The 123,231-nt window shown below is 37.9% G+C and overlaps 3 protein-coding genes across 8 annotated transcripts; 2 read left to right on the plus strand and 1 right to left on the minus strand.

Annotated features, from left to right (window-relative positions):
- Positions 1-15,112: 15,112 nt before the first annotated feature.
- Positions 15,113-28,782, plus strand: LOC117419602 (protein mono-ADP-ribosyltransferase PARP11-like). Of its 4 annotated transcripts, XR_009307234.1 has the most exons (9): positions 15,114-15,308; positions 17,500-17,618; positions 17,723-17,840; positions 18,567-18,642; positions 22,437-22,509; positions 24,515-24,642; positions 25,161-25,312; positions 26,648-27,309; positions 28,197-28,782. XR_009307234.1 is itself a non-coding variant. In XM_034032500.3 (8 exons), exons 2-8 carry the CDS (start codon positions 17,511-17,513, stop codon positions 26,962-26,964), a joined length of 972 nt encoding a protein of 323 aa, XP_033888391.1. In that variant the 5' UTR covers positions 15,114-15,308; positions 17,500-17,510; the 3' UTR covers positions 26,965-28,782. The 4 variants fall into 4 exon arrangements, 3 of the variants coding, with proteins under 3 accessions (XP_033888392.1, XP_033888391.1, XP_058841664.1); XM_034032500.3 differs by having other exon boundaries at positions 26,648-28,782; XM_034032501.3 differs by lacking the exons at positions 17,723-17,840; positions 18,567-18,642 and having other exon boundaries at positions 15,113-15,308; positions 26,648-28,782.
- A 3,987-nt stretch (positions 28,783-32,769) lies between these two features.
- LOC117419493 (EF-hand calcium-binding domain-containing protein 4B-like) lies at positions 32,770-84,460 on the plus strand. Its single transcript, XM_034032274.3, has 18 exons — positions 32,770-33,030; positions 47,632-47,992; positions 55,454-55,565; positions 58,452-58,614; positions 60,056-60,202; positions 64,506-64,596; positions 65,625-65,720; positions 67,625-67,812; positions 68,166-68,237; positions 70,263-70,308; positions 71,022-71,113; positions 71,989-72,370; positions 73,205-73,337; positions 77,473-77,554; positions 78,249-78,363; positions 78,653-78,754; positions 82,166-82,242; positions 83,022-84,460. The coding sequence occupies exons 2-18, from the start codon at positions 47,780-47,782 to the stop codon at positions 83,113-83,115; spliced, it is 2,205 nt and encodes a 734-aa protein (XP_033888165.3). The 5' UTR covers positions 32,770-33,030; positions 47,632-47,779; the 3' UTR covers positions 83,116-84,460.
- A 6,475-nt stretch (positions 84,461-90,935) lies between these two features.
- On the minus strand, positions 90,936-121,086 carry prmt8b (protein arginine methyltransferase 8b). Of its 3 annotated transcripts, none has more exons than XM_058985683.1 (10): positions 120,062-121,086; positions 109,805-109,999; positions 107,142-107,297; positions 103,523-103,586; positions 101,394-101,536; positions 100,939-101,026; positions 99,830-99,945; positions 97,244-97,394; positions 92,989-93,110; positions 90,936-91,390 (listed from the first exon to the last, which is right to left on the minus strand). In XM_058985683.1, the coding sequence occupies exons 1-10, from the start codon at positions 120,128-120,130 to the stop codon at positions 91,307-91,309; spliced, it is 1,188 nt and encodes a 395-aa protein (XP_058841666.1). In that variant the 5' UTR covers positions 120,131-121,086; the 3' UTR covers positions 90,936-91,306. The 3 variants fall into 3 exon arrangements, with proteins under 3 accessions (XP_058841666.1, XP_058841665.1, XP_058841667.1); XM_058985682.1 differs by having other exon boundaries at positions 109,805-110,002; positions 120,062-121,085; XM_058985684.1 differs by having other exon boundaries at positions 109,805-110,002; positions 120,058-120,134.
- Between the last annotated feature and the right edge of the window lie 2,145 nt (positions 121,087-123,231).

Genomic DNA, 123,231 nt, shown 5'->3' on the forward strand with positions numbered 1-123,231 from the left:
AGTTTGGGGTTCCATGACTGTAAAAGGATACATTTTAAGCAAACTTAAGCAACCCTTGTCTGTATTGACACGGGCATAAAGCTAATTTTATACATAAATCAAAGATATATTTTTCTCTTTTTTTGATATGCGATTAGGATACAGTGCTTCTTTACTTCATAAAAATTCAGTACGCAATACTAAATAAAACAATATAAATGTATAAATTCAGACAAACATTTCAATGTGTTATTCAAATGTACATACACTTCTGAGCGAAAACTATAAAGCTTTACCTCCAGATGAATATGTAGTCTTTTTTCTATGTTCACTTCTCTAGTTTGTTGCTTGTTATACAGTTATTTAATAAATACAGAAGAGAACAAGATTTTTTTATGGTTACATTTCCTCATATGCATTTTACTACGTCAAGTTGTAAAGGTACTGAGATTTTTATAAAAAGAGGTTTTCAGTAATTATTAAGCCTTATTATTGGCATGCACTGGACACAGTTTGTTCAAAAAGCTAAGCACTGTTTCGAAAACACAATTCTATAAATCAAGAGGCACACATCACTAAAATCACCTGTTACATTTCCCTAATGCAAATATTTCTATTTTTAACTCCATTATGTGTTCTGCAAAATTCACCGTTGTTTCTGCTTACCTTATTATTTGCCATGCTTATTAAGAGGTTTTCTAGGGTGTTCTAAATTGAGGAGGAAACATATCAGAGTTGTGTGGATAACTGAGGCCTATTGTTGAAGCTGTAGGCACAGTGAAGCCTGTGCAACACTGATTTGCTTCCTCAGCTCATATCAGTGCGGGAATAGGCAATAAGCATGGCAAATAATGATCTTAAGTTTAGTGTAACAGGACAGAGGCTGGGGGAAAGTGTGCGTCAACCACTATGCAAAAGAGCCGGGCTCCTCTCAGGGGCGTCATCTGGGGGGGGGGGGGGGGGGCACCCCTGCCAAGCTCGCCAGGGGGGGCCCCCAAATAGCAGTTTCTGTGAGAACTTAAAAGGCTTGAAGGAAAGTGTTCATGCTTTGGGACATCGAAAGTTCAGCGACTAGCCTGACAATGTAACGTTGTTGAATGAAACATTCTTGCCAAAAGCTGCAATTCTACACTATGTTTTAAAATGGTTCTGCGTAAAAAAAAGTCATAAAAACAGCCTCTCCCAAGTTATCGTGATAATTTGCATTTTATGAAAATCAAAATTAACGATAACAGCTGTTGTGTTACAAAAAGCAAAAGAGAAAGGTACATTTTACTAATAATTCTGTTCACGTGTTTAAGATGTGTTCTGGGAACTTGTCAGTAAAAGTGCTTAGCTTACAACATCTATCACGTCACAGCAACTAAGCAAATAGCAAAATAAAAACCAAGGCTGGCGTCAGCACCAGGGCAATCCGGGCAAATGCCTGGCGCCCCGACACCAGAGGAAACCATTTAGAACACTGTCAGCACCACTTTATGAAAATCTTTTGATTTGCTTTATAATAATTTGTGAATCTAACACTGAGAATGTAACGCCTGTCTTTTTATAGCAATTCAATTTACTTGATGTGTTGGGAATCGGAGACCTTCTCTGTGGAAGTCCAGAGTTGCACCTGCGGTTGATTCACGCATCTGTCTTTTGAATTTTTACTGAAGTGTACTTGTTGTAATTTCCTAGTTGGTGACTGAAACGGAAAAACAAAACGTGTAAAAAATGCTTATAAACCTTAGGTAATCATCACTCTTCCAGTAACCACTGCAACAATGTTGTGTCTGTTTTCTGTTTTAAGTTTGTTTAAAACCTATTTACGAACCTCCATGACCAATTCTCATCTGAGTGATCTGCTTGTAATGGCAACTGAAAAACCACTGGTAATAAAAAAAAAATATATATGATTTTGATGTCCTGGTTGATATTATTATTATTATTTATTTCTTAGCAGACGCCCTTATCCAGGGGCGACTTACAATTGTTACAAGATATTACATTATTTTTACATACTATTACCCATTTATACAGTTGGGTTTTTACTGGAGCAATCTAGGTAAAGTACCTTGCTCAAGGGTACAACAGCAGTGTCCCCACCGGGGATTGAACCCACAACCCACCGGTCAAGAGTCCAGAGCCCTAACCACTACTCCACACTGCTTTGCCTACATGTTTTATGTTTTTCCTATTGAAGCGCTTTCATACCTGTTTCTTTGTTTTCAGGGCCCATATCAAATCTTGCCTCTAACAAAGATGGTGATTTTTGCAAAGATATAGAGAGTTTTATTATTATGGAGAGGGGGCCCCAAAGTGCATTCTTTGCTTTCATGACGATAGTCATAAACAACCCACCCAATCCCTTCTGAGGGCTTGTAGGTTATTCAGCTCTCCTCATTCATGGAATAACTGCAGTACTCTATAAATATTAATGGTGTATCCTCTATATGTCTCTTTCATATAACTCATTTACATCTAATTTTAATACAATTTAGTACAGAAACAATTAATCTCCATATGGTGAGACACCCATTTTAAAATGCTGCACTCTACTGATTTGATACAGAAGTAAACCTAGCACAGGACTGACTAACATTTTAAAATGCTGCACTCTACTGATTTGATACAGAAGTAAACCTAGCACAGGACTGACTAACATTTTAAAATGCTGCACTCTACTGATTTGATACAGAAGTAAACCTAGCACAGGACTGACTAACATTTTAAAATGCTGCACTCTACTGATTTGATACAGAAGTAAACCTAGCACAGGACTGACTAACATTTTAAAATGCTGCACTCTACTGATTTGATACAGAAGTAACCCTAGCACAGGACTGACTAACATTTTAAAATGCTGCACTCTACTGATTTGATACAGAAGTAACCCTAGCACAGGACTGACTAACATTTTAAAATGCTGCACTCTACTGATTTGATACAGAAGTAACCCTAGCACAGGACTGACTAACATTTTAAAATGCTGCACTCTACTGATTTGATACAGAAGTAACCCTAGCACAGGACTGACTAACATTTTAAAATGCTGCACTCTACTGATTTGATACAGAAGTAACCCTAGCACAGGACTGACTAACATTTTAAAATGCTGCACTCTACTGATTTGATACAGAAGTAACCCTAGCACAGGACTGACTAACATTTTAAAATGCTGCACTCTACTGATTTGATACAGAAGTAACCCTAGCACAGGACTGACTAACATTTTAAAATGCTGCACTCTACTGATTTGATACAGAAGTAACCCTAGCACAGGACTGACTAACATTTTAAAATGCTGCACTCTACTGATTTGATACAGAAGTAACCCTAGCACAGGACTGACTAACATTTTAAAATGCTGCACTCTACTGATTTGATACAGAAGTAACCCTAGCACAGGACTGACTAACATTTTTAAATGCTGCACTCTACTGATTTGATACAGAAGTAACCCTAGCACAGGACTGACTAACTTCTTTTGATAATGCAGACTGGGGTTTAATGCAAAGTTTTCTTTTTTATTTCTAGGGTTCTTTCTCATAAACCCCAACAGACAACATTTTGTGTTTTTGTTTTTGAAATGTCATGCTATCATCTTTCTGAATTTTAGGCCTTGGTACTCTCCCGCGTAGACTACTGTAACTCCCTCCTGGCTGGCCTCCCTGACTCCGCCACCCGTCCGCTCCAGCTCATCCAGAACTCCGCTGCCCGCCTGGTGTTCTCTCTGCCTCGCTTCTCCCACACAACTCCTACTCCGCTCACTCCACTGGCTACCGATCACCGCTCGCATCCAGTCCAAGACTCTTGTACTAGCCTACAGATGCCTTGACCAGACTGCACCCAGCTACCTCCAGACCCTCATCTCTCCCTACACCCCCACTCGACCTCTCTGCTCCGCCTGCACTAGAAGACTGGCTCTACCTCCTCTACGCTCCTCTGCCTCCAGAGCCTGCTCCTTCTCCACTCTCACTCCGCAGTGGTGGAATGACCTTCCTACAGATGTCAGGACCACCCAGTCCCTGACCACATTCCGGCGCCTCCTTAAGACTCACCTCTTCAGACAGCACCTGTAGAACTCCTCTGTTTTTCCCCTGGGACACTATCACCCTTCCTTAAATGCGCTTTATTTGCTCTTATCTGCCCCCTATTTTACTGCATTAATCCTGTACTTCAGAGTACTGTAATCTGCCAAGTGTTTAATTTGTAGTATGTTGTATTTAATCATATCTTGATGTAACTATCACTGTCACTGTTATCTGCTGTATTATTGAATTGTATTTTGTCACACTTGTACTTACTTGAACCAAAGTCATTGTATTTATCTTGCTCTTATTGTATTACTTGTACTGTAACACTTGAAATGTATTTGCTTACGATTGTAAGTCGCACTGGATAAGGGTGTCTGCTAAGAAAAAAATAATAATAATGATGCGGAATAACTCTAAAGGATGAGTTAGTTAATCAAGTTATTATTAGTATACGACAGGTAGGGTTTTTATTGTATGGGCGATTCTCTGCTATAGGAGTGCAAAAACTCACTTGCAATTAGATGTTTATTAAGAAACCGACTTTTAAACACCTTTTGGATTAAAATGTACCAAATAAATAAGAAAACAAATGTGTGCATTTTCTGAATTCTGAAAACTCCCCCCCCCCCCCCCCCAAGAAATTATTATGAAAATGTAAGACCAAATGCTGCACTAAATAGTGTTACAGGCAACTTTTTGTAAATTATTTAATTTACTTATAATTGCGAACAGTGTCATAATACAATAAGGCTGTGATTTTTTTTTTTTTTTTTTTTTTACAAAAAGATCATTAATGGCCAATTTGACCAAAAATTGAATTGTTGAGTGTAGCAGGGCAGAAGAGCCCTGTGTGTAAAAATGGGGCAGGGCAAAGCCCTGCTAAAATGTATTGTTTGGGATTTAGAACGGGGAATTTATGATTTAAATGTATTGTTGGTGTTTATTTAAGAACGAGTTGTTGTTATGATTTGTTGTATTGTATTAAATTGTTTAGTTTAAATGTGGTCTGGCAGGGGTGATGTTAGCAGCTCATCTCCGCCAGACATCTCGTTAGAATGCGCGGTCGGCAGCGAATGAATTATTAACAGACTGGCTGTCGACCACACAGATATAAAAGTCTTGTGCAGAATCTCCAGATTGATGAAGTGTTTGCTAATCTGGAGACGACCACATGTATAAAAACCTGCAGCGTTTGCAGAATGGGGGTGGGTGTACAGAGAGGATGTACGTGAGAGAGGAGGTACAGGAGAGAGAGGAGGAACATGAGAGAGAAGTAAAGAGAAAGATAAATTGCTGTGCGTGCTGGAAGGACCTGCATGGTACTTGTTTGGTGGAGGTATTTTTGTGATCGGATTTGTTTTTGTTTGCTCTTTTATTTGGCAGTGTATTGTACGTGTTTTGTTTATTTTTGGAATAGAATAAATACGCACACCAGCACATCAACACGCAGTACCTGTATGTATCAACTTCCTGGTCTGGGGACGTCACCACGGAGCCGTCCTGCCACAGTGAGGTTGACAAGAACATCATTTGCAGACGTTCATAACCAGTAGGTGTCCAAAGAAGTAAGACCATCACTTCTGCTATTGCAGAGTCAAAGATTTCAAAGCAGTGTTTGGCAGTGTAAAAGCAAGCTATGAAAGTCAAAGGGATAGACCGAAGCTATAATTTGGATTTGTTTTTTTAATGTAGTTTGTGTTTGTTTGTTTGTTTGTGTTTTACTTTTTGGAGACCCCCCCCCCCCCCAAGAGTGTTGCAGCAGTACAGTAACAAACTGTAATGCAAGTGATGTAATGCAAATGCAAATGCAACTACAAAACACTGTACTTCATTAAGAAGAAAAAAAGCAGAAAGCACGTAGCGTGCTCTGGGCTCAGTGCTGGTAGAAACCCCGATACAGCAGTCTCGAACAGCGATGCTATTTGCTCTATTACTTTTGGAATTACCCACCTACCAAATGTTCATTAGCAGAGTGGGAAACATGCATTTGTCAGGCTGATAATAATCACTGTTTTTAAAACTACAGTTTCATGGAAACTTCTATAATAATCTGCAAGAGGCCTGCACTGTAACGTTATCTCCATCAACATCAGAATAGAAAATGTTTACGATTTTGTTTTTTTTACTTTCTGAAACTACATGCTTCTCTGTTAGACAAAGCAAAGTGGACTTTATTTTTATAGCTTGCCTACAATGCACAAATGTAAAACCTGTGGACTGTCTCCTTCTGCCATATTTTGATGAATCTGATCTTGACCTACATTTACATTCAAGGTTTGATATCCTTAAAAGTTTAACACAGTAAATTTGCACTGTAATTTTGAAATGTTTTTTCCATGATCACTTCTTGCCTTTTTTTTTTATATACGTTTTACCTCTCTGGACTTTACTATGCTTACCTATGTTTTAACATGCTTTATTGTACTTTGCTATACTTTTAGTAAAGTCAAATTTTTAGGGGTGCCAAATGAGAACACAATAAAAATAAGAACAACAACTCTATTGAGAAAATGTGTATTAGTTCACAATTACATCATTTTGTATTTATTACAACTGGTTGCAGCAGAATGCATATTGGGCTCACAATGGCAACGTGGCAAACAGTTTCATGGGGGAATAAGCTTGTGACCCTAAACTAAAACTACGATCGGGGAACGGAAACAAACTAGACTTTCAACAAGGTCTGTCTCCTGCTAAAATCGGAGGCGTGAACAAAGGATCAAAGTATTGCAGAATCCTGTAAACCTTAATCAACACATAACATGCTTGTGGAACACTGCAGCTTGGAATTAAAAAAAATAATATTTGCACCATATGGCCACCGGATGGAGCTATTTGCTTATTTATTCAAGTGATCCGAATTGCAGCCACACCAGTCAATTACTGCAAAAATCTACTGTACAAGGTGCCAACTTTTGAAGCTGAAATGCATTAAAACATAAAATGTGCCATATCATTATCATTCCAGAGGATAATGAAAACTGAGGTTTGTCTTTCAGAGACTTTAATAATGTAGATTTTAAAGCACATACACCTAGAAGGGTGGATTACTTTCTCTCAGTGTCTGTTTTCATTTAATTTAATTCCTACTTCTCTTACTTTCTGTATTTCCAATGTTCTTTACTATCACACGATAGATACAATAGGTGGCTGCTGAGGAGTTAGTACAGCTTAAGAGAGTGACACTTTAGGGGCAGGTGCAGAGAACATTGAGTTTCAATTCTTGCTTCAATGTCTTACCACAGCAGAAAATGTTTTTTGAGGGTTTGCAAGAGAATGACACCACACGCCTCAACAACGGAGAAAAACAAAACAAAGCAGAACATATTATAACTGGTCAGATTATTAGTCACCAGATCTACATTCAACTCTCCACTGCTGGTTGCAGTAAACAAGAAAAATGAATGGAAACACTGAGAAATATTCAACTGCTATGACAGCAGTTCAGAGAAGCATAGGCTACAGTGCAAATGAAGTTGTTTTTAGTGTAAACTAGATGTCATTTTTCGAGAAACAATCAAGTATAATGACTCCTATCTCCATATCACAGAATATACACAAAACCAAACACAGTAAAACATATTATTAATGAATCAATCGGTCACCGGTTTTTATCAAACAGTAAGTTGAAGTTGTTTTTTTAATTGACTGACAGAGGCACCTTAACTCGTTCTTCACTTCTGACCTGTATCTACATAGGAGAGATAACACCACTTAAAACAGCACACCAGTAAAGTAACTTATTAAATAGTTAAATAGGCAGGCACGTGTCTTTGGCAGACACCAATATTCAGTCACTTTGCTGTACCTGTTAGTTCAGGTTTCACGGTAGTTCTGTTTCTCAGTATCAGAGCACTGTTTACAAAGGTTCCACTAGACTGCACCCTGCTGCAGAAAGTCTATGAAACAGGAAGTCTTGACGTCAAACAAATGTTTGTAATTTCCAGATGGTTACAATACAACACTGAATTCAGTTGCTCTTTAAATTCAGTTTCACATGAACCAGCAAAACAGTGTCCAAAACACTATCAATACTACATGTGTTCAACTGTTAATTCTCATTGGTTGTCCATATGGTTCTGGAAATCACCCAGATTAAGTGTATAGCAACAAGTAACATCTCATACTGTTTAGGCTGCCTTGCACCATGTTTTTAATAACATTAAACTCAAGTCATACAGTCCATAATATCAAAATTGAGATAAGGATTTATATTGTTTTTTTTAATAATAATTCTATGCTGTATCTGATTTATACTTCAGCATTTCCAGCTGTAATGTACTGACAAACTGAGTGCCTTCTTTTGTTGGTTAATAAAATTTGCCTTAATCCAAATGAACAACTCATTGATTTTAAAGCACAAAGTGTTTACAAGATAGTGCTGTAAAAAAATGTATTTGCTAAATTAGGTGACACTCCTCACAATAAAACAATATATTTTAGAGATGTTAAAAATGGAAAAAGCCACAACTTTACAAAAAAAAAGTTTCATTTTGTAGAAGAAATAACTGAGAACTATACTGTTATCTATCATGTACATATTATTTTTAAAACTGTTTCAATATTCAATAAAAAAAGAGAAAAAAGAAAATGGAATCTAGTATTAATATTATTTCAATATTCTATAAAAAAAAATTGAGACATACATTTCTGGACAACAATAAATATCTCAACAAACGCCCTACCTTGTAGGATTTTCCAAAATGTAAATTTGTAATGCCTAGCATGAAGAGAGCTGAATCCATTTCTCCAGTACTACTAAAATTCCTCGTAATAAGTATTCCTTACTTAATATATTAACTTCTTTAATCTTCCTTTTGGAAATATAGCATTACTGCTTATCTAAACTGTAGGTCATTCCTAAAGAGGTGTTAAAGAGACCTAATTCAAGCCCTGGACTTCTGAAACCTGCCATTTGTCAAATAAATAGATTAATTGATACATTTGGGGCACTCATTCAGTACAGCGAGCCAATACACCTGTTGATAAATATTTACTTCAGTAACTAATCTGGAAATCACATGTGTATAATCTGCTGATTCTTGTAAATAGGCAGTGAGATTTCCCCAGCTGTTCTCACAACTTCCTCTAAACTTCAATTACGTATGTTACTGCTTCTGGTAATTCAGCATCCGTTACTGAAATAGTTTCTTTGAAACCAGAAAGCACAGAATTACATCCTAAATTATCAGCAAATGACTTTTGCAATTAATAATTTGCATGACAAAATAAAAACAAGAGTACTCCCGCATACTGAACACGCCTATGAGAGAGCATCTAAAAAGTGATTCTGTTCTGTAAATTTGAAAATGACTTCTGTTTCAGTATGGCACATTAGTGCACTATATATATAGCTTCAGAGCTCTGTCTAACGTTTAATATTTGAAGGCGAGGCTGCATACAGAAGAAGATTTAAATGAGCTTTAAATCAGTCTAGGGCTAGACGTGGGACCAGTTAGTTCACCTTGCACAGCAGTTCACTTTACACTTCAGCATTCTATTAAAATCCTTGTATTTTACAACCAAATGACATGAACACAGTCATACATATCTTAAAGGAAACACTTTGACAGTGACCAAATATGTATGTAGATTTCCATCAAGAAGTAGCTTCTGAAGTATTATTAATTTAAGTCTCTTTGTCTCTGCGTGTACTGTAGGCGATGTATAGGTGCTCCAGTGGTTCGAGAAAGGGGCTTGTTTGTTACCAGGAGGTTCCAGGTTCAATCCCAGCTCAGCCACTGACTCACTGTGTGCAATTCTGAGCAAGTCACTTAACCGGATGAGATGCAAAACCGTAATTGTAAGTGACTCTGCAGCAGCAGCTGTGATGCATAGTTCACCCCCAAGTCTCTGTAAGTTGCTTTGGATAAATGCGTCTGCTAAATTACTAAATAATAATAATAATAATAATAATAATAATAATAATAATAATAATAATAATAATAATAATAGTCTCTGCAAGTCACTTATATAAAACACATTAAAGGCTACACTTTCAACACTTGTATAATGTACAATACATTTCTACAGCACCTTTCACCAAAAGCATGAGAAACATATAATTACCAAGGCTTTTGTTTTACACTTCTCATTAGCAAAACAACATTCTCACATTTATTTTTAACAAAGTATTTTTGTTACAGTACCTGTCCCTATTCTCTTCTTCTGTTATTTCCTGTGTTCTACACATAGCACAGAATGTGATTGTAAGGCACTGGTGAGGTCACATTACTTGTAACAAATCAGCTATAGAGCAAGTATAAACAAAACACCTCAAACTAAATAATAAATAACCTCTGATTTTTGTTTTAATTTAAAAGGTAAGACAATATTCTTGCTACAGTATACCTTTAAGGCACTGTCTTGAGTTTAATCATGGACTCCTATTGTCTGCATACAGTAATAGGGTAAACCGTGCTGGTTCATGTACAGTAAGAGAAGTAGATTTTCTTTTGGAGATACCTTTCGATAGGATCAGCTGTTGTAGCAGCAATTATACAATACAGGTACACTAGCTTACAAACCCACATGAGGTCTCATCTTTGGATGAGAAGTGGAAACTAAAGAAATGTCTCCTTACAGGTCAGTTCTGCCTCAGAAAAACTCACAGCATAGCTATCTGGATTCTTATCTGGATAATTCACTTTTTGATTGCCTTTAGGTACATGAAACTGTGGCTTATTTGATCACTGATTCACCACACTGTTGTTTATCCCACTTAAAAGAAGGAGGGGGGGTTACTTTGTTTCATGCATGAAAGTACTGAAGGTTTGCCTTCTGTATGGCAGCCCCTTGCCATCCCTCCAGGACAAAAGATACTGGGTAGAACAACACTTATTCATGACTGTATAGTAGGTGCTCAAGACTAGGGTATTCCCTGCCAAAAGAAAAGTCTGACTCACTGTGGATCTGCAGTGAAAAAACTGTATTTAAAAAGATCTATACTGAATGATTTGTTACGTTAGAAACAGCTAGCATGTACTGTTATAACTATAAAAGGTCCTACAAAATGTACCCAGTACAACATACAATACTCCCTCCCACAAGGTGGAAAGTGCATCAGTTGAGCAGTATACAACTGAATGGAAAGGCAAAATGGGACAATACCTTACATGGAGAAAGTACCACTTTTAGTGAATGAGTCACATCTACATAACAATCAACTGTTACCGTACAATTAATCTTACTACAGTTTTGGTCTACGTTGTTGGAAATGAACACCATACTTCATTCACTAGGTATGACTGTTTTTAAGAGCAAAAACAAAGCATTCCCCCTAGTACAACGGCATGTGAAAGTGATTTAAGAACAGTGTGTGTGAAAACTGCACACAAGAGCAACATTGTTTGTATTAGTATTAAACAAAACAAAAATGATAAAATGTCAAGGAAAGAGGGAGCAGGGCCATTCCGTGTCAAATCAACCAAAATCCAGGAAAATCCCCGCCTCAAGATTTAGGTGAAGTCAATTATTCCACCACAAGTCCTTCAAACGCTCATCTATAACTCATGAATGCTTGTTTCAGAACTTTGCAAGAATCAATTTTTAAAGATGGCAACAAAGAAAAAACAGTACCTCTGTAGCGCTATGACAAACTACTTGCATGTAAAGATCATACGCATTTTATGGTTTTGGTTTTATGGATTTATTGATTTATACACATTTTACGGTTTCTCTTGGTTTAAAATCAAACTATTTGCTAATATAGTACAATATAACCCAAAACAACATAAATGCGTGTTGTTCATGTTTGTACATTGATTAAACTGTGAAGGAGGTTTGAGGTAGGAAGCCATTTAATAAGCAAAACAACACCCTCCAGGGTGTTCAACTGTGGACCAAAATCTGCACCCCCAGGCTAAGTGCACTTATGCAGCTGTGGGGTTTGAGGGAGCACTCTGATTGGCTAGTGACATTCTAGAAGGGGAGGTGGACCATTACACAAACTTATTTTGTAAGAGCAATAACAAGACATTGGGATGTTCAAAAACAATCTAATATCTGCATGTCCAGGCTTTTAGCCATCTCATATCTACATGTATCTCCCTGAATCATACTCACTAAGTTGATCTATTAGCTTACAGTAACCTCCATTTGGCTGTATGTTTATGTGTGTTCTAGCCACATCCTGTGCTGTGTGGTAAAATGCACATCTGTGTTTGTTGTTCTCATGTTCAAGTGCCACATGACATACACTAAATGGATACATGCCTGCAACAGCATATGTGGGTGTATATAAAGATTAGAAAGATATCAAGAAAGGTTAGCATCTCTTCTGCAGAACAGAGGTAGCAGCAATATTTGATACAGTGTCAATTATGTAGAACTGTATATAGTTCTTTGAATTGAATGACAGCTTACATACAAAAAGAGTATTTCTATTCCAAAGCAATATGACATAATGTACAGGATTTTATACAGCAGTGTATTTTGCTTACTTCATGTAAGTTTGATAATTGAATACGACATTTTACAGACATTAGTTAGTTGCAGGTTAGTTGCTTGTGGCTGAACAATTTACAAATCCTGAATATTCAATCAATAAGGTTTGAAAATTAAGTGTTTTTTTATATATTTGTTTCATGCTATGCCAATTGCTAGGTATTCTGTTTTTATTTTCTCCTTCAGTTTTTTGGGGGGCATATAATAACCATTGAATAAGTTGAAGGAATTTAGTGTGCTTTTGCACAAGTGTAGGGGGTCATCAATAATATAGGCTATATAGGCTAGAGAACAGGAAGTTCAATAGAAGGGGGAGACATGTTTTTTGTTTTCTAATGTTTTCTTCTTACATGTCATTTCCTTTTTTTGTAACACCTCAAATCAGGATCAGAACATCAAACAGAAAGCAGTTTGGTTGCGATAAGTTTAAATATCATCAAAAAATCACTTTACTCAAGAAAAAAAAATTGTACTCTGTGTGGTTCAAGCAATCCATGGTGATTCCCCAATGCTGTAGAATGCTCTACTAGAACACAGCCATGACTTATTCCAGCAGGGTATAGTTCTATCAAATTGACCCTTAAGCACACATACTCAAGAGGACAGCTCCTAACCAGCAATCTGAACATGCAACCACAAACACATTTCTTCCTCCTTCTCTAATTGAAAACACATTTCATTTTGAGCTTGTCATAATAGTTGCTTCGTGTGTTAAGAAAATTCCAGCTGCCACAACATTTTTGGAAGCACCCAACTTCCAAGTTGTATTTCTATGAAACAGCAAATAAACAAATGAAAGCAACATCACAAAACATGCACAGTAACAATCTTGCAGATTAATCACACTTCCCCTATGCTTTTTATACATTTACCTGATTTGATCACACTTTATCATGTTTTCCTTTTTATGATGTACTACACTTTATCTATGGTAAACTTAAAATAGAAGACAGCTAAACAACCAGTATTCCTGTTTATTTAGACACGCCTGTGCCTGTGCCTCATATGATTTGCCTAAAGCCCCGGTGTGACAAATTTAGGCTAAATTGGCTCCAACATGTATTTATTACTGTATTTCCATTCCATCTTGCAATTGTTAACGAAAACTGCTCAGAGAGTGCATTGCTTGTCTGCATATTATACCGGTAGAAAATGTTGCTCGTATAATAAGAATGGTATTTCACTAACCACATTTCCAGTGGTGATCACAACTGCTAAGTAGTCAGCATTGAACAGATTTAAAGAAGGAGGGAGCATACTTTATATAATCTCCCCCTCCCCCTTCCCTTCCCGCAACCAAATCTTACAAGCCCATTACAATACGTGGGGTTGTTATTGAAAGCCCGATTTTACCACTCCCACTACACATTTTGAAATACAAAATCAAACAAGTTCTCTCAAAACACTATCTTTAGTTATTTTCCATTTGTATTAAGTTGTAACCACTACATGGAACTCAGCACTACCGTATCTGAGGGTTAAACGCAACATTACGCTCAACAGAAACACATGACTGGCTACGTTGTTTTTGCTATCCATTCATGTTTTTCAGAAGAAAAAAAAAGCGCAACAGTCTGTATGGTATGTACGCTATTGTACCTTAACTCTCTGGTTTCACACTTGTTGGTCCAAGGCAAAAAAAAAAACATTAAAAACATTAAAACAGCGTATGTGGTTTTCTAGGTAACAATTACACTCGAAAGAAAATGTAAGCCGTGCATAACAAACCCGTTTTTGCAAAAACACGGGTGCTCGGATGTGCTTGCCAACACCACGCAATATACCGTAAATCTGAAGCTCTGGACAATGGAATTTGCAGTTAGTTCATCTATCGATGTATATTTTTTGTTTGTTTGTTTGTTTTGTTTCAAGCCATTACGGCGCAGCAAAAACAGTGCAAAATGGATGTGAAGCAAAAGAGTTGCTCTTACCTTTGTGTTGTCATAAATTTAAAGGGCTTGTTGTTTTACGGTACCAACTACCAGCTGACGTTTACAAGGAACAACGTGTAGTAGTCACAGTCGTGTTGTTTACAGAGTTACTGCCAGCTGTGTGATTGGCCCGCCCCTGTAAGGTAGTGGCAACACCCCGAACTTGAGACTTTCTTGAACTTTCAACACACTGCTCTAACGTAACGAGCATGTACGCTAGGTGGAGACTCAAAACCACTATGAGAAAATGTTCAGCAATTTTTCACGGTCGAGGAGAAATATATATATGGTGTCGGTGGGCTATATACAATATATGTAATTCTACGTTGTAAATAAACTTTAATCTCTTTTGATTTTTTTTTTTGCGCAGGTAATTGTGGACTTGAGTGCTCGTTACAAATGTAGCTCCATAAAAGAAGAAAGTAATTGATAGCTACGTTTCAGCTTTCGCCCTCTTCAGATAGCATGGTAGAAATAGCAAGGTAGACTGATGTTACTTATGTTTGAAAGTTTGGAAGTTGCACAGTGACTAACAGATGGATGTTCTAAGAACTATGTTACATAGACAGAGGTGAAATATAAAGAAGTCAAATTATGTCAATGGTACGATACTAAAAATATAGTTCACATTATTGCAGTTAGGTAATTCACATTACTCTCTGAGCAGGACAGCAACACCCTTTCTTTAGGTTTCAGTAGGAGGGGACGAATTATTTTTTAGTGTTTGAAACGTCACCATGCTGTTATTGGCCTATTTCTTGTGACGTATTAATGCGGAAACAGAAACCAACAGTAGAAGTGGAGAAATAGAAACTTATTATGGGATCAAAATTCCTCCAAATTTAGTTCAACCTTACCAATTAATTGCAGTACAGTACCAGGAACTCGTTATGGAAGCGTAGAGACACACAGAACACTGTTATATGAACATAAGGTAAATCATGGTTTCACGCTCTTTTTATTGTTATTGTTAATAGCAGCTGTTTATGTCAGTGTACTCGTCACATGCAATACCGTGTCGTTTTAGTTTTTATTTTAGATAAAGGTTGTCAGATAGTTTACTTTTTAAATGCAAACCCTGCTGTATTTATACTAGTACAGTAATTACACTATGTAACACAATTTTTGTTCCTGGGTAGTAAGTGTTATTTCCTAATTGCTTATGCCTCAAAAGTATAGAAAATGGCTATTATTCCCCACAAACTTTGCTTTTGTGACCAGGACAGTGATATTTTGAAATTGACCTATTTCCAATGAGAAAACGGGCGAATTTGTGTCTTTTCGTTTACATAAAGTCAGAAAGAAACAACATATGAATCCAAATTAACATGTATTTATACTAAAGTAATACAAAAATGACTACAAAAGATTTAGAAGTGAGTAGTTTTTCGAGATTTACGATTATACTGTAAATCACTTTCATGAATCAGCCCCCAAATGTAGTCTTCCATCATGTTCTTGTTATACTGTCCTTGGTAGCAGCGTTCAAAGTCCAGTATATCCTGGTGGAAGCGCTCGCCTTGCTCCTCCGAGTACGCTCCCATGTTCTCCTTGAATTTATCAAGATGAGCATCAAGGATATGGACTTTGAGGGACATCCTACAGCCCATTGTGCCGTAGTTCTTCACCAGAGTCTCAACCAGCTCCACATAGTTTTCGGCCTTGTGATTGCCCAGGAAGCCCCGAACCACTGCGACAAAGCTGTTCTGAGCCGCTTTCTCCTTACTAGTGAGCTTCTTGGGGAATTCATTGCACTCCAGGATCTTCTTTATCTGTGGTCCGACGAAGACACCGGCTTTGACCTTTGCCTCAGACAGCTTAGGGAAGAAGTCTTGAAGGTACTTGAAGGCTGCCGACTCCTTATCTAGAGCTCTGACAAATTGTTTCATAAGGCTCAATTTGATGTGCAGTGGTGGCATCAGCACCTTCCGGGGGTCCACCAGTGGCTCCCATTTGATGTTGTTCCTCCCCACAGAGAACTCGGTCCGCTGTGGCCAGTCCCGCCTGTGGTAGTGCGCCTTGGTGTCCCTGCTGTCCCAAAGGCAAAGATAGCAGGGAAACTTGGTAAAACCGCCTTGGAGACCCATCAGGAATGCCACCATTTTGAAGTCTCCTATGACCTTGATGCCATCTCAGAAAAATGCAGATATGTATCCACTTAGGCAGCTGGAACTAAACTGAACTGGTGGGCTTAAGGCCCCTGTATTTATACTACTATTTATATTACTGGAAAGTTCTAGAAAGTTCTAGAAGCTACTCCAAGTTTACTCAGCACTGAATCTATCTGGAATGTTCTGGAAAATAGGTAAATTTCAAAATATCACTGTCCTGGTCACAAAAGCAAAGTTTGTGGGGAATAATAGCCATTTTCTATACTTTTGAGGCATAAGCAATTTGGAAATAACACTTACTACCCAGGAACCAAAAAAAAAAAAAAAATAATTGTTACACAGTGTTATGAATATGTTAGTAATACCGTCAGTCAGATTTCATGCAAAATAGCCTACACCACACAGTTTCATAATAGTTTTTAAAATTATTATTATTATTATTATTATTATTATTATTATTATTATTATTATTATTATTATTATTTTTAAAATCTAAAGTTTCAAGATAAACTTTCTGGTGTAGGTTACAAAGTATCACATACCAATCTAACATGCGACAGTTGCATTAAAGAAATCACAGCAGTCTTGATCCAGCTGTACTGTACAGTATTACTGTCAGTAAACCGGATAATCTCACATCATTTGAGATACGAAAGGGGTAAATATCATTGCTCCTGTCCAACCATGTTTGTACATCAGATTTTTATTTAAAATCTCAGCAGCAGCAGCTTTCTCATGATTTGGCACTCAAATGGTTTATTATAAAAATGGCTAATAGGCACATAGAATTGTTGTGAACCATAAGTTAAAATGTAAATGGCTAACATTACTTTCATGAACTGTTCCAAAATGTTTGACCAACGCTAGAGAACACAATTATTAACCCAGTCAGTCAGCTTTGATCACATCCTCTCAAATCTAATCATAACTCCTCTATACCAAGGGCCATCAATCAATTACAATCTGAATCTGCTATAAATCTAAACTAGACAATTAATTTCTGTTTTATATCAGACCATGTCAGAATGGCAGGGTTTGAAGAGGTTGAACATATGGAGGTTGCTATGGACACCTCAGATACACCATGGTGTTGGTTTTATTTGGCTGAGTGTGGAGTGTGGCATATGTTTGAGGTAAGTGTACTATAAATAAAGTTTGACTTTGCATCTCATTATGAAATATATATTAAAATACAACTTTGAGATGATCATTTTAACATCTTTTTTAATCTTTAAAGCTGGGTTCAAACTGCCAGTGTTCGGTGAGCAGTGAAGAAATTGAAAGGAGTTACAGAATGAATGAGCGAGGCTTGTCATTCACTACTGCTAAATATAACTACATGTTAGACTTTTCAGGTATTGCTGCTTTGTTTTGTTATTTTTATTTATTTATTTAAGGATAAACAAGGAAAATAACTTACCTTTTTTTTCAATTTTATTTTAGGTTAGGCAGGGTGGTAAAACACATACAAACTCCAAAACCTTTTTAGAAAAATCTTGAGATATTTAATGAATAACAAACTGTACTGTATAATGCATCTAATTAGTCTTTATATAAAGTGTGAGTTAAAGTTGTGTTGCATGGATCCAAAGTTTCTTATACAGTAACAGTGATATTTTATATTTGTCTTAAATTTCAATGCAGAAGTTCATTGCTATTGGTACTCAGTAGTGTAGATGAGGGCTAAAGAGGGAAAGGCTGCTTTTCTGGTTGTGAAATTAGCACATTATATAACAGACTCCATTTAATACCTGCCTACAAAATCATTTTAAAATAATCACTTTGATTTACTAGTATCTGCACACCCTTCATAGGCAATATCATATATCCAGTGGGAGGTTCTCTGTTAAGTCAGACAGCCACACCCTGTTGACTACCTGCACCACACATCAACATTATCTGAATTTGTGCCTCTTTGTGTACATGCATTTCATGCCTTAAAATAATAGAGAAACAACAAATATTTACTATAATGCCTATGATGCCTGACTTACTGTATGGGAGCGCCTGTATATTATAGTTATGTATGTCTGGACCCTCTTTTAAAAAAAATGTTTTGTCTTTTTTTTTTTTCATCCAAGAGATGAAACAAATCAACATGTCAACTGGAAAACAGCGTCCAATCAAACGTGCCCCTTATTGCATAACAGCTTTCAGGTGGGTACAGTAGCTTCAAGGGACCTGATTCCACAGCCACATTGTTGTCTCCTGACTATGTGCTGTTGTATATAACAATTGCTGTCAGTTAGCAAAGGAAAATGAAGTTGATCATGCCAGTACTACTTGCACTGGGTTAAGTATGACAAAACATGGATAGAATGAGATCACATGATCTTACCGCGGGGATGGCTGCTTGCTGATAGAGCTCCTGTTGCCACTTCGCTATTTCATTTATAATTGAACAACTTACGCTCTTTATGTTATTTTGTGATTATTTTTTATATAAAAAATGGTTTACTTACCATGTTTGGATGGCTACTTCACGATGGAATCCGTTGCTTCCCCTCTATCCACACTGGAGGGAAAGCGTATGAAGAGGTCACAGGGCCCTGGTGATTGGGACGTCCGGTGGCACAGGATGCACGCACTTTCCGTGGATCAGTTCAGGAAGCAATTGATGCGGCTTTGTGGCCTGTGAATCGAAACGTAACTGAAACAGCCACTATCCTCAACGCTGTTAAACAGGAGTTTTTTGATATTGCTTCCTCCATGAAACAAATAACTGCCAGGCAGGATATCACCAGAGCTGATCTTCGACAACAGAAAGACAAAATCAATCAGTGCAACGCTCGTACTGATGCTATGCAGGATAAGATGTAGTAGGATAAGGGGCGGCAGTGTAGAGTAGTGGTTAGGGCTCTGAACTCTTGACCGGAGGGTCGTGGGTTCAGTCCCAGGTGGGGGACGCTGCTGCTGTACCCTTGAGCAAGGTACTTGAGTGATCCACTTTCTTCAGCAGAAAATTCTGCATTGGTATCCGACCCTCAAGTCCTCTGATGATCACCCTTTTCTAGAGTTAAATAAAGCGCATCATGTATACGCAGGTGGCCCGCGGGATTCCAATAAACCATGCACCATGATATTTCAATGCCTTTGTTACAGTGGTCCACAACAACTCCTCCAGGCTGCTCTAAAATCCGCTCCTGTCATCGTACAGGGGCAAAAGCTCTCTTTTTATGTGGATTACTCTGCTGTAACCGCCGTGAAGAGGAGAGCCTTTGGTGAAGTGAGAGCGAAGCTTTGCTCCCAGGGAGTGGACAGTTTCTTGGTGTATCTAGCTGTTATGAAGATTAATCATGCAGGGGAGCATCTGTCTTTCACTACTCCTGAAGAGGTCAATTTTTTTTCTTTGCTCAGTGTCTTCAGGATACAACAGGGGTTATTGATCCCTCTGCACACAGGGCCCAGCGCTTCACATCCCTTAGCCCAGATGTATCGATGGACTAACTTTGCTCCGGATTACTATTTTTTTGTACCTTCACGGTATGGAAGTGAAAACTTTTGGAAAGATCTATGACTCAGCTACACTTAGCCACCGCTAATACTATGGCAGCATGGGATACCGATAAAGAGGCACAGTTTTTGAGTCAGATCAAGTGCATATTATGGCATTTCCTCCTAGGATAATTCAGTTAATGTAGGTATATTCTTTATTTGATATTTTTTATTTTCTAAAATTATTATAAATAATTCACAAAAAAACCAAAAAAAAACATGGATAGAATCAGGTCAGTCAACATTCCTGTGGCAGAGTGGGTCCCAGGTCCCTTGTCCCGTGCTCCTATACACCCTGCTGTGGTGTCTGGACCTCAGGTTGCTGGGCCCAGCTCCCAATGTGATGCTTCACCGGGTACAGTTGATCACCTGGTCTCCTGCTGTGCTCCCCCTGAAACCTCAGACGTCATTACGCTGTCGGTAGATGTCACTGGTGTTCCCCCTGCCACCTGCTTGGTTCCCCCTGGTGGATCAGACATCGCTTCGCCGGCTCTAGGGCTCTCACCTCTGCCTGCATGTGCAACCGCCCGGTCACCGGCCTGTGCTTCAGTCACCCCTGCCACCCCGTTTGTGTCCCCTGTCGTCGGTTCTCGGTCACTTCCCGGGGGCATTTCAAATGGGTAAAAAAAAAAAATGGGGGTATAATAATTGATCAAAACTGATCAAATAAATAAAATATTATAGACTCCAAAAAAACTGGCTTTATGTACTTCTGGTACATAACATGAATCTTACAGACTATAGTGCCTCCTGACAGTCCATGCATTTTGCAGCTTAGGTAAGCAATCCTTTTTGCATCTGAAATCATCTGTAAAGTTGGCATAAATTCCTATGGAATGAAGCTACCTGCAAGCTCTTTCACTGGCACTGAACCAACAGTACAGAGTTAAGATGTTCTGTGTTAACTAGGGCAGGAGCCTTCCTCTTCTTGAGGACTGCACAATCTTACATGACAGTTCTTCTGGTCAAAGTTGTGTTTCATTGAGTGTATCAGAAAGGTTATTTGGAAACTGCCTATCTGTGACATGTATGTAAAGAACCACATATTCAGTTATGATGAAAGGTATTACAAATTTATAACTCTCTATCTATATAGCTATCTTTATATATTAGAGGTTGGCACTGGTAGAAAATCTGGAACCGGGTACTCACCGTGAAAAATACCCTTTTTCAGGTAATGATAAAAAAAAGAGAAAGAAATCACATATATTAATGTTTTAAGTGCATGATACATATTTAAATACTATATAGTACACATACCTTTAGTCCCTTCAGATCTGTAGACTTGTGTAACCTTTTTAAGTACTGGAAACATCTAAATAATAATAATAATAATAATAATAATAATAATAAATAAAGCATCTCAGTTTAAATACAGTTATTAATGTTAAATGCATATCGTGCTGCAGGATTCTTTGCAACCATATATTGGCCATATTCCGTTGTTGTTGTTGTTGTTGTTTTTAACATGGCTGTTATGTTCAGTTTTAAACTAATGCAGTAGCACAGCACCGCTATTACGTTGTGGACTGTCGCAGTAGCTTCTGTAAATTGAGCCAGTTGGTTTTTGACGGTAGTAGCAAAAGACAACTACGTCTGCTTGGCTGTAACAATAAATTGCTGTTCCTGATCACTAAAGTCTGTCCTGTGAATACATAACAATGGCACTGAAGCAAAGCATTGGGTGGAATTTCTTTACCAAGCAGGAGAAAACAGAATTTGCAAACTCTGCCAAGGAAATATTTCATTCATAGGAGCACACTTACTTAATGTGCTCCACATTATTTTATTTATGTGCTTATTTATTTTTAAATCAATGCTACTTATTTGATCTTTTTGGTAAGAAACTATGTCTGTGCAGTAACTGTAGATAAAGCATTCCGTGTGTTGTTTTCTGTAAAACATTGGTATCCTGTCAGTTAAGAAAAGGCTTAATGCAAAAGCTTGTACAACTGTATTGTCATATTTCCTACATTTTCTTAAAATTCTCAAATTAATAAATCGAAACCCGGGTAGTAAAAAGAGACCCGGGTAACGCTGCGTAATTTAAAACCCGACGGGTACCCTGGTTTTCGGGTACCTGTGCCGACCTCTAATATATATCTCAAGTTGTTTAAAAGAAGTGAAAACAAAGTATTGACCATCTTTAATATGTGTTTACTTTCACCTTCGGAGGTCTTCACCTATTTTTACCATTGGTGTCATCAGGTGTGGATGGATGTCCCAGTTCCGGTGTGGGAAATCTGCACTATTTCTGTACACAGTTGCATTGTCTCTTAATGCTGTTAGCCATTCCATTGTGGTGTACTCTGGAAGTACTATTTTTTCACAAATTCCTACTAGACCTTCATTTCAGAAAGTAAATTAGTTTTTTACAGCTAGATACCTAGTTCCCTGTGTATGCTTTAAGTTACATACATTTGCATACATTTTCTTCCCTTTCTTTTAACATATAGGTTGATCAGCGAGGATCAAGCCATTCCAGTTCCTCCGTATTGGGAGAAGGTTAATACAGAGGAACCTTATCAGGTAAGGTAATAGGGCCAGTGTTATTGTATCGAACTCGTGGTATAGTAACGAGAGCTTTCATAGCAAGTGATTTTCAACCAAATGTGTTCATTAAATCAATCCGTTATGCTTTGAAATTGAGTCGATGAGGTCGTTAATGAGCACGTTTCTCGTTAAAAAGCTTGTCACAGGTCATGTACATCACTTCCTGTCTCAACGACTAGATAAGCAAAATGCATGTTAACGGGATGACGAAAAATGAATGGAAGCATAATTCGCCGTTATGGAAACTACTAGCGTACAGTGAGACGGCTCTCCCACCAGCGAGCAGCAGCCAAATGGAAATGGGAATATCTATTTTGTGTATAATTTGTAAACTTCATTTAAAATTGTGCATTTTGTCATGCAGAATGTACATTTATTTAGATAACTTCACATATAAAATGCTGATTTACGATTATCTGGCGTGTGGGTAAAAATCGGACGGCGCAGATTAAAAAAAAACAATTTTTTTTTTAACTATATATTGGATGGGGGGGGGGGGTAAGCCATGTATGTATATTGGTTGGAATTTATCTATGTATATTGATAGATAATAGTGACCCCTCTCTTCTAAATATAGCACTACACCCCTGGTTATAATACATGCATACAAATGTGTGAAGGTGAAAATGTACACTGTACATAAAGTGTGGGGGGAGTCTGACAACATTACGAATACGTTGAGGCAGCGTCACATCCGCAGTCTGTTAAATTTCTGTTTCAGGGTGAGATATATATATAGTCTTTTAAAACCCTCCTTTTCCAAGTGTAAATTAACTCCTAGTGATAGTGGATAAGTGCAAATGGTGTATTACAGTTCTCTGTGAAATGCAGGGGTGAAAGTGATGTCCGGGTTTATGCTGGCTTTCACTACAGCTCCGGATCGTGCTACTGGTAGTTGACAGTTAACAGACACTAACAGACACAAGACAAAACTCACGGTTCATGATACTGCAACACAGACTCCTTGTAGGTTTAAAACACTAACCATTTACCAAGGAACAGATCACTTACACTACGCCCCCCATTTATACCCTCGCTCATGACCCCTAGGTTAACGAGCGCATCCGCTCCTCCAATCCCTGGATGCCACGCCGTTTCCCGTCCCAGTCATTGAGTTTGGGTACCGTAGCTCCGCCCCCTTCCTAAATGACCGACTTCCACCAACCCTAAGGAATAATTTGTCGTGCCATTTAGTTAAGGGTACTCTGTTCCTTTTATACAATGCCCACACAGGTCGGGAGGGAGATCTAACACCAAGAATCATTCGGTCTCTGTCACATGTAGTCTCTCTCTCTTGGTTCCTTTATGGTATGGTTTCTGTAGATTGCTACGTTTTGGTGATCATAATGTACAGTATGTATTTAAGTATGTTCAGTATGTCACACATTTTGACAAATTGGTTTGGTCACACTAATGGGAGTTAGACTTTTGTTTGAAATTATTTGAATAACCTTTTAAAAATTAACATAGTAAGCAGACCCCCAGGACTTTGGATTAGTGTGAGAATGAACTTACAGTAATTGTGGTATTTTCTCATAAAGGTCCTTACAGAAAAAGTTATTAGAATAATGTATAGCACATGTTGTGAAAGTAAAGCACTGCTAGAATCTCAATAGTTATTTTGGGATGCACCTGCTAAACCGAAATTAGCCATAGTTTCACCAGCAAATCTAAATCTCTGTTTAGTCTAATGTAGCTGTACAGTTGCCTGTTGGGACTGTTATTGTAATGTACTTTATCCTAAATGAGTAGACAATCAGTCAATTAATCTTTATTTTATGTAGTGCCTTTCATAGTGGACCACCATCACAAAGCGCTTTATAAGATACATTGCTTCTATAAAATAAATCTTTGTATACTGCAGGCTGCATCTTTGTGTGTTTAGGCACGATGTTAAGCTGAGCAAATCATTGATTTATTAACCTTAATAGGTAAATTGGAATTGTTTGCATTTAATGCTCATAAAGGTAATCTCTTTCAGTTAATCCATTTGCAGGAAGATACCAATGAATACAAGGAAGTGGCTAGACTTTTTAAAAACACAATGCACGTCTGCATTACAGCAGTCAAGAGAATTCAAAACTTAGATCTATGGGAATTCTTCTGCAGGTAAGCTTTAATTAGCAGGTAACTACAGAGTGCATCAAAGGTACGAGGATGTAACAGTCATGGTCTTTTTAATTTCTTTTACAAACATTACAAAACAAATGGTTGTCTCCAAGTACTATCTCTGCATCCTTTTTGTTATAGCTGATATGTGACCAGTACATTTTTATTTATTTTTAATAAAAAATGGAATTGTGCCAGTTAAATTCTCATCAAGCATGAATACTTATTACACACCAAACAAACTACCATAAAGTTGTAAAATGCAGCACATTTGTCCAGTGGAAAATCTGCTGCTGTTCAAAATGCATGATCCAGTGTCTAGACCATAAGTGGAAACTGAACCCACTGCATTGATTGCTTTGAGGTGATACATTTCAAGTTACATTGGCCATAACTGGTACTTCAAGATATTATCACAGGGCCATTTGTTCAGTATTTATATTACTGGAACTACTGTTTGTTTATTTGAAAAAAAAAAAAATGCATGAAAATAAGTGTCCTCTTGGATCTTTTTAAAGGAAAAAGGCCCAGCTGAAAAGACGAAACCAAGGTGCAGAAATTGAAGAAAAAATGATGTTTCATGGCACCAGTCATGAGAACATAGAAGCAATATGCACAAATAACTTTGACTGTAGATTAAACGGCAGCCACGGAACTGTGTTTGGAAAAGGTGGGTTGTTAATCATCTTCTAATCATACTGTAGCTTAAAATACTTTGCAGCCAATAAAGTGGGACCTCATGGCTCACCTCAACAGGAAATCAATAGGATTTAGGAGCATGACGTCTAACAGCCATTCAGAATGACTAGGGTTAGTAGACGATCCTCTTATTTAACTGCTTTATATATAAAGTAAATTGTTATACTGGAATTTGCACTAAATGTCACTGGCACCTAACAAACACTAATCACCTTCGCTACTGTATGTGTTAAACAATTTGGACTGTAAAGCCTCTATGGGGTACAATTGGGTGCATTTGAGACTACACCATTTATTGCCAGTGGTACATACTTGTGTGGAAATAAATCTTAAGACCCTGTTGCTTGCTGGATGCTGCTCACTCGCTTCCCTTCTGAAGCATATCATTTCAGGGACCTTATAAAACTTAATGCAAACAATGTAACGGTACTACAGTATGCCTGGAACACCTGAACTTGTGTAGGCACAAGTACCGGCAGCAGCTCACAAACAGCATCAGCGGTGAAAAGTGTTTGTAACTTTTATAGCACTTTGTGTGCTAAAGGTAGCTCAGATAACTACACTGTATTGAACACAAAACTACAGTTATAAAACACAGGCCCATAAAGTTGCTGAGACCATGGCATAGAAAACTGTGAGCAATAAAAAATACAAAAATACACTGAAACATTAAATCTCCATCTTGAAGGTCATTCACAGTGGACAAGATAAGTTGGCTGGTACAAGACTGCACAAATGTGTTTGTGTTCAATTTGAACACCTTGTAATTAGAATAAGGACAAAGGGGTGTGGTGTCTCATGGAGGACCTCAACATAACAGTTTGAAATAATTAATCTTGTGATCTTGACATAACATAACATGACTGTAAAGCCCCTTTCACATTGGCACTCCTACCTGGGTCCCAGTCCAGGTTCTGTTGATTGAGACACACCATGAGCCAGATTGCAGCAGGAATGAAGAAACATTTGCTCTAATCAACATTTGGGCCGATGGGAAGCTTGGATGGAAGCGTCCGTAACATGCTGTTTCTGGGGCATTGATATGTGCATTGTGCATTTGCTTTTGTCACCCAGGTCAACCATGCCTCTTTAAAAGCAATGTGAAGTTGTTTACCTGACCCGCATGACACCGGGTCCCAGCCCAGGTAGCGCATGCCAGTGTCAAAGGGGCTTAAAAATGGTATGACTATCTGTTCTTGGTGTTGCACTGTTAGATGTTAGATGATATCCATAATACAAATGATCTAAACTATGCCATTCTACTTATAAATTGAATAGACCCACTGTACTTGTTCATTTTTTTTAGGAGCCTACTTTGCAAGAGATGCAGTGTACGCTGCAAAGTTCTGCAAAACAAGTGAAAACCATGGAACAATCCTGAAAAAACATGATGTTGCACCTAATGTGTTTCAAGCTCAACCTCACTTTAAGTCATTGTTCCTCGTTCGGGTACTTGTGGGCAGTTACACGCTTGGAAAGAGCCATTACTGCAGACCGCCCTCGAAAGACATGAGTTACATCAACTTCTACGACAGCTGTGTGGATGATGTTAACAATCCAAAGATTTTTGTGATCTTTGATAACAACCAGATATATCCAGAATACTTGATAGAGTTTACCTAATTGTACTGTATGTTGTTTTTCATGGACTTGAATTTACTGGGACTTTTAAAATTTAGAAACAGTTTTCCCAACACTGGAAAACATTTTTTTGAAGGAAACAGAATCTCCAATAGACACAATTTGAATTTAGCTGAAGTTTAATTTTCTAAAGGCATATATGGAATTATTTCCTTAAATTAAATGTTTAATATTATGGTTTTATTAAGTGCCTTGGGAATATTTAATTGAAGCAACAAATTAATTATCGATTAGTTATTCATATTATTTATTTGTACTTTGTAATTTTTTTCACTAATTTAGTGTGTGTTCAAGCAAGGAATTCATTGGAACAATATTCAGACTCTGGTAAGTGCGTCATCTTCCACCCTAAGTTTGACTTTAAAATGAATACCAGTAAAGTACCAGTAAATCACAGAATATAAGGATGTGGAATCCAAATGAAATTTGATGGTAAAGAGATTTCACTTGTCATATAATCCTAACCGAGTTATACCACTACTTCTATAGGGATGCCAATTACAGAATGGTTATATACTGCGATAAACCCTATGTCATACACTTGTCTTGTTTTTATACATATATTTCAAACCACCAAAAATTGTGAAAATGTGTTGAAAAAAAAAAAATATATATATATATATATATGCGTCTAGAAAGTGTACTGTTGACAGGCACTGGCGCAAGTCACATCCTGTGACAACAAAATTGACTTTTTAAAGGTATGTTAAAAACACTGCCTATTTGCTGTAAAATGACTGGTGTGTGTAACTCCCCTAACAACCAGTCATTTTACAACCCCCAGCAAAGTTTTGGGTGCTTATCCATACGGATGTCGGATTATTTCCTTGGATACATAACCGGGTCTAGAGATCTAAGCTGTACTGTACTGTACTTTTAAATAACAGCTTAGAAAATGCAATTTAGATCTGTTATGTGAAATACATATCACAACCCCAAAGCCACACTTGCTGTATACATTTAAATGTGATACTTAGTGTTTTTGTAATTGTAGAATCTGTATGCCTGCTTACATTAGTGTTTCTACTCTATGCAATGGCAGAAAAGAATGCACACAATAGTCACTGCAGCTACCATGGTTATTAATTAATTAGTCATATAGCAAATGCTTTTATCCAGAGTGACTTACAGAGACTAGAGGGTGAACTATGCATCAACAACTGCTGCTGCAGAGTCACTTACAATAGGACCTTGGTTTTACATCTCACCCAAAGGACAGAGCACAAGGAGGTTAAGTGATTTGCTCAGGGTCACACACAGTGAGTCGGTGGCTGAGCTGCTGGGATTTGAATCGGGAACCTGCTGGTAGCAAGCCTCTTTTTCTTCAATCAATGGATCACCAATCCTACCTGGTTGCTATTGTGAATATTGAGAAACCCTTTTTACCATTACAGTTGATTATTATTTACCATTCTTATTTGAACCATTAATTATAGGAGATGAAATGGAGTTGGAAATGTGCATGTGATGTATATAGGTCATGGTGAACTGTTTTTTCAAGTTACTGATGACTCTAGCTTTGTAATTACAAATGTCACTGACACGCTTGTTTATGCATTGAAAAGGTTTTATGAAAAATCTAGTGTTGCATATCCAGCTGTCACCGGGTCAACAAAAGCTCAGAAGAACCAAAATCAAACCAAAGCCATGCTGCAATGAGAACACTTCCACCTGACTCATGAGTCTGAGGCAATCTAACAAGCACTGTACTCTGCAGACACAAGGTGGCGATGTTACACAAAATGAGCATAAAGACCTTTATTAGCTCGCTAAAGAACCGTCATTGCTAAGCATAGCAAAGTGCATTGAACAGTACACACTATTGTTATTGTGTGTACTATATGTATTTTTATAATATATACTACTCCACCCCACTTCCTTATCCTCACTACTGTACATTATGTAAAAAAAACATTTAAATCTTGTAATCCTAATTTCTGTGTGAATTGCTAAATATTACTGGATAGAGACTTTTGTTGCTTCGGGGTTCACATTGTGAAGTTGGCTGTACTTCATTTTCTTAGCTGTAGCTTAATCCTTTAACAACTAATAACAAGTGTGTACTAAAAAAGGTACCTGGGACCTGCAGTTCAGGTGTCAAATTACTTTGCAAATAGTTTTTTGGTTATATTTTGGGTTTACAGTCAAATACATTTGAAAGACATGCTTCTAATGATTTTTAAAGCCTGATCTTTAAGGGATTTGGGATTACAAATATGTATTGTATACTGTAATATATACACAGGCACTTTTTTACACAGAGAACTGCTTGATGAGATTCTGGGATCAATAAGCTACTAACGACCAAACAAGCAAGATGGGCCGAATGGCCTCCTCTCGTTGGTAAACTTTCTTATGTTCTTATATGCACATAAAATACTATATATCATGACCATATAGATAAATAGATAGAGAGATAGATAATTATACAATTAGTTTTCTTCATTATCTGCTTTTTTGGAAATCAAAATTCTTGTTAACTGCACACACAAACCAAAGAGAAAACACCATCACTGAATTTAAATATAGAACAATGTGTGTACATTCAATGTATTAGTGAAACATTGTGTATCTGAATATGTCAAAATTAAAAAATTACCAAGGAACAATCAGGCCAATCACTGATATACAGTACTTCATCTAAAAATAATTGTGTCTTGTTTAGCTAAGCCTTTTTTTTATTTATGCAAGCGCTGTATCCAATATGTTTTGTAATAATACCTTGGTGTAATAATACCTTGGTGTCTCCTTTTCAGGCTGGTTTCTGCAGTGGTGACTGCCAAACATGTTACCACACACCAACGTTCAAAAAAAGGAAACGGTCTCATTCAATCCCAATAATAAATGCATGCATTTAATGTAAATGTGCCTTCATTTGTTTAGCTTCTTTAACTAGAAGAACAAGAAAAAGGTACATGAAAATGTGATGTTGGAGTGCGAAGGTCTTGCAGCAACAGAAGCAGAATGGAATTCCAATAATTGGAATCGTCATGGCAATATCCTCAGTTTTCTGCAAAGTCTGTACTTCTGTGTTTCTCCACTGTCCTTGTGACACATTTTAACTGCTTGGTTTCAGTCACCACAAAACCTGTTTCATCAGAATCTTTTTAAAACAAGTGTGATCGAAATCTGCTTTTATGTACCGTTGTCTTGTCTTATGAGGCAAGTAGGGAATTCTGATGGGTGTTTTATAAAGCCAGAAATTCCTTTTCTTAGTTTTCTAGTTTCTTCCTTTTCTAGTTTCAAACTTAATTAACATGTATTTCTGAGAAACAGAAAAGTAAAAATAATTCCTTATTAATTAGTCTGTTGCTCCTGCAAATTATTGGCTAGTAACTTTTGGTAGAATTTGATATACTATGTGCAATTTGACAAGGAGGCTGTGTGTGCCCAGTATACGTTATTCTGTATGTCAGAACACTGGATCAATCTGCTGGTTACACAGAACTGATTAGCACTACTCTTGGTCTACATTATCTGCGATAGGCTGGGTTGTCTAAAATCAGTTCTACGCTGTGAAACTTGATGAATATAGGCCCCAATATATATTATATTTGGTTTATATTTTAATTAGAGGCTGTTTTATTGGCACATTTCAGGGTGTGGTTTTTATACTACAGTGTACACATTCAATGGTGTTATATTGGTTATTTATACAGGTTAAAATGACTAAAACACACTATCAGAAGACATAAAGAAATAAAAAAGCATACTTGCTTATGGAACATAGTCACCACATGGGTATTGAATTTAATAGCTTGAATAATCAAAATAGAATCAATTAATTGCAAATATGGATACAAGAAGAGTGTTTGTTGTTGACCACTCTAATGATAATATCAGTCACCTCTTTATCCAGTTCCAAATTTGCAGAAAGCATCAGAGAGGCGAGGGAAGGAAAAGAAACACAAATAGAACATCAGCATTACAATAACACTTGCAGCACAGCAACACAGCTTTGAAGTACATAGCTTTTTCATGCATTTTGTTGGTTTCCATGAAACCCATCAGCCTGTATAATGAGGCATATGAGCAGTGAATAGGCCTCAGCTGCAAATATAAAAAACAAAGGCCAGGGTTCTACTGATTTTAATTGCATGTTGTAATTAAAAGGGCACCCGCACTGTAACCTCTGTATGCCCAAGAGCCTGAAATGATTTCACAAATACTGTTTATTTTTGCTCCATCCATATTGGTTATATTGTTCATAGCAAGCTGTCTCACCTCTCTAGTGGTCTTTCACAAGAAAGCATTTTATTAAAAGAGCTTATTAACATGTTGGCTACAAGATCTATGGGCCCTGTTCACTAAACTCATAGTCATGATTTGCTCCATATTTAAAACATTGAAATCCTTATGAGGCCACTCCATCACTGAACCTAGACAAACATAGTAAAAAAAGATGAATGCAACTTAGACAGCACTTTAACTTGTAATGATATGCAAATATGTCAAAAAGGGATATGCAAATTTATATTCTGACAAAATATTATTTTGTTAGGCACCAGGTAAACGTTTGTGAATAGAGGCGGTAGTTTTATGGGTCACAGTGACACAACATGAACTTTTCAGGCAAAGGGTGGTCACACCAAATATTGATTTGATGTAGATTTTTCTTCTGTTCACTCACTTTGCATTTTGTTAATTGATAAATGTAAACTATTAACATGTCTATTTTTAAAAGCATTCTTACTTTACAGCATTTTTTCACAACTGCCTAAAACTTTTGCACAGTACTATATATATATATATATATATATATATATATATATATATATATATATATATATATATATATATATAATTTTGCTTTTTTTCTCTGGATTTCTTCATAACAAAATAGATGGTAACTTTACAAGTAAAGTTGTGGGGCTTGCTTTATTGGGAAAGTGGTCAAAGTAGCTGATTTGTGTCAAAAGTCACATTGTTTACTAATTGTCTCATGCTTAGAATGTGCTATAATTTGAAATTTCTCAAAGTTCTATGACAGTTAATTCAACAGTGGGAAGTAGCCTACTGGAAGTTGATGCGGTTACTAAAACAACTGTACCTCTTGATTGGTAAAAGCTATTTCTGTTTTGATTTTCAGATTTGAATATCAAAGAAGTAGAGGAAGATTCCATATGCTCTAACTTTTTGTCTTGTTGGGAAAGTGGTCAAAGTAGCTGATTTGTGTCAAAAGTTACATCATTTACAGTAAATAAAATGTTGGAAGTCTGGGAGTTTTTAAACAATGGGGAGCTTTAGAATGTTGAAAAAAGTCCCAGTAAAGTGAATGAAGATGGACAAAAAAGGACAAAAAGTTTAAAAAGTATAAAATATATCAAAAAGTTGTATACCAGCACACTATTCCAGACCGGTCTACACGTTTTAAAGTTTGAACGGCGTTTGTATCTTAAACGGTGTAAGAGGAGTAGCGTGCCAAAGAATAAGAAGAAGTATTGCGAAGATTTAAAGTGGGGACTCTTGCTTCGCAAGCCCACTGATTACATGTGGTTTTTATTTCAAATATTCTGAAATCCCTAAAATCATACACCTATTTTACAACAATTTGAGTGTTCAATGCGCTAGTCATCATCAGTATATTCTTATAATAAAATAATTCTATGAAATAATGATATAATTACATGTTCAAACAAAGGCATCTAATACTTTTGAAACATGGATTCTTCAGTAAGAGGGCTGCAACCAGTCATCCTTCTGTGTCGTGTCAATAAAAATAGTACGAGAAGTGGCTGTCCGTGTTGCTATAGCTACACTGAACAGTGCCTCTGTAAAGTCCCAACCGCAACACTGTCCTGCACATTTCTATAGACAGCCGGTCGTTGCACTATTTACTTTCCACCTGTTTACTCCTAAGGGCAAAACTTTGAGAAGGGGATTAACCCAGTTTATATTTTCACATGAGATCAGCCAGTAGCCAGTCTCTGCGTCCAGCACTGGAATTCTCGGGAGAATAAAACTTTTTGCCAAACTTTAAAGAGGACGTTTTTCTTTGGTGAAAGAATACGTGGAGATTCTTCTGAGTTTTATACACATGAAATAAAGGTAAGACACGTTGTTCGGTTTGCTGTGTGTGTATCGTATCATTTTTGTAATTAGGTCACTATTGCATTCATGGATGTTACATTGTGAATTCGTGACGTAGTGGATTAGTTGTATTGCTCAAAGTAGACAGGATGTTTAATGTGGTTTCAAATATACACGTGTTCAAATGTAAACGTTGCATGTGTTCAGAATTAATTACAAATTATAATAATAATATAAAACGATTGGGAAGCAATGGATATGAAACAGCTAAATTAGGATAAATATGTTCTCTTTGTATAAATAAATAGGTAATCAATGTTTATTCATAATAGTACATGACTAAGGAACATTGTTCAGGACTTACTGTCCTCCTAGACTAGTCCTTAGAAAAGTTTGAATGAGTTCCTCTTTTGACAATATATGATTTATGTTAGCTTGAAAAGCTTCATAAAATAATATGAAAGCAAGAACATGTTTTTAGCGTACAGTTCAGACATAGAATTGTAATATTAAGCTCCAACAAATAAAAAAATAATAATAAAAAAGTAGGTTAAAAATAGCTGTAGAAATATTAATACTACCTGGAGGATGGCCACAAGTGTGTCTAGTGAATGTGTTAATTTCCCTGCTAATACTGTCAATGAATATAAAGGCATATTGATATGATGTGGTAAGTGAAAGTAAAACCTTTTTTTAGAAGGTGTTAGTTTCAGAGACAAACTTTTGGGTGATTCAGTAAATGGAACACTACTTTATTGTTCCAGGAGCTGTTAGGTGTTAAATACATACTCACCTATGTATTGTCACACTTACAGGTAGAGAAGTTGGGCATCATTATTATTATTATTATTATTATTATTATTATTATTATTATTATTATTTATTTCTTAGCAGACAATTGTTACAAGATATCACATTATTTTTACATACAATTACATTATTTTTTACACATTATTTTTTATATACAATTACCCATTTATACAGTTGGGTTTTTACTGGAGCAATCTAGGTAAAGTACCTTGCTCAAGGGTACAGCAGCAGTGTACCCCACCTGGGATTGAACCCACAACCCTCCGGTCAAGAGTCCAGAGCCCTAACCACTACTCCACACTGCTGCCCTATTGCTATCATATTGTGATTCCATTTCTTGAGAGTATTAAAAAAGATCAATGGGATTTCCCACATGTGACACTTATAAAGGATATATCTAGGAAATTGTATCCTCCAGCAAGTATTGTGACCAGTGAGCAAATGCTGATCAACAAGGAGCTGAACATCTCTTGCCACTTAGCATCCCTGAATAGACACGTCTTCTTCACTTGCTTGCAAAAGCTTTAATAAGTGAACCATCCCTCAAGTGTAATGGTGGTACCCTAAGAATTACCCATTACCAAATCAGAACTACTGGGTTGGACATGTGTTCTTCATTTTACCTCCCAAAAAACTGACAAGAGCGATGTCACTATTCCAGCAACCTTCCAAAGACCATTCATTTTAATTTTAAAAGAATGTGTGTGTACCAAAAAATTATTTTTTTATGATTATTTTTTTGAATTAATAGGAACGTTTGCATGTGCAACTTCAAAAGATAATTTGCAATCACAATCACATTGGGGTTTTCACTGTTTTTTTTTTTTTTAATCTTACCCTGTGTTGTCCTCTAGTTGCACATTAGTTACATAACCTTTTACATGACTGTTACTTTAGAAAATATGGATCACAGTGCCTATGCAATTTGAGAAAGCTATAACCCTGTCCACAAAACTGAAATGTATTGCCCTGCACACAGTACACTATTCTGTATACTTCAACCCAAACACCAAAACTACCCACGCTAATTAGTCATCATGAGTCTTACTCAGTCTGAGAATACCAGATGAACCATAATGTGCATCAAGGTTCGTGGAAAACTGTCTGCTGAAGGCTACACAGACCACTTAACCAATTTCACAGAAAATGTCTGCTGATCTGCAGAAGTGGGCTATGGTTGAATGAATCAGCCTTGGTTAGCATACATCTACCTGAACTGTTCACACTGTGTACATACATTAGGGCAAGATTTTCAAAGCTTAAAGTTTAGGTTGTGGAATTTTAATTTATTAGTTTATTTAGCAGACGCCTTTATCCAAGGCGATTTACCGGGACAAGAGTGGGTGAACTATGCATCAGCTGCAGAGTCACTTACAATTACGTCTCACTCGAAAGACGGAGCACAAGGAGGTTAAGTGACTTGCTCAGGGTCGCACAATGGGTCAGTGGCTGAGAATTTATTTGTGTGTGTGTGTTTTGTATTTTTTATTACTAAAGTGATTTGGAGAAATAGCTTTGAGAATGTAGGCTAGTGTCATTATATATATATATATATATATATATATATATATATATATATATATATATATATATATATATATAAAGGGAAATCAGCATAAAACATGCATAGCTCTGCATTGAAAGAGTGGTGCAGTAGAGTGTGTATTTATGTCTAGATGCAACCACCAGAAAAACAGAAACAATTCATATTAAGATGAACCATTAACATTCAGAAGATACTTGGTTCTACAGAGCATTCTGTTCTGCAGTGCTGTACCAATAGTGTTTTATGTGAAGTTTGAATCTAGCGAGAGTAGTACGTATGTCTTTTTTACAGCATGTGTAATTAAGGGATGAAACGTGTTATGGACATTGTTCCTCAGAATCTGAGGATCTATGGAGGCACACATACACTGGTATCCCCACTCAGGACTTGCAAGCAGCCCCAGTTGTAAAGTAAGACTTCTTAAAATCTTAAGGCTTATGGCTCTTATGTGTGGATGCACTTCTTTTGTTTTACAAAGGTGTCCCAGTTTTGGGAAGGCTGTTTACTGACAGGAAGGGGTCCCGGAGGAAGAAAGCTGCAGTTTTAGCACTGATGCACACTTTTATTGACAACCACAGCGCTTGCCCCACTTTAGCCTTCTAGAAGAAGGGTACAGTATGCTGACAGGAATACCTGCATAAACTTTGGGAATCGTTCTTGGTGGCTACATTTCACAGTATACCTGCACAGTCAATGTAAATATAAATGTTTGCTTTGAAGGCTGGGTCAGTTTGGTAGGTGTACTGTACTCTGTACACATTGCATGTAAAAGGAAGTCATTTTTGTTTATTTAGGAAAGGTTTGGTACATTTAGGTGCTGTACTTGGTACACATTTCAAGAGAATTGCAAAGGGCTAAGAATATTTGCTTTGGAAAAAACTGGAAACTTCCTGGTAATTATACTGTAGTACTCAGACAATCACCCTGTGTGAAAGAAGTTTAATAAGACAAGAATAAAAACACTAAATGACCCTTCTGGACTTAGGCAGTCATTTAGATGTTATTAATTCCTAGCTAGAAGCAAAATATCTGTAATTCAATGAACCCATTGTTGTAGTAACCATAGAAACGTTGGTGAAAGTATTGCATTTCAGTTATTATGTGCAATCTTTTCACATATTTTGTAAAAGAAACATTTAATAAAAGAGCCTATAGTGCTTGCAGTGTATGCATGATGGGGAGGCAAGTTGCACCCCTTTTATCTAGAGTGTGGATGATGCTGCTAATATCGAGCTGTGCTTAGGGTGAGATGATTATTTGGTTGAAAATAATTGACATAATAAATGAGTAAATGTGGTTGCACTGCTAATCATACCTGGTAGGAAGATCAAGCTCTGGGAGACGGTGTTTTGAGTATGGCATCATTCATGACTACTGGTTCTCCACCTGTATTTACTGAACACTTTAAATACCAGGGCTGTGGCTCGATTCCAGTTTTAATTTTAGTGAACATATCAACACAGTTGTTACAAGAACCAATTCTGAAATTAAGTCAATTTTTGGCTTGAACAAATCTACTAGGCTTCATATTCCCAAACAGCGATTACTGCCGTTGGTTGGGTTGGTTTATCCCGGCAGGGTATGGTACAGGGGGATCATATCAACCCTGTACAGTAGTTATGTAGACCAGTGTTTCAGCTAGTGCCTTGATCAGTGTCTATGTAACACCACTTAGTAACTTCAGATACCAGTAAACAGAAAGAAAGCCCCTTAATACCAAAGAGTTGATTTGATCAACCACTACGCCACTGAATTTTTAAAGAGTGTTTTTCAATACCAGGGAATCCATTAAGATCACTGTACATTAATGTGGCAATGTGCCCCGTCCCTGTGTGCATTTGTGTGTTGGTGCGTGTGTAAATGTTGGTGTATAGTCATTGGTACACGGGATATAAACGGGTCTGTGTTTCACATGTATTTAAAAATGTAGATTTGTATTTAGGCACGAGGAGGGCACAAATCACTTCACGTGCTGGTTAAATGTAATATGTGAGCAAGGGGTTGCACAGAATTAATTCACGTGCTGGGATTCAAGTGAATAATTAATTAGTAATTGAATCCCAGCACAACAGTATATATAGATGCACATTTTCATTCAGTCGGGGTTGGGTGTTCGTGAGTGGAGAACGGGAGAGAGAGAGGAGAAAGAAAGAAAGAAAGAAAGAAAGAAAAAAACGAAAGAAAGAAACGTTTGTTTTGCTCACTCACCGTTTGTTTGTCCATTCACCGTTTGTTAAGTGTCTGTTCGTTTTTGTTTACCTGTTTATTTTGGCCGCAAGTGCCGTGTCCTGTTTTGTGTTGTTTGTTTCAAACCTTTTATTTTCTGTTCTGTTTATTAAATGCTGAGCACGATCACGCGCTCAGCTTAACCAAAACTCCAAGTCTCTGTGTGTTACTTCCTGGCTCTGGTCTGACACCACCCACTCCGGCTGTCTTTGTGACAATTAACCACTTTTTTTGTTGTAATCCCGTTACCACGGATAGGTGGATGATGCAAACAATAAAGTTTGATCAAATAAACCCCTTTGTTTCTTACATTTTACATTAGAGTTTATGATTGAGTGAAACTATGGTTGAAATGGTTAAGACTATTTTGTATTGATTTTTAATTGCAGTGCTTCACAAAGCAATTTGTTTATTGAAATACAATTTCTACGTCTCATGATTCCTGGCCACCTTGTATCTATTTGGCAGATTTTGTCAACACCACGAAAACACCGGTACGGTTTATTATAGACATTTCTTGTAACTAAATACCAAACTTTTGCTTTTATAAATCTTCTTTCAGGAACCGCAAGCAGATTTTTGGCACGTAGCTGCAAAATATTTTTTCATTACAGTTCTCCTTGGAAACAAAGGCGGAGTACCAATAAATACTTTTCTGGGCCCAGCACTGGCCTGATAAAAGGCATTTCAGGATTTTTTTTCATGTCTGTTGAGAGTTCACAAAATGTCCTTTGTAGAAAATAATTCATGCTGGTCTATAGTTATTTTTCTGTATCATTGCCTTTAACATTGCCTGACCACATTTCAACTGCAATGCTCCAAAAAAAGAGCAGAGATAAGCATGTGGAAACCAAAAGCATTTATCTCTCTGTTTGTGGGGAACCATTTTACATGTGTTTTGTTGGTTACAACCTTCCTAACTGACAAGGAAATGTGCTCAACCACAAATGATCAATCTAAGTGTTCTTCAGTTAAGAACATAGGTTAGTAATTAGCAATAAGATGAAAAAGAAGAACTGAGGTTGATACTCATGTTTATGCCATTCTAATTTGCTGGATTATAGAAGCAGTAAATGCTATTCCTGTTACTGTTAAAGAAGAAAAGATACAAGTCAGAGCACTGTACTGTATTTTATTTAGTAGAACATTAACCTATAAGCATAAGAACAGGGGTGCAAAGGCAGGCCTCAACAGTTTATTTAGGTCAGATGTGTTTTTCAATTGATATCTGATCAAAACACCACATTCACAAAAAACAGCTAAGAAAGAATAAATGGATCTGCCATATAAAGATATGACATCTACAAAAAGGACCACGTTAGAAACAGGGCTATCTCAATAAACTGTATTATTTAAAATATGATTTGAATGGCAATGGCTCAAAATACTACTGCTTTTGAAGTCTGTATTAACCCTGCTGTTTCCTCTCTGTGCTGATTTACTGCCACCCATAATATGAAAATACTAGTAATGAGAATAGTTGGATGAAATCAGCACTTATAATCCATGACTCATTCACATATTTTTGCATACTGTAATTCGTCAGTGTGAATGTTGCATTATTACCCTTATAAAAGTTTAGAACAGTAAAATCATTCAAATGTGTAATACAACATAGTGAAAGAACGGTAAAGCCCAGGTAAGCATGTTAAAAAGCATGTCAGATCAGGGTGAACTCTGGTAAATGCATGGTATAACCATGGGAAAAGCATGGGAAAACTGCAAAATGACCATGCAAATTTAATGTGGTAAACCATACGGGTAAATATGTTCCCTTTGGTGATCGTCATATAGTTCTCCAAACAAACATGCTTGGAATCTCCATTGTAAGTTTAACTATTCTTATATCAGTCAGTTAGAAATGTATCAATGTCTAGTCCTTCATTGATAAACTCTGAACCAGGAACAGTGATAAATCAATTATTCCAGTCAACACTACCAAATACAATAAGGATATAGTGGAAAGAGGTCATCGAAAGAGCAGTATTAAGATCTGCTGCTTTTTAGAGCTTCTAAATCCATCTGATCATTTTATTCTTAGTTGGCTTTATTTTTGCGCATGTGAAATGTTTTGGTTAGTCATGTTTTTAGAGCTGATGTTTTCATCACAATCTTGTAATGCAAAGTAACACATTTCTTAGTTGCATAACACCTTTTTTTTAAAAAAAAAGTATGGGGCAACACTTTTTAGATATCTAACTAGGGTAGTTGAACAAGAATAATTTCATCATGCCAGTTATTTCCTGTTCTGAAATTGTTTCAGAATTGCTAATCTGAGCACCTAAATTATGTAAGAGATAGTTTGATATAGATTATTTCACCTTAGCAACAACTCCTACTGCACAGAAGTTACTTCTTCTATTTAAACAACTTGACTGGCAGAGGTGAAACTAAAACTAGTAACTGTAATCAGCTGTTATTAATAACCCACAGTCTGTCTGACATATACTATACAAGTGATGTTATTGCTACATTGGTGTATAATCTGTAGGTGTGTACCAGGTATGGAAACCCTAAAATGATTTCCATTACACGAGAGTAGATGTTAAAACTTCATGCTGATTTGAACTCGGCTCTCGCCAAGATAAGCACCAACTAAGACGTAGCTTTACAGTAAACTAATGTGATCCATATGTGTCTCCATCCATTTACGTTTCCTTCCATATGATGATGTAGATATCCTTCTGTCTGGTGTTAATGGCTGAAGTGTAATGCTGGCTCCAGGGATCAGCTTATTTTGCCTCCCTGGCGCATCAGCACACACAACGGCTGCGATGCTGGCTCCGGGGATCAACCACAGTGCAGTCTCCCCAGCGCATCAGAATGACAACCGTCTGGATTGAGCTAAGTAGGATACATCTCTGGGGTTTTCAAGTGGGCACCTTCCATCCTCAGTGTTTCGTCGACTAGCCCACGACACCTCAAGAGGGCTCGACGGTGATTCTGGCGTCCCAGCATCACCCCCCTCTGTCCCCCACTCAACTCAGCCCAGCTTACTTACCTGTACATCAGCGTTTCTTTCTTTCTATTGTGCTTGAGATCCCCAGCCAGAATCTTTCCGTCTCAACCACAGCCAGTTGCTGCTCCTCTCTGCTGCTTCAGATAAGTTCTTCACTGTGCGACGCAACTCTTGGCCACTGAATCAAAAATAAGCCGTTGACCAACATCTGCCAGCATTTTCCAGTCTCTAGCAGCTTCCAGTTGTCCTGGGCGAGGATTGGTTTTAACACAAAAACGTTGAGTACTACTGCACTAAGCACAGGGATAAAAATGCAATGCAATGTTAAAGCAATTTGCAATTTGCAGAACACACTCCCTCACGTGACAAATGGAATCCCTGACATGTATTCTTTAACCTGCGAAAGCTGCAGCTCCCTGCTGCAAGTATGGTTCAGTCATGATGGGCAAGACAGTAGGTATGACAGACTTTAATAATGGCCTGAAATTATGGCACTTAGCATCCAATAATGCTTATATTCGCAACTAACAGTATCCATTGGGCAGTATTATCAAATCTATTAAGATTGAAAGAAGTGTGTACTTGAGATATTAACCTGAGTTGTTTAAATACTGTACTGTACTAAACATACAATTTTCAGTATACACTCAAAAAAAAAACTCAAAGTTCCACCTGTAAAAAAAAAAAAAAAATTAATAATGAACTCCTTTAAAAATGTTCGAGGACAAGAAAAGAAAAAAAAAAGAATTATGTTGGCATACAACTAAATGTAGATAAAACCCCGAGGTAAAGTGAGGTCTACTTTCATCAGCAAGGAAGGAGTTGCTGTAGTAATTCCCTGTAGCACAAAGTAAGAGAACTCTTTACCACATGACAGACACCCACAACTTTTAAAAAGCCCAATCTCTGTGCAGGCGGTGGCTACCAGAGTGCCGTGTGCTCTGAGTGACTATTGAATAGACAGGACACGGCTGGACGACAGACCAAACCCAGCCTTCCATGCTGTTGCACCAATTAGCCCAGAGGAAAGGTCGATTTGTGGGATCCAAGTCAATATTTACAGCATCAACAGACGTCAACATGCACGACAGACTTCTCAAGCTTGGCCTCGGGCTGTCACCAGTAATTAATCCCGGATTGTAGGATTCAGTGACATACCTAAAATGATCTTTATGTGAACTTTACAATGACAAAAGAGGGATCCAAAAGTTTGATAACAAAGTTCACTTCTTTTTGGCACAGATTTTCTTTTTGTCAGCTTGATTCTCGGTAAATAATTACCTGAAACCAGAGCTTCTCTTCTTCTGTATTTTCAAATCCTTTTGTGCTATTTACTATTAAATGCAAGTCATACAATACAAGGCATACAGTAAGCCCTTGACTCCATGATGAGGTGAGGGAAGAACACATTGTTGGAAGTACAACACAGGAATCAGGTTTTAGCTTGGAAAATGAAACGGTTTGTTTTACAAAACTAGTAACACATTGTGGCAAAGTGGTTAGCAGTGTGCAGGTGCATGTGATCAGTAAACAGACAGACAATTATAATATAGGTGCAATGATGGCAAAACAACAGTAAATAATAACAATGGTAATGAAGCAATACAGCGGCGTGTTTTGCTTATTTGTAATCCGCGGGTTGGCCCCAAAATAATAACAGTCCCATTTTTAGTTCACCCACACGTAGGCTAACAGATACACAAACACCAGTCCACAGTGTGTTCCTTAGCAGTGTTCTCTAGTGCTTGTGGTGAACACAGTTCTTTAGTGTTGAACAAAAGTGCAATGTTGTTGATCTGGGTTTTGCACATTTCTTGGAAACCAGAACAAGAGCAAAGTACCTTATATAGGGACCTTGCTTTTACTGCTGGAGGTTATTATTATTATTGCCATGTGATCATTCTTGAGCTCGTCAGTTGCACGTGTTCGGTGTTACAGACACCTACCGATTATTTGATACCCACAGAGGAAAGGTCAGGGCATGGTTAAGCAAATCATTTTAAATATTTAAGGTGCAGTGGAATTCACCCTGGCACTGCAGCAAGCAGTGACCCAGCACTCCCCAACACCATTACTGAACAGAGATCTGTTTGCGTTGCTGGGACAATAGGGATATCAGCGCTACACAAAACAGTGAGCTCACTAGAAGCAGAGAAGTTTATTTTTGTTCACAAAAATCTGTTCATGTATTTTGATTGAATGCTGTCTCTTCACTGTACCATATAGTACATGAGATTGAGAGGATTCATTGCACCCTATATTTAAAATATACTCATGACATTGAATTACTGGCATGTGCTTTTAAAAAAAATAAAAAAAAATAAGTATATGTACTTTCTCACCAACCAAGTTCTAATCCCCACCTAAGGCTAATCACCAGAGGAATATTTACAGAGCTGTTAAGTAAATAAATCTATTTTGCAACATAATAAGCTATAGGATTTACGAATTAGGATGTTGTTTGTTTAATTAATTTACTTCAAATTGCATATACTTCACATCCTGTAGTAAAAAACATGTATTGCTTCTGTAAAATCCTTCAAAATACGCATGATTTGTGAGAAGGTAAACACTTAAGAAAAAAAAAAAACTAAATCAAGTAGACAAACATTTTGGCGTGTGTCATCATCAGTACTAGCGGAAACGTTTGTCTGCTTATGTTTTAAGTTCTTGTAAGTTTTAACCTTCTCTCAAGTCCTGCATTATCCTTAGACTGATAGAGAAGTTCTGAGTTTGGGGGTCAAGCTGTAGACTCTAGTGTGCACATTTCATCTGCTCATACATGATGTAGACGTGATTCTGTGGATGACAGAAACATTTGACCTAAGCATGTAGGAGCAAGAGCTTAGGTTGCTTTAAAAGTCAATAGCAGCAAAGTCTACTTGAATGGATACCCCATGGGATAACACCCACGAGCAAAAGTCCAGAGAAAAACAGTATCCGCATTCTTCACTGTCTGTAGCCTAGGTAATGTAGCCATCAGCAGAGTATTTCCACGGATACTAACCTCACTGTTGGCTGTAAAGATACACATTTTATAACTGGGGGAACGTAAGTATAAAGCAGCAGTTGTTTTGGATCATATTCAACAACAGAGATGTGAAAAACATCTCAACAAAATCGTGTTTCAACAGCAAAAAAAAAAAAAAAAAAACATTTGTCAAACAAACTACACAACATCAAACAGGATTTACAATCATATGTTAATCTCTCAAATGTGCATGGTTTGGACTATCAGTAGGGCATGGGGCCACCATTGGTAGCCAGGGTAGCCCGATTTACAGCAAAGTGTCTGCAAGGTATTTGTTCTAAAGGGGCATGTGACAATTCCTCAAGGATTTACCATCAATACAAACTCCTTCAGGGTAGCTGGAATGCAAATCTGCTCCAAAGTCTGCTTTCCAATCAAAGCGGCACCAAGTATAGCTTATCAAGTCCTTACTTTTGAATTTTTTTTTTTTTTTTAAATATCAATAATTTGTGCTACTCTAGATATGAGAGAGTTCCTGCCAACTGAACTCCCACACTACAGTACTATGACCCTTCTGTCAAAGGGATCTGTATACATGTGAGATCTGCACTGTACAAACAACATGTAAAACCAGAAAATAAGAAGTGAGTTGATATAACATGTGCTGCCATGGACATAAAGGAGGCAGCTTTGTGGTGTTTTACAAAGATGGCCATTATGGCTTCTTTTGAACAGTGCTCTAAAAAACTGCACTCAAAATCCGGTCCTTTTGTATCATAATTGATAATCACAATGATCCCTAGCAGAGTTTCTTAATTATAAAAAATGAAGGTATATGTTGCAGATTTCTTAAAAGGCTGGCAGGGATTTCATGAATCATTTCTGGTTATCTAGTTGCTGATATTATCCCCCGCTGGGAATGTAGCAGTGATGTCATGGAGGCACCTGCACACAGTACATACTATAAGCTATGGATGGCAACATACTATCTGTACAGTATTTGCATGTATATACAGTGGGCTCCATTAACTGCAGGCACAGTGGTTTCTCCAATGTGTCTGCTGCAGTGAAAAACAAAGATTTTTTTTGTTTGTATAAAATAGTTTCACATAAAACACTGTACCATGGGTACATTTGTATCTAGAGAAGCACTTTTTTACATTCTTTATCTTATTTTCTTCAGTTTAAACCCTGCAGATATAATGAGATGCCTCTCAGATGTTGATCCTCTATGCCACAGTTACATTGTTACATATATGTAGATAGTCACTGTGGCAGGATGACAGAGGTTTGAGGCTCAGAGACAGTGGAAGGGGCAAAATAATGATCTTTATTAAACAAAAAAATAATCAAATAAATAGGCACAAGGGCCAACAAAAAGGTTCAAACAAAAATGTAGGCTGGGCATTCGCCTCCACTACAGTTTCTTTGCACTGCACTGCACAGCACAGCACAGCACAGCACAGCACAGCACAGCACAGCACAGCAACAAACAAACTCACCCCAAAACTCTTCTCCCACAAAGGGTTTCACCTGCCCTTTTATAGTCTGTGGCTGGAGCCCAATTAACTAATAATTAACAATTAAACACTTAAGGCTCCAGCCACATTCTCACATTTATTTTATAGGGAGGAATTTAACCCCCTCCCTGCCAATCCAAAACAAACCAAGAATCACAAAAACATAATGAAAACAGTAAAAATAACAACAATAACAAAACACAAATTTATAGGGGCGAGCTAGCACCCCATCACAGTCACTTATCAAATCCTTACCAGACTCAGTGATAACATTCATTACTTGAAGTTATTAATAACTCGTATTTATTAATAAACAGTCTAGGAACATAATAGGACACCTGCCAGTGTAATACGTCACACTTACATTTTTAATGTATATACAACATATGTAGTTCATCGTGATCTCATTGTTATCGTGCTGATAACGCTTTGTATTAATACCTGCGGTAGCTACTCATAAAGTTACTCATAAACTTGTTTCACTAAACCATCTGTCAGCCTCCCTAAGCAAACTGGAGCAGACCATTGGAGCAAATACTGAACAGGGTTATAGATATTTGACTGTACTGCTATGGATTGCTAGTATGTATTGGGTCTAGGTGGCACCGCACTAATCCACATAATCAAGCTTTATATTTGTGGAGGTTGTCGTGCTCAGGCTACAAGTGCAATTTTAGTACTGTATTGTTATTATGTACTGGATTGACTTACTATTTCAGAATGAATTCCATGGTGCTAATGGCAGTAGTTTCAAAGTTTTTTTTTTTTATTCTACCTGTTCATTTGAATCATTTTGATCATGAGAATAATTGACTCATTAAAGTTAATATTTCAAGATAAGCCTGTTATTACATATAATGATAATAATTTAGCATTTAGGGAGTTTTAATATGGATCAAGTTCATAAAAGCTAAATTCTCCCACCACCTTAATGTACGTCAATGAATAGCCCTATTCCAGTGCTTTCAGCTGCATTAAAACCATTTAGCTGTCATATACTAGCTGTGCTCCAGTGCAAGCACAATGAGTGCTTTTAGAGAACTTTCAGAACCTCCTCCTTCGTTTAGTTTGCTGTTTAAATGCTACTGCTGAAAATAGGGTGATTGCAATTACCACCATTGAAATCACATCCATTAGGAAATGCCAGATGAAGGCAGTAAAAACTGTATCTTGTTGTACTGTTTCGAAATTTAACTCCTTCCTATAAGTAATGTGTTCTGACAACCTACAAAGTGACTGATGACTGAAAAGACAGTGGCTGCTAAAGATTTTGATATCTGGATGGTGCCAATTAATAGAGTACGCACAATAACATCTGCCACAGAATAGAGGGAGCAAGCAAGCTGTATTGACTGGATTCAGAGGGTGAAGCCACTTTACTGAAAATGAGTGCTTGAGTATTCAAACAAACACAGCTTTGAAATAGAATCATAACCATGTTTGTATTCCTAGCATAATAGGATTTATAAATGACTATCAAAACGATACCACGTAAAGTAAACTAACGCATAAATGATGTCTGAAATAAAAAGCATGCATTTTATTGTACAGAAGGGTGTTTCTCTCTTTTCTTCAATAGGTAATTTGATGGGTTTCTCACTTCTATAATATGATAAGAATTTGTATCAAGATGATAAGGATAATCCAAGTTCTTGCTATGACAATGACAAGAAAAATATATTTCGAAGGATAATATTCGTAACAATGTATCCGTAAGAAGCCTGTGTATTCGATTTCTGTCAGTATTTTTAATTGTATCTATATCGTTTTTAGATGTGTTTTTTAAAATGTCAAAATATTTTGTTAAATTGAGTTATGTGAGCAATAAATATATGCTATATTTGTTTGTTCAGTTTGTTTAGGGGGCCTGGTTAAAATACAGAGCAATGCACTGTGTGACCCTGAACCAAAAGGGCAGTGAAAATTGTACCTTGATGTTTAATATTGTGTCCGATATAAAAAAGGAGGATAGCCATTATTGGGTCTTATTAAAATCAGATACATGTAATGAATATCAAACTTTATTTCATGCATTGAAAACAATTCGTGAGTTAAAGCTTTGTGAATAGGGCCCAGAAAATCAAAACTGATGATGTCCGTTATTAAGAGCATAATGAAAAGATTAAGTTGCAGGCTATTATAAATCAGCTTTGCACTTTTCGTCATCTCTGAAACTCTGTTATTCTCTTAGGGTAGAATCCAAGCAACCTTGTGTCATCCTGTATAATCTTATATTCTTTCATCGTCGTTTTTCATGATACATTACATTATTGTCTGAACATTTAGGTGATTTTACAGCAGAACATTGTCTAATGTCTGAATGTGCACGTAGCAACACGTAACAAAGAAGCAACTGTAGGTGTGTACTCTTTTGAAATGTATATTTTAATGAGTCTCTTATGATTGAATTGTGTCTTCAATATCTTCTCCAGATCAGGAGTGCAGTGTTCTCCTTTTTGTTTTGTTTTTTGCAGGGGGCGGGGGTTGAGGGACGAGGGTGTGGGGGGGGGACGGGGCTGTGTTGTCCAGTCTATTAAATAAATACACTATAGAAAGGATTTTTAAAAAGCTTTTTTTCCTCTCCTAGGTTCTGCTGGCTAATTAAAGAGGCGGTTGCTAAGAGATGACGAGCAGCCTTGCAGAGAGCCTTTGATGTGCTTTTGCTTTAACCTTCAATGCTCAGGTTTTCTGAACTGAATTCAAACCCTCAAAAAAGAAAAATCCAATAAAGTGGCATGGCAGCTTTAACAAACACCTGTGCAGCCAAAGCAGCACGGAACTCACGCCCGAAAGAGGAACGATTCTCTCCCCTCAGCACTGGAGGCATGGACTGCAATGGGACAGAACACCTGGAAACTGGACAGTTAACCATGTTAGAAAAAACACATGAGTTCTTCCAGATATGTGATGTGGAAGATAAAGGTTTTATCACACGCAGGGACATGCAGGTAGGACTCAAAGTTATATATATGGTATGCATATCCCCCAAATGTGTCTTTGGAAAATTCACTGTTGACTGCTGATTGCAGGTATTTTAAGGTTGTTATTGGAAGATTGCATGACTTTCACAACTTTTTTTTGTTGTTGCTTTAAACGGGTAAAACAAATGTGTATGAATTAACTATTTTAAATGTAACATATCTCATAACTCTTTAAAGATCGCGATAAATCCTTACATGTGATTAAACTTTAATCGCTTTCCTTTGTTTTGATACCAAGAACGTCCTTCAGTAATCCTTCTTCAGTCCTTCTTCAAAGTGCACATGGTACATTTTTGGGGTGCTTTTGACCCCTTTGCGCCTTCCGAGGGTTACAATTTTTTTATTGTTATATTTTTTTACATGTTAAGTTTGCAAGTATGATATAATATTTGTTTTTGTAATTTATATTTGTGTTTGTAGTGTTTTTAAAGACATTTTCTTTTGACTATATTTAAAAAAATACTTCAAAACAATGCTTATTCAATACAGAACTCTTTAAATAACTATATAAACCAGTTGTTTGCTGTTATTTTTTGGGTGTATTTGTACCCCTTTCCTCCTTCTTGCTGCTCTGGAATATCTAATATATATCCTTTATATGTGGTTAGGCCTAATAGGCATTTCATTAACCAATTCTCAAAATGTATTTTTTTTTTTCCAAAAAGTTCCCTTTCAATCAGGTCACACTAACCAGTCCAGACACATTTTTTCATAGCTGGCTTGTGTGGTGGGGATCCAGACCCAATGCTCTGCTAAAGACAATCAATTCTACAGCTGTATATTACACATTTACAAGACTTTATTGTAGATTTCACCATGCTTTACCATACCTCTCTGTACTTTACTGTGCTTGATACTCCACCATACTTGTAATTAAATAAATAATAAAATCCAAAAAAAAGAACCCCAATTTACTGTATATGTAAAACCTGTATCCATCCACAAACTGTATAGTTAATTGGGTATATTATTGACAAAACCTTCCATATTAGAACATCTGGCAGCTGATCTATTCAGTTAAAAACAGAGTAGTGCTCATTTGTACAGTGTACAGTCATATTTGGCTGTGCACAGATATGCTCATTTGTACAGTGTGTAGTCATATTTGGCTGTGCATAGATGCAGAGAAAACACTTTACTACAGCCGAGACTCTGTCTCACACACACACACACACACACACACGCACACACACACACTTGATTAGCCTCCAGAATGCTCTGAAGTACACTAAATGCACCTTTGATAGCCAACTCTTTTTCATATTGAAGAGGTTTCTCTGTAGTGTTACCTTTGATCCTTTGTTCATGACAACGGATTTGTAATTCTGGATTTTTTCAGCACTGTTCGACTATTGCATATAGTTTTTGCTTTCTACTTTTAATTTGCTAATAAAGAGGCAGAGGTTTTTATCATAAAAAATGAGTACATTTCTATAACCTTCTGTCTGCTTTGTGAATGACACTCCAGGATGCTAAACCACTGCCAGTGTGAATTTATTAAGTGCCAGCTCCACCCCCACTCCCACAGTATCACCACTGCTTTCTTTGCCTTCAGTTTACTAAAGATTCAGCTTTACGATGCTCTAATCTGCAATTTTAAGAAACCTTGATTGCTTAGATTTTAGCATTCTCACTTGCCAGTTGTCTTGCATGTAGAAACTCCAGATACAGTAAATGTCTCTATAACCTTTGAGCTGTGGGTCTCTGTAGACTGGGAGAGGCAGTGTGGAAGGGCAGTGTAAGGAGTGAAGTAATTTAGACAGATACAACCATAACTTCATCACAGCAACAATAACATCAACTTAGGGTGGCTCTTCAGGCCAAATGCATCAGAGCTTTACAAATGAGTATGATTCTGCTTTCAGAGCATGTGTATTACGTATTTAAAATGTGTTCAAGGTTTGCCGTCATCAGCGTGTATACTTATAGGCAGCGGTACCCATAGATATGGTGCGAAATGGATGAAAGAGTGGCTTCCTGGAGAAACTCATTTCGATGCTTGTACAAGAAGTAGGCTATTCACATTAGCATGCCACTAAAAACCATCACATGACATTAATACAGTATGTTCATACTATTTTGTCAAGAGAAGGTTTAAATATTTTACCAAAAATAAGAAAGACAGTGCCAAATTAGCCAACAAAAATCATTTAAGGTTGGCATCATGGATTTAGGAGGGTGTTGTTTCACTGTTTACAGAACTCTGACAGTATTTAACTTGATGTTAGTAATACGGTACACAAATAAGCACTTTCCTTGCAGTTTGTCCCTACATTCATGCCTATGTCCCATTTTATAGTTTTACATATATCTAATGCTTATAAAATTTGAATGAAACATCTCTACAAAAGCAGAACTTGCATATGACTGCATATGAGCGAAACAAAATGCATGATGGGCAGCAGTGTGGAGTAGTGGTTAGGGCTCTGGACTCTTGACCAGAGGGTTGTGGGTTCAATCCCAGGTGGGGGACACTGCTGCTGTACCCTTGAGCATGGTACTTTACCTAGATTGCTCCAGTAAAATCCCAACTGTATAAATGGGTAATTGTATGTAAAAATAATGTGTGAAAAATAATGTCATTGTATGTAAAAATAATGTGATATCTTGTAACAAGTGTAAGTCACCCTGGATAAGGGTGTCTGCTAAGAAATGAAAAATAATAATAATGATGGGCATTCGTAAGCGGTCGAAGTAACAAACAGCCACACCTGCGTGAAGGTTTCACTTCTGCAAGGAACTTGCAAGCCATTTCACTTTATTCTGTTTAGCCATATTTCTGTTGATTAGCCAAAGACCTGCATGGGCTACAGTCATTAAAACAAAGGCTTGATTTAATTATTAAAATGCAAAAACATGACATTTTTGTCACAAGGATCAAAGCTCAGGGTTTTCAAAACCTGGGTGTCACATAAAAAAGATACTTCACTAAGTTGTAGAGTGTGCCGAGTAATGTGTGAGGTGACGGGACTGTGGTTTCTGTCATGGGGTGCTATTGTTCTTCAGAACCGTATTCGTCTCATTTCTGTAACACTCTGATCCGAGAGAGGCAAAACCACAACAAACAGTCAGCTGGTAATAATATTAAAGAGCAGAGTGTACTCGACTCATGAAAGCAGCTTCAGAAAGGATACTGTGCTTTTCATTTGATGGTTCTATTATTTGACTTTCTCTACTCTTAATATTGGATCAAGTATTATTTTAAAATGAAAAAACATGAAACGTCATTCTTTCATAAAAATGTTTTATGAGTGGACAGCCTGACATCCCCAATGCAATACTAATTGCCATAGTTTCTTAGGCCTGATATATATATATATATATATATATATATATATATATATATATATATATATATATATATAATATGGTTCTTGGTCTGAATAATAGAGATCCAAGGGATACATTATGACCTTCCCGTTAACAATAAGTCACATGTCAGCAGTGAGAACAGTCTTTCATGTTTGTCTTCTGCAAATAAGAGCAACCAAAATTATCCCGGGTTTAAAAGGCATGTCGTATGCAGACAGGCTAAAATAACTGAATCTATTCAGTCTTGAACAAAGAAGACTATGCGGTGATCTGATTCAAGCATTCAAAATCCTAAAAGGTATAGACAATGTTGACCCAGGGGACTTTTTTGACCTGAAAAAGAAACAAGGACCAGGTATCACAAATGGAGATTAAATAAAGGGGCATTCAGAACAGAAAATAGGAGGCACTTTTTTACACAGAGAATTGTGAGGGTCTGGAACCAACTCCCCAGTAATGTTGTTGAAGCTGACACCCTGGGATCCTTCAAGAAGCTGCTTGATGAGATTCTGGGATCAATAAGCTACTAACAACCAAACGAGCAAGATGGGCTGAATGGCCTCCTCTCGTTTGTAAACTTTCTTATGTTCTTATGCCTGTCTCAAAGTGAGACAAACAGGCTTCAAGAGGAGCAACATACTACCTAAGAAGAATGTAAACAAACTCTACTGTAAACAATGTCTGCTATCTGATTAAATACTGTGCAAAGAAGGACCCACCTCTATTGGTTGAGTTTCCAACAGGATCACAACACATACTGTAGAGTCACGTCAGTGTATGAGCAGACAGAGCCAAGACAAGCAGACTCTCATTTGGCATAGTTGTTCTATTCATTCTCGTAGTCGTGTCAGTTGTATGAGGATGACATACCTTGAAAGGTTGAGCACAATGTCTTTCCGTTGATCAAAATTGTAAGTTTTGATTACATCTGACAATTTTTTTTTCTAAAGCACTGCTCTGTTTAGAACTGGAAATAATGCCATCAATTCCACTTACTTACATGCTGTAGATATATAAATCTTCAGAGACTGAGCATCTTCAGTCATCTAAAAGGACATAAGATATCCTGAGACAAGAATGTTATTGTTACTATGCCAACAGTATGCCGAGTCCTATTCGTGTATTCATGACACCGCGTTGCTCAGACAGGTAGAAGAAATCTATTAACACAGTGCATTTGGAAAATGATGTTGCTTAAAAAAGAAAAGATTAAAGGATTGCACTTCATCTTTTTTTTGCTTTTACCTCTGTTGCATGTACTTCCTCTGGATTGTAAGTAACTGGTTCCTGCTTCAGTCCTGTCCTGGAAAACTTACAGCATATACAGTTTGTCAATCAAACTGATTTAAACAGCGGGGTATCTAAATACCAGCATCTAAACATCAGTTAAATCACTAAAAAATAAACCTTTCTGAGGTTTTTTTTTCATATTTTTTAAGCCAGAATAAACTAAAGGGACAGACATGTGCTATTTCTATAGGGCCCTTTATTGTGACTATTTAGGTCCTCCTTTGTTGAAATCATGAGGGGACCTTTTTTAAAGGTGTACCCAGCACTCCAGATACTGACTGTTTTATGCATTGAAAAAATATGAATTACGTATGATATTTTATATTTGATGCTTTAAGAATATGCATAGCAATTTTGCTGCACAGCTTGAGTTTGCATGTTATTAAGATTATCAGTGGTCAATTGTAAATATACTGCATGCGGTAGCTAGAGAATGGATGATAGAAATGCCGGGACAGCTAATTGTAGCCGGCCTGGGAAATTGCCAGAAACACGTGACCAATAAGTCTGGGCTTTCAATAAATATTATAGTTGAATCCACTCACTTTAATGCGTGTATGTGACGGGTGAATAAGCAACTGGATTCTTGATCCTTAGGATTTCTCATTTTACTCACCCAAAATACATTCTACTCACACAGGGCCTCATTTATGAAAGCAATTAGTGTGCACGTTCATGATTTCCTTAGTTACTATTGCAATTTTATTAATTATCATGCAAAATAGTGGGCATATTATGGCGCACACTGATTTTATTGTGCCACGCTATGGTAATCAGAATGACTATGTCACTTGTATGGTATCGGTAATGATTATGTATTTAAATTAGGCACCCTGCTCTGAATAATGAGATGAGCTTTATTCACACTGTATTTACTAAAGGGTGATAATTGTAGTGTGCACCTTAAAGTGTGCGATAATTAGTTTGGAAACCAGGCTTTAACTACTGATAGGTGCTCTATTTAAACCTGTTTTTCTGGGCTGAAATCTATCTGGCATCATGAAGGCATTACTTGCATTAAAGTTTTCATATTGAACAGTCAAAATTACCTGTAAATAACATGTTTAAATTAAGAATGAATAAGCATGAATTAATGTTATCATTTCTTAAATTGTATTTTATAGTTCATTACATTGGTTCAAATAATAGAGCAGTTAAATAAAACACTGGACCAAACAAGGTATTATAATTTAAAACCTACTCCTCCATTAGAATTTCTAACTCCTCTGCGTGCAGTTTTAGTTTGTGTTGCCTCTGCCTGTCCCCTGCATTTGTCAATCGCTCATTTTTGGTCAAAGTTAGCCACTTCCACCTTTCACAATAAGCCACTGACCAAAAGACTGGACTGGACTGGACTTAGACATTATCGTGCACATTAAATTATCACTCACAATACATGTAGTGTGCACGCTATGGTATATAAATTAGCCTAATACTGTGCAGGTAAATGAATGCTTTCTCTGTTGGTAAATGGGACAGTACATTTAGATATATGGTGCACATTAGGCTCTCTACTTAATTACAGCTACATTTATGGCCCATAGTGTCTTAATCGCAGAGTAAATTACTCAATGACCCAAAACCTTACATACCAGATAAAATGTAATAATTATTAACCTTTTGGCACTAAACGTATACAGTACATTTCCCACGTAGTGCATGGGAGGCAGTACAGTACAGGATTTTCTGTAATCCTGTTAAAGAGCTATGAATAATAAAATGAAACCTCTCTTTTATAAATGAACACTTAGCTTTCTAATTTAATCAAATGCCATAGCGGATGACAGTCAGATAGGTGTTAACACTGATGTGAAGAATAATAAATCATTTTTATATTGGAGAGGTTAATTGCTATACTAAATACGCTAAATAAAAAAAAATGTTCTACAGTTTAGCAAACCAGGTCAATTTTATTGTTTGATTGTAGTTCCTGGATGTGTAACAGAAACATTAACAAAAATCTACAGTATAATATAAATGTGTAATGAAATTCATTCATTATACTATTTTTTTAAATTTAATTGTTGTTATTTGCTCAAAATTACAATTTATAGCAGCTCCAAAAAACCTGCATACAGGTATATAGCCCCTGTTCCCAGCAACACTGTTGTGTCAACCAGTATTTGTCTTTAATTGATGTAAAAGGCAGTGTATGCATAGTCACACAGGTTTTATTTAAAAAAATTAAAACCAGTTTTATTTGAAATGCAGCCACTACAGCATAAGCATAATAAGTGAGAATATTAGAAAACAGGGTGTGCTCTCTGATAGTTTGGAAACCAGGCTTTGGTCCTCAATTACAAAACTATCAAGACATCTTTTAAGGAATATTTTGTACAGGAATAGTTTTTAAAGCCAATTTGGATTATTGAATCAAGTTGCAGTTCATCAAATGTTTAATAGGGTTTGAACTCTACTCTAATTTTTAAAGCACTGTTTAATCTAAGAGAATGTTTATAAACGCTATTCATAAAACAATCCTTAAAAAGACATTCCACAAAACAGTCCTTGCAATTTTGTGAATTTTTCACTTTGTTGCATCCTGTTTTGAAGATTACATATTGTCTAGAAGATCTAAAAAATGAAAACAATCAGATTCCAATTTAAACGGCAGAGAATGCATACAATCAAAAGCAAGAGTCCAGATCTTAAACTCAGTCCTGTGGGAAGCCTGGAAGCCAGTGCAGTTTGCTATTTAGTGTCTGTAAGAACACGGGCTGCATATTTCTGGATAAGATTGATCTTTGCCTGATGGACTGCTGAGCTGTTTTATACATGATACTGTTTAACTTGTGAAACTTTTTTTTTTCTTGAATTGTTTTTCAGAGGCTTCATGGTGAATTACCTCTCAGTGCAGACGAGCTGGAGAATGTCTTTGACACGCTGGATGCTGATGGAAATGGTTACCTTACCTTGGAGGAGTTCACCACAGGATTCAGTGGGTTTAACAGCAATCATTTTACAGTCCCCCCCCCCCCCCTTTAACTAACAGTATTTAACAGCACTAGCTTGATACTAACTCACTCTATATATTGAACAGTAGCATTTCACAAAATGTCAGTATATCCCTGATGGCCAAGTTACAAGTACTACATGTACAACTATGTAAACCCAGACTCGTTCATGAGTGAAAGGTATTTCTTTCCCCTTGAAAAAGAGAAGCCAACTGGATAACGGGGGGGGGGGGGGGGTGGTCTTTCAGGCACCTCACTCAAACATTGTGTGGGGTAGTGGGTGGCTAAACTCCTCTCCCCGTCCATCCAACCACAGGTACTTGGAGGAACATTGTTCCAGGCCTCTCTTGCACCACCGGATCCGAGATGGAGATACTATTGTCTGTCACTCCCCTCCATCCATGCAGGCTGATAGGACCAACCTTGTGTCTGTCACTCACTTCCGTCCATGCAGGCTGATAGGACCAACCTTGTGTCTGTCACTCCCCTCCGTCCGTGCAGGCTGATAGGACCAACCTTGTGTCTGTCACTCCCCTCCGTCCGTGCAGGCTGATAGGACCAACCCTGTGTCTGTCACTCCCCTCCGTCCGTGAAGGCTGATAGGACCAACCTTGTGTCTGTCACTCCCCTCCGTCCGTGCAGGCTGATAGGACCAACCTTGTGTCTGTCACTCCCCTCCGTCCGTGAAGGCTGATAGGACCAACCTTGTGTCTGTCACTCCCCTCCGTCCGTGAAGGCTGATAGGACCAACCCTGTGTCTGTCATTCACCTCCGTCTGTGCAGGCTGATAGGACCAACCCTGTGTCTGTCACTCCCCTCCGTAGGTGCAGGCTGATAGGACCAACCTTGTGTCTGTCACTCCCCTCCGTAGGTGCAGGCTGATAGGACCAACCCTGTGTCTGTCACTCCCCTCCGTCCGTGCAGGCTGATAGGACCAACCCTGTGTCTGTCACTCCCCTCCGTCCGTGAAGGCTGATAGGACCAACCTTGTGTCTGTCACTCCCCTCCGTAGGTGCAGGCTGATAGGACCAACCTTGTGTCTGTCATTCACCTCCGTCCGTGCAGGCTGATAGGACCAACCCTGTGTCTGTCACTCCCCTCCGTCCGTGCAGGCTGATAGGACCAACCTTGTGTCTGTCACTCCCCTCTGTCCGTGCAGGCTGATAGGACCAACCTTGTGTCTGTCACTCCCCTCCGTCCGTGCAGGCTGATAGGACCAACCTTGTGTCTGTCACTCCCCTCCGTCCGTGCAGGCTGATAGGACCAACCTTGTGTCTGTCACTCCCCTCCGTCCGTGCAGGCTGATAGGACCAACCTTGTGTCTGTCACTCCCCTCCGTCCGTGCAGGCTGATAGGACCAACCTTGTGTCTGTCACTCCCCTCCGTCCGTGCAGGCTGATAGGACCAACCCTGTGTCTGTCACTCCCCTCCGTCCGTGCAGGCTGATAGGACCAACCCTGTGTCTGTCACTCCCCTCCGTCCGTGAAGGCTGATAGGACCAACCTTGTGTCTGTCACTCCCCTCCGTAGGTGCAGGCTGATAGGACCAACCCTGTGTCTGTCACTCCCCTCCGTCCGTGCAGGCTGATAGGACCAACCTTGTGTCTGTCACTCCCCTCCGTCCGTGCAGGCTGATAGGACCAACCTTGTGTCTGTCACTCCCCTCCGTCCGTGAAGGCTGATAGGACCAACCTTGTGTCTGTCACTCCCCTCCGTCCGTGAAGGCTGATAGGACCAACCTTGTGTCTGTCACTCACCTCCGTCCGTGTAGGCTGATAGGACCAACCTTGTGTCTGTCACTCCCCTCCGTCCGTGCAGGCTGATAGGACCAACCCTGTGTCTGTCACTCCCCTCCGTCCGTGCAGGCTGATAGGACCAACCTTGTGTCTGTCACTCCCCTCCGTCCGTGCAGGCTGATAGGACCAACCTTGTGTCTGTCACTCCCCTCCGTCCGTGAAGGCTGATAGGACCAACCTTGTGTCTGTCACTCCCCTCCGTCCGTGCAGGCTGATAGGACCAACCTTGTGTCTGTCACTCCCCTCCGTCCGTGCAGGCTGATAGGACCAACCTTGTGTCTGTCACTCCCCTCCGTCCGTGCAGGCTGATAGGACCAACCTTGTGTCTGTCACTCCCCTCCGTCCGTGCAGGCTGATAGGACCAACCCTGTGTCTGTCACTCCCCTCCGTCCGTGCAGGCTGATAGGACCAACCTTGTGTCTGTCACTCCCCTCCGTCCGTGCAGGCTGATAGGACCAACCTTGTGTCTGTCACTCCCCTCCGTCCGTGCAGGCTGATAGGACCAACCCTGTGTCTGTCACTCCCCTCCGTCCGTGCAGGCTGATAGGACCAACCTTGTGTCTGTCACTCCCCTCCGTCCGTGCAGGCTGATAGGACCAACCTTGTGTCTGTCACTCCCCTCCGTCCGTGAAGGCTGATAGGACCAACCTTGTGTCTGTCACTCCCCTCCGTCCGTGCAGGCTGATAGGACCAACCCTGTGTCTGTCACTCCCCTCCTGGCTTCCTCCTGCACTTCTGGCTGCTTTTCTCTCCCATCCTGTTTATTTTACGGGTTCTTTTAGAGAATGCCCATACAGACTTCACTGGCAATATTATGGCCTTTACCGACCAGTGGGCTTTAAATGGAGTGGGCTTTACCGTTTCTTTTGGGGTTCATTTTACAATTGAATACTTCTTTTCAATACATTTACAGGCCCTGTTACATTACACATTCTTTTTGAGGGTACTAAAACTATTTTTTCTTAAGTCCCATATGGATATTTAAAATGGTACTACGACCAATGATAATGGTAATGATAATAACCTGTAAATGATAATAGTCTATGTAATATTAACCTGATTGTTGGCTCCCCAGGTGAGTTCCTGTTTGGTCGAAAGATTTCCATCAGTGAGGTGCCACAGACAGAGGCTGTGTATCAGAATCAGTGGGAGGAGAGGCTGGCCGGGGGCGAGGATGATGAGGAGCGCCATTTCTGCATGCTAATGGAGAGCCTTGGGGCCAGCAACCTCTTTGAAGAGTAAGTCAGAATTGATGCGAAATGTACTGGTTTTCATTCTTCAGGTAAACAGTCAGTTGTAAAGAAACACACCCTTTTTGAAGAGTGCGGTGGAGAATATAATCAGAGAATTGTCTACTTGTTTTTATTATTATTATTATTATTTATTTATTAGCAGATGCCCTTATCCAGGGCGACTTACAATTGTTACAAGATATCACATTATACATTATTTCACATTATACAGATATCACATTATTTTTACATACAATTACCCATTTAAACAGTTGGGTTTTTACTGGAGCAATCTAGGTAAAGTACCTTGCTCAAGGGTACAACAGCAGTGTCCCTCACTGGGGATTGAACCCACGACCCTCTGGTTAGGAGTCCAGAGCCCTAACCACTACTCCACACTGCTGCCCCTGTAATGTTTTGAACATTACCTAGAGAAATACCAGTAAACAAACATAGATGCTAAAGGAGCTGGGGCATAGGTTTGTTCAATTATGGCCAAGAATCATTCAGTAACCCAAACCCTGCTAAACAAGATTGGTTTAAGCATCCATACAGGTTTTGCTAACAAAAGAAAAATCTCTATGCTGGCTTTCATACGTAGCCTTCCTGGTTTCAGTCAGAATATGCAAATAACTGTAACAAGTACAGAAAAACACAGATTTCACATATTTTGTTGACTGCAGCCAGATTTGGTGTATAATTGATCTTATAAGGCTCAAATGAGAATTCTTCTTTTAAAGCAAAGGTTTATTGAGGCCTAGGTTTGTATACATGTTGAGTCCTAAGCTATGCAGGTACTGTTATAATGTATACTGGTTGCATACGTGATATGTATTTGTGAACATAGGGCCCATGTGTTGTTTACTGTTCATGAGTACTTGAGAGTAGAGTAGTAGTTGATGTTATCTCAAGATACCTTTAATTTTGTCCTAAATAAAATACGATGACACATTGAATGATGCATTGTGTTCCTTATAAACCTTTTTTTTTTAAAAACCATTCTTGTATTCTTGTTCAGATTCTTCTGAATGCAGAATTCTATGTCTTTTATTTAATTTGTGTTATTTATTTTGTTTGCCTTGCTTTGGACATTTCAAACCTCAAAATCAAATTTTCAAATGCTGACTCCTTTCAAATGAATGACAAGTTTTGCAATGAATAACATTTGTTGCAGTTTATTTTAAGGGGTGCTCTTTTTATTAACAGTTTTATTAATCATGCCTCTCTGCCAGCCCCACATACTCCCTTTATGTTTAAATGTAGAGTAGGGGTGTCTCACAGAATTGAAAGATTGTAAAGGTCACATTCCAATGGAAGAGGGGTGCCTGTTCCATTGAGACACTTAGGATTCTCTGGAGAAGCTCAAAGCAAGGTAAAAAGGCACATGTAGAGAAAATGATCACTAAATATTGGAGTAACCATAACTCAGAATCACATTTTTTCACAGTCAAAGTGAAGTGAGGAGCCTGTGGGCTCAGCTGAGGAGGGATGAACCCCACCTGCTGTCAAACTTCGAGGAGTTTCTCGCCAGAGTGTCATACCAGCTGCAAGAGGCCAACAAGGAGAAGAAGGAGATGGAGAGTGCACTCAAGAGGTCTGATCTTTACACATTGAGTCTGAGCTGCCATTGCACTGAGATGTGAATTACATCTAAACTGCTAACTGGTAATGTTGTGGGCAATGCTATTCTACCCTGTTGTTGTATACAATGCACTTCCAGTACAGTAAGTTATACATATTAAAAGTTAAATGGACGTTCATAAAAAGAGATTACTGTAAGATGCTGGTTAGAGTTCACATTAAAATCAAACATTCCGAGCCTGCCATGACTACTGTAGCACCTCAGAGGGTTATGAGCAGAGCAGAGCAGTTGGTTCACAGCCAGAAAACCCTCCTGTTCTTCTTCATTGAAGTGAATGGAAGCAGGAATCCACTCTTCAAGATTATTGTTTCAACCCTATTTTAGACACAGTTTAAATACACATGCAATGGGTCTGTCAGGAGTACACTGGGTCGTTCATGGGTGAATGAGGATTGGGTTTAAATCATGTTTTTGAAACAGCAGGTCTTTTGTTTTAGAAAAATCAAATCACAAGGCATCACAGGAGCTCCAGATTTTCCCAGGAAAAAAAATCCCCCAAAAAACAAAACAATGGTATAAATGAATTTAGTAATAAACTGGATTAAGGGCTTAACATTAACCATTAATAGACTGTGAATGTCATTTGTTGAGTTGTTAGAATTGTGTGATAAATGTGTCTGATTGGTCATAAACAGCTGGAAAGTACCAATGGAACTTTTTGTCTCTGATAATTGGTTATCCATGAGAAACATTCACTTCTTTACAGCTGACTTTAATTAGATAATTTGCTATACTGGGAAAGCCTAGAAATTTGCTCAACTCAATAAGTTAGCTCAGACAGCTTGTTTTAACACCATTCATTCTTACAAAATCATTTAATAGTTATTGATTACATGTACTGTGAGCAAGGAAATGATTATAAATCACATGTTTAAATATACGCATTTTGAATGTCCATTGACAATTGTGTACAAGAAGCATTTACAGTGCATAAAAGCTGACAATATTTGTTCTCATGAGGGGAAGTTTCAGTTTACAATCAATGTTCCTTATAATATCATATTAATACTCTTTCCCTTGGCTTGGGACACCTAGCTTTCTCTTAGGTCAACTATTTAGCAGGTGATGACCACTGTGTAGGACATTACAGTTTAAGTAGAAACTTTCATCATTCAAGAAGCTCCATTCCAGGGCACTGCCACACAGTAGATGACCACAAAACATTGATTTGGTCAAGTGTGATAAATACACTGAGTTAAGTTTCCTAGACATCTTTATACAGGTCAGCAGTGTTAAAATAGTTTAGAAGAAAGCAACTCTTAAAAACGGAATTCACCTGAGTAAAACTAGACCACTGTGTAGGTGCATTATATATACTCGTAACAGGGGTAAGTGTTGCTTGTGTGGGTCGTCACTGAATAATAATGAGGCAGACACAGAGCATTGAGTGTTGACACGCCACACAGGCACGCAGGTTTATTTAACACACACGTGCTGCCACTAGGGTACCAGCAATTATAGCTCTAGTGTCAGATTTAATAAAGAAATCAAAACAAAACAAAGATAAAAATAAAAGTTTGCCGCACAAGGCAGTCAGTTGCCTTGAGCTGTGGCACAGATGCCTTTTGAGCTGCACACAGCCTCCCTGCCCCCCAGCCAATCCAGACCTCCCAATCAGCTCAGTGCCGGGCGAGTCTAACTGCTCAATTGGTTGCCAAGCAACACGTCTTCTGTTCCGCGTCCCAGCTGCACACATTTGCACAAGAATCAGCCTCCCTGTCACAATGCTGTGTATGTCTTTGGAGTCCGTGATACATTTTCTAAAGTAGCTCAAGAATGCCATTGTTCTAAAGCAGCTTAAACCATGGACATTAAAGCTACCTTTGTTTTTATAGAATTATTATTTTATTATTATTATTTATTTCTTAGCAGACGCCCTTATCCAGGGCGACTTACAATCGCAAGCAAATACAAATACATTCAAGAATTATAGTCTGCTCTCAAAGTTTATGATCTCAGATTGTATTAAGTCTTCAGAACAGCCTCACCTTTTCAACTGATTTTTATTCATACAGCTAGCATGGTTTTATACACAAGACCCAATATCCTTGAGCATTGCTTTCTGTGAGTACTTGTCACTTGAGAAATGTGGATCGCAGTGTTCTTCGACATCATGTGGTCTGGCTCTGAGCTTTTCACATGGCCTTTTAATCCTGGGAAGATGTACAGACTTGTAGCTAGATGCTTTACAAGGGGTTTGTTCAGTTTATATGATCTATTTGTAAATTAAATATTTAATTATTTTACTACCCCTGCAACTGTTCTGCACCATTTATGGTTTTATTAACAACTAATTCTAAAATAAAACCACTGGGTGGGCCTCATCGTTTTATTAGAATTCGTAATGTTTACATCATCGTACACTACACTTACAAACAAACAAACAAATCTCCCTCCAAGGAAAAATCAGCCCTCGATTGCTGTCTCTAGTATCAGGAATAAGTTATTTCCTCATACACTCAGTCAGCCATGAATTTATCACATATGCGTACCGCTGTAAACAGCTGATCTAATGGGATTTTTTTGTATACATTTCCATAAGCAACCAATATGACCATAGTGTTTTTTTGTCATTTAAAAGTAGAACAGCCTACTTGAACAGCCTGTTGAAGTCTTGTGCTGTGAAAATGTGATTAATGCTACAACGTAGACGTATACTGGGAACTATGCCTGGTTCTATATAAGCTGGTAATGTACAGGTGGACACTTCTCATGTGTGTGTGTTTTCTGTTTGATCCTGTAGTTCACTAGATTACTGCCTGACCTGGACTATTACACCCTTTTTTGACTCGGAGTGATTGATTTCACATCTGCATCCTCCATCTCTTTCTAAAGGCAGGCATTGTAGAGCCTCTTTAATAAGGGTAGCTATTTTAAGCACGCTATTGTTTTTTTCTACTTTGTACAAAATTGAAATGTAAAAAAAAAAAGAAAATTTGAAAACAATCCTCTTCTAAACACAATGTCAGTGCCTAAGAATCCTGCAGTTCCATTGACAGGGGACTTCATATGAAATTGAATTAAACGATATGTCGATGTGACCTTGTGCAGTGACCTAGGAGGTTGTGTTATATAAATTCTGTTCAAGTGCATACCTTTTGTAAGGAGATGCGTAAGAGCTGTTTGTTGTTAAGATGCGCTGTACTATACTACTCCTTACCTCACTTCAACCATAATAACAATGTATGGAACAACAGCCCAATCCTGTTCTGTCATTATGTTAAGCGAACAATTAATCAGCATGCAAGGCATACAGAGGGGCATATTTTAAATATGAATTAAATAAAGTGTAACAGTTCGGTGTCGTTTAATCTGTCTTCAAAATTCATCACCTGAAGGTTTGCAAACAAACAAACAAACAAAAACAAAACAATATGAAGAAATATTTCAATTCAAATGTGTTCTTCTAGTTCTTCTGAGAAAGTTAGAAATAAAATATAGCCAATCGTGATATTATTCATTGTAATCTTACTTTCAGGTACAAGGAATGCAGCCATATTCATTAAAAGGAATCTGTGTGTGTGTGTGTGTCTTCTGTATTCAAGATGATGTCCTGGACTGCAGAAGAGCTTATTAACACAATGGTGTTGCATTCTTACAGCTTCACAGAGCTTTTAAAGAATCAGAAAGTCTTGACAAAAACAGTAAAGGAATGGGTAAATTAGCTCTGCTAGACAGAAAAGTAAAATCTTTTTTTTTTTTTTTGGTATACTGTATCCAGCTACAGTGATTGTTCCTAGGTAGAAGTTTAATGTAAAATACAATGCCTTAGGGGTGACTTTGCCAGCTGTCAAGGTGATGTCTTTTAGCAGTCTTCTGAATGAGCCCACAGTTACAAATTCAATGCAGTAGCTTTATTCAGCAGTTTGCAAACGTGGCACCCAGGAGTCAATCTTGTAATTAGCTGTTAATCATCAGTAGAAGCCACTTGTTATCTTTTGAAATTGTCCCTGAATAGCAAAAGTTGACTCCTGACATTGTTGTTCATTCATCTTTTGCATGTTTTACATTTCTGTGTCTATCTAAGAAAATCAATCCTTTGATTTTGATGCAGTTCTGTTGTACTACTGTACATGTACATCAATCCTAGAATTTCCTGCTTCTTTATTTATTATTTAATGTGCATATTTCAAATTAAATGCAAACAAAAATAACCAAAAATGATCATAACATGTTCTACTTTGTATTCTTTTCTCTTTGAAAATCCTTAAAATGCAGCAAAGATGCAATCTGTTTTTATTTCCCATTCATACAGGAAGGCAGTAACTCATGATGATGAGATACAGCGGCTCTATGAAGAAATGGAACAGCAGATAAACAATGAAAAGGAGAGAATACTTCTGCAAGTGAGCAAAACTTTCTTAATCTTTTTTTTTTTTAATTTAGTCATCACCAATAGTTTTTACCCCAGTTTTCTCCCCAATTTATTCATATCCTGGTTCACCGCTGCAACCCCCTGGCGACTCGGGAAACGGAGGCTGGAACACGCGTCCTCCAAAACGTGCTTCTGCCAATCCGTCATTTTTCGCACTGCAGATACACAGCGAGGCCACCAGACCTATAGTGCCAGAGGACAACACAGATCTGACCGCGCACCGGCGACCCCTGTAGTCTGGCCAGGCACCTGCAGGATTGCCTGTAAGCTGCCTAGAGCTGCGTTGTCCTCCAATGCTGTAGCTCTGAGGTGGCTGCATGGTGAGTCTGCAGTGTGAAAAAGAAGCAGTCGGCTGACCGCACACGCTTCAGAGGACAGCGTGTGTTCATCTTCGCCGCTGTCGAGTCAGGGGTGGTAGCGGTGAGCTGAGCCTAAATAATAATTGTATATTCTAAATTGAAAATAATAAAAAATAATTGTCGACTACTAAATTTAAAAAAAAGAAGACTTGAGATTAAAGGAGATCTCTTACTATCGCTGTCAACCTTATCGCTGGTCTCATTTTTTCTTGTATTGAAAATCTTTTGAGGTTCGGTTTTCAGATATTTCAAATACAACGCTGTACAGTTTAAACACGCCTTCCTGGTACCTAATCACCTCCTGTGCTCTGTGTCAGTATCACACTAGTGGTCTGGCTGCAATCATATCACATGACCCACAGCGCAGGAAGTAATTTGGTACCTGGAAAGAACTGTATTATTTTGATGTATATCGAAATGTTTTAATAATCAATATATTCTGAATTACAGTAAATGAAAAACAACAATAAAAAAGCATGCGCCAAAATATGCAGCACAATCAAAAGAGGGGAGGGCAGCTAGGTTGCTCATACTATTAAGAAGTAAGACAGTGGATTTTAAAGCCTTGGTTATGGTAACTTGAACAGTGTTTTTCTTGGTTCGATTACACTGTAACGCTTTCCTCTTTGTGTTTAACCAGGATTCAGAGAAGTTCCTGTCCCGTAGCCAGGATCTGGAGCTTCAGCTTTCAAGAAAAGAGCAAGAGCTGGATCAACTAGTTCAGAAGCAGAGGAGGGTGATTATGAGCACTGACTGCGTGCAATTATTTAATGCATACAATGTCCAAAAGCATATTTGGTACTTTGCAACACCGTAATTCATAGTGTTGTCTTTGGGAATGTCACAAATCTAGGGTTGATTTTGAAGAGGAACAGGACAGAGAAAAGGGTAAATGTTTTTAACCTTTTGTTGATAAGGTTTACTGATTTAGTGAAGCTTTTAAACATGCATAATGCAGCGATTTGAATACTTAAATACATTAAAGATGCCCGCAAGCATGTTAACTATATTACAGTTGTGTCTGTTTACTGCACTACACTGCATCATAAAAAAATAAAGCAGAACTCTGTGAGCCGCATAGACATGTCCTAATACAACTACAGTACTTGAAATGAATGCAAACTTATAAGTGCACTTAGGTCTTCTGTGTCTGTGATAATATAAAAGCAGCAAAATAATAAGTAGGTAAGGTAATTGGAACATCAAGAGAGATGAAAGGAGATACAAATTGCAATTTTTTCCCTTGTATGTACAATAATCTGTGGTTTTATTTTCATGCCTTTTGTTGCGATGCAGCTAGTCAGTAAAATGCAAAAAGGCTCAATTATTTATATTGTGACCTGCTTACTCGTAAAAAAAACATTCCCAACAGGAACGATGTTATCAGGGAAGACATGCATCATTGTTTTATCACAATTAAGTTGTAATTGCTCTACTCCACTGGTTGTAGTGTCATATTAATTAAGACTTGTTTACTCCACTACTTGGCAGTGCTTGTGACAAACAATAAACCTGGTTATAAAAACAGTTGTTGCTAAAGAGCCCAAGTGCATCACACGGATAACGTAAATTAAGATATTTTAATGATCTCTGTCTCCGGAACTGCTTTCCAAATTCCCAGCAGGGCTTTTAAGACTAATCATACTAAATGGGATATTATATTAGCCAATTTGTCTTAATCCCCTTTTCATAAAGCACAACCTGTCTTTATTATGTGCGCAAGTCATTAGTCACTTCTTTTGTACAGATTTTAAAAATCCCAGGCTATCGCCAACGCGCTTCGCAACGTTTCTCACTGACAACATGGTTTCTGTATATAAAGAATCTCGGCTGGATATGGGGAAAGGATAACCGAGCTGGAAGTAGCATTAGCTGTCTTTAAGTTGTTTCCTTAATTTTATGCTCCTCAGTGTGGAGGTTATTACATCATTTTCCCATATGTAACAGTCTTTTCAGTGATCTCAGCTTGAAGAGGTGGAATTCAGCAGCAGTGGGTCCCCTCTGCCTCACCAGCATCCTTTGTCTAACTGTGTAAAATGGTGTAAATCAGTGTTGCTGTACCTTTTGGGAATTCCACAGTCTGGAACAATTTCATAATACCAACGTTTACAAGAAAGGGTTGCAAGAAAAGGTTTACAAGAAATGCATCATTGTACCTTTGCTGTAGGTTGTGTTTTTCATATCATGGCAATATATATTTTTTATATTGTTTTCATATTTTGTATTAAAAACATCATGGGTCATAAATCAGCTGGTGAATAAATTCTCAGTTTTTGCTCATGAGCATCATAATGTATCCAGAGCATGGTCCCACCTAAAACAACACCACTGGTTTTCTGTTCCCCCTCACTGATTTTAATCAGATTATCTAGGCTGTAGGGAGTATAATCTGGATACACCAGGGAAGCTCATTTCTCTCTTGACATACTCTCCCAAGTGGCAATTGAGAAATTGCTGAAAAATATATTGTCGCGATACCTACATCATGGAACACACAACCGATATTAAAAATGAATTTGCCATTTTTCTGAATCCTTTATCAGTACCGTGAGCATTATTCCAGCTCTTTAATGGTTCTTGGCAGACTTCGCCTAGAGGGCTGCTGAGGTTGAAACAGTTTTGTTTGTTATCGTTGCCCAGCTGGAGCACCAGTGTATGGATCTGCACAGCGAGCAGCACGAGACCAAGGTGCAGAACGTGAAGCTGAAGCAGACCAACGAGGAGCTGGGGAAGGACCTGGAGAGGACCTGCCAGGAGCTGGCCCTGGCCCAGCAGCAGCTCCAACATCTCCATGAGGAAGCATCTCGGCTGCACGAGGAGAGAGAGATGTGAGCACCAAGAGACGCCTTGGGGTGGATTCGTTCAAAGCCTTGTAGTTTCGCTATGATATGGTTCTGTTCAATCAGGTGTCCAGTTACAGAGGGCTACCTGTAGCTCATGTGTTAGCATTCAATAATGTTGGAAACATAACAAGTATCTGGAAAATGTGATTACATGTTTCCATGGAACAGGGAAATAGGGGTCACATAGCAGAAGAGTATTGTTGGTGCTACTGTATTTCTTATGATGAAATGTATGTACAGGATGTACTAGACTCAGGGATGCGGGGATCTGAATCTAGAAAACCAAGGAAATAGAATTAGGGTTTTATTTTTGACATTTTTTTTCTCTTTGTGCACAGAGAGGTATACAGGGTTACAGAAGGACTACAAAGAGAGAGAGCAAGTCTGCTGAAACAACTTGACCTGCTGAGGTAACATATGAGCAATACTGTACTTTCGAGCATTCCTGCTGACAGCACAACAAACAAGAGCTACTGCATTTACAAACCGAGGCCAGTCATTGAGTGAGCAAGAGACTGAATGAATGCTGGCTTTCTTTTATTGATTGGAAATATTAAAACATGCCACTCTGGGAGGAGGTTGCAATCTACTATAAGGTAGACATCCATTGTACTGTATTAGAAATACAGAGGTCACATCTGCTCTGTAGATGTTTGTGATCACATGTCTTTAATTGAAGGAGAGCATTTAAATAAACTGGGGGACTCACATTAGAGCTTAAGAATAACTTAATTTAGATCATGCCGCTGTTTATTTCATCAAAGTGGTTGAAGGCAACAAAATAATTTCAGAAATAACAACAGGATACAAATGATGGGAAGCACATTGCTGCCAAAGAGGGGAAAATCAGGTTTTTACAACTTTTTACTTGTAAAAACATGAAAAGAATCACTTAATTGCATTATTATATTTGAGTTGAAGAGACAGAAGGAACTGAAACATATAAGGCTTTAATATGGTCTTGTCTTGTATGGGGATGCACCAAATCCAAGTTTTTGGGATTCTGCCGAATACCAAATCCTACAGAAATTGTCAAGAAAACTGAAGGAAACTGTTGAATGAAAAACGGACTGGCAGCTACTCACAATCTATAGTTTAGAGCCTTTTAGTTAATAGTATTTTTATTACTGAATGGAAATATATCCCTGAATAAGATTTTAGTTTAAAACACAATTTACCGCTAGTCCCTTCCCACCCACAATAGAAATGTCAAAATACAGGACCATTTACTTTACCTTTACAAGAAAGGAGAGCTGCATCTTTCCCGTAACCCACTATTTTCTTTTATGACGTTTCAACACGTGTCAACTGATCTGAGAGCTATGAGGAAAAAATTACCGTGAGTGACCTGAATCTCCCTGCGAAATAAAACCCATGTTGATTTAAATGCACCATGTGTAACACCAATCAAATAGGCTACAAAATTGTTTTAAAATTATTTTAATAAAACACAGCAGTTCCCAAATGGTTCAACTTGTATTGGCACATTGCAATAACGTAAAATGTCATTTACTAAAGCATATTGTTCAACGTCTTGCACATCTGACAGTTGTAAAGTTACAAAAGTGTATATATATATATAATGTAGCGATCCTGGTTCCCGCAGGCAGGCGCATCACACAGGGCGAGGTAATCCACACACAGGCGGAGGGTGGGGGCGAACCCGGGACCTCTCGCACTAAAGCATAGCGCTGATACCGCTGTACAAAAGAGCCGGCTCCCTTGCAAGGAGCGTATATCAGGCTTATGTCTTCGTGTGTGATTACGTCACCTACCAGCCCTGCTGCTGCCTTACCCCGTGCTCGCTACACTATATATATAGTGCATCCCTAGTCTTGTATCAGTTATACTAACTACAAAACGTTTGTGGTGGCAGCAGCATGTACAGTGGGCTACGATGTAGATACCAAAGCAGATTTTGCAAAAGATAAACATAAACCTCTTGCTACAGTTTTGTTTTGCAACACAGCACTGGACAGCACAGGAAATAAGCTAGTACACACTCCAAGCAGCATGCTCACCGAGGATCATTCAGGCTCCACAAAGGGGAGAGCCAGACATGGTGCAAGGATCCTACATGTTATGTGTCAGTGCCCAATCCGGCACTCATCCTGAGACCTCTCTCCACCCATTTCAGTGACCTGGGTCCAAGGCAGTATTTACTTCTTAACTGTTTTTCACAGATTAACATAATGCCTTGCTAGCTGTTTTACATGAGGTCAGATAGTCTTAACCAGTCCACAACTATTATCAGTCTTGTGTCTGTCATTGAGATGCACTCAGACAGCTACCACTTACGTAATTAGGTGATTTTTTTCATGGATTTACAAGTACAAATAAAAGATCATTAGTTAATGTGTTTTGTGTTTGTACAAGTTAGCAACTCATAAAATAAGCTGTTTGTGTGCAATCTATATATATATTTTTTTCTTTAGGGAAATGAACAAGCACCTTCGAGATGACCGGGATGTGTGTTTTGAAGTAAGTAAATCGTTCACCATCGCAAGTGTCTTCTATTTGACTTCTTTATTTATTTCAGGTAGGGGTGTCAGGCAGTGCAATCGATTCATCAAACTGCTCTTATCTATCTTTTTATACTCCTGCTGTGCGCTGTCTAAAACTATAGGTTATTAAATACAGGTTAGAATTACATTTTTGGCAGACCCCAGAAATCCGCGATTGACTTCATTAAGGAAACGGAGGACTGATCTTCAGTCGATGTGTGGGTGGCAGTGGTTGGGTGACATTCAAACTGGCCATTTCAATGGAAAGAAAACAGGTCAAATACGTGATTAGCCACTAATTGTCCCGTTTGATTGGCTATTGTATCTATTTGTTCCCTTTTTAAAGTTTACTGTAGTAAATGTACACAGTAATTTTGTGGTTTATCATTCTACTGTGCACTGACCATCTTTTAACATGGGTAACCTATGGGTTTTTAAGTTTTACAAGTAAAATAAATTAGACCGGTGACCTAAAAATAAATAAGACTAGATATATTTTGCTAATTGCATGGGCAGTAAACACTTGATAGACATCTTAGACACCTACCCAATCCATGGTTAGTGCTGATTGTGGTCTGAAATCAGCCAGTAATAACCCATATTTTCTCCAAGCCGATTCTCAGAAGAAACACATGATGCTAATGTGAACAGTATGTCAAGAAACTAACAGAATGTATTTAATTCCTGCAGAAGCCTAAGAGTTCAGTCTCAAATTCCTCCTGGAATCAGAGATCCGGATCGATTGTTGGTAAATACACAGAGCGAAAACCGTCCCTGAAAAGGTAACTCGGTTGCTGTGATATGCTTTTAATGTCAATTACGCTGGCTATTCCTATTTCCCTGGCTGAAGTATAAAGTAAAGCCATTGCAGGATTTTTATTTATTTATTTTTTTAAACCAAAGCAGTTTTTAATAAGAGAAAATGGGCCTTTCGCTGAACAGTAATGCACAACATTATCAAAACATATTGAACTGAAGTAATGAGAGTTTTGCAAAGGCTCATATAAAACAGTACAGGCAAGGAAGCCATTACTGCAGTGCCAGAATTGTGTGGGAGTTTAAACCCAGTGTGTTCAGCAGTTGCATTAAAAGGAGAGGGTGCGGCATGTATTTCCCCTGCTTAATGACTGTTTGTGGATGTTGGTTCTTTGAAAGCTATTATCTAACTGTGATTGTTTGTTTGTTTGCTTTTCAATCCACATATTTGTTCCCTGTAGAAACCTAAACAAAAAAAGCAAAAACATCAAAGTGTAGTGCCTCAATAAGCAGCCAGGACAGCACTGATTTAACTAAATTAATATTCCTACTCAAAAGAGTGTTCTATATTTGGCAGGTGTTTCTATTTTTTGTGCCAATGTATCTACAGTACTGCCAAGGTATCACCCACGGCACTTAACAGAAGTAAAACAAAAGGTTCAGTTATACAGCTTGCTTAGCAGGGAAAGCAAATCTACAGTATGCAATAGAAATACACACCGAAGATGTATTTCAAATACACAAAATAATTTTTAAAAAATCCAAAGTCCCTTTATTTCTAAATATGTCTAAAAATGGCATAAAAATAAAAAGACATGGCACCTGAAATATTAGAAATTGGTCAGCAACAACAAATTGAATCAAATAAAGAATCCTGTGTAATAATTATTAACCCCTGCAGTGACGATGAAGATGTCTTATCAAAGAGGAGAAACTCGGATGGTATGAATGGACACTGCCAGGCGAACAAAGAGAACGACTGCGAGAGTAAAATGATGAAGAAGCGGCATCTCAAAAGGATCATCTCCATTGAGGAAGACCACCTCCCACAGTTCCTGGATGTGGAGTATGGGATCGAGCTGAATGAGTGGACTGAGGAGGCTGAGGAGCAGGAGGAAGAAGAGGTGGGACAGAGACGGCAGGCAGAAACTCTGGATTCTGCTCATGTTGTTGCAGCTTTAGGGACATTGCAGAGCCCTGCTGAGCAGAGGGACCAGGTCTCCAGCAGTGGGGCACCATCCTCTCCAAGAGGGCAGCCAGTAGGCAAGGAGACAGTGGCACACGTGAGTACCATTGTAACAGAACAGCGTGCCACTTTACAGCACACGAGATTGGCGCACCTTTGTTTCAGCACGGAACTGGATGTATCCTGAAGTGACACTTTGTAAGGCGTCTGACCCCGCACTGTCATTTTATTATGTAATTAAGCTGACATTTTGTAAACTGGTTTTGTATGTTTTATAATACGTTTTGTGCTAGGGGTCAACCCCTAGAGTTGCCTTACTGCTTTAAGGACATGTATATGTTTTTTCATTATTGCTTTTAGGGCTTCTGTTTTTTTTTGGTTTAATGTATTTATTTATTTATTTATTTTTAGAATTATTCAGGCTTTTTGGTCTAACATCTGTGTTTTTTATACCGTCTGAAAAAGGAGTAGAGCATCTCTTTCTGGTATATGGAGTAAAGTGTTGAGGCATCTTGAGAACTGATTAAATCAAGTAACAGCACAGATGGGAAAGTAGTTGCATAACTCACTGGAAAGCCGACAAATAAATAAATTCACCATGCGTGCTGTACCTGTATTAACACAAAATAAGCAAGTCTTCTGGTGTGCTTTTGGTGTTAAAAAGATACCTTTACATTCACCAGTTTCTTTTGTTTGTTTGTTTTGGGGTGTTTTATCAATGTTTATTGGTTAAAACCTAAAATCAGAAATACTAGTTTTAAGTTACATTAGAGATGAAAATATGCCCCAATATTACTTATTATTATTATTATTATTATTATTATTATTATTATTATTCTGTGATGTTTGTGATATTTCAGTACTTAGTAATTGAACTAATCAAGTTTCGTTAACTACAGTTAAAGAAGTACCTTGGGATTTTTCCTTGTAGGAAGAAGGACACATTACCACCCCGGATCGCTTATTCAAAGTAGTTCTTGTGGGAAACTCCAGTGTGGGTAAGACATCTCTTCTGAGACGCTTCTGTGATGACTGTTTCTACCCCGGCACATCAGCCACAGTAGGTACGTAGCTCACCAGGCATCATCTAAAAAACCTTTTTCCAAGAGTTCAATCTGCGCTGACAGTGCAGCCCTGGTGATATTAAACAGCATTAATGTGTGTGTGTGTGTATGTAAATGTGTTCGTGTGTGTGTGTGTATATATATATATATATATATATATATATATATATATATATATATATATATATACAGTATTATAAATATGGACTGTAGTTGAGTCTTACAGTAGAAAACTACTGCACCAAGGGACAAACAGTGACAGTAATATTGGTGGACTTCATTGCTCACTGGATGCCACTTTTTCAACCCAAGAGACACAGTTTTCCACTAGAAGGTAAAAACTGCAGTCAGTATCTGTTTTATTGAACCTGTGATGTCAGAGGACAGTAGTGTTTTGACAGTTAACTGCTGAGTGATGTCAGAGGGCAAAAGTTATTGTCTGGTGTGTGGTTATTTTGGTCATGTGACAGTGATACTGCATTAGCAAAAAGGGTTGCATGTTTTAGTCTAAGTGTTCCACCATCATTCTTGCCCTCTGTCTCTTGCTTGTTCAGCCCTCGGAGCAATAGTTCTCCACTATGAGACTCCAGTAAATATTTACATAATATTTAGCAAAGGTGCACAATTTAGCAATATTAGTCGATTAGTCGAGTCAGAAAACAGTGATGTTTTAATCGCCATTTTAGTATTTGGAGTCTCTTTCTTTTGTAGTATGTTTTGTAATTAATGAATCGGTGTTCAGCCATTTCCTCTTGTGAAGAGTGTAGGGGAGAAAGGCGTTCCTTTGAATAGGGGCAGGACTGACAATGATGTGAACCAATCACATGGCAGACCGAGACTATTGACCGGTGGTGTAAGGAGGTTAGGGAAAAAGTGATATTTTTTATTTTCCCGTGAGGAAATTTCATATATGTGGCTGCTATACTGTCTCGCGGTGCAACAGCATACACTACTGGTTTAGGGCGTGTTGTTTGAGTGAGTTGTTTGCATTGCATCTATGCGGCTATCCAATCATGTTAACCTGCAGTCATACGATGCGGTATGCGTCATGTGTTTTTCTTGATGCGTGCGCCTGTGCGTCCGGTTTTACTGGCGAAGTGTCATGATGGCTGGTGTTGTTGACGAGCCTGTTACTAAAAAACAAAAAAGACAGTGCATGCAACAAAAAAAAGGGAAGCATGCAACATCTCCCAACAGCTGCTGCTGACATTCTCTGTCTAGTGAGGACTTGCCCATACATTGAGACTGCACGTCAGCATCCACTGAATTGGTTTCAAGTGTAAGGCAAAGCTTTGCCAAGTTATACAGATGTGGAAATCGATTAGAAACAGTCCCAAAACTCGGTTACCCAAAGGTATCTGGCATTCTTAAATAAAGTCCATATATGCAGCACGTTCGTTGTCATGTTCTTTGTCCCATCCAGGAATTTATTTTATCAGTACCGAGTCAAAACAAAGAAAACATGTCTATTCGGGTCTAAAATTCTAACTGCGTTTAAAAAGTAAACAGCAGGTTGTTTGAACCAAGGTAGCTGTGCTTGATTGTACCTGTAGTGCTGATTTAACTTGGGTACAACCAACACAGGAATACTTTTGTAGTTTCTTTGGGAAATATCTTGACACGATCATCAGCCGAAATATACTTTGCTTGTTTTGCTTTGTCGTCCATTTTTGTATTTTACGTCTAATGCTGAAAACTAGATTTTAGCAACCTAAATCAAAACAATGCAGCACTGACTTTGTCCCACCTGCTACGTACAGTACAGCAGGTCACAGAAAAGCCAGTACAGACTCACTGATAAGTTGATTAAAACATTGTTGTCATATATATATATATATATATATATATATATATATATATATATATATATATATTTCTCTAAGTTTTTTGTTTTTGCCTAAGTGCAATGCACACAGGAAGGCGAAGGAATAAAAAAAGCCTATCTACAGAAGAAAGGTACGTAGTTCGCGTCACTTGCGTTGTGCAGTAGTTCACAAGGTTTCTTTCCTCCCCTCACCAACTGAAAGTGTCCCGATTTTTCACTCTTGCTATCTGGTCACCCTATATAGATTATAAGCATTATAGCCCCCTGTCGGTAACAAAAGTCGTCCCTTGGGTCGATACCATGAGGTCCCTTAGTGGCTTTAGTAGCGCTTTTCAGAAATTTGAAATGTGACGAGTTATGTCAGCATTTCCTCTTCATTATAGTAGCAGCAGAGGGGAGTCTAATTTTATAAATGTATATGTGCATTATGCTGTGTGATACAGTAGGGTCATTAGCTGTATTTTGTCAATTAATCATTTCCTTATGTTTTGTCTGAAAGGAAAAATCACTACTACTTATCACTACTACTACTCACTTAAATGTCAAAGTTGTTTATTTCGAGTTTGCTAACATTATTGAGTGCAGTTCCCTTTTTTTCATTCTAATGACGATTTTGGAGTGAATAGCTCTGAGAATCTAGCCTTTATGTTATTGTCCAGGTGTGTCTTCCTGTTGGGAATTTGTGAGATGTGATAAGTGTCAAAATTGTTTATCTATGGTTTGGAAACCTTATAGGATTGTGTTTTTCCTTTCTGAGAATGAATAGCAGTGATAGCGATTTGGACAGAGAAGGTTTGAAAATGTGTCCTTTTGTGTGTTAAACATTGCTTAGCCTTTATACTGATGAGTAATGCAAGAATGTAAAATCCATGTTGGTGCTAGTCAGTGTGGGCAAGCTAAGTGCCATGCACAATGCCAGAGCTGTAATTGATGCCTTACATCTCCAGCAAAGAAGAAATCCAGTCTTTTGTGTCTTCTTACAGTCGATAACCATTACCTTAGACACACAATGGGGTCGGACAGCAATACTCAAGTAAAGGTGCTAATGTACGGCTTTGATTCCCAAAAATATGAAAACATTTATTGTGGTTCACCGTGAGAACAGAATTCCATAGAACTGTATTTAAGACTATTCGTTATTCAATTGTTTGTGCAGGAACAGTCCCAGACCTTTTAGAATACCACAATATAATGAAGCTGATATTAATTGGTGTGTTGGTTTTATTTATTTGAAATTAGTATGCATCGTAATTTATGTTTCTTACTTATTAACTTTAGTTCCTGGTTCCCATGCCCTGACAAGTCACTCTTTGGCTTCGCACTCTAGTCATGTGCATCCTGTGTTATAATGCAGTACGGCAATGTTATTGTATGGTGGGGCAGGATGCATGATCCTGTTGACAGAATTCCAGAGCCGCTTGTCACATGTGTCTTCCAGACCAGATATTGAATACGTTTAAAGATGCAGTAGCTGTGGTTTTCAATGATTTTCGCTATCCTTTTTTTAGATTAAGAGGTAAATCTTAAGTCAAGTAGACAAGCGTTTTGACTGATACGGTACTTCAGTATAACTTTTCAGTAGGAATTATTAAGTATGTTTTAGTAGATGTAGTACCATTTACACTGCTGCCTAATCTTTGTTTTTCTTTTTTTATGTTTTCTTAACTTTGAAAACAGAACCTTCATTCCATGTTGCTCTGCTTGCATTGGAATCCAAATGTTCTGCTTTTAGCCAAAAATACATTGTTAAAGACCTCTTTCTCTAAGCATGTGTCTATTTTATACAGTATTGTATGCAGTATCTTGTTGTTTTAAAGTTCTGGATGGACAGAGTGGAATGGGCATTAGAAGTGTTTGTAGCTCCCTCATGTGGGCACCAATATATTGCATTGCCCTTGTTCACTGTAAGTGCTATGTGTATTAGTTATACAGCGTACTTGCACAAGCAAAACCTTAGGACTTTTTAAAACGTATTAATTAAACGCAGTCATGTGGCCTCTATAGAGCTCACGCCTTCTCTCTATGTACAGCTGGTACACCAGAGTGTAACCATTAACTTATCCCCCTGACACACTCGGTGGATGTAACAAATACACACATTTGCTACAGGCGATAACTATCAAACTGTGATATTATATAATACCAAGTTGTAACTGTGGGTTTCTGGGAGTAGTTTCTCAAAGCTAACAAAAAGAGGCTTTAAAGCATCACTGTGTGCTTGGTAAAGACTGGAGTTGTTAAATGAGTGAAGTGCGATTGATGGATCAGATCTGTGGTTCACTGGCTTCAGCTGCTGTATCATTTCCACAGGGATTGACTACAGTGTGAAAACAGTGACAGTGGACAACAGCCAGGTGGCGCTCCAGATGTGGGATACAGCAGGGCAAGAGAGGTACGTGCTCAACGGAATTGTCCTCAGATTTGAATACCTTTTTAAATGTAAGATATTCTTGAAGCTTCAGGTTTCATTTTGATTTTTTTCAACTGTCCCCTAACTTCTTCTGATGTTTGAAATCGTAATAAGTGGTTCTTATTTCAAAGATGTCTTTTACAGGAGTCCAGGAGTTTCTGTTCAATTCACTCTGCCTGCCATAGATACATGTGACTGGATCAGCCATAGTGTCGGCCAATCTGCCACTTTGACTAATTTTTCCTTTTGTTTTTCTAGCACTACACTACACTGCTCCTCGATGACGACGGGGTTATTAATAAAAAGGCATATTTAGCCTGCGTTTCATATGTCTAGGGCAGACAGCTAGAACTAAAGAGCTTCTCCTGAACTCTTAATCATAGTCATTAATACTATACATATCAAATAACAGAACATCACAATTCTGGGTAATTGCAATAAGAACCCATTGGGACGAAAATGTAATCTGAAGCTACTTACTCTTAATTACTATAAAGAAACTTATAGAAATAAAATGAAACCTACATTTCAAGTAGACATTAACAAAGACCTCTCTTCAAATCATTTGGCTAGTTTGATTTCAGTAGGTTTCATTTTAGAATATTGTTCAATAATACTTTAATGGCATGTGCTGCTGTCATTGTAGCCCATGCTAACCTGAATTCCTTGTTTGCAGGTATCGCAGCATAACAAAACAGTTTTTCCGGAAGGCAGATGGGGTCATTGTAATGTACGACATCACATCCGAGCTCACCTTCACATCAGTACGACAGTGGCTCACGAGCGTCCAGGTAAGATTCAATACCAATTTTTTTAAAAAAAGGGACCCTTATATTATACTTTGCCTTTACAAAATGTAACCATAAAAAAGGATAATAACAAAAAAATGAATAATAACAAACTCTAGTAATAGCAAAAGTAGAGCAGTCACTGTCCGTATATCTTACATTTGTAAAGCAGATTGTTCAAAGTACCGTGCTTTAATTATGTCTCTATTGTCTTGCTTGTCAATGCTGTACAGCACTGTAAGAGCAACACTAATGGGCTGCATTACTGTTTAACCCCTTGTTATTTTTACAGGAGGGAGCAGGAGATGATATTCCCATCATGCTGGTAGGAAACAAAACAGACAAGGAGAGTGAGCGAGAAGTTCAGTTTAAATCAGGGCAGCGGTTAGCTAAGGTGTGTGTTTATGGTTTTATTATTGGTATTAATATGGTATTATTTGGTTTTATTATTGCATTCTTGGAAATACCTTGAACGAAGGTTTCTGACGCTCTGTCATTGTAAGAGAATCCCCCGAGATTCTGTTCTTATGTGTAATCTCTGGAAAATGCTCTAAAATATCCAGCTGAGGGTTATCCAAGTGGGATACAGGGTGATCAACACAACTCCTCAGTAACATAAATACTGTTTAAGGAGGTGGGTTAACTTGACACATAAAACTCCAGCTCTCTGCCTTCCGTTTAGGGTAGAAAAGGAAACGAAACAGACTCTTTGGTTAGTGCCTACATGACAGATGCAGAATCTATGTTTCAGTGTTTATGGTTATGGATGTACTACCATTTAAGCCACATCCTTGACCTTTAATATCTCAAGATGATATGCATTCACACTCATTTCATGATTAATAGATGTAGTACATATTTGTTCATGTTTATTTGCAGTATTTAATATTTTACCCACAAAACAGTTCAGTTCAGATAGTTGAGGAAACAACCAATAATGAGATAGCAAGTAATGATCAAAAACAGTATGTTTATTTTGCCTCCCAAATATATTTCTGATAATTTAATAATGTAGTTCATTAGTATTGTGGGTGAAAGTACCACTCACTGCTAGGCTACTGGTTATAGGTTTGATAATCACGCTTAATGGTTTTTATTCCTTCTCACCATAAAAAAAGAAAAGCATCCGTTCCTAATGTTCAGACCCTCTTGAATCGTTGAAAAGGTCATGAGTTGTTTTGTTTTTCAACTTGTCCATCTATTCCCATGGTTACCAGTTTGAGATCACTTAAAAGGAAACTCACCACCTACGACTAATCTGTGTCTGCTTCCTTCTCGAATCTTCAAAAATGCAGATATCCATAAATATAAAAAAAGAAACTGTAAATGGCACTAATAGGAGGGTGTGTGTCTGGTTCTTGGAAGCTATTTAGGAAACCAAGCTTCTGCAAGAAAGACAGTCATGACAGGCAATTAGCTTCAATGAATATACAAATACTTCTTGAATATAAACAAGTCGTGTCTCTTCATTCTATTTTTTGTATTAAGATGAGGCTTTAGTAAAGTATGCTAATTCACAATCAGACTCAATGAGTTTTATTCAGTTGCTCTAAATGACGGTAGAAACCACAGTTGAAATCATTCAAAGAAGGGGACTTTGTGAAAACCTCCATCTATAACAGGGTGTCTCTTTTGTGTATACTTGTCTTTTGAAGGTATAATCTGAAGTTTGGTTCTATTTTACTATTTAAACAGGGGCGGTATTTGAATCTGTTGCTGTTTGGAATAGTTGAATAGACCCATTGTGTTTAGTAGTGCTGGTGTACTTTGGGCATATTTATGCAGAACCTTGATCAGGTGGCTTAACTAGCAGATAGCCTGGATATTTAGACCACATTTTGGACAATGGACTGAGCAGTCCAGGTGCTTATTCTAACCAGTTATTATTATTATTATTATTATTATTATTATTATTATTATTATTATTATTATTATTATTATTATTATTGTATCTGTTGATAAACTTAGTTACCAGAGCAATTACATTGTTAAATATTGTCTGCCTCATGTGCCCTGGAAAATAATACACGTCGAAAGGAAATATTTAGTTCCTGGTTTAAACAATAAACTGGACTGCTGTGGGTACATTGAGGACCTAGTCTGAAAACCTCAGCTGTATTGCATCATATCAAAATTCAGAATTGTTCATAGCATACGGTTTAAACTAATAAGTGCTTATATTCTGAATGCTAAACCAGCTGTCTGTATCCATCCTTTTAAAGGAATAGCATTCGATCATTAATATTGAAAGTCATGTTTCAGTATTCGCGTCATTTTACATTATATCCACTGTTTCCATTTAATACAGTGGTAACTGTCTGGCACCACCTAGTGGACATTTATGACACTGTTTTTACACAGGTGATTTTTTTTCTTCACAAATGTGAAATTAAATCAGAAAATGTGAAGGCTTCCAGATGCTTTGTGTAACGACCTCTCCATGAGCAAAAAAGTGCAGTCCTATATTTATCAAAGCAAGGTTTTCATTCTGTGGAATTGGAAACAAGTACATGTATACCCATAATATGATATTCACAAATATTGATCATCAATCATGGCTGAACCATAAAAGCAATGTAATTCATGCCATGCTGCGTCTATGCATCACTGCCAGAGCATGACATACACGGTCTGATTTAATATTTGATATATACTGACTCGTTATCTCTGATCTTATACTGCATTATTCCTGTTCTATTGAAGTCTCTCCTGTCCCCTCACACAGTAAGGCTCATATCAAATTGCAATGGTTAGGAAACGATACTTAAACAACAGTATACTGTATAGATTACAAAATAATAATTGTAGCATTACTTGAGAAGTACTTGGTAATCACTGTCAGTTATATGGTATTCATTGAATAGTGATTATAAATAACATGGATGACTGCGTTCACAACGTGGTGTAATTGCATGGTCACTGCTGCTGCATGCTACTGTATGAGTATAAGACCAGGATTTATTATTATTATTTATTATTATTATTATTATTATTTATTTCTTAGCAGACGCCCTTATCCAGGGCGACTTACAATTGTTACAAGATATCACATTTTACATTGTTTCACATTATACAGATTCACATTATTTTATATACATTATACAGATATCACATTATTTTACATACAATTACCCATTTATACAGCTGGGTTTTTACTGGAGCAATCTAGGTAAAGTACCTTGCTCAAGGGTACAACAGCAGTGTCTCCCACCTGGGATTGAACCCACGACCCTCCGGTCAGGAGTCCAGAGCCCTAACCACTACTCCACACTGCACATAATGCAGTATAACCACTACTCCACATAATGCAGTATAAGATCAGAGATAACGAGTCAGTATATATCAAATATTAAATCAGACCGTGTATGTCATGCTCTGGCAGTGATGCATAGACGCAGCATGGCATGAATTACATTGCTTTTATGGTTCAGCCATGATTGATGATCAATATTTGTGAATATCATATTATGGGTATACATGTACTTGTTTCCAATTCCACAGAATGAAAACCTTGCTTTGATAAATATAGGACTGCACTTTTTTGCTCATGGAGAGGTCGTTACACAAAGCATCTGGAAGCCTTCACATTTTCTGATTTAATTTCACATTTGTGAAGAAAAAAAATCACCTGTGTAAAAACAGTGTCATAAATGTCCACTAGGTGGTGCCAGACAGTTACCACTGTATTAAATGGAAACAGTGGATATAATGTAAGATTTACATTTGTATATTCAATTGTATTGTTGAATTGTCATACAACCCTTAAAAGATTTTTTTTTTTGTTGTTTTTTCGTTTTTCCTGTAGGACTTGGATTTGCTTTTCTACGAGTGTAGTGCATTTTCAGGTCAGAGTGTAAAAGAGTCCATGCTTCACTTGGCACGGTGAGTAAGTCCTGTTTTTTTAGTGGTGCAAAGTCCCGTTTTATTATAATGGAGCTGTGAGGTGTAGCTTGATAAGAGAGACCAAACACCCTGCATCTCTATGTTGCTGAGCTATACCCTGTGTGCTGGAATTTAAATAAGAACCAACAGTGTTTTGAAGAAGACAAAAGGTTATGGTTCCATTTCTTCTGGAGTGGGGAAAAAATATATTTATGGGTTTTTTTTGTACTTTAAAATCAGTCCTTTCATGTCACTAAAAACTTAAGGATTATTATAACTATAGAACATTTTAAAAAATCTAAGCAGGTCACAGGGAGAGCAATATTGTTGTGAGCATTCTGCCTCTGTGTACTGTGTCTTTTGTTGATCTTATAAAAAGAAGGTCTAATGGCCATATTAAGAAGGCATTTACCCTTGCAGTAAATTTTTTGTAAATTGCTAATGCTACAGGACTAGTGATAAACAACCAGGTGCTTTTAGGAGTCCGTTAATAACCATCCTCTGTTGTTCAGTTGAAGATTAATTTTAACTGGTGTTAACTTTTAAGCATGGTGGTAAATGACTTTGTGAATATGTGCCTGAGCACCTGTACATGTGTAAAACAGACTGCCACTAATAAAAGTGTGATTGCTCAGATATGTTTGAAAAGATAAGTTCACTTTCTTGAAAAGTTCCCTTTCTCAAAATCGCCATTTGAAACTGCTCCTAATTGACTCTGTGCCTGTACTCTTATAAGCATGTTCATTCTGATGGCAAAATATTCATTTTTGCTTTACCAGAATTTTGAAGGAGCGAGAGGATAAAGAAAAGGAGAAGACGATCCAGCTGGTAGATGATAGTTCAAAAAAGAAATCGTGCTGTGCGCGACAGTAGAGAGTCACACTATTTAGAACAGACTTTTCTTTCCAAAGCAACTTTCTGAACTGTGCCAAGGGTCTCTGAATCCTTGTTGGATGTTTCACTCCCTTCAGTCATGTTGAGCAATCAATGGAAACTACAGTACATACTGTGCTTCGTGGCACACAGTCACGAAACTGTCACAGCTCACAGAAAAACGTTTTGCTCTTGTTTAGGGACTATTGTGAAGTGACTTAGCTAGATGGTCAGCACATGGAGTGAGATGAAGAAAGGGCAATAGGATTCCTTCAGGATGGTTATAAAGTCAATGGGCCCTATTTTTTGGAAAATGCAAAGGCAAATTGTAACAAGTGTAACAGTATAAAACTAGCAACAATCAACGCATTGAAATGTACTTAATCACATTCCTGTTAATGCCAGCTTCTGCTTACTATCACCACATTGACATGATATAATATAATATAATATAATATAATATAATATAATATAATATAATATGAGTCAATGAGGACAAGCTCCAGATAATATCAATGTGGTTATTATCAACTTCTGGTTAATATCACACACATTTAAGAAACATACAGACTGATTTCCTTCCCACTTAATATCACTTTGGGGAAAGAAAACACAGGTTTACATGTAAGTAAGTTGCAATACAGTATTGAAATGTTCCTGGTATAAAGTATGGTAGCACAATGTGTATGTTTACAGCTTTCCTTTGTGTTTTATTATTAGAGAGTGTTACACAATATAACTGTACAGTATGTTGAAATTAATTGTATTGCTGAACACTGCTGTAATCAATGCAATACGTACCTCTATATTTTAGTTCCACATCCATACAGGAATGTTTGTTGTCAGCACTTATTTTGCCAAGAATTTTCTTTTGCCTTTGCTTCAAAACAGGGCTCAGTATATTACTTTAATTTGCTGCTATGTAAAAAAAAACATACCTAACCAATTTGTAAGGATCTGCCTAGTGATGCTGTGAGTCCATTTGAAAATTGTGCATTATGGGTGTTTTTCTGATTTAGATGCTTTCACGGAGACAAACTGTGCCCATTAAGCAGCAACACACTATTATGTAGTGTCTGATGTCATAACCTGGCATGTTTAATTGCTCTACGGTGACGGTGTCAAACCAGGTGCATGAATGTATCTAAAAATGTTTTATTTATAAATGTTTTGAAGTGTATTACATGATAATGAAGTAGTTAATGATACCTTTAAAAATATATTTAAAAATAATATATATTTTACTACTGCCTTATTGAAGAAGCTGTGTGAAGTGTTATACATATAGAGTTTATATTTTACGTTTCAAATTGTGTTTTGTTTATTTTATATGTATATATATATATATATATATATATATATATATATATATATATATATATATATAATCAACAATAGCTTCTGTCCTTCATTAAGCTGACTGCTTTTTGCTTATTTTAATGTTTTTCTGTGTATCTCTTCAAATTTAGTGATAAATTGCACAACATATATTTCACCTCCTTACTTATTATTTTTATATAAAAAAAGCAGATTCACAACATTATTCAACAGAACTGTGATGCAGGAATATGCCATTGGTTTGTACTGTATTGTCCTATTTAAAGGGTCTCTTTGCTCTTCATTGAAGTTCAACATGACATTTCACATCCATGTTTCAGGTAATATGGAAACTACATCAAATTTCTGTAACATCCGATAAACAGACATGCAGTGCCAACAGTGTGTTAATAATGGAAATTGAATTCTGTACTGCTAACATGTTTTTAACACGTTGTTTCCAAACAGTATTCACACTAATATTATTACTTGACATATGGTTTTAAACAGGAATAATGAATATCCAACTTAGGAAATCCATGTCAAGAGAACCTTCAAGATTATTTTTTTAAATGTTTTATGTAGTTGTTCATTGAAAAGTGAATCTGTTTTTGAAGTGAAATGAATAGAATCTACTGCAATACGTAGTGTACGCTGTATGAAAAGACCTCTGAGTCTCCTTACAGTTATGAATAGATGAAGAGTTTTTTTGCAGGCTGTGTGTTTTTAATGAAAGGAGATCACAGTGGGAAAAAATGTAGACAGACAGCAAACAATATTGTTTTCTGTTGGCATTAAGCAGTAAATTATTGTGGTAAACATAATAGAGAAGCAACAGGAAACTTTACCAGCAAAGCAGTCGGATTGGAATATTCAGTGCCACAGCATTGGTGCCAACACACAGGACTGATTCACATCCTCATCAGAAAAACTGTACCGCTGGCACATGCAATTATTGCAAATAACCAGTTCACTACTTTACCTTCTTCAGTTGTATTGAATCTGTGAAGCTTTTCAGTCTTCAGAGTCTCAGATAACTTTATATGTAACAACAGCAAAACACTTCAGCACTTGATAGCTGATGGACAATACATCCTACATATGTTTTGAGACATGTTGTTAAATACAACAGCGACACTTGAAGGATTTGTATAAAGCAGTAAACCAGAAGTGTTTGTTTGTCTCTGTGTTTCGACTATGGAGCTTGAGTAATTTGTATCAATCAGACACTGCTATCAATTTCTGTTGCTCTCTGTTGCAGCACTCCGCAAGAAATGGGGAGCAATTGTATGCTGTATGCTGTACCACACTAATGGTGTAGTCATGTTACTGTACATTTGATATTTGAATTTGTAAATATTAAGCCCCCAGATTATATGCTTTATATTGTGATAAGTAGTAATAAATGGTTTAAATCAAGTGTGTATTGTGCTTGAATATTTTGTTTACAGAATTGTGTAACTGACAGTGTATCTTAACTGTGTTCAGGGTCAGGAGCATGCTGAAATGTCGGGTGGTGTCATACGGTAAATAACTTGGGTCTAATAGGTTAGGTGCTGAACTGGCTTTTAACCCCCCTGTATAAATTAGTCTGCACAAATAAACCTCTGCAGAATGCAACACAGTAGTTAGTCATGTGTGCAGTTTTGTAAAATGATGATGGCAGCTCATGGTCAAAGAGCTTCAGAGAAGCCCATTAGGGAACTGAAGGTTTTGAATGCTTTACACTACGAGACACGCATTGTTGTGTAGCTTGTTCTGACTACCTGACCCCTTTTTAAGCACATCTCAGCTGTCCTAGGAAACCAGAAACGATCGTATTTAAAGAGCAGTGTGAACTTACCAAAGAAAAGCAGATATTTGGTGATATCCAGGCTACATAATCCTCATTACCGCTGTCTTCAGACTCAACACATTCTTCAGACCCAGTATCCTCCCCAAAGTCATATGGCTATATGTATGACCATAACTATTTGTGAGCGCACACATTTGTGTTAGGCAAATAAACATGTAGTCTTCATTTCATCTCTAAATGAGGATATAACAGTAGGTCAAAATATACATAGCTGCATTAGAAAACTTTAACTTAGTAAATTAAATATACTTAAGTCTGTTTTGATGATATAAAGTCTGCTATTTTTCAAATGTTTCTGTTGTGTTCATTAACAGTGAAGGTTGATTGTACCCACACAATATCTGGGCTGAGCTAGTATGGAACTGGTAATAGGCAAGTGAATTACGGTTCATTAAATAGTTTAAATTGTTGATTGCTAAGGTAAACCAGGCTGCACTTAAAAATAGTAATTTAGATTTCCTTTGTGTGCTGGGCTGTGTTCAATTGGGAGGCTGATTAGAAACGGGTGTTAAGTATAGGGCTGCAGACCTACATGATAGTATAAATTGGCAATCAGTGTCTTAGATCGCTGGTGCTTAGAATGGCTAGTGTTCTAAGGGCCACACGACCAAGGGCAGTCTGAGCTGTGGCAGTCTAAGGGCTGCACGACCAAGGATAGTCTGAGCTGTGGCAGTCTAAGGGCCACATGGCCAAGGGCAGTCTGAGCTGTGGCAGTCTAAGGGCTGCACGACCAAGGATAGTCTGAGCTGTGGCAGTCTAAGGGCCGCACGACCAAGGGCAGTCTGAGCTGTGGCAGTCTAAGGGCCACATGACCAAGGGCAGTCTGAGCTGTGGCAGTCTAAGGGCCGCACGACCAAGGGCAGTCTGAGCTGTGGCAGTCTAAGGGCCACACAACCAAGGACAGTCTGAGCTGTGGCAGTCTAAGGGCCACACGACCAAGGACAGTCTGAGCTGTGGCAGTCTAAGGGCCACACAACCAAGGGCAGTCTGAGCAGTGGCAGCCAGAGCGAGGACAGGCGGAGCGTGGACCTTTTCCTAATCTAGCGTGGACCGTTTCCTAATCCCAATGGCTACCAGAGGTCTCATTCCCACCTTGACACCTAACGTCTGGATCCCCTGGACAAAGCGTGCTCACTCGTTCTCCACGCCCAGAATGAACACTGGTAAGTACCTGCTCCACATACCCCTACTAACTCTTTCTCCCCCTACGCTGCCTGCAACAAACTTGAAAATCTCCTTCTTCAATTGTCGCTCTCTGACTTACAAATCTCTGCTTCTCCATGAACTTATAACCGATACCAATCTTGATCTTCTCTGTCTAGCTGAAACCTGACACTCTGTAAACGACATGCACTCACTGCATCTAGCCACCCCTAAAGGCTATTCCCTCTTTGACAAACCTCGCCTCACTGGCCGAGGTGGGGGCACTGCTGTTATTGCAAATGTTGTGCTTGCTTCCTCAGTTCTTTCTTTGCCTGCCTTTTCTTCATTTGAGCATCTCGCCATCAAGCTACCCTCTCCCATGTCCCTCACCCTTGCTGTTATCTACCGTCCACCTAAGAGCAACTCTGCTTTTATTGCTGAGTTTTCAGAATTCCTATACCTCGTCTGCACTTCTACTGGCTCGGTTCCTGCTGCCCTCAAGCTTGCCAGAGTTACGCCGGTACTCAAAAATCCCTCCCTTGACCCGGCTAAGTTATCTAATTTCCATCCCATCTCCAATCTCCCTTTTATCTCAAAAACTCTCAAAAGGGCTGTAGCCAGTCAGCTGACGAAACATCTCACGGACAACAATCTGCTTGAATCTACAGTCTGGTTTCCGGCCGCATCACAATACTGAAACTGCTCTGCTCCAGATTGTGAATAATCTCCTGCTCAATGCTGATGCTGATGCTGGTGCTCCCTCTGTGCTTGTCCTCCTTGACCTAACAGCTGCTTTTGACACCATAGATCATCACATTCTTCTTTACCGCCTTCAGAAGTATGCTGGGATCTCTGGAACCTGTTTCTCCTGGATGTCCTCTTACCTATCCAGATGCATGCAGTCTGTCTTCTATGGAAGCAGTGGTGTTGCAAACCCAGTCCCTTGTGATGTCCCCCCAGGATCTGTTCTTGGGCCCCTTCCCTTCAATATCTACATGCTTCCCTTGGGTCACCTCATCTGCCAACACAGCCTCATGTTTCACTCCTATGCTGATGACACCCAGCTCTACTTAATACTCGACCCTGGAAGCCTCTCTGCCATGGTCCGGCTCTCAGCTTGCATTCAAATCCGAACTCCTTCTGGTAGGATCTAAAACTTAAGAATCTAAATATAGCTGCCCTGAACCTTGGAAACTGTGTCTCCCAGCTTTGGTGCGTCATGCTCCCACCGTCACTTGCTTTAAATCAACTCTCAAGACCCACCTGTTCTCTCTTGCTTTCCATGCTCTTTAAGCCTGATATCTGCTATTTGCTGCTGCTACTATTTCATGTAGTATGTTTTTCAACCTTTTCTGTATGTGTATGAAGTTACTACAGTTTAACCACAGTAACGTACAGTTTGGTTGGATTATTACAATTAAAACCAGATCTGACAGGATATGGATCAAGTATAATGCACAATTGTAACTATTACCCTTCCACACTGAGCTCCTGTGCCTTTCATATACAGTATTATAAAGTATTGGAATTAATTCGACCTGCTGGATGCAAAGACACACTATCTTAACACATTGATCTATGCTATAACAGTAAACAGAATGCAGGTTAGATAAATCATCATTGCCACAATGGACCAGTAAGTCAAGTTCCACCATAGCCACACTAATGCTTATTAAAATCATATCTTTAAAGGAGTGATAATCAGCATTTTAAAATCATTTTCTTTATGAGTAAAATGTTCTTTCTGTTCTTAGCTTGTTTATTCACGCATTTTCATTCACTGCATTGTTATACTTTAGAATTCAAATTTCCTGCTGATTCCTGGTACCTATGCCCTATGCTGTAGGTCAGTTTTACTCCAATGGTCTAGCAGCAATCAGACCATGTGACCAACCAGGAAGAATCAGTGTATTTTATGCTGACCTCTGGAAAACCTGCATATCCCCAATTCAAGTAAAAAAGACAAAAAGCTGAATGATTTTCATTAGCATGAAAGAGGGAGTAGTAAGTAGTAGTAAAATGTTTCAAATACTTTTACAAAATATCACTCCTTTGAAGATACTTCCCAATACTTCTGCACATACTGTATGCAGCCTTGAAGTCTCTGATTCAAGTTATCTTTAAAATTACAGTAAGTTCTCTCAAAGTGTTGCAAGATTTTAAAATCTTACCCTTTGTTAGCTTCAGTTTCATTTCCGCAGGCTTTTCGTTTCTAAAGTTTGGTTCACATTTAAGCACTTACTGGGAGATGGTTGTGGAACGCAACTAGCTGCAGTTGAAAAAAATGTAAGTGAATATTTATGTATGCATGCTTAAAAAAACCTCTGTTTTGTCCCACCAGCACAGCCTCTCCAGCTCAGTAAAGCAATACTGAGTTGTGGTAAATACCACACTTTCTGCCTCTGATATCACTTTTCATTAACAGGCTCCGACATGAGTCTGACCCGGGCTGAGCAAGACAAAATACATGAAGGCTGTTCGTAAGTAAATCATTTTGTTTGAACTAAAATTCATATTACAGTAAAGTTGTTGACGCTAATTGTCGCATTGTAAAATCATTCTAAGATCTTAACACCTTTTTTTTTTGCAATGTGCGTTTAAATCATAATTCAGTTCTTATGATGCGTGGCATCCGAAATCTTAGCAGAGCCCCTTCCTTAATTCCATAAAATGACACCCACTGGGCTGGCGCGGCACTTAGACGTTTGTTATAAACCCAAGTCAGTGTAATGTCTGTGATGGGACTGTGTGCAGGAAAGAAAGAATATGGGACTCTTAACATGGCAAGAGTTGCTGGTCTACAGTGTTGAACCTTTTATATATTTTAGATATTGCCATAAATGTCCAACTATGTAATAACTAATGGAGCAGTGAGAGGGTCTGAAGCTAATAAAAGGTAAACTGATTTTAAAACCTTGGAGAGTACACCTAATCGTGTTTTCTTTGTTCCAGACAGCTAAATACTTATTATACCCAACAGTTAACCATACATCATTGTTGATAGTTCAGACATAATTTAATCTCAATAAACTGCTGAATTCTGAAAAAAAAGAAAAGTAATTACTGAACTGATGCACAGGAGAATACTGATTGGGACATTGTTTTCATAGTTGCCCTGCACATGGTTTTCCGTGCTTGTAATACTATCAGTTCACCTAAATAGTGTTAATCTTGTCTCTCTGGGTTCCTAACACTATTTCAAATACCCTAACATCTAATAAAACCATAATATTATTAGAAACCATGCAAATTAATAACGAATCATATTTTACTGAAGTTATAAAGACTAATCCAACCTTACAAGAAAAAGTTACTAAATAATAATGAATCACTGTTATATTCTTAGAAAATAACCTATACTTTCTTATTAGAGTAATGAGGTCTAAAAACATGGGGCCCAATGCTTTCAGTAATAACATCAACACTACATTTTGTTCTTGCTGCACATGTAAACTGCATCTTGCTCATTTATTGTTCACGTTATGACCTTGGTATGGTATAGATGGATTATTGGAAGTCTTTATATTAAAATACTAAAGATATTTCCCCATGTGTTTTGGAACATGCAATGCCTGGAAGAACTATGACCACTCTACTCCAAATATGACTTATTCTTTAGTCCTCCTAATGTTTCTTTAACAAAAAAATAAAACACACCCTTAAAAACAGAAAACATTCTTCGGAAGGCGTTACATTCAGTCTCTTTTTCTAAGCAATCTCCTTGTGATGTCTGATGTTGGCGATACCAGCAGGATTGACTACATTTCCCCTTTAATAGGAATCCCCTTTCGCAATCAGCATTTCAGGTTTGTTTTTTTTCACCAACTAAAACGAAAGCTGGGTTAACACTACTGCACAGATCTTCCCTAAGTACATTTAACGCATCTTATAATCATTGGATAGTGACGTCTCACAGAGCTGGCCTTTGAAATCCAGCTCAACAGTGAAGTCCAAATCACGCTGCAAGAAAAAAAGAAAGAAAAAGTCAAGTGGTGAAAAAACAGGAACCCAAGTCTCACTCTTAGAGAACAAAGATACTATTATCAGTGACTTCCCAGAATCACTGCTGTCACATTTACAGAATGCTTTTCCATCAATCAAAAAGTCTGGACAACTTAAATGGGGAATCTTCATAAAAAAATATGATCTTTAATATTACATACTCTTTAATATTTGGTTGTTTTGTCTATTGGATTTACTTCCCTGGTTTAAGAATCTCCTCCTAATGCCAACCCTTGCTTTTGGCTCAGTAAGTGCACTATGCTGTAAGATTCAAGATTTCAAGGCTGCTTCGGAACAACAGCTACACTCAAGCCAACACAGCACTAAGAAATAAAGCATCTGCAGTTCCAATGCAGTGGGAGTGTGTACTGGGAACTACAGCAGTGGCATATAGCTACCCTGCTGATGAACTGAGGCTAAAAGGTAAAACTATCGAAAGCCGTCAGACATTTTGGCTGATGCCTTTACCTGTGTAACAATAAAATGGTGAAGATCAAAATGAGTTTATTTATACCTTATAGTTTAACACTGCAATTGAAAAACACTGTATTTGAACTGCCTTCAACAACAACAACAATTTAATAACATTTGAATATAAAAAGGAACAAAAAGATAATGCTGTTTTGATTGTAAAATAGGAAAACTAAGATAGAATAACTATTTTGTAAAAATACATTCCCAATCTTGAATATAAAAGCAGTAAGCTTCCAGCTTCCCTGCCAGAAGGCAGCAGAGCATTCCAGAATTTAGCTTTACAAAAAAGGCCCTTCCTCCTGTATTATTTGTATTCACCCTGCAATAACCTGCAGCCCCGCATCCCGTGATCTAAGATTGTGGTTAGGAGTATACAGGGTGAATAACCTGCAGCCCCGCATCCTGTGATCTAAGAGTGTGGTTAGGAGTATACAGGAATAACCTGCAGCCCTGCATCCTGTGATCTAAGAGTGTGGTTAGGAGTATACAGGGTGAATAACCTGCAGCCCCGCATCCTGTGATCTAAGAGTGTGGTTAGGAGTATACAGGGTGAATAACCTGCAGACCTGCATCCTGTGATCTAAGAGTGTGGTTAGGAGTATACAGGAATAACCTGCAGCCCTGCATCCTGTGATCTAAGAGTGTGGTTAGGAGTATACAGGGTGAATAACCTGCAGCCCTGCATCCTGTGATCTAAGAGTGTGGTTAGGAGTATACAGGGTGAATAACCTGCAGCCCCGCATCCTGTGATCTAAGAGTGTGGTTAGGAGTATACAGGGTGAATAACCTGCAGACCTGCATCCTGTGATCTAAGAGTGTGGTTAGGAGTATACAGGGTCAATAATTCAGTAAATTAATCTGGAATTATAAAGTGTTTCTATCACCAGATTATTTTATTTTTCCTTCTTATAAGAAACATTCAAAAAATGTTGATTTATTATTTTTATATTTTGTTTAATTTCTGTACGTCGCTTTGGATAAAAGCATCTGCTAAATAATTAAATAATAATAAACTGATAGGCCTGCCCAGTAATCTCCCATACAAGTTAGGAACCTGAGCACTCTGAAGAAATAAGACTTACAATGTTTTTTTCATTGGGCTTCATGGTAATGGTTCCATATATTTCCTCACCCCTTCTCACAGTGAGGTAATCCTCAAGGTAAAATACAGTTTGCTTCCAGTGTGTATAAGGAGCATCGGGTGCTGTTGAAAAAACACAGTGATAGAACGTGATTCAGATTCTAGGGAAGAACAGGACTACTGTAGCATGGAGGAAATCAAATGGGAAATACCTTTACAATGTACACATTTTGCAGATCTCTTGTCAAAACAATGTGTGTATGGTTGACCACTACACAGTGCTTTTTTGTATTCTTTTCTGGTAATTAACATGCAGCGATGATGAGACCGCACTTAGAATACTGTGTCCAATTCTAGTCACCGCACCACCAAAGGAATATTGTGGTGCTGGAGAGAGTTCAACGAAGAGCAACCAGACTATTCGCAGAGTTTAAATGAATTTGCCATGAAGACAGGCTGAAAGAATTTAATCTATTTAGCCTAGAACAAACAAGAATTAGGGGGGACATGATTGAAGTCTTTTGAACCTTTAAAGGTGTTGACATAGTCAACTCTGACCAATAATTTTAAGCACAGACACCACGACTAGAGAACACAGTTGGAAATTAAGTGGATAGACTTGGGACAGAGGGAAGGAGACACTTCTTCACACAGAGCATGGTGAGGGGCATGGGATGGATTACCTAGTCATGTTGCTGGTGCAGAATCACTTGGATCCTTTAACGCTAAACTTGACAGAGTTTTGACATCAATCAGCTACCAGGAACCGGACAAGTTTAGATGTGCGTAAATGTTCTGATGTTGTGATGTCTCATTTATTCTTGACACCAACAAAATCAAGAATACAAATAAAAAACAGGTCTACCCAAGCAAAATAAATACATAAAACATGACATTCAGATCTGCTTATCCGCCTGCCTCTAGTGTTTGGGTGTCCTTGCTGGTGACAGAATAACTACCCATATCAAAACACAAAATCAAGGGAAGGAAAAATGGGAGCTCTGATTGAATGACAGATTAGTTAAAGATTCAAATCAGTCATCTGTCATCCTGCTTCCTTCCTACAATGGAGTCATTGTGACTTTTGTGACCTTGATTTGCTCTTCATTATCTCCTCTTTGCAGTTCTGGATTATTCTACCCTGGAGGGCTCTTGCTGCAGACTTCCAGTGTGCCAGCTTGCTAAAAGTAATCATGATCCTCAACCGGTCAGAGGGGACGATAAAAGACTGAGATCTCGTCAAGGTAAAAACTCCAGCTAGCCATTTAACACACACTGACCCCTAAATTAATTCAGACTACATTTTAGCATTCATAGAATATATCACTGCTCAAATTGTATAAGAAAACATCAATTGCCTTTTGCCTTCTCAAACTATGGATATTAAAACGTACACGATCATGTTTGGTCCTGTTAGACTCTTTTTTTTTTGGTTGCTGACGTCAAGAATATGCCATTCATGCCCTCTGAAGCCAACAGCTTGAATGCCAGTGCACGACTTTGTGAGCCTGTCATTCTTAGTGCACAGGCAAACAGTAAGAATGCCACTCACTGTGAAGGTCACATCAGGTCTGGTGTGATCAGTTACATGTTTAGGACATAATGATTTCAGCCAGGGTTGTAACAGGCAATTAATAGATGACTGTAAAAATAACAATGAAACCTAAAATATTAGAATGACATCTGCAAATACAGTATTTAAAACACAAAGGGCCAATATTCATTAGCACTATTTTCTGGAAGGATAAAATACAATAAATAATTACAATAAAATTATTTATTATTTCTTGTATTGGGTGAAATTTCATTTCTGGAAAAAAAAAAACAAACATGTTAATAATGATTTTGGACTTTGAGAATCTAGCCCCAAATCCTAACTGTGATTTTTTTGGTATTCTAGTTGCAAGTATAAGTATATTTTCTTACTGTGTTCTAGCTATGCTGCTATGTAGAGAGTGTGAAGGCCAAGTTGTGGCTTCAAAGGCAGAGATATGCCAGGTTAGCTCCAAGCCATTTACCCAGCTCCTGTCTTTAGTCAGTGTGTTTTCTCTGTCAAAAGGCAGCATTGAATTTTGCTTTCTAAAATCACCAATATGAACTATTTATACAAAATGCCTTTAAACAACCAAAAAAAGGCAACTATAAATAATCATCATTTTCTTTTCTTTTTTTAAACAAATGTAATGCTGTTAATGAAAACATAAGAACATACATTTCATGACTTTCTAAAGTTTAAAGTCTCAATGTGGCCTCAATAGAGCTCTCAGAAACATGTCTAGTTGTAATTACAGCTGGGTGTCCCCCTGAAAATCTCATCATCAATAAGAAATACCACATAAAACAAATGTGCTATTCTTCATTTGGGGCAGAGCGTTTCAAGGGAGCATGCTAGGGCCACAGTGAGGTTTTAAACTTCTTCTAAAAGCATAGTAGAGCTAGTGAAACAGAGTTAACAACATTAACCATAATCATTATTTCAAGTGTAGCACAGAGAGTTGCATGTTTGTGATGGGTTACCAAGCTGTTATTTGCTGAATCATTGATGTCATTTAAGAACCGACTAGACAATGTATTGGGGTCCAGCAGCTCCAGTAAAAACCCAACTGTATAAATGGGTAATTGTATGTAAAAATAATGTGATATCTTGTAACAATTGTAAGTCGCCCTGGATAAGGGTGTCTGCTAAGAAATAAATAATAATAAGAAGAAGAACATATCAAGCATTGATGGGTCAAATATTCTCCCTTCTTTCTTAAATTTCTCACGTTTTTCTGTTCTTGCATACATTGGGGTTCAATCAATTCTATAAACTCAGCTGTTGTTAAAAAGAATAAAATAGGATTTGGACATTTTACACATTTTAATACTCACATGTACTCTTAAATGCTTGTAAGACAGCATGTTCGTGAAAATCAATTTCTCATATTTGAAGAGCAGGTAATTTTCTGTTCAGTGATACCAAGATTAATTTAGCAAGTTTACCCCCCGCACCATAAACTAGTTTCTAAGGAGTAGGCTAGACTATAAATGGAAAAATATTGATATTTTCTAAACCTCTATTCAGTCTTCACTAGAGGATTTTACAGGAGGCTTGCTCAGAGGAGGAATTTAATCCTACACAACAGGCACTAGGGTTTATTTAGCAAAGGCTGCCAAAATACTGTATCAGAAGATTAAGGAAACCAAGGATAAATATTGTAAAGTGTGTGTGTATGTGCGTGTCCCCGCCCCCACCACCCACACCCACCCACCCACATATAAGCAGCAATAGGTTCATTTCTGGTAATGTATCTGACTTAACTTTGCCCTCATTGGTAGTCAAGTGGCTATTATTACACACATCTATCTCTCTCCGAACAACATCTTGAATCTCATTATATTAGGATGTATTAGTCAAAAGTGCAAGCACAGAAAGTCCCTTTGGGATGAACGTACTGTACGGGTGCAAACTAGAGGTTATCTGCAGTTACATCTGGGCCTACAGAAAAGCATACATACATCAATAAAGACACATATATTCAACCATGTTTTTAAAGGCATAGATCACACACCATGATAATCAGGCTGATATACATTCAATTGGGGGTAATCCAGGCACAGAGTGGCTTATCTGTCTGTGTTGGGTTGAAGAAGCAATGGAGAATGTAATGATGCAATAACATGTGCATGTCACATGGTAATTACTGTAAGATAAGAGCAGCAATACAGATTATTATTATTTATTTCTTAGCAGACGCCCTTATCCAGGGCAACTTACAATTACATTTTTTTTTTTTTTTTTTTACACATTATTTTTTACATACAATTACCCATTTATACAGTTGGGTTTTTACTGGAGCAATCTAGGTAAAGTGCCTTGCTCAAGGGTACAGCAGCAGTGTGCCCTACCTGGGATTGAATCCACGATCCTCCGGTCAAGAGTCCAGAGCCCTAACCACTACTCCACACTGCTGCCCACAGATGTGTTTGAAACTTCTGCTCAGGTATTAGGTATTGTATTACTCTGTGATGTCAACTCTCATAGTTAATTTACTCTGTGATATGGGCTTCAATAGCACCCCTATGCATTTTTTGTTTATTAGAGGCATTAGTGTTCCCCATGGCTTGTACTGTAAGAAGACCATTATTCAGTACTCAATGCTGGCTGGATAAGATACAGCATGTGTGGATAAACCCCAATAGACTCAATGTCTGCCCTTTATGTACACACATGCACAATAGTGGCATGCAGAGGGCTGTAGTCCAGTGCAGTTTACCTGTTGAAAAGCCGATTTTCTTATGACACTTGGTGAACTCAATGTTGAAATAGGTGACGAGAGCGTGGGTGTAATCATTGCGCTGCACTTGAAGGCAGAACGCTGAAGTAAAGGAGAGATCATCTGTCTTCACAGTGTAAATATCCACCTCCTGTGTTTAACACAGATAAAGACAGAATGGGATAATGGTTCATAGGTGTGTGGTATGTTGTACAGCAATCTTACAACAGCAGGTCATATGCCTACTCCTAGAAAGGTCAGCTATTTATAGTTGCAGAAAATGCTTTACAGAGCTTTTCTTTTGCAGGGCTTGTTAATAATACTGGGAATCTTTAAATAGCGTTATAATGTGTTTCAAATGTGCTATACCTAAAAAATAAGTTGGTTTCTATTTTTAAATAATAGTGAAGCACTGTTTTTCCTTTTTTTTTTTTTTTTTTTTTTTTTACAAAAACCATTGTAACTTTTCATCACTTAAAACCAATCGTATAGAGTGATAAATTAGCCCTGAAAATCCACAACACAATTGTTTTTGAATGCAGTATAAATATAAAAGTTAAATAAAAAAGAAAGCGATCAATTTCAAGAATAATTATTTCTCTCATCTTCTACCTTTAAAAGTTGGATTGATTTCTTGATGAAGTCCTTAAAAAACATGCAAGTTTTGTGAATAGAGTGTTTTGCAGGCTCGTAGCTTTAACTCATAGCTTTAGCTCGTAGCTTTAACTTGTATCCATTAAAACCAATGTTAACTCATGAGGTAAATCTTCATGAATAGGACCTTAGGGCTACAGATGTGTTCCTGTACCTCACATGTTTTCACACATACAGCATAAGAAGCATTAACATGCTGACTAGTAGACTGCAGCAAGCTCCATGCATTTAGCAATACTAAAAGAAAATTCAATTCAATGACAAATGTTTCACCTAGAAGTCTTTTCAATGTCTTAAAATGTGTTTTCAAAAAGTTTGTCATTGAATTTAAGTTTCTTTTATTCTATCTATATTCAGCACTTTTGAGTGTTTCATTGTTATGGATGCCAGTTGCATTTACTGGTGAGCTAAAGCCTTCCTGGACGTGGCCAAGTGCAGCATGGGTTGCCAATAATCTTTTGTTAGCTGCAAACAGAAAATTCCAAAAGTGTCAGAATCCTTGCAGTACTGCTTTTGCTGAAGTGCATTGGGAGTTTGTGATAAGGTATTATCAATCGTCTTGGTCTGTGCTTCAGTGTTGATTGACTTTGACTGTTCAGAAACACAATTTGCCTTCAGGTCGGTGCGACTCCAAATTGCACCTCACAATAATCTACTTGAGCTTTCTCTTCTTCCTTTTTGTTGTTCGTTTGCCTGTCATGACTCGGCTATTCTTAACAGTTACCAACCAGCAGAGTCACTCACCCCTGTGATGGAATCTAAATTCAGAACAACATAGTGGCACAGTACTTCTCAAGAGAATCATCGCTAAATAAAGATTTAAAATAAATCAAAAGAATGGATAGATAGAGATGTACTACCACCAGATGATTAGGGGAGCCCAAAGGATTTAGTCATTTAGGGAAACCAAGAGGGCTTAAAAGACAAACTGGATCATGTAGCTTTAAGTAGCAAGATACTTATGTAATTATTTTCAAAACTTGGAAAGGGCTTAACATAATTAAGTGAAGGATAAGGTAGCATTGGTTGCTGACATGTATGTCCATTTTAGGAATAGCCTACCAATGACACATTCCCTTATAAAATCAGTTCTCATAATAAGATATTGAAACTCCCCATTAAAACCGAGCACGATTTTTTTTCAGGTACTAGAAGACAAGCTCCATTTTTTATTAAAACAAGCCGTAGATATTTTAGAGCTACTAAATTAGCTTGTAAACTAGTGCTTTAAGACAGACTCTGTGATTCCAATAGCCTTTTTATAATAAGCTGGCTTTACCAAATTCTTTAAATGTATTATTGTAATGGGAAAAAGCACTCAGACATCAATCTATAGAATTAAAATGATTGCGATGCCATCTCTGTATTGTTTTTCTTAGTTCTTGATGGAAATCTATACTGTATAAGACAGGTTTTTAAATTATTAATAATACCAGTAAATCATTTTGTATATGTCCTCCCAACTCCCGTTGCATAAAAGCCAGGCTAAATTAAACAACTTGTTTGAAAACTGTTCAACTGAAAATAGGCTTTAGCGCAGTCAGCATATTATATCCTTGAAAATTTTGTGTAGGATTGTTCTGCAGGAGAAGAATATTAAATAGTTTACAGTAATATAAAGTATGTAATTTACACAAGGTTGGACAAAATATCAGAAACACTTGTTTGAGCACTGTCAATATGATACAGGGCTGGCTTGGACAGCCAGGACGACATTGAGTTAAACTGACTCTTGGAGGTATAAGCAATCTATTGTGCACTCTGCTCTTCACTGGTTCTTGTTAAACATCAGTAATTTGTGCTGACTTAGAAGCAGCTGTTATGTATTACAAGGGACTAATTGTATAAGGAATTCCCCAAAGGGCATGTTTTTATACACGTGCTACGCGTGTGTTCTGTTAAAGTGTTGTATGTTTAACAGAAACCTCTGACCTTTATTAAGCATGAGTTAGTCACCACTTGCTTGGGGTCCACAATATCCACCAGGGGCTCCTTCATGGCAACATTTCGGATGCAGGTCATGTCAAAGCCATACACGCTCTCCCACCCTGCAGACACACAGATGGCCTGCTAATTATCCTGCATGCATTGCACCTCAATTTGAGCAATATTCATTCCTATTCACTCTTGTTTGTTTGATGTGACTCTGCAGTACTTGTCCAGTAATTGTAACTAGCAAAACAGTTCCATACATTTTGTCCGCCATGCACATCCATTCATGTCTCAAATGTGCAGTTTTGAAAGAAACACCTGATTTAGGTTTTCATTTTAAAACATGATATCTGGCAATACACTAGGTTAAAGAAAATTTTCTGGATCATTTTCTGGATGGTAAAATTGTCCCTACCCAATCAGCTGTTTCCTCTATTGACTGACATGCTTTCAGTAACATGCTTTGACCTAGAAGACTGCAGTGGTGAAATGAACAAGGAGGTAAGGCAGTAACAGACTTCCTGGTAGGATAGTCTATCAAAATGCAGATATAGCATATATAGCTAATGCAAGTTCAAGATTTGAGTAAGACTTATGGAGTTATTTTGTTGGATACAATTTCTTTATGCAAACAAACAGATGTTACAGAGAAAGTGTGAATGTATACATGTCTGCGTTTACTGTATGTACAGTATTTACAGGGGAGGGAATGAGTATTGACACTCTGTAATTTACATTTTGAAAAGGCTTTGAAAATCAGCCCCACACTGCCAATAGCAGCATCAGTAGATTTCTGCCTGCCAGTGGGAAACAGAAGCAAATGCAGCATCAGAGGTTTGCATGCCTTTGGTGTACAACACCCTTGCCAGGGTATTCAATGCAGTCTCCTAATGATACAAACCGGATGACTGGCACATCTACAGTATAGTGAGATCTGGGTGGTAGATTCAGTTATATCAGTGGGCTCAATACAGTGACTTGTAAATGGTGCATCTTAGTATGCTACAGTATGGTGATGCTCCAAGTGCAAAAACACTAAGTAAACTTTGCCGGCAATGTAGTTCCTTTTTCTTCAGAAACATATGCTTAATAAAAGAAACCCATCTTACAGTGAATTTTGAAGTCCTTGTATTGTCTGTCTTCAATGGCAATGACGTACAAGGTAGCTCGATCTGGGAACATCAGCCCTCCAGGTTTCTGTTGATGAATTGTGGAGGGAAATGTGTCTCGTAATCAATTCACCTGACAAAGACATCATATTTTGAACTGCACATACAACAACCAGACAAACACCCCCCTTGCCCCATTGTTCCAGCCTCTGTGCCCTGTCACATCAGGTTCAATCTCCCAGCCATTCCTCAAGCCCCCAAATATCATTTTGGATAAATGTGTCTGAGTCAAAACAGCTGGCCCTCTCAAAAAGCATGCTAATGTTACCTTTTTCCAACCCCTTAGATCCCTTCTTAATCCTTACTGCATGACCACAAGCCAACCCCCTTTTATCAGCACAGGAATTAGAGTGCAAGTCTAACCCTTCAAGCAAGCACGAGTACAGAGCACCTACCAGCCACTTGTCTCTTGCAAAGATTACTGTATTCAGCATGGATTCGTAGAACAGGCAGTAACCCATCCACTCGCTGATTATAATGTCCACTTGATCAACTGGCAGCTCCACTTCTTCCACTTTACCCTTAAAGATTGTGATTACTGAAAGACAGGTGGAGTTCAGCTCCTGGGTTATTGAAAGAGTGCATGAAGTACAGTAGTTTTAAATGTAATTCCCTTACTAATCTGGATTCTAGTGCTCTAATATTGAGTACCCTCATTTTTCTTTGAATCTGCCTTTTACCAGGCTTTGAAACTGTGTATGACTTTCCCATGAATGGAGATGAGCGTGGCTCTTTTGCATAGTGATTAAGACACTTGCTTGTGGTGTGTGGGGTTGCCAGTTCACGCCCAGCTTCTGCCCCGCTACATTGATGCCGTGACCCAGATCTTATAGATTTGCTGCAGCCACTTCCTGAGGCTAAAGGGGTTAAGAGTGTAATGGACAGCATTGTGTGATGCACTGCTGTTACAGATTGCTGTAACAGTTCTATAACCACTGCTGCAGAGGTTGCCGGTTCACCCCTAGCCTATGCACTGTTTCAGTATTTTTCACATATCTCACAATTCTTACATTATTTCATTTTAAATCTCCATACATGGGGGTAACTTTGGTGGGATACATATGTATTTTGGTTGTTTTTTGAGCCTTGGAATTGAGGAAACTGAAGCATCTGTATATTTTGATGCTGCAACAAAACTTATTTTTCCCCTGGGTACATGAAATTGATCAAACTTTTGTTTTTTGGGGAAAACATAAGTAACCATACAATTTGGGGGTTACAACATTGCTGACAACTGTTTTAAAATCAAATGTTTCCCTCATTCATATGTTGAAATGTAAGACTGAAACAGTGGCATTGATCTCTTAATTATGAAATATTGTATGCTAGATAGGACTAAAGTAAATGCTATTGTTTAAAACAAACCGGCCATTAAAACAGAAATGCTCGTCATCATTTTTGACGACCCTCTTAATTTTGTCAATGGAGGACAGCTTTGTGACCTTGCATTGGCTATGATTTATTGCAGCGGACAGTTCACAGTAGAATTGTTGGGCTATTTGCTTTTAAAATGGCTGGGCGGAGCGGGTGGGGTGTGTTGACTGGGATTATTATACTTATTATACAGCTTTTTTCCATGTTTTAAACATTGAGCTTATTTTATCTGCTATCGTTTGGGCAGCTGTCCAACAATGACTGCTGGAGGTGACAATCCTGCCTTACAATCCTGGCTATCTTGAGATTTCACACTGCATCTCTTTCACACAATCTGCCTGTTTATTTTTATCTTGCATTGACTTGCTAATTAACATTACCAGTGTCATAGCTGAAACAAGTTAACAGATTTCCTTTGCTCTAGTACTCCAGAGTTTTTGTTGCATTCATTGTGACAATTTTATTATTGCCGGTAATGTCTTTTTAAGTAACTAATTTAGTAATTAGTGCATCAGTAGTTGCTGACGGGAACCTCTGTGAATTTAGCTCATCTTTACTAACTGTAGATCGACACTCTGTTTTTTTTTTATCATTGTTATTATTATTAATCTTTCTCAAAACAACATTCCAGTATCCAGTTAGTTGACTTACTGTTGGTGTAGTGTGTAGCTGTTTTACAAAAAAGCAATTAACAAATGTTTTAGCTCAATACCTGAATATTCTCCCAACAAAGGAACTAGAATTAATATGTTTTACAGTTGTTAACAATGACAAAACCTTAAGAATGTAAGTAAAACATCTGAATCCCATACATGCAATGTATGTAAATGTATGAGGTCATGTAATTCACGAGACCCACAGTGAGTGATAATTGTGTTCAACTGCAAAATTCCACAAGAGGGGCTAGATAGGATTTAATACACATGCTAAAAGCAAGACTGTGGCAATTGGCAAGTTAATTTCTGCAAATATAACCTATGGTACAGTAGTTATATTAAAACTGACACAAATTCCATAGAAAATATTTAGATTTTGGCTGTCTCTTGTTGGCAAAGTTCCCATTATATAGATCTGTATTCTCTTTTGGTCAGTCAGTAAAATGATAAAGATCTAAAAATGACTTAGAAACAAAAATAGTTCACATTCTTACTGTTGTCCAGATGATTCGATTTGATGATTTTTTCTGAATAGTCTGAAATGCTGGAGCATTCGATCTGATTGGGAAAATATCAAAGTAAAAAGACAGAGACAGAAATTGTTATCTCAGAAACTCAAGTATCAAAGTGGTTCTTTAAAGATATTGATCATAGATCTAGTATTAGCCAGTTGCACTCATTAAGGTAAATTAAGGTAAATTAAGGTAAATGTGAACAAAATACATTTTAAATTTCTTCTGCCCTGATGTTAATCAATAAAAAGCTACATTAACTGTAACAAATAACATATTCCCAAGACGTGAACCCTGTTCTATACAGTGGATTCCAGAATGCTGTCCCCTGTGCCATTCGGAGGCTTAAAACGAAATAGCAACCTAAAGATATGATTCAGGCTCCTTAGAGCTGGAGTCACTCAGTAGGGAAATAGAGGGGTTCTTGAGACCATGAGACCCAGACAAATGCATCATTCCTGCTAATTTTGCAGTTCCATCAAAGTCCACAGAACTTGGCTGCTGTATTGAGATAATGCAGCAAAATATCATCACTCTATGATCTTCACAATTCTGTACTTTCAGACACCTTTAGGGTACTTTGGGCTGTGTTTGTAAAAGGTAACATGTGCTACAAATCATATGAGTAAATCAATTAGGCAGAAGTGCTGTAGTTCTTCCAGAAACTGACTTAAACTAACTGCCCTTATAAAGCATACCAGAGCCATTATAATACCTGGAGTCTGAGCAGAACCGCTAGCAGACCACAGCATAACCAGCAATGGCAACACAATTGATCCACATATTGCACACAATATATGGTAATACACTGGCTCATTGGTACAGTAATAGATTACCAGTGTGTTTTGATTAATACCATTGTGTTACATTTTACCAACATCTCATACCATTGCAGCTGACATTGCCCCTTAGTACAATGTATTTCCATTGCGTTTTCTGCATTGCCACTGAAGTGTAAAACCCTCGCTGCATCACCTCGGACAGTTCTTCCTCAGAACCCTTTCAGACTGATTGGTATGTAGGTTTCATACACAGTGAGTTTAGGCAGCACTAGCTAAATCCCAGGTGGCGGTGAGAAAAAAGAATATCACTGTGTGCAAGGCACAGGGGGTGTCTATTTATAAGAAATACTGTTTACTGACCCTCCATTTCACCTTAAAAGAATGCCCGGACAGCACCGCATATAATACATACTCCTGGTAACACAAATTACCTCAATAGGCCACGTTTCATGAGTGTTTGCTTTTATCGAGACATGTGTTTCTCCTGAAATAAACGTGGACATGGTGCCATTTTGTGATTACTGTACATGTAAAGCATCTCATTTCCCTTCCCGAACGCTATGCAAGTGAAAGAGAGGGGGAGGTTTAAATTAGCCATGCTGACGGCCCACTTAGTTTCTCGTGCTGTTAACCGTGAAAGTCCCCAAAATACTGTTTACATGAGCAGAGAAAAGTTTCACGAGAAAGAATCCACGTGTGTGATGTAAATAGTTATTAAAGATCTGATTTGCTGATGGATAGTGCCTGTTTTTTTAATACTATGTTTTAGTGTTGTCGCTCACACTGCTTCTCACACATCATCTGGGGGGGGGGGGGGGGGGGGGGGGGGTCAGATCTTTATTAATAACTTTATAATAAAGACGTTTTTTCCAGTTGTTTGGAAAGCTGTTTGCAAGTGTATTCTGAAGTACTGTACACCTGAATTCACAAGCCCACGATGCAGTTTATCAAACAGTTTTAGTAATAATTTTAAACAGAAACTTGGTAAATATGTTTATGATTAGCATTATGCAAAGTTCTAGGGAAGACGGAGAAAAAAGTGGGGCTATCGCAGCATCAATCTGATAAAGGAAAGACTGCAACCAAAACATTTCTCTGCTGCCATCTTTGGACCATGGTAACTTACATATTCCCACGTGACTTTTACAGCAGCTTTAGGAAAGGACTTGAATGAGCTAATTAACATTTTCACGAGAAACTTATGTTTACATGTGTAAGTGGACATTGATTTCACAAGCTTTTCCTGGAATCTCACAAGAAATGGAGACTTTCACGGTAAAATACTGAGACGTTTTTTGGACACTTTCACAAGCTTTCCCTGCCAAGTTTCATGTGTATTGTCTATTCACGTGAAATAATCACACATGTAAACTGGCCTACTGATGTCTTATTAAATATGTGCAATACAAATAAATGGGCATAAATATTTTCTGTCCAGGTTGTTTCTTTTAGATTCATCTGAGATACTACTGTGCTAGGCAAATAAATTATACATTTTAGCATTTATTGCAGTGTTACAGAGTTTAGGTTTGAAGGCATACAAGGCCAGGGTTATCAAGGACTTTTCTCAGAAGTGTAATTTGCTGGCAGAGAGAGACTTGCAGAGATAGATAAAAGCAGTGTGTGTTGGTAAGCAGATGAACCCAGGAGATCCATTCACAGTTTGACCTCAAGTAATTGTAGCCTACAAATATAGGAGTACCTTACTTTCATTGCAAACAACATTGTGCCTAAAAACATTGATTCTTTGGGTGTTTTGCTGTAAAAGGCTTTTCAGCTTTAAAGATAAGAGGCACTCAATTCCAAGCAGATCACACACCAAGTCATTAAGGCCATCTCCCTTTGTAATGCAAGCAAATCCACACTAAAAAAATAGTGTCATCTTTTCGAAATTCTGATTTTGCTACCGTTGGTGAGAGAAGTTGTTTGTTTGAAGTACTACTGCTTTCATTATGTCTAGTGTCATTTCTCGGATGATTGAGAAACCACTCCATAATTAGTGTGCTCAGTTGTACACTGTCTCAGTGCAAATGCAACATAAAATATATCAAGAACTTCTGCATGTATTTATTTATTTATTGATTTATTTAAATTAAAAACAAAATGATGTTCTAATTATAAAGTACATTTATATAGTTGCCTATTTTGTTCACCCTCTTTTGTTGTATAATGGTACATACTGTTAGCGCAGGCATGAGCTGACGTAAATGTTACATTTGAAATAACCCCAAGAACTTAACAGCAGCGTTTGTGTAAATTAATCAGTCCCCCGGTCTGGGGAACATCACTTTGTCAGGATCATTTGGGAGAAAGAAAATGTGCATGTGCTTCATCCTCCTGAAACCATCCCATGCCCTCCCCTAGGGGTTCCCGGACCCTAGTTTGAGAACCTCTGGAGTATACAACTTGTCATAGCATGTGCATTCGTCACTGCATGCAACTCAGGGGAATACTGATATTATTAACAGGGAGGGTTGGTATCACTGTACACACTAGCAACACTGCCAGAGAGCTGATACCCTCACAGAACTGCAAATAAAGGCCCGTTTGCAAAACTGTTCAAAAGACTTTTCTAAGGATTGTTTTAAACATGTTCTTACATTACACAGTGCTTTGAAAAATAAACTGATAAAACCTCTCAGTTGAAAAGGGTTTCATGAACTACAAACTCAATTTAATTTCTCAAGATGGACTTCAGTGGGCTTCCTTTAAAAGCATTACTTCAAACTGTCAGTAAACATTTTCTTTGCAAATACGACCCAGTATGTTGACTGTCCTGAATAAAACTGCAGTACATTTACAAAGAGATGTGCCCCTACCCCGTACACCTTCTTGGCTCCAGCCTTGGCTGCGAACATTGAGAGGATTCCTGTGCCACTCCCCACATCTAGAACAACCTTGTCCTTAAAGATGTGCTTGTTGTGATACATAGAGTTCCTGTACGTGAGCGTTCGGACCTCATCCTTTAGCATCTCCTGTTAAAGAAAATGACACATTTCAGAGGTGCAGCAGTATTTTATACAAGTCAATATACAGGGGTATCCTAGTCATGACTATGAACACAGTGTACATCATTACATGTAAAGGAGAGCACTGAGATAAATAACACTGTGTAACAATTTTTTTTTTTTTTTTTGTTCCTGGGTAGTAAGTGTTATTTCCTAATTGCTTATGCCTCAAAAGTATAGAAAATGGCTATTATTCCCCACAAACTTTGCTTTTGTGACCAGGACAGCGATATTTTGAAATTTACCTATTTTCCAGAACATTCCAGATAGATTCAGTGCTGAGTAAACTTGGAGTAACTTCTAGAACTTTCTAGAACTTTCCAGTAATATAAATAGTAGTATAAATACAGGGCCTTAAGCCCACCAGTTCAGTTTAGTTCCAGCTGCCTAAGTGGATACATATCTGCATTTTTCTGAGATGGCATCAAGGTCATAGGAGACTTCAAAATGGTGGCATTCCTGATGGGTCACCAAGGGGGTTTTACCAAGTTTCCCTGCTATCTTTGCCTTTGGGACAGCAGGGACACCAAGGCGCACTACCACAGGCGGGACTGGCCACAGCGGACCGAGTTCTCTGTGGGGAGGAACAACGTCAAGTGGGAGCCACTAGGGGACCCCCGGAAGGTGCTGATGCCACCACTGCACATCAAATTGGGCCTTATGAAACAATTTGTCAGAGCTCTAGATAAGGAGTCGGCAGCCTTCAAGTACCTTCAAGACTTCTTCCCTAAGCTGTCTGAGGCAAAGGTCAAAGCCGGTGTCTTCGTTGGACCACAGATAAAGAAGATCCTGGAGTGCAATGAATTCCCCAAGAAGCTCACTAGTAAGGAGAAAGCGGCTTGGAACAGCTTTGTCGCAGTGGTTCGGGGCTTCCTGGGCAATCACAAGGCCGAAAACTATGTGGAGCTGGTTGAGACTCTGGTGAAGAACTACGGCACAATGGGCTGTAGGATGTCCCTCAAAGTCCATATCCTTGATGCTCATCTTGATAAATTCAAGGAGAACATGGGAGCGTACTCGGAGGAGCAAGGCGAGCGCTTCCACCAGGATATACTGGACTTTGAACGCCGCTACCAAGGACAGTATAACGAGAACATGATGGAAGACTACATTTGGGGGCTGATTCGTGAAAGTGATTTACAGTATAATCGTAAATCTCGAAAAACTACTCACTTCTAAATCTTCTGTAGTCATTTTTGTATTACTTTAGTATAAATACATGTTAATTTGGATTCATATGTTGTTTTTTTCTGACGAAAAGACACAAATTCGCCCGTTTTCTCATTGGAAATAGGTAAATTTCAAAATATCACTGTCCTGGTCACAAAAGCAAAGTTTGTGGGGAATAATAGCCATTTTCTATACTTTTGAGGCATAAGCAATTAGGAAATAACACTTACTACCCAGGAACAAAAATTGTGTTACATAGTGTAATCTTAGATACAGACATGCATCTCTTCAGGTTTTTTTTTTTCAACTGGAAGAAATGAATGTCATTTGGAACCACTAGAATGAACACAATTAACCTAAAATACACAATAGGCAATGGTTTTGACTTGTAAGAAGAAAGAGCGTTAATATTGGACTGAATAATTCACTATGTACCTCAAGAGGTAACTTGCTCTTCAGTGAGTCATATTAGATGGAATGAACCTGCTTGAAGAGCTGATTGTGACTGAAACATAATCAGTCTCGTTACACTACATTACCAGGTCATGTTGAAGGCAAGTGATACTAGGCAAGTGCTTTCATACTAACAATACAATACTCTACTGACAGTCCTGAGGTGAGGTGTGATCAGTGGGCTGAGGAGGGAACCTTTAGGCTGTGTGGTCCAGTGGTTAAAGAAAAGGGCTTGTAATCAGGAGGTGCCCAGTTCAACTCCCACCTCAGCCACTCACTCACTGTGTGACCCTGAGCAAGTCACTTAACCTCCTAGTGCTCTGTCTTTCAGGTGAGTTGTAATTGTAAGTGACTCTGCAGCTGATGCATAGTTCACACACCCTTGTCTCTGTAAGTCGCCTTGGATAAAGGCGTCTGCTAAATAAACAAATAATAACTGCATACTGTGCCTCACAATAGCCAGTGCCATTCCAAGCTATTGGCCATGGATTTAACATTGTCTCAGTAAGCAAGGGCTGACCAAAATACCTGATGTTGTTAAATAATTATACAACAGCAAAAGATAAAGTGAAAACTTGTGGCAGTACAGTATGTTTGACAGAAGAAAGTGTGCCATTATTTTTGCATGAACACTACATATGCAGGCTTTAAGTATTACTGTTTTTACATGGAGTGCATAGTGGGCCACTGAATTGGAGACCAAAAACGGGGCCTGTGGTAAAAAAAATAAATAAATAAATAAAAACATTATAATAATAACCATAGTCACTCACTCATACTATTGTTTTTTTTTTGCTTTTTTTTTTTTGCTTCAACGATCACAGTTATTGCAAAAAGAAATAGAAACTTACCTCATGAATTCCAAAGTGTGCATAGGAATCGAAGTAATAATCCCTTGATGTCATTTCCTCTGGGTTGAGAAACTTGGCTATCTTTCCCCTGCCAGGACAGCTCGGTAGAGCAGGTGTGTGCGGGACATGCTGGATGGACTGCACCAGCTTTGGAAGAGGCACAGGTTGGACAGCCTGCGATGGGGCGCTGCTTGTCTGCTGAAAAACACCAGAGAACAGAGAGGAGCGGGTGAACCCTAGCAAGTGTTTGCAGAACACTGAGAGCCCTTTGAAGCGGTAAAACCAAAGTGAAGTTTTTTTTTGGTTACTACTGGTCACACATGAAACCACTTCACTGTTAAAGTGTTTGTATGTAATAATTAAAATAATTCCATATATTTTCCTCACAATGCACATTCATTCACTATTTTTAGCTATGATTTATTAAATAATTCTGGTTACACTATGCATTTACTATAGTTTACCATAGTATGCCATTAATATGCTTTACCATACCTTACTGGGCTTTAGAAGGCTTTATCTGTGCTTTATTACACTTTGCTATGCTTTTACTAGGAAACTTGGACCCTTGCACTTATTTGCAGCTATTAACAGCAAAATGAGAAATGACAGTTATTAACATTAGTCTCATTTGTGTTAAAGCACAGCCAACATTATTATAGTGCAGTCTCCATGGATCTTTGTCTCATACCATTCTCTACAGATTAACAACCTAAACAGCAATGATCACAGCTGTAAAATAGCGGGTTATGAGAAACAGCAGGGAGGGGGTTAAAACCTCCCTGCTATAGAAATGCACTGGTTTGATTTTGTGTTGCTTTATTGTTTTGTTAATTGTTTAATTGTTTTATTGTTAATTATTATCCGCACCTGGGCGTTATTGGAAATTAGGCCCAGGTGCGGGGGTTTAAAAAGAGAGCAGGCAGTCTGCTCAGGGCTGCTGAATGGAAGGAGGCAGAAAGGAGTGCTCTGCTTCCTGGCAGTCTCGAGAAAAGGTATCGTGCAAACCTGTGTGCTTAAGTTTTGTGGTACAGGGAAACGGCTTAGCCGTCCTGTGATAGTTAGGTTCCTGCGTGTGTAGTTAGTGCTCAGAAGAGCTAGGTGTTTATTTTGTGTACTTTGTTTTATTTACTTTTGTGTTTATTAAAAATTAGTGCGTCAGCGCTTTAAAAACTCCATTTCTCGTGTCTGGGTCGTATTCTTAAAGGGGCAACGAACCCGAGTGGGTCTAATCCTTTTACACAGCATAGAATTAAGTGTTGAATCTGTCTCATAATTTACTTTGTGAGTACAAAGATAATACAAAAAAGGGCTCTACAATCTATGAATTACATGCAAAGCCTTTATTAGCCACTGTTAATGTATTGGAGTTACTGTGTGAGCAGAAAAAGAGCACTTCACACAAATCATTTTTGCCTTCCAGCCACTATTTAGCAACTCCTAAATGCTGGTAAAGCTCAGGCAGTTCTTTATAAAAGGTTGTAGACTTTTCCTGTTACAATCAGTCTTTTGCATGCTTTGGGGTCATGTACTGGCTGGTTAGCTGGTTGGTTAATGACAATAGTACAAGTATACCAGACTACCTGAAAGTAAGGCTATAACATGTGTTTCCTTCAAAGAGACCAACACAGAATGGAAATGCATCACAAGATTTGGTGTTAAATTAGTTTCAGTACAGCATTATAGATATTTTTTCAAACCACATTTTTCATACAAATATTTATGAAAGTATTCTATAATTCCCATTTCTATTGCATGAATGTAAAACACAAATTGAAATGCAAAGTGCCACTGCAGTATTATTAAATAATTATATTGCTACTGTATAATGCATAAGGCAACTACAATTCCAGCAGTAAAAATCGTTGTGGGATTCCTCCTAATACAGACCACACTGATGCCCATCCATCATAGCTAAATGTAATAAGGCATAGTGAAATCATGCTAAAGCATAGGTAAGCATTGTAACGCCCAGAAAGGTATGGTACAGCCTATTAAAAAAACAATGGTAAATGCACAGTATCAACTCGGGAAAACTGCACAATTACCATGACAAACTTTTATAAGAGCAGTGACACTTTAAAGTGACTATATGCATCAAGCATTAGGATGCCAATAAATAGACTGCAATACACTAAATTATATATTAATGGTTATATATGACCTCTGTGCTTTGACATGGAAACTCACTTTTCCAAATCATGCTCCTATGTGATTTGCTTATTAATATTAGCGCAAGCTCACTGCAGCAATCAACGGCTGAGGTGCGGCTCTGTGTTTTGGTCATTTCACTCTGCACACAGACGGCACAATTTTATACCCTGCTTTTACTTTAAAAAAAACATGTACCTAAATGTGATGCTGGTAGAATCAACCAAAACTAGTTGTTCTGTCACCCAGAAGGTCCATGACTACATTACTATCACTGAAACCTAAGAGGTTGACTTTACCTTCTCTTGTTCCTATACCCAGTAGTCATGTTTACTTGCACAAGCCATTGATTGTCAAGGACTACCAGTTCATTATTTTAAATCCAATACCATTTTGAAATCTTACAGCAACAGAACAAGAAAAATATATGGTGCAAGTGTTGACTAGCCACATATACCATTACTTAGGGGGAGAACTGTTTCTTTTTATTTATTGCATTTATATGGCGCTTTTTATACAAAAGTATCGCAAAGCACTGTACAGTACATAGTAGAAAAAAAGAACAAACCACAATACATTTGTATAGCATGTCACACATACAACTGCCACAATCAGACCATTTAAGTAACATATTTAAATAACAGTATATACACATAATACAAAATCAGCAATTTTAAAGTTACATTAAAACCCACCAAGCTAAGGAAGCCATTTTATAAAAGTGTGTTTTAGTCTTGACTTGAAAACTGTAATGGTCCCAGCTTCCCTGACAAATGAAGGCAGAGCATTCCATAATTTAGGAGCTCTACAAGAAAAAGCCCTATGTCCCGTGTTGTGTTTGTTGACCCTAGGAATAACCAGCAGCCCCACATGCTGTCATCTTAGAGTGCAGTTTGGAAGATACAGGGTCAGTATCTCCTGCAAATAATTAGGTGCTAATCCATTCACTTGTAAGTTAACAACAACATCTTTAAATCAATTATATACTGCACAGGGAGCCAGTGTAAAGAGGCCAAAACAGGGGAAATATGTTTACTTTTCCTGGTTTTAGTCAGAATTCTAGCGGCGGTATTCTGAACAAGCTGCAATATTTTGGGACACCAGAATAAAGTGCATTACAATAATCAATTCTAGATTAAACAAAGGCATGCATTAGTCTCTCGGCATCAGATACAGAAATAATTGTTTGGCTATATTTCTTAAATGGTAAAAAGATACTTTAGTAACTTCCCTAATATGAGTCTGAAATGAGAGATCAGGATCAACGATGACCCCCAAACTCTTAATTTCTAGTTTAAGTTTTGATGAGAGACTGCAAGGTGTCGAGCTCATGTAATCTCATGTAACTAGCATAACTTTTGTAAACTGGCCCAATGATATATTGATTAAGAAACAGAAGTTGATAAAGCTAGTTTATCTTTTGGAATATTTTCTTTGTAGATAACTTTTTACCTACTAATTATCCACTGGTATATTTGCTATATTGGTTTGGTTTATCTCCATGTATGGGTGCTATCAGTTATTGTCTCTAAGTTACCTTCTTCTCCTCTCTTGGGACAAAATAGAGCCAGTAATGTGTTTCTGATCAGGAGCTGCTCTTCAGGTCTAGTTGCCTGTTGTATATACATTGAATCAAGCTACTTTGAATCATGATTTGCTTTGCACCTGTACAAGGACGCTTTGGCTGAACTAGCTTTCATAACATATGTCTATGGCAGGCAACAAAAACATAAGATCAGCTTGTTAGCACATTAACAAAAGCACACCATGCTGAGTTATTGCATTAAGAATCCATTTGAATGATTACAAACATCATAATTAGTTTTATAATATAATATAAATGTAGCTGTTGGACACTGTGCGTGCCTCTGTCTTGGGGAACATTACATGTTAAGTATAATTTGATAATGTCTTTTGTACTGCTTAAATATTAAAGCCATCACTGCCATGCGCTCTGCAAGTAAACAAGGTAAAAATGTCATATATAATGCACAAAATACTGCTGCCGCCTGCTGGAGAGGCAAGGGAATGGCAGGTAATAGGGCTCAGGTCTCTATGTGCAATATGAACCAATACAAGCCCTATTTAGCAAGACGTGCAAGGACAAATACATAAAACAGTTGATCGGTATACAACTAGAAAGGTACTAGAGCTAGAATTGCTCCTAAGTGATTCTTGACAGTGTAATACCATTACAATTCTGTTATTCCTTTCAGTAAATTTGCCTTTACCCTTGCATTTCTTACTAAATACGGGGCAGTTATATACTGTATATATACATATATTTTAATTAATGCATGTTTACTTGTACTTAAAACAATTTAGATTATAAAGGGCTTTATATTTATTAAAATTGACACTGCGCAATGTGGATATACAGTAGTTATCCATGTGGGATTGAGCACTAAATTCACACGCACTAAGTTTAACCAATTATTTCAAATGTCACACTTTGGTGAATACATTATAAACCTTCTCTTGATACTGTGTTATATTTGTAATCTATCCTTGCAACTAGAGTAGTACTAAAAAATACTGCCTTGCGCACAAGTGATTCCTATCCTTCAACAATGTTGTCAGATTCTCACATGGTTAAGGAATGCAATGGCACTCCATTTTTGACAGATGCTTGACATTTATTTTTAGTTTAAAGTTAACAGAGTTCAGCACTAGTGTGCAAAGATAGCAGAGGACACTCCAGCACAAAAGAAAAAAAATGTCCTTCACATCAAGAAATAAAGTGAGGAATTTAAAGGAGCTCAGAAATGTGAGAGCAAAGCTGCACTGCCTCAAAGGCACTTCCCATTTCACTGAGCACATTGTTCCACAGGAGCCTCCAGGGCATCCTCTGTACATCTGGGGTTAGAAATGAGGTGCTGAGGCTCTGTTATACCTCAGGAAGCAAGACAGAAATAAAAAGGGGGATATTTTCACTAGGATAATAAGACACAATCTTTCAAATACTGCCCTTTAAAATAGTTGGAGGAGTGCTGATTAACAATGCTTTCTCATCACTGCCACAGTATTTATCGTATTTCAGTGTGTTTGTTTTCTAATTCTTTGAAGCTGTTGACCTTATCATTTAAGAGAGACATTTTGTAGAAGCTGTGCTCTGTTTGCTCATGATATTTGGGGTCCATGTAAAACTATCATAATGTATATGTTTACTTACAGGGGTTTGAAAACTCTCAATGAGGTGTAAGGCAGTCATGGGTAGCCAGGATGGCACAGACTGGAGGTGACAAGTCTGCAAGGTGTTTAAATTGTTCTGGAGGGATGCGTGACCATGCCTCAGTGATTACCACTCCTAATTCCTTTATGAAAATTGAGAGTGGAAATCTGCAGTGAAGTCTGTTGTCTAGAATGTCCCATAGATGAAACACTGCGGTTAATAAACACGGCTACATAAAACCCACCTACACACCAATGATAATTATTCATATACGTTTAAACAGCACAGTACACATACTTTCAGCCACTAACACTGACATTAATTCTCTATTACCACCCGTGATCACCCTTTTTATACACCTGTAGCTGGAGCCTAATTAATCATTAATCATTTATTCAATTTATGGCTCCAGCCACATTCCCATGTGTTTTGACAGGGAGGAATTTAACTCCCTCCCTGCCAACCCAATGTTCCCCACACCCACTCACATATCAAACTGTCAGGGCGGTCTCTTCACCTCCCCCCTCTCTATAGCCAGCGGCTCATTTTCTCCCGGTTCTGGATGCAGCAACCCTTGCTCTGGCCGTGGCGATGCTGGGCAGTCCTGTAGTGTCAATGCTGGCAGTGGTACTGCTGGCAGCGGTGCGGGACACTCCAGACGTGGCAACTCTGGCAGTGGCAATACTGGATTTCTCCCCGGAGGAGCCATTCCTCCGCCATGCTCACCTCACCCCATCTGTAGGCTTCATGCTAAAGGGGGTCTTCATAGGGCACACATCCAGGAAGAGCCTATACTCCAGACAGGTGTATTTCTTTAGCCAGCACTGCTGCTCCTCCAGGCTTTCTTTCTGCTCCAATTCCTTTTCTTTTTTTATTTTTTAAATCTGCGGTTCCTGGTCTCTAGGGGCGTTATCCCACTCTCACACCACATGTGACACGGTAGCATCACGGCCCAGGATGTTATCGGACTCAGACACAGAAGCTTGCCGTTTAAAGCGGGTGCGTTGTTAAATTCACCGCTGCATGCACCGATGTAAAGTGGATTCACCAAACGTTGTTAAATTCACCAGGAGTTGCTCAACAAACTGTTGTAAAATTCACCGGTACATCACCGCTGAAGCAGCAGATTCACCGGGGTTGAGGAGTTGAGAGTAGAGAGTGGCACAGGAATGAAACTCCAGTCCCATCAAAAATGTTCCTGTCCCATACCATCCCATGAAAGAGTAATCATTTCCAATCCTGTCCTGTACAAATCTTTCCCATCCCGTCCCGTAACTTTCTTTTTTTTAATTCCCGTCCCATCCTGTCAAAAAATATCCCGTCCCATCCCATTCCGTGATAAACAGAGATCAACTATTATTTGGAGGTACATATTTTTCCGTATTCATGTATAAAATTAGGGTTTATAGGGTTTTGCATTTAGTTTTCTCTTTATTCAGAAAAAAAAATACAGTGCAAGCACAGGGTCTTTATAAGCACAATGTGCAATATAATGATGTAATATATAAATTTGGTAATATAAAAACAACTGTTTCGAGTTTTGTGCAGCACTTTCAGTTTCTAAACTGGTTACTAAGCAACCCGGCTAAGAGATTTTAGTATGTCAATGACACAATAAACTGTCAGTGAAATACAGTATTACGAACCCTTAATTCATTAAAAAAATAAACAAAAAAAAAACATGGTATTGAAATAATATTTCGTAAATGTTCAGGGAGTATCCATCATGTATTTATTTATTAAAAATTGTAGTATTATTATGGAGTAGTGGTTAGGGCTCTGGACTCTTGACCGGAGGGTCATGGGTTCAATCCCCAGTGGAGGACACTGCTGCTGTACCCTTGAGCAAGGTACTTTACCTAGATTGCTCCTGTAAAAAAAAAAACCAACTGTATAAACGGGTAATTGTATGTAAAAAATAATGTTGTAACAATTGTAAGTCGCCCTGGATAAGGGCGTCTGCTAATAAATAAATAATAATAATAATAATACCCCTTCAACGTAGCGCCGAAGCAGTACCTCCAAAAAATACTAGCTGCTACGGCCAAATCGTAGCCTTTGACATCTCTGCATTATGATTTGCACATCCTTAATATACTGTACATATGTATATAGAGAGAGATATGTTAAATACATGCCAGTAGCAATCCACGCATTCGGTTATTTTGCTAGTATCAATAATTCATGTATCAATATTGTTAACTAAAGGACTGACATAACTATCCAATTATGGGTAACATGAACTATTTTAAGTATCAATCTATGTTAAAAGTAAGGGTTTTTATTAATCATTCCGTGTTGCCAAGACGCTGATTCTCCGCGGACATCTGCTGTCCCACTGGTCCGTCCACGTTGGTGTCGGAGTCTCTCTCCAAGTTTGAACCTTCTGATTTGGAGGCATATGGGAGACAATCCCTGTTTTCTCTCTCTACATCAGATCCATCACTACATGATTCACATTCATAAGAGGTGTTTGAAACTGATAAAATTAGGCTACTCTCACTTTCACTGTTGCTGTCATCCATACTGGCAGATGCAAGTAGCCTGCGGGTATCTCCCTCTGTGACGTCACAGTCTCCTGGCCCTACACCATGAAATGGAGATCGCCCTCTGTGTATTTCCGGGTATTATTTGATTAATTGTAGCACGATTAAACATAATTTGGTAAATTTAATGTGATTATATATTCAAGTGAGACCTGTTAATATTATTGTGTATGTTTATGGTAACAGCCAAGTTCAATGTCAAAAGCTTTTTTACGACTTTAAAGAGCAAAAAAACACTCTTCCTGTCTGCTGGTGGCAGAATAGCCCCGTAACGCAATTGTTTCCCATACTGCGGGAATCCCGCGGGAGTCCCGTCTTCATGACACTCTAGTTGAGAGTCGGTGAACTGCAGCAAAACCAAAATGGCCGCTACCACTGTGGAAGTTTTGTCTTGTACGGAGATACTATTATCAATGTAATTGTAGATTCAGAGACGCCAAATATTTTGAAAATGTGTATGGAGTTGTGTATTTTTAATAAATATATAACAGCTATAATATAATACAAACAATATCACATTTGCCAACTTATCTAGAGTAGTCGACTAAGCAGGTGACGTATAAGAATTCGATATGAGAGGACTTTTTTGTTGTCGTGTATGTTATTTGTCCTTTTATAAAAAGAAATGTGTTACAAAGTTGAGAAAAATGGCCGAACTGTATTTGAAAGTGTATCCATGAATATATTCATATTTATAAATATTTACAGTTGCAGGCTAGCTGCTTTCTACATTTTAACGTAATAACAACCTAGCTCCTAATTAGTCAATTAAAGATAACTAAACCTTCGTCCCAATAAGTTTCAGCTCAAACAGGTCAACCAATGCCTTGCATGCCGCAGGAGCAACCTTTCTATTACCAGCTATGTTGATTCACCAAACTGTTGTTAAATTCCCCGCACTGATGAGCACCAAGTGATGTCACTTCCGACTCAGCGATGCAGACCACCGATTAATTTAACAACGCACCCAACGCACTTGCGCACTTTAATTATAAAGTAATAAACAAGACACAAACAAACAGACCCAATGTCCAAACAAACAGTGCAAACAAAGACTATATATATTTTTAAACACCGCGGTTGTAGACCGAGCTGCCGAATCAGTCAAATAAACAATCTGTCAAATAAACGATCCTGAAAAAACGTATGCACTAGATCTAAGCCGTTCATATAATTTAACAGAATATAGATTATTATATAAGGCATACTAATAAACTAAAAATGCGAATCAATAAGAATACATCTATTTAACTCGTGGTTGTTTAACTTTTTAAAGACACTCTCTGTAGATACTCTATTCAGCACATTGGATAACCCCGTATCACAAGGTTTAAAAAGCACCTGCAGGTGCCGCTAACCATTTAAAACAATCCTCACGTTTCTTTGATATATTCATTACTGTGGAATGCCAAATCTGGTAAATGAAATATCTTGCGTGCAGGGGTGACCTTGAAGTCTATATTGATTATCACATTTAAAAAAACGAAACCATAGTGGCAAACATTTCACGTGTATTTAAACAACACGTCTACGACATTTATGAATGGTGCGGGTAATGTTTTCTTTTTTAGCATCTGTTCACCTTGAGCGACGAACTTGACTTAAAGGGTCATCAAACAGTAATAGAGTTGCTATGCTTTACTTGTTGAGGTGCCGCAGTACAGCCCTGCTAACTTTGACCAATTTCAGGAGAGGCCGGGAGGGAGAGATTGTTTGGGTGCAATACCAATTACTTTTTTTTTTTTCACGTAACACATATTGTATACTACAGATTAAAATAGGATATCCGTCCTCTGCTTTGTATTAGTCTGCATTTGTCACTGAAGATCCATGAACCGGCGGTCCATCTCCAGGTAGTAAATGCAGCACCACGGACAGCTCCCGGCCACTGCGAAATACTGTGCAAACCAACAGAACGCAACGTGCACTGTTCTTAACGTCACCTTCAGAGTATACTTGACTTAATTATAACTCGAACACTCCCAAATCCACAATAATACAAAGCAATAGGATCATACTCCCTTAGTTCCAGACTATACTATGTCTGTGCAATCCGATATGATGGCTGGCTTGTACATTATTTCATTACAGTTCAAATGGCCGATGAATTTGTAATGTCTAATTCTATCTTCAAAGCTCAGAATGATAACACTAAGTCATTTATCATGGCAAATGGGTAAAAGGGTTACACCCGTCGTTTTTCATTTCTCATAAATCTACGGTGATGCATAATTGAGTAATGCTCCAAATGAACCGAAACATGACACTTAATGTACGCAAAGAACAATAATTACACATCACTTTAAAAATACAAATCAACAACAGACTAAGAAGTAGCTATTGCGTTTTTTATGAATGGTTTTGTGTAGAAGATGTCTTCTTACCTACCTCTGGGTTCTCAGTCTCCGCCATCTTTCTCCTTAGGAGCAGGCAGCGGGAGGAGTGTTTTATTCCCATAAGAGCCAGCGAGATTTTTTTTTTTTTTTTTTTTTTAACTCGAGGGTAAACAAAAACGAAACAAATCAATCTGAATTTCGTATGTTGCTGTCAGTCAAACTGAGGATTTTTTGTTAGTAGCTAAACTTTGTTTTCCTATTTGATATTTTTTTTAATTGCATGTAATATAACGGTGAAAGTGGTTTTTCAAATGCCAATATACAACTTGATTGTCCATGAACGAGAGCGACTTATAACTTTTAATTCCATAATTCAAAAGTTATCCACTAGTGAACTGCTTTGGACGTGTTTATATGTGATAAATTATATTATATAACAGCCTATTCCGTTTAAACTAATGTGTAATGCATAGTTCCCTTCATGTTTGCGGCTGCAGCACCCCACAAAAAGAAACGTGGTGCTGTTCACTATTTTAATTTCTTGCAAAACGATTTACTGTAAGTTAAAATCCCTTTTTATTATCTTTTTATTTAAACTACTTTTTATTATCACATTTTCTCAGATCCTTTTAACCTAATCCACGGAAAATCTGGGTCCGTTTTTAACCACCTCTTTCCTTGCTTGCATTTACAAATACAATTGTGTTGGTTTCCTTCTGAGAGAAAATCTTGCAGGCGTCACTCGAATGTCACCGGTGAATCTTAAATGCGGATGATAGACCGACAGTCACGCCGGTGAACTAAACGGTAAACATAGAAATTGTTAACTATTTTAATATTTGCTATTTTTGTTATTGCGTCTGATCTTGAAGATACTTGCTTCGCATGAAAAGCTTAACTTTCTTCTGATATGCGATGGAAACTTGCACAGCCCTGCATCTGAATGTATTTAAATAGTCCATCGGTTTCGGTCGCCTTTCTTCACAGATGCCTCGCTTTAGCTCCTGGCTGCCTCCTACATTTCTGATGCTGTTCCACCTTCCAAGCGAATCTTTGCATCGTTTAATGTGCTGAAGTGAGACTCGTTTTGTAGAGTGATAGTAACCAATAGGATTCTGTGCCATCCTCATTTTACACGTTAATAGTCTATGGCGCGTTCCTGTGACAGACTGTATGTCTAAAAGCCATGTATGTATTTATACAAATTCAAACTATATGCGTTTCTCCTTTACTGTAAGGGTCTCGTTGGCAGTGATGATTATTAGTAGTAGTAGTAGTCGTAGTAGTAGTAGTGCTTTTAGGGTGGCATACCTATATACGATATATTAATTAGAAACGCATAATGATATTTATAACCATTTGATTGTATCTTTACCCCGTTATATAGAACTCTCTTATAGCAATGACCTCAGAGAAAACCCAAATAAATGATATGGTGTGAACGCCCATGGAACCCCTTTTCCAGAGAAGTTGCAAAGCAGTAGTATTTTCATTAAATATGTACTTGTTCTAGAATTCATGACGTCCCAATATTTAATTTTGAATAGTCCCCCGAATAATTTACATTTGGGTCTCTGAGCAATCCTACAAAAATGTGGATTTCTGTATTGTGGCCAGTATAACAGTGACCACTAGGGGTGCACTAAAGGTATGTACTGGTATATTGTAAGGTTGTCACTTGAACTCTTTCAGCACGTGCTTCTAAACACTGGAGATGTGTTCTAGTAGCGTGGGGGTTCCGTTTGTGTAGGATCCAAGTGACGTTGATTATTCTGAAGTCTTGCCAGCAGTTTGTTGGAAATCACCTGAAATCTCAAAACCTCAGGTTTAACAATAGTATATATTGTGACTATTTTGACAAAAGTAGTGTATATTCAATGAATCTAAATAGAGCCAAATCTTAATACCCCCAACACTGAAATTATTCAAAAATGACTTTTGAATGACCACTAATAACTAACTCTGAGTTTATTGAGTACAGAAGGGTTTTAAAAAATGAGTATTCTTTTACCCATCTGTCATTCATTTGTCATTCATTTGATTTGATTTTCAATTCTTTTTTTTATCACATCATTGAAATGCAGTGTTAAAAAAATTAATTTCAACAAGGTTCATAGATAAAAGTCTATAAAAGTCTGACTGCTGAAGACCATTTCAAATGGCCTTTTTTATATTGAACCACAAGAGCGTCTTTTGAGATTCAGTGGTACATAAATATAAAACAATTACAGCATTTCTCTTTTCCCTAAATAATAATGATAATAATAATAATAATAATAATAATAATAATAATAATAATAATAATAATGCATCTCGTACTGCCTAGTTCTCAAACCTTGTATTGGTGGGGAGGGGTAATCATCAGCAATTTGTAATGATTAGATGCATTGCCTAATTAACCACTAGAAAATATAACTTATTTGCTTTTTAGGGGATGGAAGACATGTGCAATGTTTCAGATAACACAAATACATTGTGCTGCATTTAGAAGGGTTATATAGTGTTGTAGTTTCAGATAACACAAATACATTGTGCTGCATTTAGAAGGGTTCTATACTGTTGTCATTTCAGATAACACAAATATATTGTGCTGCATTTGAAAGGGTTCTATATTGTTGTCATTTGTATAGTTACTTCCATTTACCAGCATCATTACTAGACTGAACTGACAAAAACAGTAGAAATTGAAATAGGAGCAAGGCAGTATTATTTTACTGTAACCGTCTTTTTTCAGAAACAAAGAATGTAAAGTAAATAACTGGATACAAAAGTTTAAATCCCAAACAGCAAAGTGTTACAGAACAATGCGTTAACAAAAAAAAAAGTATTTTCCCTCATCTTAGCCTTCCCCATTTCTGATAATGCTGCAGGGATCACAAGACATGTCACATGATCAACCTAATATGCATTTGTAATTCCTACCATAATAGATTGAAGAAAGCGCTAATGTCTTAGGCCACTTCATCTCAGTCTTCAAGGTCAAAGCATGTCATTGGCTGCAAAGCATCCCGGTCCTTATGCGACACAACTGGTTGGTTAATGATGATAAAAAAAAGCTGTTGAAGAGGTGGGGACTATTTCACTCCTCACTCTTCAGATAAAATGACCTAGGGTTTGCAAGACTGCTGTTTCCAGTTTTCATTGACCTTGTATTATACTTTTAAAATGAAAATACCTGTTTCTTTCAAAACTGCACACATGAAATATATATACAAGTGCACA

This window comes from Acipenser ruthenus, chromosome 14 (genome assembly GCF_902713425.1).
Source record: "Acipenser ruthenus chromosome 14, fAciRut3.2 maternal haplotype, whole genome shotgun sequence".
Taxonomy (NCBI): Eukaryota; Metazoa; Chordata; class Actinopteri; order Acipenseriformes; family Acipenseridae; genus Acipenser; species Acipenser ruthenus.

What these genes read in the sequence shown, in the direction of transcription:
- prmt8b (XM_058985682.1), bottom strand. Translation starts at nt 120,130, where the DNA reads ATGGGAATAAAACACTCCTCCCGCTGCCTGCTCCTAAGGAGAAAGATG. An exon ending in CGGAGACTGAGAACCCAGAG is followed by an intron (nt 110,003 to 120,061) that starts GTAGGTAAGAAG and finishes GGTGTTTTTCAG; the next exon opens with CAGACAAGCAGCGCCCCATC. An exon ending in ATCGAATCATCTGGACAACA is followed by an intron (nt 101,537 to 103,522) that starts GTAAGAATGTGA and finishes CCTGTCTTTCAG; the next exon opens with TAATCACAATCTTTAAGGGT.
- LOC117419493 (XM_034032274.3), top strand. Translation starts at nt 47,780, where the DNA reads ATGGCAGCTTTAACAAACACCTGTGCAGCCAAAGCAGCACGGAACTCA. An exon ending in ATGGAGAGTGCACTCAAGAG is followed by an intron (nt 60,203 to 64,505) that starts GTCTGATCTTTA and finishes CCATTCATACAG; the next exon opens with GAAGGCAGTAACTCATGATG. An exon ending in AAACAACTTGACCTGCTGAG is followed by an intron (nt 68,238 to 70,262) that starts GTAACATATGAG and finishes TTTTTTCTTTAG; the next exon opens with GGAAATGAACAAGCACCTTC.
- LOC117419602 (XM_034032500.3), top strand. Translation starts at nt 17,511, where the DNA reads ATGGCAGGGTTTGAAGAGGTTGAACATATGGAGGTTGCTATGGACACC. An exon ending in CTATGGGAATTCTTCTGCAG is followed by an intron (nt 24,643 to 25,160) that starts GTAAGCTTTAAT and finishes ATCTTTTTAAAG; the next exon opens with GAAAAAGGCCCAGCTGAAAA. An exon ending in CGGAACTGTGTTTGGAAAAG is followed by an intron (nt 25,313 to 26,647) that starts GTGGGTTGTTAA and finishes CATTTTTTTTAG; the next exon opens with GAGCCTACTTTGCAAGAGAT.